This window comes from Tachypleus tridentatus, chromosome 6 (assembly GCF_004210375.1).
Source record: "Tachypleus tridentatus isolate NWPU-2018 chromosome 6, ASM421037v1, whole genome shotgun sequence".
NCBI classification, from domain to species: Eukaryota; Metazoa; Arthropoda; class Merostomata; order Xiphosura; family Limulidae; genus Tachypleus; species Tachypleus tridentatus.
In genome coordinates this window covers 47,600,110-47,707,847 of record NC_134830.1, presented here as the reverse complement: position 1 = coordinate 47,707,847, position 107,738 = coordinate 47,600,110, and the positions used below count along the sequence as shown (strand labels likewise).

General features: G+C 32.7%; 2 protein-coding genes across 5 annotated transcripts; one reads left to right on the top strand and one right to left on the bottom strand.

Moving 5' to 3' along the window:
* Positions 1-21,438: 21,438 nt before the first annotated feature.
* Positions 21,439-62,263, bottom strand: LOC143252416 (tachykinin-like peptides receptor 99D). Its single transcript, XM_076504495.1, has 5 exons — positions 61,592-62,263; positions 35,333-35,548; positions 31,198-31,348; positions 24,372-24,568; positions 21,439-23,494 (listed from the first exon to the last, which is right to left on the bottom strand). The coding sequence occupies exons 1-5, from the start codon at positions 61,975-61,977 to the stop codon at positions 23,254-23,256; spliced, it is 1,191 nt and encodes a 396-aa protein (XP_076360610.1). The 5' UTR covers positions 61,978-62,263; the 3' UTR covers positions 21,439-23,253.
* A 191-nt stretch (positions 62,264-62,454) lies between these two features.
* On the top strand, positions 62,455-94,815 carry LOC143252418 (stearoyl-CoA desaturase 5-like). Of its 4 annotated transcripts, XM_076504497.1 has the most exons (9): positions 62,455-62,603; positions 65,203-65,316; positions 76,034-76,115; positions 79,663-79,813; positions 83,528-83,679; positions 84,944-85,137; positions 89,874-90,004; positions 91,326-91,531; positions 93,856-94,815. In XM_076504497.1, the coding sequence occupies exons 6-9, from the start codon at positions 84,957-84,959 to the stop codon at positions 94,286-94,288; spliced, it is 951 nt and encodes a 316-aa protein (XP_076360612.1). In that variant the 5' UTR covers positions 62,455-62,603; positions 65,203-65,316; positions 76,034-76,115; positions 79,663-79,813; positions 83,528-83,679; positions 84,944-84,956; the 3' UTR covers positions 94,289-94,815. The 4 variants fall into 4 exon arrangements, with proteins under 4 accessions (XP_076360612.1, XP_076360611.1, XP_076360614.1 ...); XM_076504496.1 differs by lacking the exon at positions 83,528-83,679; XM_076504499.1 differs by lacking the exons at positions 79,663-79,813; positions 83,528-83,679.
* The last annotated feature ends 12,923 nt before the right edge of the window (positions 94,816-107,738 follow it).

Here is a 107,738-nt window from a genome sequence, read left to right as displayed (position 1 = left end):
ATTTCAGCTACTATTATTTGATAATTTTTATAACAGTTAATGTGATTGGAATTTTTATTAATTAGTCATTGGAATAATTTTGATTTATGATTAACTTATACTTATTGGTCTAAATGCTGCTAATAAGAAATCAGTAAAATCAGCCATTTGTAAGCATTATTGAATAATGAGTATCTTTTACTAACAAAATGTATAAAATAATCTTTATATTATTACTGTAATAAGTTGTTAAATTGCTGTTACTATTATATTAGATACAGCAAGTTTTATTGTCTGTATTGGGGACTATGTAGAATGGAATTCTGAACAGGAATTTGCAGCACAAGAGAACGTTGCCAGGCATTCCAAAGTGAAAGTGTCTCCTTCATTGCAAGGTGTAGTTCATGAACCTCACTCATTCTGGTGATTCGTTTGTTCATTCTAAAGAATAAAGATTATCCTTCAGATTGGTAACTAGAAAATACCGACATCATGTTATAGACTGTTAGAAAATGTTTATCATCCTTGGGCTTGATAAGAAGAGAATGCCGACATCACGTTATGGACTATTAGAAGATATTTATCATCCTTGAGTTTGGTGAGGAGAGAATACCGACATCATTTTATGGACCATTAGAAGATGTTCATCATCCTTGAGTTTGGTAAGGAGAGAATACTGTCATCATGTTATGGACCATTAGAAGATATTTATCATCCTTGAATTTGGTAAGGATAAAATACCGACATCACATTATGGACCGTTAGAAGATATTTATCATCCTTGAGTTTGGTAAGGAGAGAATACCGACATCACGTTATGGATCTGTACAAAATACTTAATTCTGTGACTGAATGAACACAGTAAGTTGAATCTTGGGTGACATATTTTCACCACCTGTGTGGAAATGAAATACTATTTAACAAATCTAAACTAAACCTAAATCTCTGTAACCAAACACTGCTTTTATACAACAACAATTTAAATAGATGTAAACATCTTGCAATGTAATGAGAAGTTATGTATGTTATATAAGTGCTTGGTAAGGGCAATATAGTACATGTAATTTCACCCATGAAAGAGCATTCATATATCTGTAAAACAGATATTAAATTAATATATCTAGATAAAAATTGTGCTTACACAGTGAGTGAAACTGCTAATGTAACCTCCACAATTACAGATCTCTCATACCTCTCATATATAACTTTTATAGAGAGTTACTTTTGATTCTAGTTTATAAAAGCCTGTACTTCTGTTATTAGAATGTTCTGTGGAAATCATAAGTAAAATCTATGCAAGTACAATAGTCCTAAATGGTACATTTTAAGTACAGTAGTCCTAAGTGTTACATTTTAAAGTAGCACCTTTTTAAGAATAAAGTAAAAGTGTGATGCATTCTTGTTACATGTAGGATTTCTGTAGTACACTACTATAATAATTCTACCAAGAAACCTAGTTACATGTAGGATTTCTGTAGTTCACTACTCTAGTTGTTCTATCAATTAACCTTGTAACATGTAGGATTTTGGCAGTATACTACTGTAATAATTCTACCAAGAAACTGTTACACTTAGGATTTTGGTAATACACTACTATAGTTCTATCAAGAAAACTTGTCACATATATGATTTCTGCAGTACACTACTGTAGTAGCTCTATCAAGAAATCTTGTAACATATAGGATTTCTGTAGTGGTTCTGGAAACCTTGCTACATGTAGGGTTTCTATAATGGTTCTGGCAAGAAGCCTTGCCACATATAGCGTTTCTATAGTGGTTCTGTCAAAAATACCTGGTTTACATGTGTCTTGGAAGTAAAGTTGCATACTGGTTTACGTGTGTCTTGGAAGTAAAGAATTATGCAACTTTACTTCCAAGACACACGTAAACCAGTATGCAACTTTACTTCCAAGACACACGTTAACTAATATGTAACTTTACTTACAAGACACACGTTAACTAGTATGTAACTTTACTTACAAGACAAATGTAAACTGGTATGTAACTTAGTTACAGAGTGCAGAGTAGATGAAAGTTATAACAAGAAGCAAAATGCAAAAAATACGAAGTAGTCCAAGTAAGAATATTATTGACATATCTCTGTAACAGACATTAATATTAGATATGGACCATGCCAGTAAACTCATTCTTGGCCTATTAAACATACTGCTGTCACTATATTATAGAACAATGTAGTGTACAAATTAGATTCTGCGCACGTATTGCCGAAACATCTTTATATTATAAAATAATATATATATAAACCAGGCCCAGAAAATGTATTGTTGAAATGTCATTATGTCACAGAACAATACATTTAAAGATGACCTGGTAAAAATTTAGTTGAATTGTCACTCTATTATACACAAACTGGACCCAGTAAACATATAGTTGAAGTGTCACTGTATTATAGGACAATGTCGTATATAAACTACACCCTGTAAACATATAGTTGAAATGTCACTGTATTATAGGAAAATATTGTATGTAAACTACACCCGGTAAACATATAGTTGAATTGTCACAATATTGTAGAACAGGGGTAGCCAAACTGTGGCTCGCAAGCCTCTTGCAGCTCTAGGACATATGTGTGGCTTGCGGAAATATGTTGGCTGAGCTTCTTTTTGCATCACAATTAATATAAAAGGTAAATACAAAATTTTCAAGTTTTATAATCATTTACTGGCTATAAACTGAGAGTTCACTGGATTAAAATGTAAGTTTAATGTTCATGGTGAGTAAATATATTTCAGAATTTAAATCCTAATTTTAATGCTAGATTTGAGTCAGGGATTAAAGAAATTTTGGATCAGCAAGGATTACAGAGGTATTGTGCTGGAGAATCAGTAATCATACAAGGTGGTGCTAACAATGTTAGTTTTACTGGATGTGGCTCATGATCGTGTGATTGTGGCATATGCAAAGTGTTATTTTGATACTGGGTGCTGTAGAGTTTGGTTGTGTTGCGCGTGTTGGAGCTTATTGTTTCTTTTCGCTTTAATTTTTTAGAAGTGTCTGAAAATTTTGTGAAGGAAGATCGTGTCATCAAATTGTAAGAATCAAAAGTGTGAAGATAAAAACAGAAATTTGAAGCCAGGGTGGAAGATTTTGCATTCACTATTAAAGGAGGTAAACCTTTGTGTCTTATCTGCAGTGTGTTACTCCATCATTACAAAGCTCGTAACTTGAAATGCCACTTTGAAATAAATCACAAAATTTTCGTCTTATCATCCACCTAAATCAGAATTATGGAAAAACAAGTTAACTGTGTTAAAATTATCACTAAATAGCCAGCAGACGCTGTGGACAACATTCATTCAGGAAGTTGATAAAATGACTGAAGCTAGTTTTGTTATATCATGGAATATTGCTCATGCTAAACACCCATATTCTGATGGTGAAGTTGTTAAGAAGAATATAAATGAAATTGTTGCAGTGTTAGATCCAAATAACAAAACTTCAGTGATTAATAGCACAAACAGTAGCTTCACGTCACACTACAGAGAGACGTATCTCCCAGATCAGTCCTGATGTTGCAGGCAAAATGTAAAATGATTTAAAGAATTCTCTCGCATTCAGTGTACCCCATGACGAATCCATAGATACACAAGACAACCCACAACTGGTGGTATTTGTTTGTTATGTTTCCTCTGATGCAACTGTGAGAGAAGAGATGTTGAACTCAGTGGCACTAAAAGAAGCAACTTGTGGTGGTGACATTAAAATGCACTTGACAGAGCCTTAACAAATGCTAATATTCCACTGAATAAACTTATCAGTGTTGCAACAGATGGAGCACCTGCAATGGTGGGGAAAAATGCAGGATTAATTGCACTCATGAAAAGTGATCCCAGCTTTCCAGAGTTTCTTCCTGTTCATTGCATTATTCATTGTGAACACCTGATAGCCAGATATTTCAAGTATGAAGATGTTATGAAATCTGTTCTTGAAATTGTCAATTTCATGTTTAAATGGGAAGACCCACGGACAGTTCAAAAATTTTATTAAAGAACTGGAGTTTGAAAATAAACCCAGTGATGTTTCTTTCTACTGCATTGCGAGGAGGCTGTCAACCAGCAATGTCTAAAATAGGATGTGGGAGCCTATTATTACTTTTCTTGAAGAAAAGAAAAGATTCTATCTTCAACTGGAAAATGATGAATGTATGCAAGATCTAATGTTCCTTACTGATATAATAAATCATCTACAAGCTCTCAATTTGGCACTTCAATAGAAAGATAAGATTGTTTCTGATCTTATTCAAACAATTTTCAGCTTTCAGAGTAAAATGAAAAGTTTTTCAAAGAGACATGTTGTCAAGAAACTGTCTCTAAAGGAGAGTAAATATACCCTGTGATATTGAAATAAAAGACCACAAACTGGAAGAATACAAAGATAAATTACAAGGAGTGCTTGATAATTTCCTAAACAGGTTTGAGGACTTGCAGAAGCTGAAGATCTGCTTTGCCTTTCTTGTAAATTAATTCATGGTTGATGTGATCAATGATGGTTGTTTTATTCTCGAACCTCTGGTTACAGAATCATCTGCTGTTGAAATGGAACTAATAGAACAGTGGTGCACAAAGCCCGGCCCGTGATGTCCAATGGGAAAGTCGAACATAGAGAGTTCACATGCTTAGAGTTCACGCCTGTGTGAAGATTAAGCTCTATAGAAGAATATGCATTAGATTAGATACTGAATGGTTCCATATTTGTGTCGATCAGTAAAGAAACAGCTCGAATTGAATCTCTGTGGCAGTCGCTAAATGACCAGCAGAACATTTTCTCAAAGCAGTCAGCAGATTTAGGTGCAGCATGTGAGGTCAGTTACAATATTTCGTTGATGATAGTGAAATCTGGCTGACCGTTCACTTATGGTGATTTTGTTAAGTAATGTATGATTACTGCATCGTAAAAGTTGTGTCCGGAAGCAGTTTACAAGCTACGGACGGTGGCTTTGAATCATGTGGCAGTTGAACGAAGAATTTCACACCTCTCAGCCCATGTGACAAAGCAGCTTACAAATAAAGCAGCCAACTTTGTCTACTTCTCTTTGGCAGCAGACGAGTCGCATTACATCAATTCAACAGCGCAGCTACTAGTTTTTGTTCGTGGTGTGTCGTCATCATTTGATATCACAGAGGAACTAATCAGCATGGGTTCCATGAAGGGTCAGACAACTGAGTCTGCTCTACTTGAGGAGACAGTACAACTGTGTAGTAGTGTTTCATTGGATTTCATGAAACTGGCAAATATGACAACTGATGGAGCACCAGCCATGACTGGAGAAAGTAGCGGGCTGGTAACACTTTTAATGAAGCATCGACGAAAGTAGAGCAGACAGTTGGTGAAGTTGCACTGTGTTATTCACAACAGAACCTGTGCAGTAAAGAACTTGGTTTTCAGTCACTGATGGCATTAGTGACGAAAACCATTAATTTCATCACATCACGAGGGCTCAATCACCGTCAGTTTTGAAGTCTTTTTGAAGAAATTGATTCAGACTATGGTGACCTTGTGTATCACTGTGAAGTACGCTGGCTGAGTCGAGGGAAGATGCTCAGAAGATTCTGGGAGTTGATTGATGAGGTGATAGAATTCCTCAGAAGCAAGAACAAAGACACAGAAGTGATTTCCATGACTGATCCAGCATGGCAAGCTGATTTGACCTTTCTGGTCGACATGACACAACACTTGAATGATATGAATTTGAAGTTGCAAGGCAAAAATCAGCTTGTCTGTCAGTTTGCAAATCACGTCTCAGGTTTTAGGACAAAGTTGCAGTTGTTCTGGCAGCAAGCAGCATCAGGCAACTTTGTGCACTTTCCCACTTTTCAGTCACAGCTACAGAAGAATCAGGATATTGACACACAAGTTTATGTTGGGAAGCTAGATAACTTGATTCAATCCTTCTACTCACGGTTTCATGACTTTGACCAATGCAGATTGTTGATGAAACATTTTGCTTATCTGTTCAGTGTGTCAGTGGATGACTTGTCAGCAGAATATCAGCTCGAACTTACTGATCTCCAGGCATCTGATGAACTGCGTGCTATTTACCGAAAAAACAGTTTGCTTGACTTCTACAAAACGTTGCCTGATACATTTGATAATCTGAAAGAGAATGCACTTGTCCACACCAGCATGTACTGCTGCGAACAGGCTTTCTCGCATATGAAACTGAACACAAACAACACTCGCAATCAGCTGACTGATGATCATCTGGAAGCAGTCTTGCGTCTTTCAACGTCAAACATCAAGCCGGACATTTCTAAGCTCGTAGATGACATGTAGCACCATCCATCACACTGACTTTGTGACAGTTGACGTATCATAACATTTGTTAGAATAATGTGCAAACTTTTTGATGTAATCGTTATTTTTGTGTTCGTAAATGTGATGTCCATCTTGTGTGAAACAACTGTGGGACGATTTTAATTTTGACTTTTTCATAGCCCCCAACGGTTACGAGAAGTCTGTTTGTGGCCCCTGACTCAAAACGTTTGTGCACCACTGTAATAGAACTGCAGGAGAACCTGGGTCTAAAGATGATCCATAAATCCCATTCTACAATTGAGTTCTGGAAGCAAGTTTTAGAAATAAAATAACCTGAACTGAAGAAAACCTGTGGGCGACTCATCTTAATTTTTAGCATAACATACTGCTGTAAATCACTGTTCTCTGTAATGAAGTTTATGAAGTCGAAGCATCGTGCAATTCTTACCAATCAACACTCGAAGGAGCTAATTCGGGAATTTCAATGACTCACGACCAATTTGGAAACTCACAAGACCTCTATTAACCGGAAATAGCCTGTTTGTGTAAGAAAAATTTTATAAGACTAAAATTTTGTAAGGTGGTATCTGATTAAAATATCTCTAATTTTATTGTTTTACATATTTTATTTCCATGGTTTGACCAGATATTTATTAAATATCATTAAAAGTATCTGTTTTACTCCTTTTATTTTTATTTTTGGCAGTCTCATTTAATGTTAATGAAGTGCAAATTTGCATATTTTTTTAGATGTTTCCGTGGTTCAACCGTATTAAATATGCTCAATAAAGTTAAAACAATAATCATCCACAATTTTGTAAACATTTGGTATATATATGTGTACTTTGTGATTATTGAAACTAATACAAATTAACAGTTTGTTTGTTTTGAAATTTCGCACAAAGCTACTCGAGGGCTATCTGTGCTAGCCGTCCCTAATTTAGCAGTGTAAGACTAGAGGGAAGGCAGCTAGTCATCACCACCCACCGCCAACTCTTTGGCTACTCTTTTACCAACGAATAGTGGGATTGACCGTCACATTATACGCCCCCACGGCTGGGAGGGCGAGCATGTTTAGCGCGACGCGGGCACGAACCCGCGACACTCGGATTACGAGTCACACGCCTTACGCGCTTGGCCATGATAGGCCAGGCCATGATTAACATTTTAAAAACTAGATACATGAATAAATATTATTACGTACATGTATTTATTAATACTTATATAAAATTTATGTAAAAATGTGCATGTGACAATAAGCACGTCTCTGTAATATTTGTTCAAGTTTTCAAACATCTGAAGTTTATCATAGGTGACTCTTATGTTAAGCAAGTTTGGCCACCCCTGTCTATATTGTGTACAAACTAGATCCAAGAAACATATATTAGGATGCGCAGGTGCTGTTCTCGGTTTTTCTCATTTTGCTCGCTCACCTTCTTAGGAAAAGGAGCCGTGGTAGGCGCCGTCGCATCAGCCATTTTTTAAAGTTTTATTTTAAATTTTGCTACTCGGTTGAAAAATACGAGCCCCAGCACGTATAAAAACTGGAACTAGTAAAAATATAGTTGAAATGTCACTATATTGCAGGATAATGTTGTATACAGCATACTCCGGAAAGCAGGAAGTGTTTTATTTTATCCATTTACAAAATGTTAGTCTAGCTTGTAATACTAAACTTATCAGTAGCCACTGGTACAAACATCAAATGAAATATTCCTGTTACAAAGGAGTTCTAGCTGTGCAGAGATCTTGTGAATATAGGGTTTAGACTGATCAAGATGATTCTCTTTAATTTCGTCAATCATTGATACTTTACTACAAACCACAGAACGACAATAACCAGATATTCGGCTCGGCATGGCCAAATGAGTTAAAGCATTCGACTCGTAATCTGAGGGTCGCGGGTTAGAATCCCCGTCGCACCAATCGTGTTCGCCCTTTCAACCGTGGTGGCGTTATAATATGACGGTCAGTCCCACTATTTGCTGGTAAAAGAGTAGTCCAAGAGTTGGTGGTGAGTGGTGATGACTAGCTGTCATCCCTCTGCTAAACTAGGGACGGATAGCATAGGTTGCCATTTACGTGGCCATTTACCCATATTTATTAAAGATTTCTTTAACGGGCAGTAGATTCCAAGTTCGTGTGGGTTCAACACATTCCCGTTCTTTTCTACAGGAACTTGGGGTCCCTCAAGGCTGTGTTTTGAGTGTCACACTTTTCAGTATAAAGATTAATGCCATCACTAAACAACTACCTCTCACTGTTGCAAATGGGCTCTATGTCGACGACTTTTACATCTCGTGTCAGTCGTCGAACATGAGATATATTGAGCGGCAACTACAAACTGCCCTCGATCGTGTACTGAAGTGGACCACAGTGAACAGCTTTAATTTCTCTCTCTCTATAACCGTTTGCATGCACTTTTGCCGCCAACGGGGTATCCACTCTGATCCTGAACTTCGTATCGATGAAGTTTCGCTGCCTGTGGTCCCTGAGACCAAGTTCTTGGGGCTTATCTTTATAAGGGCTGACCTTTATACCACACTTAAAGCAGTTACGGGTCCAATGCACAAGAGCCCTGAACATCCTCCGTGTCCTCTCTACCACCAGTTGGGGAGTGGATCGATGTTCTATGTTAAAGATATATCGTTCTCTTATTCGATCGAAACTCGACTATGGATCAATGGTCTATGGCTCTGCCAGACCCTCGGCCTTAAAGATGCTGGACCCCATTCATCATCAAGGACTTCGACTCTGCACTGGGGCTTTCTGCACCTCCCCAGTTCAGAGCTTATATGTAGAATCTCACGAACCTTCTTTGCACCTTCGCCATTTGCAACTGTCTTTACTATATTCTTCGAAACTTCATTCCTTACCAAAGCATCCCACCTGGGGTTTTGTTTTCCTTCCTTGATGGGCCATACTTTTCAAAACAGACGATCTGCCATTGCTCCTTTTGGTCTTCGCGTCCAGGCGCAATTGGATGAATTGTGTCTATCCTTGATAACATTGATGTATCCATTGGTCAACCCATCCCACCATGGCTTATTACAGTCCCCAAATGTGACCTTTCTTTAAGTCATCTGAGAAAAGCAGATACTCCTGATTGGAAGTACCATCTTTTATTTACTCAACATCTTTTGAACAATCTTTCCATTCCAATTTATATAGATGGTTCCCAATTATATGACTATGTGGGCTCTGCCATGGTTTTTTGCGGTTTGGTGGTTGCACGCAGAATCCCCTCTACAGCTTCTGTATTCACTTCTGAACTGTACACCATTTCTCTTGCCCTGGATCATATTGAAGCTAAGCTGTACTCCAACTGCACTATTTATACTGACTCTCTTAGTTCTCTACTGGCTCTGGAATCGTTTGACATTGGTTCACACCCTGTTCTCGCTGATATTCAAAACCGACTGGCCCATTTCTCATTAACATCTACTTCTATCCAGTTTTTCTGGATACCAGGCCACGTTGGTTTTCGCGGGAACGAGCTTGCAGACACGGCAGCTTAACCTATCTGCTCTGGCACAATCACCACTGTGCCTATTCCATACATGTACTATGTTCCTGTATTCAAGACTCGGCTACGTGCCAGCTGGCAGTCGATTTGGAGTGAGCAACGTGAAAACAAGCTTTTCCAAATGAAACCTTATATTGGACTTTGGCCGTCTTGTTCAGTAAAGATTGGAAGGAGGAAGTTGTTCTAACTAGATTACGCATTGGTTACAGTTTTTTAACTCATCGTTTTCTTTTATCTGGAACTGATGCACCAATGTGTAGTTTGTGTAACACTCAGATCACTATCAGCCACATTTTACTTTCTTGCCATCGTTACGACTCTCAACGACGGCACTATTTTAAACATGTTCTGTCCCAAGGTTTGTCCATCACGGTAACACTGTCCACCTTGATAAAGTTTTTAGTTTTTTAACGGCCATTTATCTTTTTAATGTCATTTAAGTGTTTTATATTTCTTTATTAAACCTTTTTATTGTGGTTCCCTTTTAATAATCACAGTCTCTCGTTCAATTTGAAATTAGAAAATGGCCGTAACATTAAATAACTCGACACCAGGACTGGAAAGGCCAACTTCAAATGACTGACGGTGGTTCTTGTACTTACCTGTTAGTCTTCCTGTCGGGTTATGATAATACCATTATGCTGCAGAAAGTCCTTTATAACTTCTCTTTCAGTAGTTTCTCTCTTAACATTGTAAACTGGATGTCAACATTCGTTTTATGCCATTTATGTTTTTAAATGCTGTTTTGTTTTACCTTCATTTCCTTTTATGAATTTTACTACATTTACTTTTACCTTTTTACCGGACGTTTGGCGCAGATAGCCTAGCTGCTTTGTGCCATAAAACACTAAATCAACCAACCAACTTACCCATGACCCTTTACATTGAATATTGGCACACAAGGATACTTCCCTCCAGACATCTTCCCTTCTGTTATTATAACATTTAAAAATTTCACATCATTCAGTACTCCAACTTTCCTAGCAGTTTTTAATACTTAAGTAGGTATATCAACTCTGTCTACTACTTTCCAATTTTTAATCAGAAGGGAACCTAAAAATGAAATTTTACTGTAACTGATTTTGAGGTTAAACTTTCCAACGTCTCTCCGCTACATCAAAAATCTTTTTCTTTTTTTTTTTCAAATTTTAAAGCTGGATAAAAAGAAAACAGTATTGGAGTCATAAACGTGTTTAATCTACTCCTAATTTTTACCAGTGGCCATTGCTATTCATGATTTGGCTGCTTGAGCACTTATTCATATCTAAATACTGGTATATTCAATACCTCAATTAAAGCATTAAAATATCAAACTCAAATCTGACGTCTAATATCTTTATTAGGCTTAAGGTATATAGCCTAGTAGATCTAGTAGAAATTAATACATTACAATACAGTTTGGCCCTTTGTGCTTTGACAGACACAAAGCAGACGAAAGTATGTAATTGCGCGAGCTTCGAAGCCTTCATTTTGAATGAAAAGTTCGTAAATGTGAATATTTACATATGGAAGGAGATTCCTGAGGCCTTTTTTCGCATATTTGTGCAATTAAAACACGCACAGCTCTAAAGCATTGTTTAAGAAGTTGGCAGTTATCCGTCAGTGATATTCAGATGTCTATTCCCGTTTTGACAATGGCTGCAGGTTCCCCATGTCGTCACACAGTCACGAGATCAGAGCTGTCTCTCTCTTTATAACTGGCCCGGCATGGCCAAGTGTGTTAAGGCGTGCGACTCGTAATCTGAGAGTCGCGTGTTCGCATCCCCGTCGCGCCAAACATGCTCGCCCTTTCAGCCGTGGGGGTGTTATAATGTTACGGTCAATCCCACTATTCGTTGGTAAAAGAGTAGCCCAAGAGTTGGCGGTGGGTGGTGATGACTAGCTGCCTTTCCTCTAGTCTTACACTGCTAAATTAGGGACGGCTGACACAGATAGCCCTCGAGTAGCTTTGTGCGAAATTCCAAAACAAACTCTTTATAACTCTTTGAATGAAGTAAAGAATATTACGATGTTAAAAAGGTAAAAAAGGTTGAATAAATGAAACAAAATACATCTTGATGTTTAGAAGGTCAACAAAAGTGCTGACGAAATGACATAAATAACATCACGATGTTTAGAAGGTCAAAAAAGTGTTGAAAAATGAAACTAAGAACATCATGATGTTTAGAAGGTGAAAAAGTGTTGAATAAACGAAATAAAAAGCATCACGATGTTTAGAAGGTAAAAAAAATGTTGAAAAAATGAAACACAGAACATTAAGATGTTCAGAAGGTCAAAATAAAAATGTTGAAGAAATGAAAAGCAGTAGGTACAGAGTCTTTTCTAAACTTACTCAAAGAACGAAATTTCAACATATATTTATTTACCATTTTGATTGATATATCAAGTGTATAATGAAATATATTTTGAAATTTCGACACAGAAACGGTAGGTCTTGAAATCGAATTTTCTAACTTAGAGTACTGAGGAAAATTATGAATCAAAATGCTTCGTTTTATTTACCATTATTGCATTGTTCTGCAGTAGATCATTGAACGTTTATGTACTTAACAACTCTAAAATCCATGGTTTAATTCCTTGGTAGCACAGATAAACTCTTCTGTATTATTGCTGTTCGTCGAATTGTTGTTAAGAGCGTAGTTTACCACAGTACTGTCTGGGTTGTGCTCACTGCAGGTATTGTATTCAGAATTTTAAGAGCTAGAAGCCATCAGATTTACCTTTAAGTCGTCAGGGATCGTGTAGCTTTGCATTGAAAGAAACAAACAATTGTAACATAATACTTGATTTTGTGTTTCGTTCTGTTTTTACATCGTTGAACTTGATGCAATTTTGTTGTAAGCTTTACAATGTGACGTAGAGCTAGCTCGAAATGTCACCTTCTTAAAATAAAAATATAGAACAAACGTGGCTATAGTTTAGGCCTGGCATGGCCGAGCGCGTAAGGCGTGCGACTCGTAATCCGAGGGTCGCGGGTTCGCGTCGCGCTAAACATGCTCGCCCTCCCAGCCGTGGGGGTGTATAATGTTACGGTCAATCCCACTATTCGTTGGTAAAAGAGTAGCCCAAGAGTTGGCGGTGGGTGGTGATGACTAGCTGACTTCCCTCTAGTCTTACACTGCTAAATTAGGGACGGCTAGCACAGATAGCCCTCGAGTAGCTTTGTGCGAAATTCCAAAACAAACAAATAGACTATAGTTTAAATCATTCTTTCATATCTTTGTCGCATGTGTGGTTAACTATATGTATATTTTTTAAAATAAGTTATAACCAAATGTAAGTGTCGTAACTGTCATTTATTTATGAAAATAATATATTACACTGCCATCTGTTGGTAAGTTAGTATATAATTTCAGCTAGAAAGTGACTTCTAATATACTGATTTATACTTCAAATATATATATATATATATCGTATTACTTCGAACTTAAAACGCACCTTTTTTTCACATTTTTCCAAACTGAAAAGTAGAGTGCGTCTTAAATTAAAGATATTATTTTTCACTCTTCGAAAGTCTCGAAAACATAATTTTCCTCGAACAACAAAGATTTTCGAAAAAATCCTGCACAAACAAACACATTGAACAATATTTCAGCCCCCCAGTGGCATGTCTGCGGACTTACAACGCAAAAACCGGGTATCGATAACTGTGGTGGGCAGAGCACTTATAGCACATTGTGCAGCTTTGTGCTTAATTCAAAACAACAACAACAACGACAATATTTTAAAAAGAACTTAACTTAGAAAGACTAAAAAAACACGAACAAAACGTCAAATTTGCCGATGTCAGCACCTCTAGCGGTGTAGTTGGTTATCATTGTCCTCAGTAATTGTTTCACTTACCTGTAGTTCATATGCTATTTTATTGTTGTTTTTTTTATTCCTTCTTTTACACATGGATAAACGTGTTACGTACGACGCCGAATTTGAAAGAAAAGTTATTTTGTACGCCGAACAGATTGAGAATCTTGCTGTCAGTAAAACGTATACACTGAGTGAGGAAAATGTACGTCGTTAGCGTGGTATGTAAAACCAAGTTGTTTTCTTGCAAAAAAAGTACACAGTTATTTTCTTGCCCAAGAAAAGAAATACATCCTGAAATGGATGGCGCCGTTTTAATGTATTTCAGAGAGTTACGAAATAAAGGACCGCCTGTCTTAATGTTAAAAAATTTCATGCAGATTCAACTGATGGCAGCTACTGGTTACTCAACTCTAATCCAGAATCTCTGTGTAGTGAAGGTTTAATAGTGTTAACATAAAATGTTTCTTTGATTTTTCTTGTCAGAGAGTTACGAAATAAAGAACCGTCTGTCTTAATGTTAAAAACAAAAGAATGTGCAGGAAATAATGGTATTTCTTTCAAGGCTAGTCGTGACTGGAGTGAGAAATTTATGATTGTTTGTTCGTTTTTGAATTTCGCACAAAGCTAGTCGAGGGCTATCTGTGCTAGCTGTTCCTAATTTAGCAGTGTAAGACCAGAGGGAAGGCAGCTAGTCATCACGAATAGTGGGATTGACCGTAACATTATAACGCCCCTACGGCTGAAAGGGCGAGCATGTTTGGCGCGATGGGGATGCGAACCCGCGACCCTCGGATTGCGAGTCGCACGCCTTAACACGCTTGGCCATGCCGGGCCTAAGAAATTTATGAAAAGAGAAGATTTATCACTACGGCGAAGGAGAACAAGTAGTCAAATATTGATGTCGGAGTTTGAAAATATGGAAAATGGAACACAAGATGACATTCTTTGGTACAATAGTGAATCAAGTGATGAAGATACTTCAGCTTCAGAATATAATGGCGAGTAAGAAGAAACACTGGAGTAACATTCTGATTAAATGAAGAAAGCAGGAAGAAACATTATTGTAATGAAATGTTTAATTTCCTGTATATATGTTTTTTATTATATTTCATTTAAAATATATTGTTAACGTTTCGGGTTCATTAATAAACTCTTTTAAAACATATTTACTCCTTTTAATTATCATCCAATTTTTTTTCCTGAAAATCCCTTTTAAAAGTGGGTGCGTCTTAAATTCGAAGTAAAGAATATAATGGTATGTTATACTGAAACATAAGAAACATGAATCTGTCCCCACCCTCTAAGCAGTATGTTTAGAGACTTAAAATATTTAATATTCCCTGTGTGATCCGACTTCCCACAGTGAATAAAGCCCAAAAATAGGCTATGGCACTGCTTTACACTAAACAATAATAAAAACTCCTTTACCTCCAACAGCTCAATGTTTAGACTGGAGACGTCTAACGCTAAAACTCGGGATTCGATACTTGTAGTTAGCATAGCACAAACATTCTACTGCACAACTTTGCGCTTAACAAACAATCAAACACATGCACAAGAGCTTCCCTAGTTGAAAATTTTTTTGAACACACTATTTTCTGCGCTTCTAAGTTTATGAAATTCTTACACGTATATTTTCAAAAAACACAACCAAATGTACAATACATAAAATTTGAATGCATAAAAAGGAAATTTTCTTCAACTTATTTATTGACCAGAAAATGACGGCTCCATAAACACAAATAAAGAATGACGGGAACTATTGTATTATTTGATTTAGAGTTGCGGCCCGGCATGGCCAAGCGCGTAAGGCGTGCGACTCGTAATCCGAGGGTCGCGGGTTCGCACTCGTGTCGCGCTATACATGCTCGCCCTCCCAGCCGTGAAGGCGTATAATGTGACGGTCAATCCCACTTTTCGTTGGTAAAAGAGTAGCCCAAGAGTTGGCGGTGGGTGGTGATGACTAGCTGCCTTCCCTCTAGTCTTACACTGCTAAATTAGGGACGGCTAGCACAGATAGCCCTCGAGTAGCTTTGTGCGAAATTCCAAAAAAACAAAACAAACAAACAAAGATTTAGAGTTGCACAAAAATTTTGCCGTACAAAATTATAACCTATGTATATATCTGTTAGACAAAGATCAATAAATATAAAGGGAAAAATATTTTAAAAGTTTTATAAAATTTTAAATAAACTATCCTCTGTGAACTGGAAAATAAATAACTGAATGAAAATATTAATGAGTATTTGAAACTAATATTCATTTAAATTAAATTAAGAAATGACGATAGGTGGCTTGGATAAAAACTGAGGTGAATATTTGACTTTAAGAGAACAAGTGTGATAACGATGAACTTATTACTAATAAACAATTATGAACAATCGTTCGTCATGAATTGATGGTAAATATTTGAATATTGTCTGTTTTACACTTTCATAAAATTTGAAAATATTACAAAGATTTCTCAAAACTCTATTGTTCCTCAAGAAAATAATATCACCGTAATATGTTGAAGTTATGTAAAATTTGAATACGTTATTGTCATCTATTGAATTAAATTTAAACTTATTTCGTATAACTTTTATTCTACTTCAAGATATATTTATTATAATTGCCCGCATTTTACAAATTACAAAGCACTGACGGCTTATATTGATCATAAATCCTATACATTAAAACTAGACTACAGATTACACACTTCATAAAACTACATGACGTCAGATGTACATAAAAGAAGGAATAGTAAAAATAATATATAAGTAGAGCAGTGTCTAAAGAAAAATGTCTACTACTTTAAATGACGATAAAGAACTGACACGTGGATGTTTTAAATAACAGTAGAAACCTGATCCGATTGATGTTTAAATAACAATAGAAACCTGATCCGATGTATGTTTAAATAACAATAGAAACCTAATCCGATGGATGTATACATAACAGTAGAAAGCTAATCCAATGGATGTATACATAACAGTAGAAAGCTAATCCAATGGATGTTTCTAGTAAGAATAAACAGCTTGTACAATTAATATGTGAAATCTAAAAAAAGTTAATAACATATTCTGTGTTGACTAATGAATGAAGCAATATTCGTTCAAGTGCTTAAATATAGTTAAGATAAAAGTCACCTTTCTTGATTACAAGAACAACGTATTCTGACCTAGATGGTTTAACAATGTACCACGTCATATAGGTTTGTCAAAGTCTAACCATCGTGTAGGTTCTTCAAAGTGTAAAGAGAGAAAATTGTTAAAGGATCTTTATAGTCTTATCAGGAAAACATCGTATAGGTTCTTTATAGTACAAATATATATATATATATAGGTTCTTTATAGTACAAATATATATATATAGGTTCTTTATAGTACAAATATATATATACAATGTATATAGGTTTTTATAGTACAAATATATATATACAGGTTCTTTATAGTACAAATATGTGGACTAGTGTTGGTTATCTTTACAGTGGCATGCTTTTCTGGAGCATTCTATACAGTAAATATCTAGACATTTAATTCAATGTTGATTAGGTTAGTGGTCGATCATGGACTGTAACAGGACTCGAATCACGGAAGTTCACTATTTCACTTTAAAACTATGGACTGTAGTTAGCCCTACATGGGGTATTGTATGAACTGTAACAAGTACTATGTTGTTGCAGTGTGGGTAACAGAGACGTTTGCCCAGGGTAAGCTACAGTCCTGTTGCAAATACTTTTTTTACTTTTATTATTCACTAGAAACGTTAAATTTGACAAAATTACGTTACTAATAGATAAATTCTGTTGAATCGTTTGAGCTTCATCTGTTGCTGAAATATTTATAAACTTAAAATAGCAGACCAACAACTGGATATCATTTACTGCAAATGTTTGTGAAGAAGCTTTATGGGTTATCTAACGGTTTGGGGATGTTTTGTTCATTAGAATCGTTATTTATTGTACCAGTTCGGTTACAAGTCCATATTCATTTTTGTAAGTCAAGGAACTCGTCTTCAGGTAAGGTTATTAGTCGATATTCATTGTTGTAAATAACGGTACTCGTCTTACAGCTAATATTACCAGTCATAAGTCATTGTCATAAGTAACCCAGTCCGTCTTACAAGAAACGTTATTAGTTAACACTCATTGTTGTAAACAATGGAACTCGTCTTACAGCTAAGGTTATCAGCTGATATTCATTGTTGTAAATAACAAAACTCGTCTTAAAAATGAGGTTATTAGTCCACATTTATTGTTGTAAATAACAGTTTTCGTCTTACGTGGTGAGATAAACAAAACATATTTTTGATATATTTCTCTGATTTATATACAAATTGTATTCAAATATATTTTTTCTGTTATATTGTACCCAATACTTAAATTTTTATAGTTTTGTTATATTGAATACTCGTAGTAAATTATTTTGATAACTTGATGGACTCACTGGGAACGCTGGTCTTCATCTTTATGTGGGGTATAGTACACACACGACATTCACAGTACTTAAATCAGACATATTGGTTTTAATAACCATTTTTTCATTTTATTATATTGAAATTGGTTTTAAGTTGTTTTCGTTTATCTTCTTGTTATATGGAACCTGGTTTGAATTTTTTTCATCTTGTTATATTAAACGTGATTTTAATTTATGTATTTTTCCACCTTGTTATATTGAACGTGATTTTAATTTGTGTATTTTTCCATCTTGTTATATTGAACATGATTTTAATTTGTGTATTTTTCCATCTTGTTATATTGAACATGATTTTAATTTGTGTATTTTTCCCCATTGTTATATTGAACGTGATTTTAATTTGTGTATTTTTCCACCTTCTTATATTGAACGTGATTTTAAGTTGTGTATTTTTCCATCTTGTTATATTGAACGTGATTTTAATTTGTGTATTTTTCCACCTTGTTATATTGAACGTGTTTTTAATTTGTGTATTTTTCCACCTTGTTAGAAACCGGGTTTCGAACCCATGGTGGGCAAACGTAGCTAACCTATTGTATAGCTTTGTACTTAGTTCCAAACAATTTAACGAATTTTATGTTTTACTTTTATTTTAGTGGAAAACAGAGGAACAAGAACCTTAATATTGACTTCATTACTCCAGTTTTTGTGTCTGAAAAGAGAAGAAATAGATAACTGTTTCGAGTTGTTTTTGTACTGCGGGTAGGTTAGCTATCTGTGTAGCATAGGAAACTGTGGGCAGAATATTCGGACAACAATTATCAGGGGATGAGTTTAGCAGAATAAAAGCCTTTAGTAAAACTAGAAAATTAGATATTTTGTATTACGTTTAACAGATTAATCATGGGTTAAATGAGATATAAGTTTTCACTAGATTAGATAAACTAACCAGTGGATTAGACGAAGTACAGTTTAGATATGCAAAACTAAAAATAAAGGCGTGAATTTATCAAAAGATTTTATGTAAATAATTGCGATAAACGTAAGTGTTACATCAAGTTACGTGAATAAGAAAATGGTGGATTTGATGTAAATACTTGACACAAAAGTAAGTGTTACATCAAGTTATATGAATAACAAAATGGTGGATTTGATGTAAATAATTGAGACAAACTTAAGTGTTACATTAAGTTACGTGAATAACAAAATGGTGGATTTGAGGTAAATAATTGAGACAAACGTAATGTTACCTCAGGTTACACGAATAACAAAATGGTGGCTTTATTATTTTATAATTATTGTAAAATATTTATATAAATGTCTGCTCAACCCCAACCAATGGCATTCTGTATACTTATAACGTTAACCACAGGGTTTCGATGCCCGTGGTGAGTACGTCATGTGTAGGTTTGTGTTTAAATAGAAACAAACATAAATGTATTTTATTTTTATCTTCAAAAATCTTTACGTACAATATTTTAATAGAATATAATAATATGAAAGTTATTTGCTAAATAAACAATGCCACTAATTATGGGGTAAAAGTTTTACAGGGAAAGGTATCTTATACTGTACTTTATCCTTGATTTGTTTTAAACTACATAATTCAAATATTGTTCTTTATTCGCCCCATGTGTACGAATGAGACCTTCAGGTCATGAACTAAATCTCACGTATCTCTTTTTGGCTTAAGCACACAGTATTCTTGAGTGAAGTGTCACAAAATTACCAAACAACGAACTACTAATTAATATTTCTAGTATCGTTATAGGAAACCAAATCAACGGTTCCTTAGCACGTGAGAATTTAAAACGTTACTTATTGACGTCATTGCTTTCACTGTTATTATTTCGTGTACTTTAGAGGTTTTGTGTTTTTGTATTTTTTTATTGGTGCTGAAAGTTTTGTTATTTTGTTATTCAGTAACAAAACATGGGTTAGTCACACACCTATCATCAGACTCTAGCCATCGTCATCACAAAGGATGATTTATTCACTGACAAACCATGGGCCAGCCATACATCTATCACCAGAAACTAGACATCCTGATCACAAAAGATGACTTATTCAGTGACAATACATGGGTTAGCCATAAACCTATCATCAGAAACTAGACATCGTTGATTTCCTCAGAACTTTAATGGGTAAATCTGCTCACACTACCAGAAACATTAAATGGAGTTAATTCTTAACAAGATATAAAAGTTCAGCCAGGAGTCTTGTGGTTGTACACTCTCCTCTTAATTCCTGATTTTTTCATTCATCAGATTCAGAGTTTTGGTGAAGACCTTCACTGGCTCTGAGTTGATGGAGACCTTTACCGATTGCTGGTTTCCATCAGAAGAGATCGAGAACTTTCATTGTCAAATTCAGCTTTATTAGAAATAAAAATGTGTTTTCCTTTGTTGTATAAAATAGTTTAATTTACCGTTATTATATCGCGACAGTATATGATATATATTATCTTTATTTACCATCAGGGGTAATACAAAGAAATCCTCAGTGAAAGGATTATTTTTTTATTTCATACAGTCTCTGACCAAGTCATGTTATATTTAGGGGAGGTTTATACTGTATAGTATATGATTTTGAGACTTGCTTGATAAAGGAAGAAATGAAAAAAATGATTACAGAAATTTTGTTGTATTCTATTTTTTACTTACTCTGTTTGTAACTCAATTTTTACTGTAAATTAAAAGATTGGTGTCTTCTTGTAGATATCACAGAGTTTGATTCTACTTGTAGATATCACAGAGTTTGGGGTTTACTTGTAGATGTCACAATGTTTGGTTCTACTCGTAGATGTTACAGAGTTCGGGGTTTACTTGTAGATGTCATAGAGTTCGGGGTTTACGTGTAGATGTCACAGAGTTTGGTATACACTTGTAGATGTCATGAAGTTTGATTCTACTTGTATATGTTGCAGATTTTGGGGATTACTTGTAGAAGTCACAGAAGTTTGGGTTTACTTGTAGATGTCACAGAATTTGGGGTTCACTTGTAGAAGTCACTTGGTTTGATGTTAATTTGTAGATACAACTGTGATTCATCACCTTAGAACTTTACAGTTTTGTTGAAAACTAATATTCAGTTGTGAAGTGTTAAACTATCCATAACTAACATTAAAGAGAAGTTTACGTTTTTCAACCTACACATAAGAAATATAAAAGCTTCTCTACAACAGCCATTGAAGTAAAACAATTTCATTAAAGAATGTTGTAGGTAATTTTGAAACACATCCTATACAGTTGAATTAAAATATATAGTATTAAGGTGGTGTTGAAGTATGTTTTATACGGTTGTTTTAAATAACAGTTGCTATTAAAGTGATGTCCGTGACATACTGAAAGTAATTTTGGGACCGCTAGTTGCCATATTTCAAACCTCAGTTGAATTACTTGTAGTTTCATGCTATAAAAATGCATGTGTTTCGTAATGAATGAAACACAAGAATGTCTGCTTACATATAATTTTATTTTTAACAGATGAAAATACAATCACTAAAACACTATTTGAAAGCCAATGAATACACTGGAATATACTTCATTTTGGTAATGATTGGAATATAGACAAGTAAGTAATAAACCTTCCACCAACCTTTCTTCTGTTAATAACATCCAGAATCGAATTTTTAGACCAATCTGAACATTCTTTAGCAAAATGAACAATTTTGACATTAGAATAAACAAATCAAACTGGTTTGTGTTTTAGTGAACACTCCTGAAAAAATCTGTGAAATGAAACATCGAATATCTAATTAAATGAAAACATCATTTTGGTGTTATAAAGTTGTTTCTTTCTGGCATTAATATCTCTCCTATACACCAATATGCACTACAGAAACATAATAGGAAATCTAATAAAAATTGTGACATACATCAAAAGTCTAGAAGCGTATGATTTTAATCTTTTACACTAAACTACAGAACTTTAGGCTCAACCCTAAAACAACACAGACTTCTTAGGTCAATAATGAAAAACAAAAACTGAATATCTGTATTATATGTGTACAGTAAAGTACCTTATACACTAATAATGAATATCTATTTTATATGATAAGACAAATATATAATAAGGTAGTAAATATTCACCCTCTTCCTTGAACGGAAGTTACACGAGAACCACACTCTAGTACAGGTTATGAAGGGTGGATACAAAAAAACAACACTACAGTACAGGTTGTGAAGGGTGAAAACAAACGAATGACACTCAACTACAGGTTGTGAGAAGTAGATACCAGAGAACCACTTTTAGTACAGATTAAAGTAGATACAAGAAAACCACACTCTAGTACAGGTTATAAAAGGTGATTACAAGAAAACCACAATCTAGTACAGGTTATGAAGGGTAGATACAAAAGAACCACACTCTAATACAGGTTATGAAAGGTAGATACAAGAGAACCACACTCCAGTAGAGGTTATGAAGGGTGGATACAAAGGAACCACACTCAAGAAAAGGTTATTAAAAGTAGATACAAGAGAATTACACTCTAGTACAGGTTATTAAAGATAGATACAAGTGAACTCTACTCCACTACAGGTTATGAAGGGTAGATACAAGAGAACAACACTCCAGTACAGGTTATAAAGGCTAGAGATACAAGATAACTACACTCTAGTATGGGTTGCAAAGGGTAGATACAAGAGAACCACCCCTATTACAGGTTATGAAGGGTGGATACAAGAGAACCACACTTCAGTAAGGGTTATGAATGGTAAATACAAGATAACCATATTCCGGTACTGGTTGCGAAGATTAGATACAAGAAAACCTCACTCTATTAATTACATCTCAGTACAAGCTATATATTGTTGAAGATAGGTCATTTAATGTAATTAGCCGACTTACAAGTTGTCCACAACTTTTAGTAGGTTGTGATTATATATATCTTCATATTTACGTGTGTTCCAACTGTCTGCCATGTTATTCACCTCTGCCAATGTTACCAGTGGATTTACTGCGATATAACATTAAGACTTTTAGGATAAATGTTGAAAACTTTATTATTTTAAACAGTTTTATCGATTGATTTTTTATTAATACTTAGCAAGTTTTCTAGTTTGTGATACCATTATGTGGCTTGTGATACCATTATTAATTATTAAGAAAGGAGTTCACCATAATCTGGTTTACTTATACCAGCTTCTTTCACAGTTGTTGTTGTTCTGAAATTAATGCTAAAAATGAAGGAACCATAGTTACTGAAAGTCGTTCTAGTTTCAGCGAGTACTCTATAATACGACAAGTGGAACCACAGATTTGGATTACGTCACACGCTTGAGAGTATTTCCATATCAACGAACTTTGACGAAGTGCCGGAACTTCTGCTGCCGTTCAGGGACTTTCGAGTGACTTTAACGCTTCCGTTGAACGTCACTTTAGTGTCAGTGTATGGGTCTGAGTAACTATGGCGACCTCCCGTGTGGTGGCGCTGGTCGTACAGTCCTATGGTCTCAGTTTGTCCACAACAAAAACTCATCATGAAAACTTTCTTAAAACCTCGACGAAATCTGTAACATGAAACACTTAGTTTAAACTAAAATACACACCAAGAATATGTAATATGAAACACTTAGTTTAAGCTAAAACACACATCAGGAATATGCAATATGAAACACTTAGTTTAAAATAACACAGACACGAAGAATGTGTAATATGAAAAACTTACTTTAAACTATAACAGACGCTAGGAATATGCAATATGAAACAGTTTAAACTAAAACAGACACTAGGAATATGTAATATGAAACACTTTAAACTGAAACAGACGCTAAGAATGTATAATATGAAACACTTATAAAATTCAATCCTATTTCTGCATAATGAGACAGTAATAAGACCTGCTTTTGACAATGATATAAAATTAAGACCTATTTCTGAACATATATGCTGAATAAATAAATAAAGAATTGTGTTTGTCATTTTACAGGAAGGTAAGTGCCTCCACTTGAGGATGCCGATGGTTCTGGAAAAAAAATAGAGCAAAAACCGCCTTACAAAACTAAAACCTACTTTGGTACAATGTGGCAGAAAGAAAGCAAACGTCTGGACATCGTGAGGGAAATTAACTCGTCTTGTTAATGTGAAAAAAAATTAATATTTTATTTTGAAATAAAGAATTGTGATATTTCGAGTTACGACATTGAGAAAAGATGTTATGTACATTCTTAGGATCGTTTATTAGCTTCTTAGCAACTTCAGGTGGACATACTAACAGAATATCTAACTCCATTAATTTTACTATTGTTTTATGTAATGATAAGGACTTATTTTCACCTAAGTGGAAAACTTCTGTCTAATATTAGTGAAACAATACAAAATAATATTATATGCTGTATGATTGCATTTCCGGAACAGTGGATATTGAGATATCACTATTGTAGTTACCTTGAGTTCATCCAACAGTAAATGATGGGGTTGTACATGGAGTTTGACATCGCCAGCCAGTAGATTGACAGGTAAATATGTTGGACATAATTGGTGCTGATAATTTGAGGATGGTGGTGAGCCAGCAAGAAATAGATGTGGTAAGGAAGCCAGCATACAGTAAAGATGAAAACAACAACGATCATCATTTTAACGACCTGAGGTAAGAGAACATTTTGTTGGTGTTTATTTATTTAGAACATGGACAGTTATCTTTTACAAATCCTAAAAAATATTCATTCTTGAAACATTAGCTTTATCCTGATGTGAAAGAATATGGTTAATTAGGTTATCATAAATAAAGACACCGGATCATTGTTTGAAGACAGGGACATCATGAGCTAACCAGTAGTTTATGAACAGTGTTTGTCGATCTTTTACTTAGTGGCTCAGGGGTATGTCCGCTGATTTACAACGCTAAAAACTGGGTTATGATACCCGTGGTGGGCAGAGCACAGATAGCCCATTGAGTAGTTTTGTGCTTAATTAAAAAAACAACAACTTTTATTAAGTACATAATCTATGCTAACCTAACCTAGCTTGATTATTTTAACCTAGCCTAGCCTAGCCTATCACAGTCTAGTCTAATGAAATCTAGGCTATTATAGCTTAACCTAACATATCCAATCTTTGCACAACCTAAACTAATCCAGCTAAAATAGCCTAGCACGTCTAGTTTAGTCTAACCTCAGCTAAAATAAGTTAACCTAATAGTGTATAGATTTGCCTGACCTAACCTAACTATCAATTACATATTTCGTGGCTATTTAGAAATATTAATCTTAAATGAAATTGACAGAGGATAAATATGTTAAACCATCAACTAAATTTTCATTCCTTCCACCATATATCCGTATTTAGTTAACACATATCTATTGTCATCCTCTAAGCTTGTTGTTAGGAAATTCCTGAGATTTTTCTAATTAGTTTCTTTATACACTTTAGGTTTGATTTGTCATCGCATTTTAATGAAAACTTTTCAGGGTTAGGGCGCTGAACTCGTAAGCTGAGGGTTGCGGAGTTGAATCCCTGTCACATCAAATATATTCGCCTTTCAAGTAGTAGCTAAAAGAGTAGTCCAAAAATTGGTGGTGGGTGCTGATGGCTAGCTGACTTTTTACAACGCTTATGCTGCTAAATTGGGGACAGCTAACAGAGATGACCCTTGTGTAGCTTTCTGCGAAATTGAAACAAAACAAGCAGGCGTTTCAGGATTACACTAATCTTCTAATTAAGAAAGAAAGTAATATTTCTTAAAATATATTCGTATAACATATAGTGTGATGAAAATTATACATTATTTGTTAACTTACTGATATAACTAAATTTTTACCAATAAAAAAAGTATTTGAAAACTAAGTTTTAAAAATATTTAATTAAGATGAATTAACTCATTAATATGAAAGAAATTCATGTGATACGAAAAAAGTTCCATTTTAACAGAGAAAAATACATGAATTAATAAAACATGTAATTTCGATATAAAAAACAGTTTCGTGTACATTTGACATAAAAATTTCATTTCTACAAACAACAGCTCGATAACATCCAGATTCCTACAAATATTTTTATTATCAGTCGAACAGCAAGAAAACACGAGAATTCTTGATCCATAAAACATAGACAGTAATGACACATATTTCTAAAAATGTATACAGTAAAACAGTAACAATAAATGATATCAACAACATATTCAGTAGAACAGTAACGATGAACGCCCCTAACAAAGTGTTCAGAAGAACTGTAAAAATGAATGTTACAAAAAAATGTATTCAGTAGAACAACAACAATGATGGTTCCTAACACTGTATTTATTATAACAGAAACGATGAATGTTTCTAAAAATATTTCTATCAGAAAAGTAACGATGAATGATCCTAACAAAGTATTCAGTAGATCAACAACAATGAATGTTCATAGCAATGTATTCAGTAGAACAATAACGATGAATGTTCTTAAAACTTTTATTCAGTAGCACAGTTACGAAAAATGACCCTAACAATGTATACAGTAAAACAGTAACGATAAAGGATCTTAACAAGATATTCAGTAGAATAGTAACGAATAATGTTTTTAGCAATGTTTTCAAAAGAACAGTAAAAATGAGTGTTGTTAACAATGTATTCAGTAGAACAGTTACGAAAAATGATTCTAAGGATGAATTCAGCAGAACCATAACAATGAATGTTACTAACAATGCATTCAGTAAACCAGTAAGGATGAATGTTACTTACAATGTTTTCAGTAGAACAGTAACGATAAATGATCCTAACAGGGTATTCAGTACACCAGTAACGAATAATGTTCCTAACAATGTATTCAGTAAAGCTGTAAAGTGAATGTTTGTAAAAATGTATTCAATAGAACAGTAACAGAGAATGTTCCTAGCAATGTATTCAATAGAATATTAACGACGAATGTTCCTAACAATACATGCAGTAGAACAGTAAAGGATGAATGTTGCTAACAATACATACAGTAGAACGGTCACAATGAATGTTCTAAAAATGTATTAAAGAAAAAGTAACGACAAATTATCTTAACAACGTATTCAGTAGAACAGTAAAAGATGAATGTTCCTAACAATACATGCAGTAGAACAGTAACGAATAATGTTCCTAACAAGGTATTTGGCAGAACAGTAACTAAGAATATTCCTAGCAATATAGTTAATAGAACAGTTACGATGAATGTTCTTAACAATGTATTCAGTAGAACAGCTACGAAAAATGATTCTAACAATGCATTCAGTAGAGCAATAACATTGAATGTTCCTAAAATTTATTTAGTGCAACAGTTACGAAAAATGTTTCTAATAATGTATTCAGTAGAACAGTATCGATGAATATTTTTAGCAGAAAAGGAACGATAAACGTTGTTAATAATGCATTTATTAAGCAGTAACGACGGGTGTACCTAACAATGTATTCAGTTACGACGTTACTGTTATGACGCAAGTTGAAACACAAGCAATGAACACAACATTAGAACCACCACTATACTGGTACAGACATGTAGACGATACGATTGCGGAATTCACATTTAGAGAACACACACCTAATTTTCTGATCACCTTAACTCTATACATCCCAACCTTAACTTTCTATGTGAACAGGAAAAAAATCAATCAAATATCATTTCTTAACCTCAAAATTACAAGAACCAATACACAATTTAAAACAGGAATCCACCTAAAAATCACCCATACTGAACTATACATTCCTTGGGACTGAGCACATGAAACAAAACAAAAACTCAACATTTTAAGAAACCAAATGAACACAGCCATAGAACTATGCTTACCAGATAAAATTAACGACGAATTAGACAAAATAAAACAATACTTCATCAACATCAATAAGCTTCCTCCACAAGCCATAGAAAACATTATACGCACACACCTAGACAAAAAGCAAAATCAACTAACAAAAGTAAGTATATCCCACGATTTAAAAAATTACGAACCATATACTGCTGTATTCAATAGAATATTGACGATGAATGTTCCTAACAATACATGCAGTAGAACAGTAACAATGAATGTCCCTAACAATGCATTCAGTAGAACAGTAATGACGAATGTTCCAAACAATGTATCAGTAGAACAGTAACGATGAATGTTTATATAAACGTATTGAGTAGAAAAGTAACGACAAATGTTCCTTACAATGCATTCAGTGGAACATTAACCAAGAAAATTGCTAACAATGTATTCAGTAGCAGAGTTACGAATTAATGATTCTAACAATGTTTTCATTTGCACAGTAGCGATGAGTGTTCCTAATAATATGTTCAGGAAAAGAGTAACGATAAATGATTCTAACAAGGTATTCAGTAGAACAGTAACTAAGCATTTCCTAGCAATGTATTGAATAGAACAGTTACGATGAATGTTCTTTACAATGTATTCAGTAGAACAGTTACGAAAAATGATTCTAACAATGCATTCAGTAGAACAATAACATTGAATATTCCTAACAATGTATTTAGTGCAACAGTTGCAAAAAATGATCCTAACAATGTTTTCAGTAGAACAGTAACGATGGATGTTTAAGCAATGTTTTCAGTAGAAAAGTAATGATGAATATTTCTAATAATGCATTCAGTAGAACAGTAACGATGGATGTACCTAACAATGTGCAGTAAAACAGTAACGAAAAATGATTCTAACAATGATTTTAATTGCACAGTAACGATGAATGTTCCTAACAATGTATGCAGTAGAACAGTAACAAAGAATGTTGCAAACAGTGTATTCAGTAGAACAGTAACGATGAATGTTTTTAAGAAACTATTCAGTAAAAGTGTAACGATTAATGTTCCTAACAATGAATTTAGTAGAACTGTAACGAAGAATGTTCCTAAGAAACTATTTAGTATAAGTGTAACGATTAATGTTCCTAACAATGAATTTAGTAGAACTGTAACGAAGAATGTTATTTACAATGTTTTCAGTAGAACAATAATTGTGAATGTTTTAAACAATGTATTCAGTAAAACAGTAACGATTAATGTTCCTAACAATGTGTGCAGTAGAACAGTAACGATGAATGTTCCTAACAATGTATGCAGTAGAACAGTAACGAAGAATGTTGCTAACAGTGTATTCAGTAGAACAGTTACGAAAAATGATCCTAACAATGATTTCAATTGCACAGTAACGATGAAAGTTCCTAACAACATGTTAAGTGAAACAGCATCGATGAATGTTTGTAACAATGTTTTCAGTAGAACAGTAACGATGAATATACGTTACAATGTAAACAGTAGAACAAAAACGATGAATATTTCTAACAGTGTATTCAGGAGAAGAGTAACGATAAATAATCCTAACAAGGTATTCAGTAGAACAATAACTAGGAATATTCCTAGCAATGTATTCTAAAAGAAAAGTTACGATGAATGTTCTTAACAATGCATTCAGTAGAACAGTTACGAAAAATGATTCTAGCAATGCATTCAGTAGAACAATAGCATTGAATGTTCTTAACAGTTACGAAAAATGATCCTAACAATGTGTTCAGTAGACCTGTAACGATGAATGTTTTTTACAATGTTTACGGTACAACAGTATCGATGAATGTTTTTTACAATGTTTACGGTACAACAGTATCGATGAATGTTCCTAACAATTTGTTCAGTAGAATAGTGATGATGAATGTTCCTAAGAAACTATACAGTATAAGAGTAACGATTAATGTTCCTAACAATGAATTTAGTAGAACAGTAATGATGAATGTTCTAAACAAAGTATTCAGTAGAATAGTAACGATAAATGATCCTAACAATGTACTCAGTAGAACCGTAACAAAGAATGTTCCTTAGAATGTTTTCACTAGAAGAATAACTGTGAATGTTCCTAACAACGTATTCAGTAGAATAGTAACGACGAACGTTCTTAACAATGTATTCAGTAGTACGATAACGATTAATGTTCCTAAAAATATATTGAGTAGAGAGGTAACGATAAATGTTTCTTACAATGTATTCAGTAGAACAGTAACAATGAATGTTCCTAGAATGTGTTCAGTCAATAGTAACGTTGAATGTTTGTAACAATGTATTCTCTAGAATAGTAGCTATGAATGTTGCTAACAATATATTTAGTAGAATAGTAGCTATGAATGTTGCTAACAATGTATTGAGTAGAACAGTAAAACAATGTCACTAACAATGTTTTCAGTAAAACAGTAACGATGAATGTTCCAGCGGTATTTTCAGTGGAACAGTAACGATGATTAATGCTAACAATGTATTAAGTAGAACAGTAACGATGAATAATGCTAACAATGTATTAAGTAGAACAGTAACGATGAATAATGCTAACAATGTATTAAGTAGAACAGTAACGATGAATAATGCTAACAATGTATTAAGTAGAACAGTAACGATGAATATTTTAACAATGTATTCAGTATAACAGTAAAGAAGAATGTTTCTAACAATGTATTCAGTAGAACCATAGCGAATAATGTTCTTAACAATGTATTCAGTAGAACCGTAGCGAATAATGTTCTTAACAATGTATTCAGTAAAATTATAAAAATGACTGTTTGGAAAAGTGTATTTAATAGAACAGTAACGATGAATGTTTTGACAATATGTTCAATATAACAGTAACGATGAATGTTTTTGACAATGTGTTCAATATAACAGTAACGATGAATGTTTTGACAATATGTTCAATATAACAGTAACGATGAATGTTTTGACAATATGTTCAATATAACAGTAACGATGAATGTTCCTAAAAATAAATTTAGTAAAACAGTAACGATGAATGTTCCTAAAAATAAATTTAGTAGAACAGTAACGATGAATATTTCTAACTATGTATTCAGTGGAACAGTAGCGAAGAATGTTCCTTACAATGTATTTAGTAGAACAATAACGATGAATGTTCCTAATAATGTATTGAGTAGAAAAGTAGTGATGAATGTTCTTAACATTGTATTCAGTGGAACAGTATCGATGAATGTTCCTAACAATGTATTTAGTAGAAAAATAATGCTGAATGTTCGTAACAATGTGTCTAGTAGAACAGTAATGCTGAATGTTCCTGATAATGTATTCAGTAGAACAGTAATTCTGAATGTTCCTAATAATGTATTCAGTAGAACAGTAATTCTGAATGTTCCTAATAATGTGTTCAGTTGAACAGTAATTCTGAATGTTCCTAATAATGTGTTCAGTTGAACAGTAATTCTGAATGTTCCAAATAATGTATTGAGTAGAACAGTCCAGGCGTAAATCATTCTTCCATCATTAATATAAAGCACAGTCTGACCTTTCGCTTTGATTTGATTGTCTCCAACTGTTTCTCTGTACACTCTCCTATAGTCTTGCTTCCCCACAATTCTCGACCTACTCGAAAGTAGGTGAAGGTCATGGAAGAAATCGGGAGGATGTATGTTAGAACCAGGATGTTAACGTTGTAGCTGAAAAACACGAGACGAAATAAACAATTATGATAAGAGTAAGTCTAAACTAGAGCTGTTAATATTAATTAGTGAAACAAGAGCAGAAGTTTTAAATTGCTATGCAATCGACTGTCATTTATTTTTCAAATCAAGTTGTTATAACTGATGTGATATCACTTGAGATCAGAGGAACAAGTCTGCGTTTTTGTGAAGAGCGTGCTGCAAATAAGATTATCCATCAATGTTATGGAATCTTTCAAACTTGTAAAACGACAAGATGTAATGTTTTGGGACAACAATGGACCTATTCGACCATTTCGACTGTCCTATCCTCTGAAAGAAACTAAAACTATAAAAAATAAATTTTAAAATTATAAAGTCAGCCCTTATTATTCATATACTTATCAAACGTTTTCTTAGATTCATTTAAATTTACTGCCTCGAGAACATTCGAAAGCAATCCATTCTGAATACCAACTACCCTGTTAGGAAAATAAAAACTGTCTTAACTGAAGCGGCTTCTACCTTATCTAATTCTGTATTGTGTCATCTAGTTCTATGATTCTGGCTGTTAAGTACGGAAAATGTTGACTGATCAATGTTATAAATTCCTTTACAATCTTAAACACTTCAATCAGATTCTTTCTAATTCTCCTTTTTTCAAGAGAAAACAATTTCAGAGATTTCAGCCTCCTAGTATGACACCCCTTTATCTCAGGCACCATTCTATTAACCATTCTCTGGACCCTTTCTAACAATTCAATGCCCTTTCTGAGGTAAGGAGCCCAAGACAGAACACAATATTCCAAATGTGGCCTGACCAATGACCTATACAGTTAAATTATGACATTTTAAGACTTGTATACAATACTTCTGTAGATACATTCTAACATCCTATTTACTCTTCCACTAACAACAGCACACTGGTTGGATGGCTTTAGAGACTGTTGTTGTTGTTGTTTTTTGAATTAAGCACAAAGCTACACAATGGGCTATCTGTGCTTTGCCCACCACGGGTATCGAAACCCGGTTTTTAGCGTTGTAAGTCCGCAGACATACCGCTGAGCCACTGGGGGGCTTTAGAAATCGATTGATTACTGCACCTGATCCTTATATTTCATGATATTGTTAAGGTTATTCCTGTCCAAATTAAACCTATAATTCAAATTATGATAACCCGCATGTATTATCTTGGATTTGTCATAATTAAAACCCTTCTGACATTTATTTATCCAAATTACTAAATGATCTAAATCCTATTTGTAAATCAGCAACACCCAAGACTTTCAATGAAGACATTGAAGACAATGAAGTATAAACATTTTCAAATTATGATATTAGTTGCAGAATCACTTATAAAAATTTTCAAACTATGATATTTGTTTTAGAATCAGTTAGAAAAAATTTAAAATCGTGATGTTAGTTTTATAATGACGCAATGTTTAGATTTTTTTATTTTAACGACTTTGCGAAAGAAATGGAACAATTTTCACTTCTAATTAATTTTCTGGAAGAAATTTTAGTATTGATACTTAGAGTGGATATTAAAGACATATGATGTAAAACAATGTTTTAAAAGTAGCTAATATTTACTTAAGTTTTGAAAAACGAAATTTTCCAATGGTCCTTTCAAATAGGCTTCCTGTCGAGTTTTGTTGGAAGTGAAACGATCTAAGTAGCAAGCTGTGAACGCGAACCTCTTGGAAACATGATTTAAAAGACCAGCTTTTACGTCCCTTTATTAAAACTACAAAGTTACATGGATATTACACTTAGACTGATTGACTCCCCACTTCTTCAATATTTTATTGATGCTTTATTGTCTTGTATTTCACTACTACTATAGAGAGTAGGTTTTGAAACGACAACCGTACAAACAAGTACAAAATAAAATTATGTTTCAATGAACAATGATTTATAACCATAATGAAACGGTTTTATTTTTGGGAACATAATGCAGAACGAAACGATGAACCATGTAGCTGACGTCTAGCTTCTAAAACAATAAATTGCTTCCGTAAGTTTAATATTTCTCACAAATAAGTAAGAATATTTAGTATTTAAAAATACACAATATTAGGTATTGTAAAAGCTAAAAGTTTTTTGTAGGTAAACGCAAAGCTACACAATGGGCTATCTGTGCTCTGCCCACCACGAGTATCGACGCTCGGTTTCTAGCGTTGTAAAATCCCAAACATGCCGCTGAGCGACTGGAGGTCAAGATAAAAGTAAAATATAAAATTATAAACTCTATATTTTTCATGGGAAAAATTCTGCCATCTTCAGGAGACCAGAAGAAACATAGAAATTTAATTTTTAAACCTTTTAGTAAGAGCAAATGCACCTCTATAATTTGCATATTATATATTGTCATCTATAGAATGGACTTACAAAAATTAACTTATGTAACAACAGGATCTAATGTGTTTGTTATTAAGCACAAAGCTACACAATACACTATCTGCGCTTTGCTCACCACGGGAATCGAAACTCGGTTTCTAGTGATCTATGTCCAAAGACATACCATTGTGTCACTAGGGGGCATCAGAGCATATATATTTATTCAAAATCATTTTATGTTTAATAATTTCGATTACTGTAGCTTGGGTAATGCCAAATATACAAGTAGAAATTTGTGGTATCGAACTAATGAACACAGAAAAATGAAGATCCAGTGATTTGGCTTTAGCAGAAAACGTGGCAAATTTTTTGAATAACATCGAATAAGGTAAGGTTCAAATAATGAAAAAAGTGAAGTTAAAAATGAAGGAAATATAAGAGAATGTCTTGAAAACATAAAATACAAATCTAGGTTCCACAAAAGTGAGTTTTTGAAAATTTATATTTTAGATGATATTGTATGATATATAAATTACACACGTGCTTTTGCTGGTATAAAAATGAAACTCCTGTGTTTTGTCTGTCTTCCTGAAGATGGTGAATTTTTTTCCGCCGAAACGTGTTGAGATTTTAATTGTATAAAGTTTCTAACCGTATATATTACTTTTAACTTATACAATACATTATTGTGGAATGTTTTTACTTATGTTATTAAATCGATATACAAGAATGGTCACAGAATATATTGAATATTTTTCATTCAAAACCAATAGAATACTTACATGTAATGAGATTTTCTATTACACTATGTAACACAAATTTGTTCCTGGATAGTATGTGTTATTTCTTAATTGTTTATGTTGTAAAAGTAAAGAAAATGGCCATTATTCCCTTTAAACTTTGCTTTTGTGACCTGGATAATGAAATTTAGAAATTAACCTATTTTCCACGTAAAAACAGGCAAACTTGTACATTTTAATTAATGTAAATCATGATTTACATGTATTTATATTAAAGTTCTACAAAAATGTTTAGAATTGAGTAGTTTTTCGAGATTTGCGACTCTAATGTAAATCACTTTCATGTATCATCCCCAAATATAGTCTTCCATTATGTTTTCGTTATATGCCATCAGGTCACAAAAGCAAAGTTTTAGGAGAAAAATAGGTCTTTTCCATTTACTTTAAACATAAGCAGTTGGGAAATAACACTTTCTGTCCAGGAACAAGAAAAAGTAAAAACTTTGTTACTTAGTGGTATTCAAAATGATAAACTACGTACATATAATCTGAATATCTATCATCTGAAATGATGGACAACTTATATGCACTTGTTGTATAGCTTTTTAAACAACTGGTTATTTATACACTGTTAGTGTCTAATATCCAAAAAGATAAACTAAGTACTCGTAATCTGAATATCTGGCATTCGCAATGATGGAGAATTTACATGTCATCAGAGCGTCTAGTATCCGAAACGATGTTCAACTTACATGTGAATCGAAAACTTGGTTTCCTAAGCGATACAAAAGTTACACGTCTTTAGTAGCTAATATCGGAAACGATCAACCCTTTTCACGTCATCAAAGTGTCTAGTATTAGAAACTATAAACTACTTAAATGTAACAAGAGTTTCTAGTATTCGAATCGATGAACAACTTACATGTACTCGGTGTAACTATCGTTGGAGTATCCGTCGGGCCAGACCATGAAACAGATGATCCGGTGATCACCGTTTCTGAACGTTTCTGTGATTGTGGTGGAGTACACGAGGTTGGGAAGAGAAAGAAAACTTCCAGCCACCCAGATACATACAGTAATTATGAGTGTGATCTTTCGAGACATCCGAGGTCTGAGAGGATGCATGATGGCCATGTACCTAATAAAAACATTTATAACTCAACCATTATTGCACACTTAGACAAGATCTTACCACTTGAAACCAAAACTTGATTGAAATTAATTAGTTCTTATTAATAAAAGAGCGATGGCTGCACTTTGAAGTAAGCTGAAACAACTATAATGGTGATTCCAACTAAAACTATTTCCATTCTCAATGGCTCAGCCGTAAATCTGAAAGCTTATGATATTTGAAAAGGGGGTTTGAAAATCGTGGTGTGTACAGCACAGAAAAATACTGTGTAGCTTTTTGTTTAGCAACAAACAACTAAAAACCAATTAAAACTAAGTTGTTTAACATCTGAAATAAGTTTGTTTGTTTTTGAATTTCGCATAAAGCTACTCGAGGGCTATCTGTGCTAGCCGTCCCTAATTTAGCAGTGTAAGACTAGAGGGAAGGCAGCTAGTCATCACCACCCACCGCTAACTCTTGGGCTACTCTTTTACCAACAAATAGTGGGATTGACCGTCACATTATAACGCCCCCTCGGCTGAAAGGGCGAGCATGTTTGGTGAGAGAGGAATTTGAACCCGTGCCAGACGGATTACGAGTCGAACGCCTTAACGCGCTTGGCCATGTCGGGCCCTGAAATAAGAACAGCGAATCCGCTCACTGATGTGAACATCTTAATATTAGGATTATTATAATATAGATTTGACAGTTCTGTAGGTGTAACATTAGAAGTTATTGTTTCACCGAATAACATAGATAAAGAAACAACAGGAACTCACAAGTTTAATCGTCTTTAATTGCTTTAACGAACATTGAAAACATGTAAGATCTGGTGTAAAACAGATTCATAATAGTCTGAAAAAAAAATGATAACAAATAAACAGATCAGATAAGCCGGATCCCTTTGAAGATAACTTGTTTTTCTTTTAAGGTAAATCCACCCCTGAAGAAGGAAAACCACCTTCTAGAATTATTGCAGTTACCTAATTCATTGAAAAAGGAAAACTATCGCTACAGTTGTATAATGTATTTAAATTATATATATTTTCGTTTACTAGTATGAGAATATATAACATCTAATGAGTCCTCCGACGAACTGAACTTTTATTTTCTTTATGTTATATAGGATGAGTTTGTACTTATTTTACCAAAATAACATGAAATCTAGAAACTTTAATAAAGTATAATAGTTTACAAGATATAATAATATTATTACACTGTAGTTGCTACATGTAAACTAGTGAAGACAGAGACTGTTTGTTTGTTTGTTTTAATTTCGCACAAAGCTACTCGAGGGCTATCTGTGCTAGCCGTCCCTAATTTAGTAGTGTAAGACTAGAGGGAAGGCAGCTAGTCATCACCACCCACCACCAACTCTTGGGCTACTCTTGTACCAACGAATAGTGGGATTGATTGTAACATTATAACGCCCCACGGCTGAAAGGGCGAGCATGTTTGGCGCGATGGGGATGCGAACCCGCGACCCTCAGATTACGAGTCGCACGCCTTAACACGCTTGGCCATAACAGAGACTGTCAGGGGTTTCTCCTACCACCAAACACTAATGTTGGGATTCTGAATGATAAACATAAGTCTAAAACATTTTTGTAAAAAGATAATATAGAACACTTTTATTACACTTTCGTTAACGGATATTCGTAACAAATGAAATTAGGCCTAGTCTACTCTGCTAGCTAAATGAATGCATATCACATATATATATCAGAAGCAGAGTCCCTGTCATATATATTTTCGCTACATGTTGACACGTGAACTAACATGTTTTATCTTTCTGTTAGAACAAATATTATTAATTATCACATATAAATGTAGCGGTCTAAATAGTTTATGCAAGTAGAGTACTAATTGAAAAGTATATAAATCAAGTAACCAGAAAGACTCAATAAATCAAAAGGTCTCGGTTTTCGGTGAAAACGGTGTATTACGTCACTTCCTTTCAAAACATTAACTCTGTTACTTTGTTTTATTCTTCTGACAAAGACATTTGTAAGTGAAAAAGCTTTAACTGCTACTGCTAAAGTTGTAAACGATTATTTGATAAAAACGCTAGTAATAAGTGAAGTCTAAAATGTTAATAATGAGGGAGTTAGGAAGAAAGAAAATCGCTAAATTATAGTTAAAATAAATAGTTCAGAGGAAAGAACGATCACTCACAGGCAGAAACTCATAAAATAAATTATTAGGAAACCTGCAAAACGAATTTTTTTTGTATACAGCTAACTTGTCGAGGAAAGTAACGAAAAAAATATGGACTAACGCGTTCAGACAACAAGATGACAAATCATTGAAAGTATTAGAAAAAAAGACGACTGATACCATCATAAATTAAGATGTAGTTAAAACATAAAGGCATGACTGACGAGAAAGGGTCATACAGTTTTATTACCAAAATTTGAAAGTCATAATTTGTTCACAAAGAAAGAACAGCATGACACTGGTATTAAATATCTGACGAATCAATCATCAAAGATGAAAATATACGTTTTGGTTGGATATAACCCAACCAATCAACAGGAACAACTAAATGATGCTGTCATTAGATAATTAACGAACCAATAAAGGACAGCTAATTCCTCCTGTAGATAATAAACCGTTGTCATTGCACATAAATATGGCATAGCATTGCATACGATAAACAATGAAGACGAAAATTGATCTTCGACAAACTGGAAAGTTTTACAATAAAGGTTATCAAACGCTAGCACTATTTCTTTTAATGAAAGCTACCAGAAAAGACAAGAGCTGAATAAAATGTTGAAGCTACAGTAACGAACTTTAGAAACTTTGATCTAATTCTTTAAATTGGTAGTCTAGTGGATGTGACTAGTTATACGTATCCACTGATGACATACATGGAAGTGTAGTGAATGTGACTAGTTAGACGTATCCACTGGTAAGATACATGGAAGTGTAGCGGACCTGACTAGTTACACGTAACCGCTGGAGAGATCTATAGAAGTGTAGTGGATCTGACTAGTTAGACGTAATCACTGGTGAGATCTATGAAAGTGTAGTTGATCTACTGATAATATACATGGAGTGTAGTGGATCTGACTAGTTGGACATATCTACTGATAAGATACATGAAAGTGTAATATATCTGACCATTTAGACGTATCTACTGATGAGATGCATGGAAGTGTGTTGGACCTGACTAGTTAGACATATCTACTGATAAGATACATAGAAATGTAATACATCTGATTATTTAGACGTATCTACTGATACAATACATGGAAGAGTAGTGGATCTGACTAGTTAGATGTATATATTGGTAACATACATGGTAATGTAGTGGATGTGACTAATTAGATGTATCTACTGATAAGATACATGGAAGTGTAGTAGATCTGACTAGTTAAATGTAACCGCTGGTGAGATCTATGGAAATGTAGTGAATCTACTGAAAATATACATGAAAGTGTAGTGAGTGTGACTAGTTTGACATATCAACTGATAAGGTACATGGAAGTGTAATGGTTCTGACTATTTAGACGTGTCTACCAAAAAAAAATACATAAACGTGTAGTGGATCTGATTAGTTAGATGTATCTAGTGGTAATATATATGGGGTGTAGTGGATCTGACTAGTTAGACGTATCAACTACTGAGATACATAGAAGTGTAGTGGATCTGATTAGTTAAATGTACATACTGGTAAAACACTTGAAAGTGTAGTGGATATGACTTGTTAGACGTATCTATTGGTAAGATATATGGGAGTGTAGTGGATCTGACTAATTAGATATATCTACTGGTAACGTACATGGAGGTGTAGTGGGGTCTGACACTTGGTTTTGTTATTTAACTTGCCATTCTCTCAAATATTTTACAGCCGAGTCGAGAGATGTTTGGACAATATGAACTTGTTACACTGAAAGAGTTAAGTTTGGAGTTGATGTTGAGGATGGTAAGCATTTGATCTCCATTTAGGTAACAGGGTTACAAATATGTCACATGAAAGATGGAACGTTATTAATTATAGTATTTAACTTATAAACCAAACGTTTAGCTGATTTCTTCGTAGAAAGAGCATGAAGCCGGCCTGGCGACGTTAAGTGAGTAGAGAGGGTAGCACGTCTTTAATGCAGGAATATGGGGTTACTGGATTAATTTTCATCTAATATCCAGATACCTACTGTATATTAAAGTATATGAAACTACGTACGTCACTCTTACTAGCCTGTTGTTTACTATGTATGAATTAGTACATCAATAGAGAATGAGAACATTATTGGTTTTAGAAGAAATTTGTTTCGTAATATTAAACTCCTTTTATATAACTATATATGAATAAGATATAAGTCAGTTTATATAAATAAGATATGTGTAAGATATAAATAAAACGATATAAATAAGATATAGGTAAGACATAATTAACATATAAATCAGATAATATAAATAACGTGCTATAAATAAGATGTAAATACGATATAAATAATGTGATATGGATAAGACGATATAATTAAGATATAAGTAAGATATAAATAGTTATATAGTTTATAAACTTAACAAACATTTTGAGATATCAGGTTAACAGTTAGATAAAAGGAAGAAAGTTCAACAGTTTAAGATATACTTAAGTGGGAGAAGGTCACTGGGTTAAAGTACTACAGTGTAGTGAAGTTGGAGAAGTTCACCTGGCAAAGGTATTATATTGTAGTAAAGTGAGAGAACGTCATAGTTTAAGCTATTATATTTTAGTGAAAAGGGAGAAGATCATCAGGCTAATGTATTTTATTGTCGTGAAGTGGGAGAAGGTCATCAGGCTAAGGCATTATATGGTTGTAAAGTGTGAGAACGTCATCAGGTTAAGTTATTATATGGTAATAAAGTGGAAAAGTGTCATCTGGTTGAGGCATTATATTGTAGTGAAGTGGGAGAAGGTCATTAGGTTAATGTATTATATTGTAGTGTAGTTACAGAAGGTTATGAGGCTAGGGTATTATATTGTAGTGTAGTTACAGAAGGTCATGAAGAAAGGGTATTATATTGTAGTGTAGTTACAGAAGGTCATGAAGAAAGGGTATTATATTGTAGTGCGTTAGAGAAGGTCATCTGGCTAAAGTATTATATTGTAGTGTAGTTATAGAAGGTTATGTGGTTAGGGTATTGTATTATAGTGTAGTTACAGAAAGTTATGTGGTTAGGGTATTATATTATAGTGTAGTTATAGAAGGTCATGAGGTTCAGGTAATTTGCTGTAGTGAATAGTTATCCAAATAAAGAATTATTTTGAATGTTGTTGAACATGTTGTTACCGTTTTTTAAGACTAGTTTTTCTGCCGACCTTTATCACAACAGAACTCATGAGTTTTTGGTAGTTTTCTGTTCACAGGAAATCGGACCTGGAGAACGTACTAAAACCCAAAGTTCACTTTTCACGTACAACCAAAGTATTGGTTTAAAGAGATCAGCCGTACGTAGTTCACATGACAACTGGGCTATATCAGTTTGTGCTTCTTGTTTAATTAATTAACTAGTTCGTGATACAGAGGTTAGTCAGCCTTGTCCTTATTTACAACTATGAACAGATAGATTATACCACCGGAAAGGGAGGAAGCTATTATTGGCTGTAAACAGGAAATGTTACGTAATTATTTATTCTACTTCTACTGAACCGTTACCATTTGTGATGTTCAGAATATTCAATAAAGTATGTTAAACTGTTGGGATAGTTTGTTGGAATAAGAACAAGTCTTAATGTCTCTACTGTCTAATAATTTTTCATCAAGAAAATAACAAACCAAATTTCTTATTACGAGGTTAAAATATCCAATTGAATATTTTAGGCATGTCTAACGAGCGTTTGTTCCAAACGAGACATACAATAATAAGATATGATTTACATCAGGTATGGTACTGTTATAACACAATAGTATGTTCCCACCCTGACAATCATAGACAATCACTGGTGTAACAATAGAGTCCAGTGTTCCTACTCTGACAATGATAGACGACCCCTGGTGTAATAATAGAGACTAGTCTTTTCACCTTGACAGTTGTAGACAACCACTGGTGTAACAATAAAAGCTAATGTTCTTACCCCGACAATCATACTAAGAACTGGTACCAAACGTATTGCTATACACCTATGTAACAACTCTAATGGTACACGCTAGGAAATAGAACTGATTGGTTTTCATGGTAGGGTCTTGAACCAGCTGTAGGTAATATTATCAATTTTTTCATCAATATAAGAAAACCAGCCTCGAGGAAATCCTTAGAAATGAAGTTAGAAATCCCTTGTTTTCTCTTATGGAAAGAAAGTTCGCACAAAGACTGAAAAACTTTCCAGATCTCCTTGAGGCCCTACTGTAATATTTACAGTAAAGTCTATGTTCCCGTGATGACGAGAAATGCACTTGAAATAAAAATGTGTCTCAAGGCGACTGGTATGGGTATTAAAACGTTTAAATTTTATTATCATGTTAGGCTTAAGACTGTTAAGTATATTTAGTTTGAACCTGGACATCCTAGAAAGATTGGTAAATATATTAAGATTTTAATAACTGTGTTAACTCTCACCAGGGAGAGATTATAACACAGCCAATAAAAATATCTGTCTAGAAAACTGTAATGTCATCTTAAATAGTAAGGGAGAAATTGGAATGTAAAAAAAGTGTAACGTGATAACATTAAGAAGTTATGACTGTGCAATCAGAAAACAGTTAATATAAAGGAAGCTAAGACAGAATATAGTTACGTAAAAATTATCTAAGGATAGTAAACAATATATAATCACAAAGTAATTATATAAAGGAAAATAAGATGGTGTATAGTTAATTAAAATTATATAAATCAGACCATATATAGTAACGTAATAATTATATACAGAATGCTGAAACTATATAAAGTAACGTAATAATTATATACAGGAAGCGAACACCATATATGGAAAATAATAATTACATACAGGAAGCGAACATCATATATAGTAACGTAAAATTATATACAGAATGCTGAAACTAAAAATGGTAACGTAATAATTATATACAAGAGGCTAAAACCATATATGTTAACGTAATACTTACACAAAGAAAGGTAAAACACAATCCAGCTGGGTAATTATTGGGTAAAACAAACTAAAATGATAGAACGTCATGTAATAAACCTATCTATAAATGAAGGTAAACAATATGTGTATTTCTATACTAATATAATTACAAAAATAAAACTAAAACCATATGAAGTCACACAAAAATTAGATAAAAGTAGGATAATACACTATATATTCTGATAATAATTATATTTAAGAAGGTAGTACTTTATACGATCAGCAGATACACGTGAAAAGAAATATTCAAACAATATAAACTCATATAATAAGTATATACTAATAACGTAGTACTATTGAAGTAATAAATATATACTAGTGATGTTATATATACTGATAAAACAGGTATATATTATTAGTGTCTTATGTACTGATATAATATATATATATATACTGATAATTACAATACACACATATAATATATATATACTAGTAACGTGTGTACACATCAAACACGTACATGTTCTATATATTATCACTATACCTTTCTTTGAACAAGACAACTTTATTAATTATTATTGTCACAAAACTAGATGGATTTTTCCTATCAAACAACTCTATCAATTATTATTGTCACAAAACCAGATGTATTCTTCCTATCAAACAACTCTACGAATTATTACTGTCACAAATGTAGATGAATTCTTACTATCAAACAACTCTATCACTTATTGTCGCAAAACCAGATAATTATCAGTCAATTATCAGTGTCACAAAATTAGATGGATTCTTCCTATCAAACAACTCTATCAATTATTACTGTCACAAAATTAGATATATTCTTGCTATAAAACAACTTTATCAATTATTATGGTCATAAAACTACGTCGATTATTCCTAACATAAAACTCTATAAGTTACTTTTGACACAAAACTAGATGGAAAATTCTTACCAAACAAATCTATCAATTATAACTGACACAAAACTAGACGGATTCTTCATATCAAACAACTATGTCAATTATTTTTGTCACAAAACTAGATGAAATCTTGCTATCAAACAACTTTATCAATTATTATTGTCACAAAACTAGGTGGATTCCTCCCACCATACAACTCTATCAATTCCTACTCTCAAAAAACTAGATGGATTCTTCCTATGAAACAACTCTATCACTTATTATTGTCACAAAAACTAAATGAATTCATCCTATCAACCCACTTTATCGATTATTATTGTCACAAAAACTAGATGGATTCTTCCTGTGAAACAACTCCATCGATTAATATTGTCACAACAACTAGATCGATTCTTGGTACCAAACAAATCTATCGATTATTATTGTTACAAAACTAGATAAATACTTCCTGTAAAATAACTCCATCAATTATTATTGTCACACAACTAGATGGGTTCTTCCTATCGAACAACTTTACTAATTATTATTGTCAAAAACTATATGAATTCTTCTTATCAAACAACTCTATCCATGATGACAAGAAAACCCACTTGTAGAGAAAATTATACATTTAAAAACGACTGGTATGGGTAGAGAAGGCACTGATAGAGGAGTGAACAACGTTTCGCCCTTCTTCGGTCATCGTTAGATTCACAAAGAAAGAAACGGTTACTGACCTGTAGCTGACCACATGTTTGAAGGCGGTTGTGTAATTGAGTGTAGGATGTAGAGCACGTCCTTTCTCTCAAACATCTATCTCAAATATTATTGTCAGAAAACTAGATCGATTCATTCTATCAAACATCTCTATCAATTATTATTGTTACAAAACTATATGGATTTCTCCTATCAAACTAATTTATCCATTATTATTGTCACAAAACAAGATGGCTTCTTCCAATAATACAACTCTATCAATTATAGTTGTCACAAAATAAGATGAAGTCTTCCTGTGAAAGAAATATATCAGTTATTATTGTCCCAAAACTAGATGGATTCTTCTTAGCAAACAAATCTATTAAATATTGGCACACAACTAGAATAGTTCTTTCAATCAAACAACTCTATCATGTACTATTGTCACAAAAGAAGATGGATTACCATATAAAACAACTATATCGTTCATTATTGTCACAAAACTAGAAGAATTATTTCTGTCAAACAGTTCTGTTGTTCTTCTTATCGAACAACTTTATCAATTATTATTCTCATAAAACTACATGTATTCTTCCTATGAAACAACTATTAATTATTATTGTCATAAAACTGAATTGATTCTTCATATCAAACAACTGTTGTTTATTATTGTCATAAAACAAGATGGATTCTTATTGCAACCAACTCTATCAATTACTTTTCTCAGAGAACTAGATGGATTCTTTCTGTCAAAAATCTCTATCAATTCGTGATGACGAGAAAACCTACATGTAGAAAAAAAATATATATGTAAAAGCAGCTGGTATGGGTAGAGAAAGCTCTATCTAGAGGAACAAACAATCTTCCGACCTTCTTCTAATTTTGGGACAATAATAATTGAGAGAGTTGTTTGACCTAAAGAATCCATCTAGTTTTGTGACAATAATAATTGATATTGTTGTTTGATGGAAAGAATCCAACTAGATGTGTGACAATAGTATATGATCGCTTTTATTGCAAAAAAGAATCCATCGAGTTTCTTCACAAACATAATAAATCGTAGAATTATTTGATACAAAACGTCCATATAGTTTTGTGACAATAATAATTGATAGACTTGTTTGATATGAAGAATATATGTAATTTTGTAATAATAATAATTGATAAAGTTGTTCGATAGCAAGAACCATTCTAGTTGTTCCACGATAATATCCGATATACTTGTTTTCTAAGAAGAATCCATCTAATTTACACAGATTAATAGTTGACAGAAATGTATGACAGAAATAATCCATCTAATGTTTTGAAAATAGTATTTGATAGCGTTGTTTGATGTTAAAAATCCATCTAGTTTTCTACAATAATAATTGATAGAATTAGTTGCGAGCAAGAATCCATCTTGTTTTGTGGCAGTAATGTTCGATAAAGTTGTTTGATATGAAGAATCCATCTTGTTTTTTGATAATAATAATTGGTAGAGTTGTTTGATAAAAAGATTCATCTAGTTTTGTGACAATGATGATCAATAGAGTTGTTTGATATGAAGAATCCATCTAGTGTTTTGACAATAACACTTGATAGAGTTATTTGCTAGAAGAATCAGTCCACATTTGGACAATAATGCTTGATAGAGTTGTTTGCTAAGAAGAATCCATGTAGTTTTTGTTCAGTTATAATTGATATTTTTCTTTTATAGAAAGACTCCGTCTTGTTTTGTGACCAGAATAATTGATATAGTTCTATGATACGCTGAACCCATCTAGTTTTGTGACAATAATAACTGAAAGGCATGTTTGGTAGCAGGAATCCATCTAGTTTTGTGACAATAATAATTAATAGAGAAAAAATATATATGTAAAAACGGCTGGTATGGATAGAGAAAGCTCTATGTAAAGGAGCCAACAACGTTTCGACCTTCTATAAAAATTGTCTATCAATTATTCTCGTCACAAAACTAGATGAGTTCTGCCTATCATAGAAGTCTATCAATTATTCTCGTCACAAAACAAGATGGAGTCTTCCTAGCAGACAAATATAGTAATTATTACTGCACAAAAACTAGATGGACTCATCTTAGCAAACAAATCTATGAATTACTCTGCACAACAATTTTTTGAAAAGTTTTGCTTCCTGAAAAGGTTTTGCTGATTGTGACAGGTACCTAGTGGGTATGCACAAATATAGTTTTGGTTTTGCTTCCTCACGTAAGAACTCTGAGAAATAGACAGTTAACTGTTTAAATGCGTTTATGTTTCTAATACGCTATTATCTTCAACATAATTAAAAGTGCTTTGCTCCTGATTTTCATTTGTATTCAATGTCCGGTCATCACGTTGCGGTGTCCAACAGTAGTAGGCAAGCAGTGACGGATTCCAGTTGCCCTGATATCGTTTTTCTATTGTAGCAATGTCCTGGTGAAATTGAAGATTTCGATGAAACGGTACGTGATGGGCAAATTTGGATGTGATCTTTGTGATTCCAATAATCTATTAGGAACACCTAGCAGTGTTCAAGAAGCAAAATCTTTGTTGAGTAGTGCTATTATTCTCACAAAAGCTAGATAAATTATTACTGTTAAATAATTCTGTTAATTATTTTTGTCCCTAAATTAGATGGATTCTTTATAGAAAACAAATCTATCAAATATTATTGTCACAACTAGAATTATCCTACATACCGAACAACTTTATCAATTATTATTTTCACAAAACTAGATGTATTCTTCCTGTCAAACAACTATATCAATTATTATTGTCACAAAACTAAATAGAGTATTTTTTATCAAAGAAATCTATGATATACTATTGTCACAAATTAAGATGGATTCTTCATATGAAACAACTTTATCGTTTATTATTGTAAGAAAACTAAATGGATTAATTCTGTCAACAATACCTATCAATTATTCTTGTCAAAAACTATTTTGATGTTTTTTTTCAAACAACACTATCAATTATTATTGTCACAAAACTAAAAGGAGTCATCGTATCAAACAACTATCATGTAATAATGTCACAGAAGTAGATGAATTCTTCATATCAAACAACTATCATGTAATAATGTCACAGAAGTAGATGAATTCTTCATATCAAACAATTTTATCGCTCATTATTGTCGCAAAACTAGATGGATTATTTCTATCAAACAATTCTGTCAATTATTATTCTCCATAAATTAAATGGTTTCTTCTTAGAAAGCAATTTATCAAAAATTATCACACAACCAAAATTGTTCTTTCTATCAAACAAATCTATCACTTATTATTCTTATTTAATTAGGTGGATTCTTGCTATAGAACAACAATATTAATTTTTATTGTCACAAAACTAGATCATTTCATTCCATCAGACATCTTTATCAATTATTATTTTCACAAAGCTAGATTAATTCCTTTTGTCAAATAAGTCTATCAATTATTATTGTCAGAAAGCTAGATAGAGTCTTTCTATCAAACAAATATACCAGTCATTACCGTCCAAACACTAGATGGATTCATCTTAGCAAAAAAACTATCAGTCGTTATTATTAAGAAACTAGATAGATTCTTACTTTCAAATAATTCTGTCAATTATTATTATCCCTAAGTTAGATATACTCTTCTTAAAAAACAAATGTATTAAGTATTATTGTGACACAATTAGCATGGTTCTTCCTATCAAACAACTCTATCAATTATTATTGTCACAAAATTCGATGGATTCTTCGTTGTAAACAAATCTATTATATAGTATTGTCACTAAACAAGATGGATTACTTCTGTCAGGAAATTCTACCAATTCTACAATTCTGTCCATCAATTATTATTGTTACAAAACTAGACAAATTTTTCTTCTCAAGCAAATTTATCAATTATTATTGTAATAAAACCAGATGGATATTTCATATGAAACCACTCTATCAATTACAAACGTTACAAAACTAGATGGATTCTATTTAGAAATCATATCTAACAATTATGATTGTCACACAACTAGATGGGTTCTTCTTATCTAAAAATATATCGATTATTATCCTCACAAAACTAGACCGATTCTGCCCATCAAATAAATATATGACTTACTATTGTCACAAAACTATATAAAATTTTCGTATAAACAACTCTATCGTTCATTGTTATTATAAAAATAGATGGATTTTTTCTGTCAATACCATTGCCCCTAAATTAGATGGATTCTACTTAGAAAACAAATCTATCAAATATCATTGTCACACAAAAAGATTGGTTTTATTTACTATGTAACAAATTTATCAGTAGTTATTCTCACAAAACTACATATATTCTCTTCCTCTCAAACAACTCTATCAATTATTATGGTCACAAAACTATATCGATTCTTCATACCAAACAACTCTATTGTTCATTAATGTCATAAAAGTAGATAGGTTTTTTCACCAAATTCTATCAATTGTTATTGTGAGAAAGCTAGAAGGATTCTTCTTATCAAACGACCCTGTTAATTATTATTATTATAAAGCTAAAGGGTTTCTTCATACCAAAAAACTGTAACGATTATTATTGTCGCGAAACTACATGGATTCCTCTTGTTAAACCAGCTGTATCAATTATTTTTGTCACAAAACTAAATGGAGTGTTCCTATCAAACAACTGTATCATATATTTTTGTCAGAAAACTAGATGGATTCTTCCTGTGAAGTAACTCTGTGGATTAGTATTATCACACAACTAGATAGATTCTTCCCATTGAACAAGTCTATCAATTATTATTGTCATAAAACTAGATGAATTCTTATTATCAATGGTTTCTTTTACTATTGTCAATAAACTAGATGAATTTTATATGCAAAAACGGCTCGTTTGGGTTGAGAAAATATTTTACATACAAGAGCAAACAACGTTTCGACCTTCTTCGGTCATCATCAGGTTCACAAAGAAAGAGGTAACTGACCGGAAGCTGACCACATGTTTGAAAGGGGTTGTTTAACTGAGTGTCGGAATGTAGAGGGCGTGTTTAGATGTTTGAATATATAATTATATTTATTTTATTATATTAATATAGGTATAAAGGCGTTCCTTTATATTGGTTTATTTAGGGTTTAAGTTGTTGTTTTAGTAAGGCTTCTTTAATTTTGCGTTTGTTTATGTTTGTTTCTTTATTTAGTATTTGAGTGTTTTCTATGGTTATGTTGTGTTTATTTGACTTGCAGTGTTCGAAAACGTGTGAAGGTGACTTTTTATGTTCTTTGAATCTAGTTTCCATTTTTCTACTTGTTTCTCCAATATAGAAGTCGTGGCAGTTATCACATTGTATTTTATAAATAATGTTGGTGTGGTGTTTGTCAGTGTAGTTTTTACATAGTATAGACCTCAGTTTTGTGCCTGATTTTGAATAAATTTGGTATTAATTGGAATGCCATATTTTGTTACTAGTTTTTGCCAAGTGTTGGTTATTTTTCTGCTGATGTCGGGAATATATGGTATGCAGCAGTATATGGTTTCGTGATTTTTTGATTCGTGAGATATATTTACTTTAGTTGGTTGAGTTTGCTTTCTGTCTAGGTGTGTGCATATAATGTTTTCTACGGTTTGTGGAGGAAACTTATTGATGTTGATGAAGTATTGTTTTATTTTGTCTAATTCATCGTTAATTTTATCTGGTGAGCATAGTTTTATGGCTGTGTTTATTTGGTTTCTTAGTATGTTGAGTTTTTGTTTTGTTTCATGTGCTGAGTCCCAAGGAATGTATAGTCCAGTATGGGTGATTTTTCGGTGGATTTCTGTTTTGAATTGTGTATCGGTTCTTGTAATTTTAAGGTTAAGAAATGATATTTGATTGCTTTCTTCCTGTTCACATGTGAAGTTAATGTTGGGATGAATAGAGTTAATGTGATTGAAAAAATTAAGTATGTGTTCTGTAGATTTGAATCCCGCAACCGTGTCATCTACATATCTGTACCAGTATAGTGGTGGATGTAATGCTGTGTTAATTGCTTGTGTTTCAACTTGTGTCATAAAAATATTGGCTAGAACTAGTGATACTGGGTTGCCCATGCTTAGGCCATTTGTTTGTATATAGTTTTGGTTGTTGAACATGAAGTTTGTGTTTATCGTGGTGAATTCTATTAGGGTTGCTAACTGGTTACTGGGAATTTCTATGGTTGGGTTAGGGTCTCGGATATAGAGTTCTAAGTCTATCTTGCAGGCTTCAGTGGTTGGAAATTCTGTAAAGAGGGATATAACATCGAAACTAGCCATTAAAACTTTATGATTAAGTTGATTTAGATTAGACTTGAAATTAAAAGAGTGTTTGATGAATGAGCTGGCTGATGTTACATATTTGGAGAATGCCCATGCTATGTATTTACCAAGATTGTAATTAAACGATTCATATGTGGACATTATTGGTCGTAATGGACAATCTGGTTTATGAGGTTTGGGGATGCCGTATATTTGTGGTGTGCGTGAGTCGGTTTTACGTAGGTAGGAATAAAGTGTTTGTGAAATTGTGTTGGCTTTTTTCATTTGTAGTAGTAATTTGTTCAGTTGCGTCTCGTGTGTCTTTGTTGGATTTGTGTGTATTGGTTTAAATTTGTTCGTGTCTGATAGGATGTTATTCATTTTTTGGATGTATTCATTCGTGTTCATTATGACTATAGCGTTACCGTTATCTGCTTTTAGAATTTTTATGTTTTTGTCATGTTTTAGGTTTTTAATGGAATTAATGTCTCTTTTTGTAAGGTTGTTTTTTAGTTTTCTGTTTTGTGAAATTATGTTGATGGTTTTGTGGGAAAATTCTTTGAAAAGATCGTTTAAGATGTTGTTTTTAGGTGTTTCTGGAAAATATAAATTTGTAATTTTACCTGGGAAGTTTGGCTGTTGGATGTCAATAAAATTATCTAAGTTGTCTTCTTTCTGTTGGTTGTTTTTGGTTGTTTTCTTGTTGTTGTTCTCTGTAGAAAGTACCACAAGTCTCCTGGCTAGGTCTTCTAAACTAGATGAATTCTTAATATCAAAAATCCTATCTTCACTATGCTCACAAAACTAGATGGTTTCTTCCTGTCAACCAGCTCTATCAATTATTATTGTCAGGAAACTAGATGGATTCCGTCACCCTAACCAACTGTATCAATTATTGTTTTCAGAAAATTAAGGAATTTTTCCTCTCAAAATCCTCTATCAATTATTAATGCCTCAAAACTAAATGAAGTCTTCCTATTAAACAACTCTCTCATGTGCTATTGCTCCAAAACTAGACGGATTCTTCATATCAAACAACTCTCTCATGTGCTATTGCTCCAAAACCTGACGGATTCTTCATATCAAACAACTCTACCAATTATTATTGTCAGAAAACTAGATGCATTTTTACTATCAAAGAATTATATCAATTATTATTGTCACAAAAACTAGATGGATCCTTCTTAGCAAACAAATCTAACATTTATTATTGCCACACAACTAGATGGGTTCTTCCTATCGAATAACTTTATCAATTATTATTGTCATAAAAGTAGATGGATTCTTCCTATAAATCAAAATAGTAATAGATATTTTTGTGGAGTTCGTGCTATAAAATAACACTATCAATTACTATTGTAACAAAACTCGATTGATTCTTCCTCTTAAAGAACTCTATCATTTCTTATTATCACAAAAGTAGATTGATTCTTCCACTCAATCAACTCTATAAATTATTATTTATAGTAAACTAGATAGATTTTTGTTAGCAAACAAATCTATCAAGTTTTATTGTCACACAACTAGATGGGTTCTTCCTATGGAAGAACTTTATCGATTATTATTCTTATAAAACTAGAGGGATTCTTTCTATGAAACAACGCTATCATTTAATAATGCCCGAACACTAGATGTATTCTTCCAGTAAAACGACTCTGTCAATTATTATTGTCACAAAACTAGACGGATTTTTCATATCAAACAAATCTACCAATTATTATTGTCACAAAACTAGATAGATTATTTTTTGCCAACCAACTTTAGAAATTATTATTGTCATAAAACTAGATGGATTCTTCTTGTCAATATTCTCTATCAATTATTATTGTAAAAAACTAGATATATTGTTTCTGTCAAACAACTCTATTGATTATTATTGTCACAAAACTAGTTGTTTTTTCTGTCAAATAATTCTGTGAATTACCATTGTCACAAAATTAGATGCATTTTTCATTTCAAAGATATCTATCGATTATTATTGTCACAAAACGAGATGTATTCTTTTTATCAACCAACGTTCTAAGTTATTACTGTGAGAAAACTAGATGATTCTTCCTGTTAAACATCTCCATCAATTATTATTGCCTCAAAACTTGTTGATTATCCTTAGCACCAAGCGTGTTAAGGCGTGTGACTCGTAATCTGAGGGTCGCGTGTTCGCATCCCCGTCGCGCCAAACATGCTCGCCCTTTCAGCCGTGGGGGCGTTATAAAGTTACAATCAATCCCACTATTCGTGGGTAAAAGAGTAGCCCAAGAGTTGGCGGTGGGTGGTGATGACTAGCTGCCTTCCTTCTAGTCTTACACTGTTAAATTAGGGACGGCTAGCACAGATAGTCCTCGAGTAGCTTTGTGCAAAATTCAAAAAACAAACAAACAAACAATCCTTAGCAAACAAATTTATCAATTATTATTGTGACAAAAGTAGATGGATACATCGTTTCAATCAACTATAACAGCTATTATTGTCACAAAACTAGAGGGATTCTTCCTTTTAAACAACTATATCAATTATTATTGCCGTAAAACCTGGTAATTCTTCCTAGCAAACAAATCTATTAATTGCTATTGTCACACAACTACATGGGGTCTTCCTATCAAACAACTTTATCACTTATTATTACACAAACTACAAGGATTCTTCCTTCCAAACAACTCTATCAATTGAGATTCTCACAAAGACTTGATGGATTCTTACAGTCAAATAACACCTTAAATTATTATTATCACGAGAAGGAATCTTCCTATCAAAAAATCTATCAATTAATATTGTAACAAAATAGATGGATTCCTTTTATCAAACATCTATATTGAATACTATTGTCTCAAAATTAGATGGATTCCACCTTTAAACAAATCTATCAATTATTGTTGTAATAAAAGTAGATGGATTATTCTTAGAAAACAAATCTATCAATTATTATATTAATAAAAGTTGATCGATTCATTCTATCAAACATCTTTATCAATTATTATTGTTATAAAATTAGATGTATTGTTGCTAGTAAACATTTCTCTAAAATATTATTGTCACAAAACTAGATAGGTTCCTTATATCACACAACTCTACCGACTGTTATTGTCAAAAAACTAGTTGGATTCCTTCTTACAAAGAACTCTATCAATTATTATTGCCACGAAACTAGGTGAAATCTCCCTATTAACCAACTCTATCAAATACTATTGTCATTAAATTAGATGAATTTTTCTTAGCACACATCTTTTTCGATCATTATTGTCACAAAAGTAGATCAATTCTTTTTATCACAAAACTCTATATATTATTATTGTGAGAAAAGAAGATGGATTTTTCCTATCAATTAATATTGTTACAAAAAGGGATGGATTATTCCCATCAAATATCTCTGTCAAATACTACTGTCAGAAAACTGGATTGATTCTTCATATCAAACAACATTTCATTATTGTCACAAAACTAGATGGATTCTTTCCATCAAACAATTCTATCAATTATTATCGTCACAAAACTAGAGTGATTCTTCTTGTCAAACAACTGTATGAATTATTATAGTCAGAAATCTAGATGGATTGTTCTTAACAAATAAATCTATCAATTTCTATTGTCACAATAACTAGATGGATTCTTCTTAGTAAACAAATCTAACATTTATTATCGTCACGCGACTAGATGTGTTATTTCCGTCGAATAATTTTATAAATTATTATTGTCATAAAACTAGATGGATTATTTTTATCAAACAAACTTATCAATTATTATAGTGACTTATCTAGGTGGATTTATGCTACCAAACAGCATTTCAATTAATATTGTCAGAAAACTAGTTCCTTGACAGAAAACTAGATGGATTCTTTCTGTCAAAGAACTCTATCAATTAGTTTTTCAGTAAACTATATAGATCATTGTTAGCAAACAAATCTATCAATTATTATTGTCACACAACTAGATGGATTCTTCCTATAAATCAATTCTATCATTTATTAATGTTACAAACACTAGATAGGTTCTTTCAGCAAAACGACTATGTGAATTATTATTGTTACAAAATTAGATAGATTAATCATATCAATCAACTCTACCGATTATTATTTTCACAAAACTAGACTGATTCTTTCTCTCACTTAACTCTATCAATTATTATTGTCAGAAAACTAAATGGATTCTTTCTGTCAAACAACTCTATAAATTATTATTGTTAGAAAACTAGATGAATTCTTTCTGTCAAACAACTCTATCAATTATTATTGTGACACAACTATATGTATTTTTCCTATCAAACAAATCTATCAATTATTATTGTCACAAAACCAAATGGATTCTTCATATCAATGAACTCTAATTTTCATTACTGTCGCAAAATTAGGTAGATTCTTTCTATCGTACAATACTTTCAGTTATTATTGTCCCTAAATTTTTTGAATTCTTCTTAGTAAACAAATTTCTCAGATATTATTGTCACACAACTAGAATGGTTCTTCCTATTGAACAAATTTATCAATTATTATTCTCACAATACTACATATATTTTTCATATGTAACAATTATATCAATTATTATTGTCACAAAAGTAGACGGATTCTTCCTATCAAAAAATCTCTCAACTCAATTACGATTGTCACAAAACTAGTCGAATTATTGTTATCAAACAAATCTATTAATTATTATTATCACAAAACTAGATGGATTCTTTTTATCAATCAACTCTGTCAATTATTATTATGATAAAACTAGATGGGTTCTTCCTATCGAAGAAATTTATCAATTATTATTCTTACAAAACTAGACTGATTCTAACTATCAAACAATTTCAGTAATTATTATTGACACAAAACTAAAGGGATGTGTCCTGTCAAACAAATCTACCAATTATTACTGTCACAACTCCAGATTGGTGCTTCATATCATACAACTCTATCGATTATTGTTGTCGCAAAATAAATGGAGTATTCCAACCAAACAAATATATCAATTATTATTGTGAGAAAACTATATGGATTCTTCTTAGCAAACACATCTATCAAATATTATTGTAACCCAACAAGAGTGGTTCTTACTGTGGAACAACTTTATCAATTATTATTGTAAAAACTAGTTAAATTCTTTCTGACAAAGATCTCTATCAATTATTATTGTCACATAACTAAATGTGTCTTTCTATCAAAGAACTCTATCATGTACTATTGTCACAAAACTCCGTGGAATCTTCATATCAAAGAACTCTATAGTTCATTATTGTAACAAAAATAACTGGATTTTTTCATCAAACAATTCTGTCAATTATTGTGTCAATTAAATGGATTCTTTGTGTCAAACAATCCTATCAATTATTATTGTGACAAAACTGTATGTATTCTTCCTATCAAACAAATCTATCAAATAAATGTCACACAACTAGAATGGTTCTTCCTGTCAAACAACTTTATAAATTATTATTCTCTCAAAACTACATATATTATTCCTATCAAACAACTCTATCAGTTATTATTGCCAGAAGCTAAATTGATTCTTCATATCAAACAACTCTATCAGTTATTATTGCCAGAAAGCTAAATTGATTCTTCATATCAAACAACTGTTGTTCATTATTGTCATAAAACAAAATGGATTCTTTTTTTAACCAACTCTATCAATTATTATTGTCACAAAACTAGATAAATTCTTCTAATAAAAGAACTCTATCAATTATTATTGTTCCAAATCTAGGTGAATTGATCTTGGCAAACAAAACTGTTATTTATTATTGTCGCAAAAAGTAGATGGATCCTTCCTTGCAAACAAATCTAACATTTGTTATTTTAACACAACTAGATAGGTTCTCCCTATCAAACGAATTATCAGTTATTATTGTGACTTAATGGATTCATGCTATCAAACAATACTATCATTTAATATTGTCATACAGCTAGATGGATTCTCCCTTTCAAAACTCTATAATTTATTAATGCCACAAACACTAGACGGATTCTTCCAGTATAACGACTCTCTCAATTATTATTGTTACAAAACTAGATGGATTCTTCATATCAAACTACTCTACCGGTTATTATTGTCACAAAACTACATGGAGTCTTTTTGTCAACCAACTTTAACCATTATTATTGTCACAAAACTAGATAGATTCTTTCTATCAAACATCTCTATCGATTAATATTGTAACAAAACTAGTTGGATGTTTTGGATCAAACAACTCTATGAAATACTATTGTCACAAAATTAGATGGATTTTCATATCAAACAAATCCATCGATCATTATTGTTAGAAACTAGTCGGATTTATTTTGTCAACCAATACTCTCTGTTATTATTGTCAGAAAACTAGATAGATTCTTCATTTCAAAAACTCTATTAAATACAACTCTCACTAAACTAGATAAATTCTTCCTGTCAATCAACTCTATCGATCATTATTGTCACAAAACTAGATTGATTCTAGATTTCAATCAACAATATAAATTATTACTGTCAGAATACTAGATGGATTCTCCTGTCAAACATCTCTATCATATTGTCACAAATCCTGATAGATTCGTACTATCAAACAACTTTATCGATTATTATTGTCATAAAATTAGATGGATAGTTGCTATTAAACATTTCTCTCAAATATTATTGTCACAAAACAAGATGTTTTTTTTGTCAACCAACTCTATCAATTATTGTTGTTAAAAACTAGATTAATGCTTCCTAACAAACAACTATTAATTATTATTGTCAGAAAACTATCTGGGATTTCCCTGTCAACCAACTCTACTAAATAATATTGTCACAAAGCTAGATGGATTATTCATACCAAATATCTCTATCGATCATTATTGTCATAAAAAAAAAAGATCGAATCTTTATATCACACAACTCTATCTATTATTATTGTGAGAAACGAAGATGGATTTTTCCAGTGATGTCGAGAAAACCCACTTGTAGAGAAAAATATATATATGTAAAAACGGCTCGTTTGGGTTGATAATATTTTTTTACGTAGAGAAACGAACAACGTTTCGACCTTCTTTCGGTCATCGTCAGGTTCACAACCATTGACTAACCTCATGATTAGCAGATCCGACCAACAATTAAACACAGACGAGATACATCTACTTAACAAAGGACTCAAATTCGCAAAAGCACCTAGGTACATTCCAACCTTAGAAATCAAAACATGTTTAGAAGATCTAGCCAGGAGACTTGCAATACTTTCCACAGAAATCAAAACAAGAAAACAACCGAAAACAACCAACAGAAAGAAGACAACTTAGACAATGTTATTGACATCCAACAGCCAAACTTCCCAGGTAAAATTACAAATTTATATTTTTCAGAAACACCTAAAAACAACATCTTAAACGATTTTTTCAAAGAATTTTCCCACAAAACAATCACCATAATTTCACAAAACAGAAAGCTAAAAAACAATCTTTCAAAAAGAGACATTAATTCCATTAAAAACCTAAAACAAGACAAAACATAAAAATTCTAAACGTAGATAAAGGAAACGCTATAATCATAATGAACACGAATGAATACACCCAAAATATGAATAACATCCTATCAGACACTAAAAATTTAAACCAATACACACAAATCTGACAAAGACACACGAAACGCAACTAAACAAATTACTACTAAAAATGAAAAAGCCAACACAATTTCACAAACACTTTATTCCTACCTACGCAAAACCGACTCACGCACACCACAAATATACGGCGTCTCCAAACCTCATAAACCAGATTGTCCATTACGACCAATAATGACCACATATGAATCGTTTAATTACAATCTTGGTAAATACATAGCATGGGCATCCTACAAATATGTAACATCAGCCAGCTCATTCATCAAAGACTCTTTTAATTTCATGTCTAATCTTAATCAACTTAATCATAAAGCCTTAATGGCCAGTTTCGATGTTATATCTTTCTTTACAGAAGTTACAACCGCTGAAGCCTGCAAGATAGACTCAGAACTCTATATCTGAGACCCTAACTCATCTATAGAAATTCCCAGTAACCAATAAGCAACCCTCATAGAATTCACCACGATGAAGACAAACTTCATGTTCAACAACCACAACTATATACAAACAAATGGCTTAAGCATGGGCAACGCAGTATCACCAGTTCTAGCCAATATTTTTATGACACAAGTTGAAATACAAGTAATTAACACAGCATTACATCTACCACTATACTGGTACAGATATGTAGATGACATGGTTGCGGGATTCAAATCTACAGAACACACACTTAATTTTTTCAATCACATTTACGCTATGCATCCCAACATCAACTTCACATGTGAACAAGAAGAAAGCAGTCAAATATCATTTCTTAACCTCAAAATTACAAGAACCGATACGCAATTTAAAACAGGAATCCACTGAAAAATAACCCATACTGGACTATACATTCCTTGGGACTCAGCATATGAAACAAAACAAAAACTCAACATACTAAGAAACCAAATAAACACAGCCATAAAACTATGCTCACCAGATAAAATTAACGATGAATTAGAAAAAATAAAACAATACTTCATCAAGATCAATAAGTTTCCTCCACAAACCATAGAAAACATTATATGAAAACATTATATGACAGAAAGCAAAATCAACCAACCAAAGTAAATATATCTCACGAATAAAAAAATCACGAAACCATATACTGCTGCATACCATATATTCCCGACATCAGCAGAAAAATAACCAACACTTGGCAAAAACTAGTAACAAAATATGGCATTCCAATTAATACCAAATTTATTCAAAATCAGGCACAAAACTGAGGTCTATACTATGTAAAAACTACACTGACAAACACCACACCAACATTATTTATAAAATACAATGTGATAACTGTCACGACTTCTATATTGGAGAAACAAGTAGAAAAATGGAAACCAGATTCAAAGAACATAAAAAGTCACCTTCACACGTTTTCGAACACTGCAAGTCAAATAAACACAACATAACCATAGAAAACACTCAAACTAAATAAAGAAACAAACATAAACAAACGCAAAATTAAAGAAGCCTTACTTACACAATAACTTAAACCCAAAATAAACCAATACAAAGGAACGCCTCTATACCTATATTAATATAATAAAATAAATAAAATTATATATTCAAACATCTAAACACGTCCTCTACATTCCGACACTCAGTTAAACAACCTCTTTCAAACATGTGGTCAACTTCCGGTCAGTTACCTCTTTCTTTCTTTGTGAACCTGACAATGACCGAAGAAGGTTGAAATGTTGTTCGCTTCTCTTCGTAAAAAAATTTCTCAACCAAAACGAGCCGTTTTTACATATTTCTGGATTTTTCCTATCAAACATCTCTATCAATTAATGTTGTCACAAAACTAAATGGATTATTCTCATCAAATATATCTATCAAATACTATTTTCGGAAAACTAGATGTATTCTTGTTATCAAAGAACTTTATCAATTATTATTCTCACAAAACTAGATGTATTCTTTGTTTCAAACATCTCTATCAGTTATTATTGTGATAAAACTACAACATTTTATTCTATCAAGTATTTTTGTCATAAAAGCAGATGGATTCTTCCTATCAAACATCTCTATCTAATACTGTTGTTTTGAAATAACTGGATTCCTATTATCAAATAAATCTATCACTTATTCTTATCACGAAACAAGATGGATTCTTCTTGGAAAACAAATCTAGCATATACTGTTGTTAATAAACAACATGGATTTTTCATATCAAACAACTCCATCGTTCATTATTTTCAAAAATCTAGATGGATTCTTTCTCTCACAAACTCTACCAATTATTATTGTCAGAAAACTAGATGGATTCTTTCTGTCAAACAACTCTATAAATTATTATCGTTAGAAAACTAGATGGATTTTTTCTATCAAACAACTCTATAAATTATTATTGTTAGAAAACTAGATGGATTCTTTCTGTCAAACAACTCTATCAGTTATCATTATTAGAAAGCAAGATGTATTATTTCTATGAAAAAACTCTATCTTTCTTCTTATCTCGAAGTAAACACAATTGTGACATAAATTGTACCGAATACACTATACGGATAGTGTCTTTTTAGCTAGAAGTAAATACAATAATCAAAACAAGTTGTGCTGAACACACACTATATGGACAGTGTCTTTTTAGCTACAAGTAAATAAAAAAGTGATACAACTTGTATTGAACACACAACATAAGTACAGTGTCATTTTAGCCTGAAGCAATACAATAGTGATACAAGTTGTATTGAACACAGTAATTCGACAGGGTGTTCTTAGATATAAGTAAATACAATAGTGGCACAAGTTGTACTGAACACACACTAAATGGCCAGTGTTCTTTTAGCCTGAAGTATATAAAATAGTGACACACATTTTACTGAATATACACTATATGGACAGTGTCTTTTTAGCCTCAAGTGAATACAATAATGACACAAGTTATACTGAATAAACACTAGGGACAGTGTCATTTTAGCTAGAAATAAATTTAATATTGACACAAGACTAATACAAAACACAGTGTATGGATAATGTCTTTATACATAGAAGCAAATACAATAGTGACACAAATTATACTGAACACACAAAATATGCATAGTGTCTCTTCAGAATGAAGTAAATACAACTGTGAAACAAGTTGTACTGAACACACACTATATGTACAGTATATTTTTAGCTAGATGTAAATAAAATTTTGACACAAGTTGTACTGAACACACTCTATATGGTCAGTATCTTTGTGGAATGAAGTAAATACAATAGTGACAAAAATTTACTGAACACACACAATAAAGAAAGTGTCATTTTAGCTAGAAGTAAATACAATAGCGACACAAGTTTTAGTTAACGCACACTGTATGGAGAGTGTCTTTTTTAGATTGAAGTAAATACAATAGTGACAGAAGTCGTACTTTATATGGACAATGTCTTTTTAGCTAGAAGTAAATAAAATAGTGACAAAAGTTCTTCTGAACGCACACTATATGGACAGTGTATTTTAGCCTGAAGTAAACAAATAGTGACTTAACTTGTGCTGAAAACACAATATAACCACTGTGTATTTTTAGCGTGTAGTAAATACAATATTGACACAAGTTATACTGAACGCACACTATATTGACAGTGTCTTTTCAGGTAGTAGTAAATACAATAGTGACAAAAGTTGTAGTAAACACACATTATATGAACAGTGTATTTTTAGTTAGAAGTAAATATAATAGTGACACAAATTTTACTTAACAACTTAAGATATTGGAAAGTATAATATTAGTAGAACACTTGCCTATCAATTGATATAGCCATAAGAGTGAACACGCTGGCAGACACAGAAACAATAGCAATGAAGTTGGAAATTTTACAGAAAGCTCTACCAAAGGGCCAGTCGCTGTTCAGCATGTAAATGAAGTTAAAAATAACATTTAGTGTGGACACCATAGTATCTGCTAGACTCAGGTTCACTAGAAAATAGTTAGTGACTGTTCTCATCTTTTTGTGGGCCAGAACAATCCAGATGACTATCATGTTGCCCCCCATGGCTACTAGAACCATGCCTCCGAACACCAGGCTCCAAAGTGTTTGCTGCCACCAAGGCAAAATAAAAACATTTTCATGTGGGTCTTCGCTAAAGTTCCCAGATGTACAGTTTTCATCACAAGTGAGATCAGCCATTGTAGATTTCGCTGACTAGCTGAGTAAAATGTTAACTGTTAATTTTTTAATATAAATATCGGTGATCATTGGACTTGGAAACTCTTGTTTTTAAGTAAAACATAAAGGGAAACGTCTAGGAGGAAAGATACTTTGATGGTAAACTGTAGAGTAAAAGAGAGTCCACTTTCAGAGAGGATTACATAACTATTCTACCAATAGGAATGCTACTAGCCTTCTGAAAGACTTGAAGAATTTGAGAAATACGCGCAAACTCAGACGTGTTGAAGTTCGATCCAATAACATTGTGGTAATCGGAGAGCTCATTAACTCATACCATTATGGGATGAAAAACCGGAAATAAACTTCGGAAGTAAATGGAAGAACTGGTGATTATAAACAGATGTTGAAACTCATTATGTCGTTTTTCTATTAGAAAAACATGTAATTACTGGGGTTTTTATCTACTGTAACTTGAATCACCACTGTATGTACAACAAGATACCACAAGTGAAGAGTACCATGACTGCACATTTAACAATGTACCAGAAATAAAGGAGAGCGTCACTGTATGTATAACAATGTAACAGAAACAAAAGATACCTGCACTAATGTATAACGACAGGAACATATTGTGATATTAACTGGTGAGTATAGAGTAAAATACTGTGATATTAACTGGTAAATATAGAGGAATATACTGTGATATTAATTAATGACTATAAAAGAACGTACTGTGATATTAATTGGTCAATGTAGAAGAATAAACTGTGATATTAATTGGTGAGTGTAGAGCAACATATTGTGATATTAATTGTTGCGTGTAGAGGAACTATTGTGATATTAATTGTTGCGTGTGGAGGAATCTATTGTGATATTAATTGGTGAGTCTAGACGAACTTACTGTAATATTAATTGGTGTGTAAAGAGGAACATACTGTAATATTAATTGTTGAGTGTAGAGTAACATATTGTGATAGTAATTGATGAATGTAGAGGAAAATAATGTGATATTAATTGGTGAATGTAAATGAACATACTGTGGTATTTATTAGTGAATGTAAAGGATTATACTGTGTTAATTAATAGGTGAGTGCAGAGGAACATACACTGATATAAGCTGGTGAATGTAGAGGAACATGGTCTGATATTAATGGGTGAATGTAGAAAACATACTATGATATCAATGTGTGAGTGTAGACAAACGTACTGTGGTATTAATTAGTGAATGTAGAGAAACATATAGTGATATTAATTGGTGAGTGTATGCAAACATATTGCGATATTATTATTGGTGAAGACAAAAGAACATACTGTGATATTAATTGGTGAATGCAGAGGAATATACTGTGATAATAATTGGTCAGAGTAGAGGAGCATACTGTAATATTAATTTGTGAGTGTAGAGGAACATATTGTGATATTAATTAGTTAGTGAATAGAAACTTACTGTGATATTAATTAGTTAGTGAATAGAAACTTACTGTGATATTGATAAGTGAGTGTAGTGGAACATACTGTAATATTAACTGGTTAATCTAGAGTAACTTACTGTGATATTAATTGGTGAGAGAAGAGGAACATACTGTAATATTAATTGATTAAAAACATACTATGATATTAATTGTTGAGTGTAGAGGAACATATTGTGATATTAAATGATGAATGTAAATGAACATACTGTGATATTAATTGGTGAATATAAACAAATAAGCTGTGATGTTAATTGGTGAATGTAAAAAAACATACTGTGATATTAATTATTGAGTGTAAAGGAACATACTGTGTTATTGATTGGTGAATATAAACGAACATATTGTGATGTTAATTGGTAAATGTAAAGGGTCATACTGTGATATTTGTTGGTGTACGTAAATGATCATACTGTGATTTTAATTATTGAATGTAAAGGAACATACTGTGATATCGATTGGTGAGTGTAGAGTAACATACTTTGGTATTAATTGATAAGTGTAGAAGGATACACTGTGATATTAGTTGGTGAGCGTTGTAGAACAATCTGTGATATTAATTGATGAATATAGAGTAACATACTGGGATATTGATTGGCGAGTATAGAGTAAAATACTGTGATATTAATTGATGAGTATAGAGAACATTCTGTAATATTAATTGGTGAATGTAGTGGAACATATTGTAACATTGATTGGTTAGTGTATAGGAACATACTGTGATATTGACTGATGAAGTTTAAGAAATATACTGTGATATTAATTAATGAGTGTATAAAAACTTATTGTAATATTAATTGGTGAGTGTAGAGGAACATACACTGATATTACTTGGTGAATGTAGAGAAACATACTCTTATATTAATTGGTGAATGTAGAAAATATACTGTGATATCAATTGGTGAGTGTAAACAAACGTACTGTGATATTATTTGGTGAATGTAGAGGAACATAGCGTGATATTAATTAGTGAATGTAGAGGAACATACTGTGATATTAGTTGGTAAATGTAGAAAAACTTACTGTGATATTAATTAGTGAGTATAGAGGATCTAAGTGTGATATTAATGACTGAATGAAGAGAAACATACTGTGATATTGATTAGTGTGTGTAGAGTAAAATACTGTGGTATTGATTGCTAAGAGTAGAAGGGTGTACTGTGATATTAATGAGTGTAGAGTGAGTGTAGAGGAACGTATTGTCATATTAATTCATGAGTGTAGAGGAACATACTATGTGATATTAATTAGTGAATGTGAGGAATATACTGTGATATTAATTTGTGAGTATAGTGATATTAATTTGTGAGTATAGAGGATCATACTGAAATATTAATTGGTGAATATAGTGTAACATTGATTGGTTAGTGTAGAGGAACATACTTTGATATTAATTGGTGAATGTTGAAGAAAATACTGTGATATTAATTGGTGAGTGTAGAGGAACTTAATATAATATTAATTTGTAAGTGTAGATGAACATACAGTGATATTAGTTGGTGAATATAGAGGAACATACTGTGATATTAATTGGCGAATGTAGAGGAACTTACTGTGATAATATTTAGTGAGTGTAGATAAACTTACTGTGATATTAATTAGTGAGTGTAGATAAACTTACTGTGATATTAATTAGTGAGTGTAGATAAACTTACTGTGATGTTAATTAGTGAGTGTAGATGAAGATACTATAATATTAATTAAGAGAGTATAGAGGTGCGAAATGTTATTGACAGTTTTCAATGCTGTACCTCTTTCTTCTTCACCCACTCAGGACAAGAACGAAAGTAAGAGAAACGGAAACCATTACAGTTAACACAGTGAAAGTCCAGCTGACACTCGTAGACGTCGTTATCTTTAGTCCAAATCGCAACTACAGGAAATATTTGTAAGATTAGAAATGTATTGCTCTATTTTAAAATGTTGATATCCTAACTTGATAGAGGCAGGGATATTGATATGTTAAACGTAAAACTTAGATGATTGGTACGTAGCACCATTCCATCTTTACAAGTAGAGAGATACGATACTTTGATGAACCCAGCGAGAACCTCCGTTTCGGGGATGCTTTCCAAATCCCTCTAAATCCCCTCATAAGGAATTCAAAGTAGCATGGGGAGTAGCGTCAGTAGTTACATTTCCCATTGACTTTTAAGTCAGGGGTAGTTTGGTGTGTTTTGGTGTTTATGTTTCCACCAAGATGTCTCCAGAACGTATCTTCTCGTCTGTCAGTGGGGAGTCAACGAACTTTTCTAATTTCTTCTAAATAAAAGCGAGACATTTATCCTAAAAGTTTTAGTAACACGTACAGCTCATTGTGTAGTTATGTACTTGATAAAAAGGAATACGTAGATAAATAGAGATTTATCTATCTTATTTTTCGTCAATTATATGTATTTCATTAACAAAAAACTTATTATTTGTACAGTTTTAAATTGATAGATGGCACTGCAATCCTTGAACATATGTGGATTTGGCGTACAAACTCTCCCCTTGTCAGACCAACATGTTAAGTTTTTTGTTAGATTTTAAATATCCTCATATCTATTAATTAGAGAACAATTTATATTTTAAAATTACACTATAAATAAACAAAATAATTACTTTCACGAGTAGTCTTCGTTCAAGTTTCTGTTAAAAACGACTTCACTTGTTTTATTATGAGATCTAACGCCTTGCGGTTTGTTACTGTCCAACTCCATAAAATAAATTCTTTACTTTTACTTATCCCTTATTTTATATATATAATATTAGTTTTATCAAACTGCTATCCTGCAAATTATCAGTTCGCTTTAAACGTTCATCTGAGTTATGATAAGTGTTTACATATATTTATTTTATCACTTTCATGTTATTATCTCTAAGAGTATTTTTTAATTATTAATTTTATTATTTTAACTTTATTATCGGTATTATTTTAAGTTATTATATGGACTTAGACTAACCGCAATCTTCTAAACTGATCAAACGTTCCGAGACTTGATATTCTCACACTCAATGACGGAAAATATACCTCAAATGTAAAATTAAAATAGTATTTCATTAGCTACATTCATTACCAGGTAGATTGAATGGGCTAGAGTTAATCATAAAAATATAAATACAAACAATGTAATATTTAGTATCAAACCTCACGTAAATTTAGATATAGTATATTTTTCTCGGGTACTTTAAAGTGAAACATGTTTTATATCACTGAATGGTTTAACGTCAGCTAAACTTTGACAAATACGAAAACTAGACGTTTCACATAAAATTTGTTTTTCGATACAGTAATGAAGGTTTACCATTTTAGAGCTAGTTACTCTTTTGTAGGTTTACCATAGTTAAGTTTCTGTTACATTCTTAGAAATTTACCAGTTTTACATTAATGTGGCATTAATGTAAGTTTACCAGTTTTGTATTACTGTTAAATTCTTGTGCGTTTAATAACCTTGATATGGTCTCATTGCTATAAAACATTTTAACAGTAGTTGACTATCTCTACTATAACAGTTATTTTTTGACAATTATCTTACTTCTTTATACATTTAATTTTGCTCCTAAAACATCTTATGTGACTGTTTTAGGACGTCACAAGATATTCAGTGCTTGACCATTCATTGCACGAACCAGTTCCAGTTATTTAACATATCTTCTGTTGCAATCTTTCCACGATCAAGGTGTTTTCCCTTTCTTTGAGACACGATGAAGAGAAAGGCTGAGTTATCTGAACGTTGAGATTTACAATGATAGATTGAGCTACCTGATTGTTCAGGATATGTTGAGATATGTGTATGTTGAGACTAGGAAATCTATGCTGAGTTATCTTTATGTTGAGGCCAGAAATACCGTGATGGTTACTTGAGTGTTGAGGCAATGAATAATATGTTAAGATTTTCATATGTTGAAGCTAGGAACATTATGTTCAGATTAGAATATAATGTTAAGATATCTGTATGTTGAAGCTAGAAATATTAGATTGAAGTATTTGTATATTAGGATTATGAATATTAGGTTGAGATATCTGTATGTTGAGACTAGAAAGATTATCTTCAGATATCTGTGTTGGGGCTAGGAATAATGGGTCGTTTGAAAGTTTGAATTTTCACCTGAAAATAGAATCGTAGACTGTTTATCAAAGATACAGCTAGAAATAAAACTGAATACTTTATTCAACAGCATGTCTGGTGCTGTACAAGATTAGTTACAGAGATTTCTTACATTCAAATGACTTGTGAATCACTGCAGGAAAAACATCACTTCTAATTTATTTTTGTTTTGTAACCTAATTCTTTGATATAAGTTACTTATCCATTCTGCCCTTCAACTACTATATATAATAATGTTGTCTTTATTAGGTTTCAAATAGGTCAACCACCATGCAACTTAAACTAGGAGAGTGCTAATGTTCTTGATTAATAATATGACGCTATGAGGAAAATAATAAAACGCGTTCTTAAAATAAATAAAAAATATTCACAGTTTCAAAATTGGAATCAGTTCAGTCAAAGAATGTTTGACAATCAGCTACATATCCTGACCTTTAATTCTACCAGAAAATAGTCAGAGTTAGGGAAAGGATAACAGTAACTTACATATGACCCTTGATTCTACTGGCAAACAGTCAGAGATAGAGAATGGGTGACAATAACCTACATATCCTGACCCTCAATCCTACTGGCAAACAGTCGAAGATAGAGAATGGGTGACAATAACCTACATATCCTGACACTCAATCCTACTGGCAAACAGTCGAAGATAGAGAATGGGTGACAATAACCTACATATCCTGACCCTCAATCCTACTGGCAAACAGTCGAAGATAGAGAATGGGTGACAATAACCTACATATCCTGACCGTTGATCCTACTGCGGTAGTTTTCATGTCCTGTACTTGAATTTTCTTTTTTTTTTGTCAGTTTCACGTACTTTTCTTTTTAACAAAAACTACAAGTAAAATAAACAACAGAGTCTAGTAATGGTATTTATAATGGTGTAGAAAATACTAACCAGTTCTGAGAGTTCACTATATGAGACTTTTATGAGTTGAAAAAAAGAAACTAAAAAAAAACGAGGAATAATACTCGTAGTAAATAATAACAAGAGGCTAAACGTTGTTTATAGGAGTTTATAGAATGAAGTTAATATAAATCATTGCAAAGTTCATTCATTCATTCATTCACCACTCGATTCCATCAAGAAACATAGGGTCGCAATCACTTGCGGATTCTTCAACAGGTTTTTTTTAAATGAGGAGGTTGTTAGCCCACTGCACCGAGCCGTCCCTAATTTAGTAGTATAAGACTAGAGGAAAGGCAGCTAGTCATCACCACTTACCGCCAACTCTTGGGCTACTCTTTTACTAACGAATAGTGGGATTGACCGTCACATTATAACGCCCCCACGGCTGGGAGGGGGAGCATGTTTGGCGCGACGCGGTCGCGAACCCGCGACCCTGGGATTATGAGTGGCACACCTTAACGCGCTTGGTCATGCCGGGCCAAATTACAAAGTAGAGTGAATGTAAAGTTATAATGAAGACAGACGTAGCTGAATATGCAGAAACATTTAATGCATGTCCACAAAGTGCTAAGCATAATGTTTTGAATGAACTAAGCATGCGTAATGCGTATTTTAAAACTAAATAAGTTGAAACAACCGATAGTAATTTTGTTTAGTGTAATGTTTATTTTTAATAAAATTACACACAGGTTTAGTGTTGTTTGTGCGAAATACTTTGCAAAGGAAAAGCCAGTTTTCAGGTGTTGACAACAATAACCTACAATAACAATAACAATCTTGTAGCATATTTGTATTAAAAATGTGACCAATCAAAATGCAAGTAAGGTCTATCTGAATGGAAAAGCCAATATGTAATCCGTGATCTTTGGACAAAGCATTTTCTAACGATATGATATTTATAGCCTTTGTTCGACAAATTTGCGAGAAAAATTCCGAAGAGAGAAACAGACAAACGCAAGCACATAATCTATATAGATACAGTATACCACAGTTTTCATTAAACTATGATAATTTGTTAGTGTTAACATTGAGACATTTTTCAGGTGCTTCTGAAAGACGAAATACTAGTTTATTTGGAGCTTTTTAAAGGGCATAGTTTTGTCTGGTGTTTCTCATAAGTATAGTGCAAGAAATATTTTTAGTTTTAAGTTAAAATATTGATAACTAAATAAAACGTCAGAAGTATACAAACTTTACGAATATCATAACAAATATGTGGATTAATGCGGCCAATGTTTTATTTGGCTATAATATTTTAGGTCATGTAATTTGACAAGCAAATAGTTTTACTGAATATATTCTTAATGTCGATTTATTACAAGGTGAAGTTTTAAACATGAATATGCAGGATTAACTTGTTATAAAACAAGGTGGAAAGTACAATTATTGCAAGCAAACCTTGTAATTCCAACTGCACCTTTTACACAATTTGTAAATGGAAGAAATTCCTCAAGAAAAAATAATGGAAGCATTGTCAGAGGATACTGGTCAAAGGTGAGGCTAGTAACGTCTACTTTAATTAGGGACAGAGTAGTAGCATCCCTCATTCCTTGTCCCTATTTGCAAAAACCAGATAATGGGATAGGTAATGAGGTTGGCCCCAAGTGTTTAACATGTGTGTCACGGTTGACCAGCAGAAGCAACAGAGAACGCGGAAATAAAAAATAAACAAACTAAGAAATCAAAACGTTTTCGACTTCTTTAAGCCTAGTTCATGGTCATAACCAAGTGTTATGACTCCTCTCTCTACCTTCACGCTCAACTGCGACCAGTTACAAACTTTGTCATCCTTTGAACTTGAATCTAGACATTAATTAGTAATGGTCAGCATTCAGCCACAGTCAGTCTATTTTTCTTCAACTAGCTAACGTTCCAGAGAATCCATTTGAGAATATTTCCTTTCCTACTGACGCTTGAGCTAATCAGATTTATCATCCTACAAAACCACCAAACATCCAGGCCTGGTCCTACCTCAAGGATGTAGATGTGTTGCCAGTCGATGCATCTACTTCTGCGTTAGACTAGTTTTGCATTACCACATTCAGCAGTGAAGGATCCATAAACTGAGAAGAGCAGCATTACTGTATTGTTTGACAGGTTGATTAGGTAGAGTATTGGTATTGCTGAAACTAAGCTGAATGAACGGCAACTGCCTGTTGTATAAACACGAGCGTTGAGGACTTGAAGACAAAAGGCGGAAGACATTCAAAACGTCGTGCTCCTTGAATTTCTTGAAAAATGTATAATATATTTAACATTATACAACTAACGTGTAGAACAGTATACTCTTTTCAATTTTATTCTTCTAGTTATTCTCTTATTTAGTTCTTCTAACTTAGAAGATAAAACATGAAGGTTAAAACTTAAATCTGATTTATTTTCCAATTAATTCAAGTTTGTTTTCGTAGTCAATTTTATTTAGTGTTGATTGTTTTTTTTAATTTTGCACAAAGCTATTCGAGGGCTATCTGCGCTAGCCGTCCCTAATTTAGCAGTGTAAGACTAGAGGGAAGGCAGCTAGTAATCACCACCCACTGCCAAATCTTGGACCACTCTTTTACCAACGAATAGTGGAATTGACCTTCACGTTATAACGCCCCCACGGCTGAAGGGGCGAACATGTTTGGTACCACCGGGATTCGAACCCACGACCCTCAGATTAAGAGTCGAACACCTTAACCCACCTGGCCATGCCGGGCCATTTTGTGTTGAAACATTTTGTTTTGCTGTTTTTGTGATAGATGAATTTAATTTATTTTGACGTGATGAATTTAATTTATTTTGACGTGATGAATTTAATTTATTTTGATCTAATGAATTTTGTTTTCATCTTATAAATTTTTTTATATCTGTTTGGAATTAGACCTTATCACGAGTTGGAATTGATCTTAGTAAGTAGCTTTGAGATTTCTTTTCCTTCCGTGATTTTACTTTTTATTTAAGTGAATGTGTATTGAAGCAATAAATTGTCTTTGTCGAAGGGTATATTATGTATTTATGTGTGTTAGAAGACTTATTGTGTATTTATGTGTTAAAGGGTGAATTATGAATTTGTTTATTAAAGGGTGTATTACGTATCAATTTTGAAGTATGTATTATATATTTATAAGTATTAAGGGTGTATTAATAATGTGATGGTTAACCTAAATATTTGTAAGTAAAGAGCAACTAAAGGTAGTAGATAAACACATGTAATCTAAAATAAAGGGGCCTGGCATGGCCTAGCGTGTTAAGGCGTGCGCTTCGTAATCTGAGGGTCGCGGGTTCGCGCCCGAGTCGCGCCAAACATGCTCGCCCTCCCAGCCGTGGGGGCGTTATAATGTGACGGTCAATCCCACTTTTCGTTGGTAAAAGAGCAGCCCAAGAGTTGGCGGTGGGTGGTGATGACTAGCTGCCTACCCTCTAGTCTTACACTGCTAAATTACGGACGGCTAACACAGATAGCCCTCGAGTAGCTTTGTGCGAAGTTCCAAAACAAACAAACTAAAATGAAGTTTACATCTGCTATCATGTTATAACACCAAATGTATATAGAAACAAGTTTGTAATTTTAATGAGTTCTGTTAGATTCATCAAAACTTGTATCAATATGGTGTTGTTCAGTAAAAGTGGATTCAACTTTAGTTAGGTAACCCAATAGTTGGCGGTAAATCGTGTTAACTGCTTCCTCTGTACACTTTTCTTGTAGCTTTGCACGAAAATAAAGAAACAAATAGGCAACGGTCTATCGCGATAGAGAGAAAGCTGTGGGAAAATAAGCACAACCTAGTAAAAAAGATTTATTTTTTATGCAAGCTAGAATTTACAATGGCTTTTCTTTTTGTTTCTACATAAATAACTTTTCTTACCACCTTAGTCTCAGGTTACTTTGTTAATAGGCCTAGCCTGATCCACAATACTAAGATTGTTGGCCTTACGTCGCTTCGTTAATAGATCTAGTTTGGTTCCACAATACCAAGATTGTTGAAAGTTGATTTAAATACATAATTTTTTTTTTACTGTTAAAACCTTATTACTTGAAAATATTTGGAATTTCGTATCTGTTTAAAAAAAATATTTTTCTCACTGTAAAAGTTGTAAACTTATATTAAAATAATAACCATTGCTTTCAGTTTTTCAACTTTTTCCAGTGTCATTACTTCGCATACGCTTTAGGAAGTCAGTTAAATTATTTGTTCCTTGTTTCCTGAACGACTCTATAGTTATTTGTAGATCTGTCTTCGTCATAATTCTCAGAAAACCAGCAGATTTTACTTGAAAATACCACAAAAATATAGCTTACAACAATATCAAAGAAACATTTACTACATATAAAAGTTTCATTCAAATGTGTTATTTTGAATTATATAAATAAGCGATTTCTTTTAAGTGTTTCATTTAATAGTTTTCTTTTAAGAAATAGCTTGCTTTTTCATGTTTTCCATTTTCATGATTCACAAGATATTCATATAAGTATTCTATTGTTTTATTTTTGATTCATTTATTTATTTTTATTATTTCACTCTTTCTTTCTTTGTTAGGCATCTGCTTGGATGTCACTGCTGTCATTAAAATTCGAAGTTAACATATTTGTTATACGACCCTATTCTAACAATGTTTTTTCTCTTAGTTTAACGAAAGACATTTACACATTTTCCAGACTTTCTTGCCCCTTTAAATACTATTTTATTGAGCCTTACATGAGTGAAAACAGCGAAATTTTTATCTAAAGCGGATAGAACAGCACGAGGTTTAAACTATAACATAGAACCTAGTGTTAAATCGCAGTCTCTTTTTGACTTATTTGTTCTTCATAAAAAAATTATGTTTATATTTTTAGTGAAATATGGCAGTAAGCAGGTGTAACAATACACGTAAGGTCTATTAGTTTTGTAAAGTTTCCCACTTTCTGGCATTTAAACTAACTTTAAACTGTAATTTTTCATAGCACGTCAAACAATATTTTTGCCTTTCATCGTCTAGTGCGCCCGATTGGTTCTGTTTAGAAACGTATACCTGATTAGTCGGACAAAACACAGATGTGAAATGTAATTTCTCACTTCACTGTTTCCTAGACGCTTGTGTTTTGTTTTGAATTTCGCACAAAGCTACTCAAGGACTATCTGCGCTAGCCGTCCCTAATTTAGCAGTGTAAGACTAGATGGAAGGAAGCTAGTCATCACCACCCACCACCAACTCTTAAGATACTCTTTTACCAACGAATAGTGGGATTGACCCTCACATTAAAATACCCCCAAGGCTGAAAGGGCGAGCATGTGTGGTGCGACCCTCGAATTACCTAGACGCAATGAAGAAATTAAGAAGAATGTGGGGAAAAACTGTAGTAAATTTGGTTTTTACTAATTGCGTTTCTGAAATCTGTGCCACTTAAGTTTTATGTTCTTCTCTTATATTTAAATAAAATAAACAGCGATTCCAAACATGTCAGTAACAGCCAGTATAGTAAAGTAAATCTGTTTTAAAATTATACGAAGCAGTTCTCGAGATTTGTGTTCATGCCACGAAACATTTAATTAGGCATTTGTGTTCAAAACATTTTCAGTATTTATTATATATAGTATGTATTTTTCATACAAGTTTGAGAAATATTTTTCCGCTTAAAAATAAACCTCTAACTTGTTAGTAAAACTATGAACTGTATTTGGCAACTGTCTTTCCAGACTGATGTTTAACTATTATAATGTCATAAAGAGACGCCAAGATAGTGTATGTTACAAGGAACAAAAATTACATGAACATTCACTGGTTTTGATATGTCAAAGTAAAATATATTTCGTCAAATGCTAATTTTAAGAAATAATAACTCATCTTTCCCATTGCTAAGTTTTATACATCAGCCACTTGTTAAACGGATCCCGGTGATGAAGGACTACACATATTACCTGAATATATAACTTTCCTGCTCTGGTGACTCTCAGCTAACCTTAAACATTAAGATCCCAGTTTGATCCCCATCAAACCTCACTTAGTGAAAATGAGCAGCCTTGCTTTGAACGAAACAGTTATTTTTTATTAAAATCTCCATTAGCCTTAATTACATTAAAAGTAAAGATATGAACAAGATTATATATACTGTGACAATAAGATGTATGTAACCATTACAAATCCAGTGGTGGTTACTATTATGTTATTCATAACATTTCACTACATACCTAGTTACTATAATGTTATCTATAACATTCCACTACATACCTAATTACTATCATGTTATTTATAACGTACGACTACATACCTAGTTACTATCGCGTTATCTATAACATTCCACTGCATATCTACTTAGTACCATGTTATCTATAACGTACCTTGTCACTATCATGTTATGTCTAACATATTACATCTGTTTTATGTAACAGGTTTTGTTTAAAGGAAGAGACAATGTTGTTAAGTGTTATCAGTGTTGTTAAGTATTATTAGTATTGTTAAGTGTTATGAGTGTTGTTAAATGTCCTTAAGTGTTATCAGCGTTGTTAATGTTAAGTGATCTTAAGTGTTGTTCATGTTGTTAAGTGATCTTAAGTGTTGTTCATGTTGTTAAGTGATCTTAACTGTTGTTAATGTTGTTAAGTGATCTTAACTGTTGTTAATGTTGTTAAGTGAACTTAACTGTTGTTAATGTTGTTAAGTGATCTTAAGTGTTGTTAATGTTGTTAAGTGATCTTAAGTGTTGTTCTTGTTGTTAAGTGATCTTAAGTGTTGTTCATGTTGTTAAGTGATCTTAACTGTTGTTAATGTTGTTAAGTGATCTTAACTGTTGTTAATGTTGTTGAGTGATCTTAAGTGTTATCAGTGTTGTTAGGTGTTTTCATTGTTATTAATTGTTGTCATTTTTATAAAATGATATCAGTGTTTTCAACATTTTTTTTCTTGTTTCCTCGTAAGGATCTTTCGTGCACCTTGGTCAGTTCAGTTTAAAGATTTAAAAGTTATTGTACTGCTTGTCTTAGATAAAAACAAGGATTAGTGGTTTTTCCATCACTTCTGTTTAGACCTTTTCCTCAAAGTTATAAAATATGTAACCGCACATACTGTCCTTAATATTCAACACGCCCCGCCAACTCTTGTCTCACCATTTCTGGTCATGTTATGTAGCGTGCAGGCGCTACCCGAATTTACGTAATGCGGTTTTGTGACAATGTGACATGAATCCTGAATTCGTAGATACATCATCCGGGCAAATTAATCACGGAGACACTCCTGGTCCTACACTGGCACTGTTATATTCAATAATTTTTTCATGATGTGAGATATAGCAGAATTACTTATTATAATTTTTTTTTTCGTTTTTAATACCTGAAGTATTTTAAGATGAAACAAAATATTCAATGTTCCTTGACTTGGATACATCATTATTTTTATGAGCTGCTGTTCGCACGTCTTTTATGTTTACTGTGTCATAATTGACGAAATTTATTGCCACATTACTAATCCTTGAGAGGTTTATCAAAGTGTTTCATTGATGACGTAAGCCTGACCTTCATTGCATTTGCAAAACTATGTCAACCAATAAGGATGAAAATCGCAATGGCAAAATATGTTTAACGATTGAGGTTGTTGAGATGTTTGTGATATATATATATAGTTATACATACTACTATCTACAGGATCTAGATATCCATAGGGCCTGTCCTCATTTAAACAGAGCAGCTTTCAATCCGATTAGAGAGAAAGAAACAACCAACGAAGGTAAGAACAGTTCGCACATCCAGTTTGTGAAACTTTGTAGAGTTACATAGTTATATAGATTAGCTATATATATATACAGCTATAGATATTAGCTATATAGAGTTACATAGCTATATAGATTAGCTATATATATATACAGCTATAGATATTAGCTATATAGAGTTACATAGTTATATAGATTAGCTATATTGAGTTACATGGTTATAGAGATCAGTTATACAGATTTATATAGTTATATAAGTTATGTATATAGAATTACGTAGTTATATGCATTATCTATATAGAGTTACATAGCTATATAGATTATGTATATGGAATCACATTTATATAGATTAGCTATATAGAGTTACATAGTTATACAGATTATGTATATGGAATCACATAGTTATATAGATTATATAGAGAGTTACGTAGTTATATAGATTGGCCATATAGAGTTTCGTAGTTATATAGATTAACTATCTAGAGTTACATAAAATTAATATATAGTAATTATATTATTTTATAAATTACTTTTATCAAGTTATCTGGTTTTATAGGTTAGTTATATGGAGATACGTTGTTATATGGGGTCATTATATAGAAGGTAATAAGAATTAACTATTTTTACACTTACGTCAAGTCTACCTGAAAATTTGTCTTAAACGTTTTTCTCATCTTTCAGTCTTTTGAAATGTATAACCCCAAATACCCAGTCATGAAGCAGCAAAGTGACACATTGATATCTTTACCATGACATTTGAAACAGCAAGACCACAAAACGTTCTTTGAGCCATAACATGAAACACTTACGAGGATCCAAAATCTTCTCTGTAATAAGAGAAGACACGAACATCGACAATATTGATCCATACAACATGATTTGCTTCTCAGAAAAATCCACATGTAAAATGTTACTGTTACCATGACACTTATTGCATCCTAGTAATATTTAACACAGGTTCTCTGATTTCATAACACTGGTACCGCCAGAGGATCTAGGTAAATTTGACACTCAATACATAAATATACATATATATATAAACACTTCAGGTCATAACTATACTTGTAAGGACAGTAAAGAGCAGAATTTTTACCCCTGAAGACTAGTTCAACTACGCTCGCCTCCTAGCGGTGAAAGCCTAAATTGTAAATTTAATTGATTCAGGTTCATCAACCAAATAACGTAAACAAATTACTAAAACGAGACATTAACATGGAGTTTACATCTATCAATGTTAAGGTATCTTCAACACTCAGTTGTTACAAATATCAGTAATAGAGACATTAACAAAGAGTTTACTTTGATTATTGTTTAGGTATCCTCAATATCGACTTGTAAAAAAAAGCCAGTAATCAAGACATGAATAAATAGTTTACATCGATCAATGTCATAATATCCTCAACACGACTTCTAACAAAAGTCAGTAATCAATACATTGACATGGAGCTTACATTGATAAGTGTTAAGTTATTCTGAACACTGACTTATAACAATGGAGCAGTAATCAAGACATTAAAAAAGAGTTTATTTCGATAAATGTTAAGGTATCCTCAACACTGACTTGTAAGAAAAGTCAGTAATCAAGACATTAACATGGAATTTACATCGATCAATGTTAAGCTATATTAACCCTGACTTGTTACAAAAGTCAGTAATAAATATTAACACGAAGTTTAAATCGCTAAGTGTTAAGTTATCCTAAACACTGACTTATAACAACAGATCAGTAATCAAGACATTAACAAACAGTTTGCATCGATCAATGTTAAGGTATCATCAACACTGACTTGTAAGAAAGGTCTGTAATCAAGACATTAAAAAAGTTTACATCAATCAATGTTAAGATATCCTCAACATTGACTTGTAACAAAAGTCTGTAATTAAGACATGAACATGGAGTTTACCTCGATCAAAATCAAGGTATCCTCAACACTGACTTGTAATAAATTTCAGTAATCAAGATATTACTGTGGAGTTTACATAGATAAATGTTAAGGTATCCTCAACACTGACTTGTAACAAAAGTCAATAGTCAAGAGTTTACCATGGACTTTTCATCGATCAATTTTAAGGTTTCCTCAACACTGACTTGTATCAAAAGTCAGTAAACGAGACATCAAGAAAAATAGTTTGCTTTGATAAATATTAAAGTATCCTCAAAACTGTCTTCTAAAAAAAGTCAATAATCAAAACATTAAAATATTAAAAGTATTAAAAAATACTTCGATTAATGTTAAGCAATACTGAACAATGAGTTGTAACAAAATTCAGTAATCAAGAAATCAACAACGAGTTTACACCGATCAATGTTAAGGTGTCTCCAACACTGATTTGTAACAAAGTTCAGTAACCAAGAAATTAAAAAAAATCTTACCTTGATCACTGTTAAGGTATCTTCAACACTAACTTGTAACAAAAGTCAGTAATCAAGACACTGACATGGAGCTTACATCGATAAATATTAAGGTATCCTCAACACAGAGTTGTAACAAAAGACAGTAATCAGAACATTAACAAAGAGATCACATCGATCAATACTGAGGTATCCTCAACACGACTTGTAACAAAAGTCAGGAATCAAGAAACTGACATGGAGTTTAGATCGATAAATGTTAAGGGACCCTGAAAACTGTTTTGTAAAAAAAAAAAAAGTGAGTAATCAAGACGTGAATATGGACTTTACATTGATAAGTGTTAAAATATCCTGAACACTGACTTATAACAATAGTCCAGTAATCAAGATATTAAAAAAGAGTTTACTTAGATCAATGTTAAGGTTCCTCAACACTGACTTGTAACTACTGTCAGTAATCAAGATACTAACAAAGAGTTTATATCGATCAATGTTAAAATATCCTCACCACGACATGTAACAAAAGTCAGTAATCAAGACACTGACATGGAGTTTACATTGATCAATGTTAAGGTATCCTCAACGCTGAGTTGTATTAAAAATCCGTGTGTGTGTTTTCTTATAGCAAAGCCACATCGGGCTACCTGCTGACCCCACCGAGGGGAATCGAATCCCTGATTTTAGCGAAAGACATACCGCTGTACTAGCGGCGGGCTTTGAAAATCCGTAATAAAGACATTGAAAAAGAGTTTACTTCGATTAATGTTAAGGTACCCTCAACACTGCCTTGTAAGAAAAGTAAGTAATCAAGACAATTAGAAAGAGTTTACTTCGATCCTCAACACTGACTTGTAATAAAAGACATTAATCAAGACAATAACATGGAGTATACTTCGATCAAAGTTAAGGCATCCTCAATTCTGACTTTTAACAAAAATCAATAATCAAGAAATTAACAAATAGTTTACGTCGATTAATATTAAAGTATCCTCAAAACTGATTCGTTACAAAAGTCAGTAATCAACATATTAACAAAGTGTGTAACATCAATCATTGTTAACATATCCTAAACACTGACTTGTAACAATAGTCAGTAGTGAAGACATTAACAAAGAGTTTACATCGATCAATTTAAGGAAACCTCAACACTGACTTGTAACTAAAGTCAGTAATCAAACATTAACAACAAGTTTACTTCAATCAATGTTAAGGTATCCTCAACACTGGCTTGTAAGAAAACACAGCATTCAAGATATTAAAAAGAGTGTGCATCGGCCAATGTTAAGATATCCTCAACACTGACTTGTAACAAGAGCCATTAACGAAGATATTAACAAAGGTTTTGCATTGATCAATGTTAAGGTAAGCTACTTCGTAATATTGTATAGTGATATATCATAATAGTTTATAGCGATACATCCAGATAGTTAACAGTAATACATCAATAATGTATAGTGATAAATCATAACAGTTTATAGTGATATATCGTAATAAGTTATAGTAATACATTCTACTAGTTTATAGTGATAAATCCTAATAGTTTATAGTGATACATAGAAATAGTTTGTAATGATATATCCTAATAGTTTATAGTGATACATCATAATAATTTAGAGTGATACTTCGGAAAAGTTTTTAGCGATATATCAATAATTTATAGTGATACATCACAAATATTTATAGTGATACATCACAAATATTTATAGTGATACATCGTAATAATTTGTAATGATACATCTTAATAATTTTTAGTGATACATCGTAATACTTTATAATGATATATCCTAATAGTTTATAGTGATACATCTTAACAGTTTATAGTGACACATCAATAATAGATAGTGACACATCAATAATAGATAGTGATACAGCATAATAGTTTATAGTGATACAGCATAATAGTTTATAGTGATACATCATAATAATCTTAAGTGATACATTGTAACAGTTTATAGTGATACATCCTAATAATGTAGAGTGATACTTCGGAAAAGTTTTTAACGATATATCAATAATTTATAGTGATACATCGTAATAATTTGTAATGATACATCGTAATAATTTGTAATGATACATCGTAATAATTTGTAGTGATAGATCGTAATAGTTTATAGCGATAGATCGTGATGGTTGATAGTGACATATCGTAAGTTTCGAGTGATACATCATAATAGTTCATAGTGATATATCGTAATAGTTTGTATTGATACAGCCAAATAGTTGATAGTAATGCGTCAATAACTTATAGTCATACATCCTAATAGTTTATATTGATACATCACAATAGTTGATAGTGATATACGTTATAGTTTATAGTGATAAATCAATAATTTATAGTGATACATTTTTATTGTTTATAGTGATACATCATAATTGTTTATAGTGTTATATCATAAGAATTTATAGTGATGTCATAGTAATTTATAGTGCTACATCATAATTGCTTTTAATGAGCCATCCTAATAGTTTATAGTGATAGATCTTAATATATTATAGCGATAGATCATAATAGTTTCGAGTGATACATCAATAACTGTTATTAATACATCCTAATAGTTTATAGTGATACATCGTAATAGTTTGTAGTGATACATCATAATAGTTTATACTGATACACCATAATAGTTTATAGTGATACATCGTAATAGTTTGTAGTGATACATCGTATTAGTTCATAGTGATACATCGAAATAGTTTATACTGATGCATGGTAATAGTTTACAGTGATACATCCATAATTCATAGTAATACATATTAATAATTTATAGTGATACATCCTAACAGTTTATAGTGATACATCGTAATAGTTTATTATGAACCATCGTAATAGTTTCTACTGCCACATAATTATAATTTGTACTGATACATCGTAATAATTTATAGCGATTCATCGTAATGATTTATAGTGGTACATGCTAATAGTTTATAGTGATACGTGGTAATAGATCGTAGTGATACATCATAATAGTTTGTGGTGATACATTGTAACAGTTTTTAGTGATACATCGTAATAGTTTCTAGTGATACATCTTTATAGTTTGTAGTGATACACCATAATAATTTATAGTGATACATCGGTATAGTTTGTAGTGATACGTGGTAATAGTTTCTAGTGATACATCTTTATAGTTTGTAGTGATACACCATAATAATTTATAGTGATACATCGGTATAGTTTGTAGTGATACATGGTAATAGTTTTTAGTGATACATCGTAATAGTTTATAGTGATTCATCGTAATACTTTATAGTGATACATCAATAATGTATAGTGATACACCATAATAGTTTATAGTGATACATCGTATTAGTTCATAATGATATATCGTAATAGTTTATACTAATACATGGTAATATTTTATAGTGATACATCGCTATATTTTATAGTGTTAAATCGTAATAGTTGCAGTGATACATCCATAATGTATAGTAATACATATTAATAATTTATAGTGATACATCCTAAAAGTTCATAATGATACATCGTATCAATTGACAGTGATACATCGTAATAGTTTTTACTGATATATCGTAATAGTTTCTAGTCATACATCGTAATAGTTTATACTGACACAAGGTAATAGTTTATAGTGATACACCCTTATAGTTCATAGTGATACATCGTTATAATTTATAGTGATACATCGAAATAGTTTTTAGTGATACATCGTAATAGTTGGTAGTGATACATCATTGTAGTTTGTAGTGATTCATCATAATAATTTATAGTGATACCTCATAATAGTTTAGAGTGATTCATGGTAATAGTTTATAATGATAATTCGTAATAGTTTATAGCGATTCATCATAATAGTTTATAGTGATACATCGTAATAGTTTATAGTAATACATCAATAATTTTTAGTGATACATCCTAATAGCTTATAGTGATATATCGTAATAATTGATAGTGATACATTCTAATATTTTATATTGACACATTAATAAGTTATAGTGATACACGCTAATAGTTTATAGTGATACATTGTAATAATTTATACTGATACATCCAAATGTTTTATAGTGATACATTCAAATAGTTTATAGTGATACGTCAATAATTTATAGTTTATAGTGATACGTCAATAATTTATAGTTTATAGTGATACGTCAATAATTTATAGTTTATAGTGATACATGGTTATAGTTTGTAGTAATACTTTTGAATAGTTCATAGTGACACATCCTAATAGTTTATAGTGATATTTCGTAATTATATATTATGATACATCGCAATAGTTTATCGTGCTAAATCGTAATATTTGATTGATTGTTTTCTTGTTTTGATTTGATAACAAGGATCGAACTTTCTATATAATTTAAGTTTTGAGCCAGCTGGTATTATGATGAGGAGAATGTTATTGTGCCGGAACAATGTTTTGACAACTTGATCTTATTATTAGTTATATTGAAATATATCAGTATTTGTCAGAAATGACAATATAAAATAAACAAATATCACACTTGTTGGTGTTGACTTGATAGCTTACAATGAGTTATTGACGTTTTAATTCAATTTTTAAAAACAATGTGGCCTGGCATTGCCAGTTGGTTTAAGGCGTTTGAATCGTAATCTGAGGTCGCGGGTTCAAACCCTGGTCGCACCAAACATGCTCGCTCTTTCAGCCGTGGGGGCGTTATAATGTTACGGTAAATCCCAGTATTCGTTGGTGAGAGAGAAGTCCAAGAGGTGGCTGTGGGTGGTGGTGATTAGCTGCCTTCCCTCTAGTCTTACTCTGCTAAGTTAGGGACTGCTAGCCCAGATAGCGCTAGAGTAGCTTTGCGCGAATTTCAAAAAACAAATAAACAGTGTTTATTTATGGAACGATGAAAATGATGTAGAACAGTGAGTTCGTAACAGTTTCAGGATTAGAAACAATTAATTTCAGGTTTATAAACTCTGCTAAATCACTGTTCACTCTTTAAACATAATTTTGGATTTATCAAATCATTTTATTGGCTCTGATAATTGGAAATAATTAATCACATGAAATAACTTCATGTTTTGGTGTTTATTTATTATATTGTGAAACGTTACAATAAGTTTGTTGTACGTTGATTTCTTTTACTTCTTAGAGGCTATTAACTACACCCAGGAAGTTAATAATTTATATATACAGAACTTCCACGCATGCTCCGAGATACAGTATAGAAAATATACTGAATGCAGAACTGACAACGACATCACATTTAATGAAAAGTGGATTAAACTGTGCATATATTATAAGGTATTTATTGTGTTTAAAAAAAAATAATGCATTAGTAGTACCACTTTGTTCTCAGAAAATGATAATAAAGAGAAATCCATTTCGGTAGCACAAAAAAAAACAGTCAGTTACTTTCTCTTCAATCTAGAAAATTATGTCCACTCTTTCTATCTATAAGGAACTACCATATGCTTCCACTCTTTCTATCTATAAGGAACTACCATATGTTTCCACTCTTTCTATCTATAAGGAACTACCATATGTTTCCACTCTTTTTATCTATAAGGAACTACCATATGTTTCCACTCTTTTTATCTATAAGGAACTACCATATGTTTCCACTCTTTTTATTTATAAGGAACTACCATATGTTTCCATTCTTTTTATCTTTAAAAAACTACCATATGTTTTCACTCTTTTTATCTATAAGGAACTACCATATGTTTCCATTATTTTTATCTATAAGGAACTACCATATCTTTCCACTCTTTTTATCTATAAGGAACTACCATATGTTTCTTTAAGTTTATTTAACGTACTTACTCCGAAATGGTAGTACCCTATTTTTATTTACTTTGGAGAGCAGTCACCTTCCCTCAACTGTCAGCAGGCAGTGAAGGATGATATAGATGTGGGACGTTGTGGGCTTGAGTACCCACATATTGCCCTACTAATTACTATTATTGATTTTTTTTTTAAATTTCTATTGCTATTTCTTTATTTCCTTCCTTTATATGAGACTGGCGAACGAAGGTTAAGGTTTATAGACGATGTATACCTATCGCAATATGTGTCCAACATGCAGACACCTGCAAAACAAGGGTATATTTTATATCCCACATTACAGATTGTACCTTGGGATCCTTTCAATTAGTGTATCGGTATCGTGTTTTTTTTTAATTGATATTTGTTTCGGTTTCTTTTTGTTTATAAAAGAAGTTTATAAGTTGAATTATTACCTTAAATCTGGTTTTCCTAGTTATACAATTAAACCTAGGTTTGTTTGTTTTTTTGGTTTTACCAGTTTATCTGTGTATATGATTATCTGTAATAACGTCGATAAATCTTGCTCAGTATTCTCTACGTGGCATCACGTGACTCAATTCAGTTGAGTATTTATAGAAATACGTGTTATATTTTTGTTCACGGTTATCTTTAAGATGTTCCAGTCTTTATTGTTTTACCCAGCTATTTAATAGCAGCTATTGTGAGATGCCTGTTGTCTCTCATATTGAACATAGTAAAGTCTGATGTTACGATATTCATGGTCTCTGTTGATCAACAGGATAAACACCTGAATGATGCCACCTCATCAAATCTCAGCTTGTGTTATGATGCCAACGACAAAGTTAAAAATGACTTCAAATTCATTACCTGTTGTTTGGAGAAACGTTATAATTTTTGGAGTTCTGCATGTGATAGCAATGTTTGGAGCTCAGATAGCCTTTTTCCAAATACCTGTAGGATTGTGGCTTTTTGGTATGTACCAAATTGTTTTAGGAAAAGTAAATTTTAGAATCTTTCACTTATCTCGCATATATTTTCTATTTCACTTCCAGTGAATAGATTTGCTTAATACCAATTACAAACATTTAGTTACGTTCTTAAAGTATATTCCAACATAAAGTTTAAAACCATTAAGCATATTTCAGAATATAGGGTGTGCTTAAAAATTTAAGAGTCGAGAATGTGTGGCAAACTCTAAACAATGTTCACAGACATGTAGTCTCTTTCAGAACAAGCTATCATCAGATAGCCAAACCTCAACAATGTTTAGCGACATGTAGTTTCCAGCTAACACTAGATAACCAATACTGAACCATCTTTACAGATATGTAGCCTTAAGCAGAAACAGCTAACACTGGGTAACCAGACTCTGAACCACGTACAGAGAGAAGGCTAATTTAAACTTTATGTGACAAAGACAGCGGATGCAAATAATGCTTTATTGAAGACGAATAGTTTAGGATTTAGATATTGAAGATCACTAGTTTACAGTTTAGATGTTGAAGATGAATAGATAAAAGTTTAGATGTTGAAATTGACTAGTTTAAAGATTAGATGTTGAAATAACTAGTTTAAAGTTTAGATGTTGAAGATGACTAGTTTAAAACTGAAATGTTGGACACGACTAGTTTTGAATTTAGAAGTTGAATACGACTAGCTTAGAGTCTGCATGTTAAAGATGACTAGTTTAGAGATTAGATGTTGAAGATAACGACTTTATAGTTTAGAAAATGAAAATGACTAGTTTAAAGTTTAGATGTTGAAGATAACTAGGGTACAGTTTAGATGTCAAAATGACTAGTTTAAAGTTTAAAAGTTGAAAATGACCAAATTACCATTTATATGTTGAACATGACTAGTTGAGAGTTTAGATGTTGAAAATTATTGGTTTACAGTTTAGATGTTGAAGATTAGCATTTCAAAGTTTAGATCTTGATGATTACTAGTTTAGAATTTCGATGTTTAAGATGACTGGTTTACACATTAGATGCTGAAGATTACAAATTTAGAGTTTTGATGTTAAAGATGACATATTTAAAGTTTAGAAGACGACTAGTTTAGAACTTAGATGTTGAAGATGATTAGTTTAAAATTTAGATGTTGAAGATGACTAATTTAGAATTTAGATGTTCAATACGACTACTATACAGTTTAGATGTTAAACGTGACTAGTTTACAGTTTAAATATCTAATATGTCTAGTTTAATGTTTAAATGTTGAAGATGACTAGATTACAGTTTAGATGTCGAAAATGACTAGTTTAAAGTTGAGATGTTGAAGTATGACCAGAATACGGTTTAGATACTGAAGATTATTCGTTTACAGTTTAAATGTAGAGTTTTGATGTTAAATATCACCTAGTTTAAATTTAGATGTTGAAGATGACTGGTTTACAGTTCAGATATTTAAAATGATTAGTTCAGAGTATGATGTTGAAAATGACTAGTTTAGTGTTTTGATGTTGAAGATGACTAGTTTAGTGTTTTGATGTTGAAGATGACTAGTTTAGAATTTAGATGTTGAAAATGACTAGTTTAGAGTTTTGATATTGAAGATGATTGGTTTACAGTTTAGATGTTGAAAATGACTGGTTTACAGTTTAGTTGTTGAAGATGACTAGATTACAGATTAGATATCGAAGATGACAAGTATAAAGTTTAGTTTACAATTTAGATGTTTTTAATGACTAATTTAGAGTTTAGATGTTGAAGATCACTAGTTTAGATGTTAAAGCTGTCTAGTTTGCAGCTCAAACGTTGAAAATGATTGGTTTACCGTTTAGATTTTGAAGATTATAATTTAAAGTTTAGATGTTGAAGAGGACTACTTTACAATTTACATGTTAAATGTGATTAGCTTATACTTTAGACATTGAAGATGACAAGTTTAGAGTTTACATGTTAAAGGTGACTAGTTTGCAGTTTAGATGTTCAAGATGATTGGCTTACTATTTAGATTTTGAAGATTAGTAGTTTAAGTTTACATCTTGAAGATGACTAGTTTTGAATTTGGATGCTAAAGATGACCATTTTACAGTTTAGATGTTGAAATTGACTAGTTTAAAGATTAGATATTTAAGATGACTAGTTTACAGTTTAAATGTCGAATGTCACTAGTTTAATATTTAGATGTTGAAGATGACTAGTTTAAACTTTAGGTGTTGAAGATGACAAGCTAGGGTTTTGATGTTGAATATACCTAGTTTAGAGTTTAGATCTTCAAGATGACTAGCTTAGAGTTTAATTTAAATATGACTAGTTTAGAGTTTGGATGTTGAAGGTGAATAGTTTGCAGTTGAGATGTTGAAGATGATTTGTTTCCAGTTTAGATGTTAAATATTACTAGTTTACATTTAGATGCTGATGATGAGTTGCTTAAAATTTGGATGTTGAAGATAAGTAGCTTAGAGTTTAGATGTTGAAGATGACTAGTTTAAAATTTAGATGTTGAATATGACTAGTTTAGAGTTTAGATGCTGAAGATTACTTGTTCAAAATTTAGATGTTAAAAAATGACTAGTATAGAGGGTGAATGTTGAAGATGACTAGTTTAAAGTTTAGAGTGTGAAGGTGATTGGTTTACAGTTTAGATTTTTTTAGATGACTAGTTTACTGTTTAAATGTTGAATATGAGTAGTTTAACGTTTAAATATTGAAGATGACTACATTACAGCTTAGATATTGAATATAACTAGTTTACAGTGTAGATGTTGAAGATGACTTGTTTAGTGTTTGGATGTTAAAGATGACTAGTTTAAAGTTTAGATGTTGAAGATAACTAGTTTACACTTGAGATATTGAAGGTTGCTAGTTTAAAGTTTAGATTTTGAAGATGATTAGTTTGAAGTTTATATGTTGAAGGTAACTAGTTTAGAGTTTTGATGTTGAAAATGCCTAGATTACAGTTGAGTTGTCGAAAATGACTAATTTAAAGTTTAAAACTTGAAGATGACTAAATTGTAGTTTAGATGTTAAAGATGACTTTTTTACAGTTTAGATGTTGAATACGAATAGTTTACACTTTAGATGTTGATGATTAGTATTATAAAGTTTAGTTGTTGAAGATGACTAATTTACAGTTTAGATGTTGAAGATGACTAATTTACAGTTTAGATGTTGAAGATGACTAGTTTACAATTTAAATGTTGAAGGTGACAACTTTACAGATATTAGATATTGAAGATGATTGGGTTACAGTTTCGATGTTAAATATTACTAGTTTAGTGTTTTGATGTTTAAAAAGACAAGATTACAGTTTAGACGTTGAGGTGACTACTTTACAGTTTAGGTGTTGAAGATGACTATATTAGATATTTTATGTTGAAGATAAATAGTTTAAGGTTTAGAGATCGAATTTGACTAGTTTAACGTTTAGGTGTTGAAGATGACTTGATTACAGTTTAGATGTCGAAAATGACTAGTTTATAGTTCAAAAGTTGAGGATGACTAGTTTAATGTTTATGTGTGGAAGATTACTAGTTTACAGTTTAGATGTTGAATATGACAAGTTTAAAGTTTAGATTTGAAGATGACTAGTTTACTGTTTAGTTGTTCAAGATGAATAGTTTGCTATTTAGATGTTGAAGATGATTGGTTTAATCTTTAGATGTTGAAGATGACTTGATTACAGTTTAGATGTCGAAAATGACTAAGTTCAAGTTTAAAAGTTGAAACTGATTAGTTTAAAGTTTATATGTTGAAGATGACTACTTTAAAGTTTCGATATTGAAGACCTTTAGTTTACAGTTTAGATGTTAAATATTACTAGTTTAAATTTAGATGATGAAGATGAGTTGTTTAAAGTTTAGATGATGAAGATGAGTAGTTTAGAGTTCAGATGCTGAAAATGACTAATGTGCAGTTAGGTGTTGAAGATGACTAGTTAATAGTTTAGATGTTGAATACTCTTTCACATCATACATGATATTATGGTTGGAATCTTAATGACAACTATTGTACACTGTCCAAAGCTTTGCGTTTCTAAACGTTACAGTGATCTAGCATTTATTTTCCAATGCATGATAATTCCTGTTTTTTATAGTTAAGCTTTCTGAATGAACACTAGATTTCTGTAAAAAAAAAAAAACTATATTCAAGACAATGATAATATAATTTAGAATCACGTTAAAAGTTTTTAAACTGCTGCCAGTTAAAACGAGTAATCAGTTGCAACGTGCACTGCTAAGGAACAGTTAGAGGGAATTTATGACTAAACTTCAGTTAATGGTAAAGTATTTGTAAGGTTTTCTTCACTGAAACAAGAAGAACAATGATGAATAGTTTGGTGGGTAGGTCACTTCTAGAATCTTAACGATGTTTTTTTTTTCATTCTTTTGGGGCTTGTTGGGTACAGAAATAAATGGAAGCGAGTAGCAATAATACGTTAAAGTAAAAATGTCTCATTGTCGATTTTAGTGTACATATTTGTAATATGACTATAGGGCACCTTTGTCAGCTCTAAGTATAGATTCCACGGATTGAGTAAAATCTGTTTTATAAATCACCACTACGGCCAACGTAAATAGATAAACAGGCTTCAACCTGAAAATAAATTTATCCATTACATATCTGATGGAAGCACTTTAGCCTTCAATTTATTTTGGAAAGATAGATTAGTGGTTTTAAATTTGCGTGTATTTTGAAGTAATGTTGTAATCATAGTAACTAACTGCATACTGTATGAAACGAATATTTTTTTTCGTCTTCAAGGTTTGTTCTATGGGCTTTTGTCAGGCCTAGGAGTAACTGCAGGAGCTCATCGACTATGGTCACATCGGACATATAAGGCAAAGTGGTCTCTTAGGCTCTTCTTGGCCCTTTGTAATTGTATAGCTGGTCAGGTGAGTGGAGTAAGAGAAGTGATCAGTTAACAGGCTATAGATAATACTAGGTTAAGACCTTTCTCTAGGTCTACCCATAACATATATGAAACTAAAAGAAACTTTGTTTCCGTAATCCACTGTATATCAATGAGAATTAAAATATTTCTAGGGATTAATTTTTAGAATTATCATTAAAATAAACATAATCTTATATTCATCTAGATAAATTTGTTTTAAAATTTACCTAAAAAACAGATATTGACTGTCAGTGAAAACAGTTCATTGAGCAATTTCAGCGTCGTAAACCAGGAACTGTTATATTTCAGACGGTGAGCAGTTCAATACCACTAGAGGTCACCGTTTCCTTATAACTTTGTAATTGACAGCTTTATGAGGTAGGGTATACGAAACGAGTAGCAGTAAATGGTTTACACCCAGCTTTGCGAACCAAGAAACTCCCGTCCTACCTTTAACAAAACCAATATTTCAGAACATTAGTAAAAACGTGAGTTTGTTAATTTGTTCTATAACCACAAACTAGATTTTTTAAGGTCACCTTAACTCCTATTGCTACAGTAACTTCGAAGGGTGTTAAAAATAGAGGTTAACTAGAGACCTGAACGTTAATATATCGTAATAAAAACAGAGTTCACACACAGTTTAATTGAAAACTTGGCTTATCCGCACCTTACCGCTCCTTCGATGTTTTTTTTAAAACGGTTCATTTGGAGTTATTTGGCCAATAGATAAAACAACGTGTTTCTTACGACACGTCCAGAGTCTGTTAATAATAACTGAAGTTTATTCGTATATTTTAAGATTTTCGAGCTACGTCATAACCACTTACGAATATTGATTTTAAATATCGCATTTATATAGTAGAGTGACTAGGGCAATATACCTGCAGCAAATTCCTGGGCTACTGGGCAAGATTTGGGGCTTGACGTCTCTTTAACTCATGTCCATAAGGTGCGGAGCGCATTATAGTGGAAACAGTTCGCGAATCATGATCACTCTGGTTCGCAGTTTGAACACTTTAACCTTTGGGTCACGCCCTGACGACGAAAACTGATCAATAAAATCAAACAATGGTACAGGTCGTTATTGTAATGTGATATATTTATTATTCTTTGAATTCACTCGTTCGTTGTTAGGATTACCACGCTATTAAAGTATTTCATGACCCTATTCTATAACTTAGTGCTGTTTTTTTTATCATTTTAACAATATCTGAAAGCATATTTTATTTATTAGATTATTCAGAGTTTTTGTCTTTTCGATTTAACTGTACTTCAGTTCACACTTTAAAAGTTATGAACAAGAGTTTCGTTTTAACTAGAACGACATCTATGAATGGTCGAGGGACCACCGAGTGCACCACAAGTTCTCCGAAACGGATGCAGATCCTCACAACGTTAACAGAGGATTCTTCTTTGCACATATGGGTTGGCTGTTGAGAAAGAAACATCAAGACGTCATTAAAAAAGGTAAAACTGTCGACTGCAGTGACATCTTGCGGGACCCAGTTGTACAGTTTCAGAGAAGGTGAGAATTCGATTCACTATCTATATTTGATGTAGCTATTATTCTCAGGGGTATTCGAGGGCTATCTGCACTAGACGTCTTTAATTTAGTAGTGTAAGACTAGAGGGAAGGCAGCTAGTCATCACCACTCACCGCCAACTCTTAGGTTACCCTTTTACCAACGAATAGTGAGATTGATCGTAACATTATAACGCTCCCACGGCTGAGAGAGCGAGCGTGTTTAGTGTTACAGAGATTCGAACCCGCGACACTCGGATTTACAAGTCAAGTGCTTTAACTACCTGGCCATGCAGGGCCAAAATAGTATGAATTAATATTTAAAAATACACCAGCTTAATTTCTAGAAATTAATGTCAATATCAAAAAATACACCAGATGAAATACCAGAAATTAATACTAACATTGAAAAACACAACAACTGAAACACTAAAAAGAAATTTTAATATTGAAAAATACACCAGCTGAAATACAAAGATTGTTCGATTTGTTTCGAATTTTTTGCAAAGTTACGCAAGGATATCTGCGCTAGCCGTCCCTAATTTAGCAGAGTAAGACAAGACGGAAGGCAGCTAGCTAGTCAATTGCACCAACTCTTGGGCTACTCGTTTACCTACGAATAGTGGGGTTGACCATCATGTTATAACACCCCCACGGCTGAAAGGGCAATCGTGTTTGGAGAGACGGGGATTCGAACCCGCGACCCTAGGATTACGAGTCGAGTGCTTTAATCACCTGGTCATTCCGAGACAAAATACGAGGAATTAATGATAATATTCAAAAATACCTCAGCTGAAGTACTAGAAATTAATGCTAATATTGAAAAATACACCAGCTAAAATATTGAAAATTAATTTTAATATTGAAAAATACACTTGTTTAAATAGTAGAAATTAATGCTAGTATTGAAAAATGCACCAGCTGAAATGCTAGAAATTAATGCTAATATTGTAACATACATCAGATGAAATATTATAGTTAATGTTAATATTGAAAATACACTAGATGAAATAGTAGAAATTAATGCTAATATTGAAAAATACACCAGCTGAAATATTATGATTGTTTGATTTGTTTTGACTTTCGCGCAAATCAACAAGAAAACTATATGTTCTAGCCGTCCCTAATTTAGCACTGTAAGGCTAGAGAAGAGGCAGTTAGTTATCACCACCCACGGAAAACTCTTAGGCTAATATTTACCAACGAATAGTGGGATTGACCGTCATATTATAACGCCCTCACGGCTGAAAGGGCAAGCATGTTTAGTGTGGTGGGAATTCGAACCCGCGACCCTCGGATTACAAGTAGAGTACCTCAACCACCTGGTCATGCCGGTCCAATACACTAGGAGTTAATGTTAATATTGAAAAATACACCAGATGAAATTGTAAAAACTAAAGTTATTATTGAAAATTACACCAGCTTAAGTACTAGAAATTAATGCTACTACTGAAAAATACATCAGCTAAAATACCAGAAATTAATGTTAATATCGAAAAATACACCAGCTGAGATACTAGAAATTAATATTAGCATTGAAAAATACACCAGCTAAAATACTAGAAAGGAATGTTAATACTGAAAATACTTCAATTAGTGTACTAGAAATTAATGCTTTTAATGAAAAACACATCAGCTGAAATATTAGAAATTGATGTTAATATTGAAAAATACAGCAGGTGATATAGTAGAAGTTAATGTCAATATTGAAAAATACAACAGCTGAATTACTAGAAATTAATATTAATATTGAAAACTACTCCAAGTAAAATACTAAATATTAATGATTTTTTAAAAAATACACCTTTTGAAATACTATAAATTAATGCTAATTTTGAAAAACACACCAGCTGAAAATCTTAAGCATAACAGTTTTTAATTTCATCGTTTTTTATTGTTATGTTAAGGTATGTTCAGGTCTTAGCCAGTCTCTTATAATACTTTGTTACCGTTTAGTAACTTTTTATATCTAATTTTTTTTTAAGTTTACCTATTGAAAACTCAAACGATTCACAATTTCTTTATTTTTTTTCTTGTCCTTCCGTTTACAATTTTACTTAATGACTACGTAAACTGGTAATTAATGAAAGTCTAGTTGATGTTAATAAATATATTTCTAACTCGGAATACAATTATTCCGAAACGTTCAGGTGTTCCAAATAAAATGTTGTGAGTTTTGCATCTTTATTATTGGATGTGTGGTTCGTCCCGAATTTATCATAGTATAAACTGAAGATTCCGAGGTGTCTAAAATAAGAAAAGTCCTGATCTAAAGATGGCGTCACAATGCTCGTGAATTATTGCTATTGAATGATATCTCCCCGCAGGTACTACGTGCCTCTTGTCGTAACGTTCAGCTTTGTGGTCCCCACCGTCATACCGCCACTCTGTTGGGGAGAAACATATTACCGGTCCTTCCTAATGGTCGCCATATTTCGCTACGTGGTCAGTCTGCACTTCACGTGGCTGGTTAACAGTGCAGCTCACCTGTGGGGCAACAGACCGTATGACAAGTATATCGGTCCCAGGGAGAACTTTTTCGTTTCGTGGAACGCCCTCGGAGAAGGTTTCCATAATTACCACCATACTTTCCCTTGGGACTATTCCACCAGCGAGTTCGGCTGGACCCTAAATATCACCACGGTCTTTATTGACGTCATGGCGTGGTTGGGTTTGGCTTATGACAGACGGAGAGCTCAAGAGGGACAAATTAAAAAACGAAAGGAGCAGACAGGAGATTCAACAACAACTATATTTTAGTCTCAGCTGCAAATAATAGATAACATTCCTTAACTATATTGATAGTTGTATATATTAACCCTAATTCTAAGTGTACCAGGTAGTAACTACCTATTACCATAAAGCATTGTGCTACAATTTGAAACCATTTAAAACTATGTATATTGGAAAACACTGACTAGATACGTTTCACTTGACGTATACTTCAAATAAGCCTCCATGTCAAAGCTCAGTGTAATATAACTCTATTTCTTAATATTTAAGAATAATTCCGTATAGGAAACGCTACATACATCGTAGGTTTTTTATCATATCTCTTAAAATAACTTAAGTCAATGAAAACAGAACCATTCTAAGGATATAACAGCAAGAAACTGAGTTTCACATTGTTAAACTAGTATTTTTAAAGATATCATAGGCTCATAGAAATTCTAAGTTCTTTGAAGCAAATAATGGAGTTCTGTATATATCAAGTATACGTAATTAATTGAGGTTGTTTGTTTATTGTTAACCACGACGAACTATCCATTGTCTGTCTAGTGAGAGTACAGAAATCAGATTTTTTAGCATTGAAAGTCCTAAAACTTATTGTGGAGCCGTTTGGGACAATTATTTAAAGAATCGTTTGCTGTCAACACGGAATTTACTAGGTTAGTGGTCATCGTAGCAAAGAGAGTGAACACTGGAAAACCAGTCTCCAAGAGGTAATCTTGGAAGTCTTCGGTTCGATACAGTTGGACAACACAACGCTGATAGTTCAATATATATCCTACCTATTATAAATAAAATAGACAGGACGAATCTTATTAAAACTTGTAAGTAAAACATATATATCCCCCCTGCACACACACACATGTAAACGTTACCAAAACACTAAGAAAGAGAGACATAACTCTTTATATAAACTAACAAAAACATTAAGAAACAGAGACATAACTCGATACATAAGCTCACCATAATACTAAGAAACCGATATAACTTCCTGCACACATTTACCAAAACAGCAAGAAAGAGAAACATATCTCCTCACATACTGTTACTAAAGAAAAATAATAAAGTGAGACATATCTCCTCGCATAAAGTTACTAAAGAAAAATAATAAAGTGAGACATATCTTCTCATATAAAGTTACAAAAACACTAAGGAAGAAAAAGCATATTTTTTCATATAAAGTTACTAAAAAAAACACTAAGAATGAGAAACGTATCTCTTCACATAAAGTTACTAAGAAAAACTAAAAGAGACATATCCCCTCACATAATGTTACTAAAAAAAACTAAGAAAGAGAGATATATCTCCTCACATAAAGTTACTAAAAAACACTAAGAAGGAGAAGCATATCTCCTGAGATAAAATTACTGAAAACTCTAAGAAAGAGAAACATATCTCCTCACATAGTTACAAAAATAACTGAAAAACAAAACAATTCCCATAAAGAGAGACATATCTCCTTACCTACACTTACCAAACACTAACAGAGAAATACATAACTTCCTACATAAACTAACTAAAACACTAAATGACAGTAAAACTTATGGATGAAACTTTTTCTCTGTCCATAAATCGATTATTATCTATTGGTCTTCTTGTCGTCAGGATTAGTATGAGAGGAACTATGTTTGAGAAGACAAGCTGTGTTCTGTCACCTTATCTTCTGAAAGATTCTGTTATATGTAATAACACTGAGTATCAATACTTACAGTCACTGTTCAAGGAAAATATGTTTTGTGTTTTCGTCGATAATTTTGTTTTCAAGAAATGTAATTCTAATCCAGTAAAAAATATTATACATTTAAAGTTCATCTTTCTTAGCCTAACTCTATTATGGATAAATACATTGTTCAAAACAACTTTTAAAAGGAACATATTTAATACACAGAACTATTATTTTCATCGGTGTGAAAGGTGGCGTAGCACCATTTAACATAAAGGACCATTACATCTTACTGATTTGATTGGATATCTATATTTATTTGATTTAACATAAAGAACCATTGCACCTAATTTATGTGATGGGTTATCAATGTTTATTTTATTTAACGTAAAGAACCGTTACACCTTACTGATGTTATGGGGTATCTTTGTTTATTTTATTTAACATAAAGAAACGTTACACCCCACTGATGTGATATATTATCAATGTGTATTTTATCTAACATAAAGAGCCCTTATACCCTACTGATGTGATATATTATCAATGTGTATTTTATTTAACATAAAGAACCATTGCACGTAATTTATGTCATGGGTTATCAATGTTTATTTTATTTAACATAAAGAACCGTTACACCTTACTGATGTGATGGGTTATCTATTTTTATCTTATATAACATAAAGAACCATTACACCCTACTGATGTTATGGGTTATCTTTGTTTATTTTATTTAACATAAAGAAACGTTACACACCACTGATGTGATATATTATCAATGTGTATTTTATTTAACATAAAGAACCCTTACACCCTACTGATGTGATATATTATCAATGTGTATTTTATTTAACATAAAGAACCATTACACGATACTGATGTGATGGGTTTATCTATGTTTATTTGATTTAGCATAAAGAACCCTCACACCCAACTGATGTGATGGGTTATCTATGTTTATTTTATTTAACATAAAGTACCATTACATGCTACTGATGTGGTGGGTGTTTATTTGATTTAAGATACAACCACATAGACGATATTCTTTTGATGTAATGTAATGAAAGCAAGTGAACCTGTTTATTTGATGTATAGTAAAACATTGCATCATTTTAAACCCATCTAGCAACTAGATACATCTGATCAGTTTCAGCTACCTTTGTTACCAGAGCAAGACAAGTAGCTTTTGTTAATGAAAATTAAGAACACCAGATGGTGCTCTTATAACGATAACCTTTACATATCATTTCTCGTAATTGTTGTTCATTCCAAATTACAATACTTGGTAAAAATGTTATTAACAAAAACATAATACAAAAAGTATTATATTTTATAGCATTTAAAAGTAGGTATACGAGAGCTGTTCAAAAAATACGCGAACTGACGTCATAAAACAAAATGTACTTTATTTTGAAGTTACAGGTCTGGGACCCCTTCAAAGTACTCTTCTCCCCAACGCACACACTTATCCCAACGGTGTTTCCACTTGTTGAAACAATCCTGGTACGCCTCTTTTGTAATGTCCTCCAGCTCCTTCGTCGCATTTGCCTTAATCTCGGGAATCGTCTCAAATCTTCTTCCTTTCAAGGGTCTTTTGAGTTTGGGGAACAAGAAAAAATCGCAAGTAGCAAGGTCAGGTGAGTAGGGGGGTAGGGAAGAACAGTGATTGAGTGTTTGGCCAAAAACGCACGAGTTCTGAGGCACAAATTTCGCAGCAACGCGGTGCATCTTCAATTTTTCGGTCAAAATCTCGTAACAAGATCCAACTGATATCCCACACTCTTCAGCAAACTCCCCGACAGCCAGACGTCGATTTGCCCGCACCAGGGTGTTGATTTTGTCAACGTGTGTGTCGTCAGTTGACGTGGAAGGACGTCCAGGACGCTCATCATCTTCAATGGACTGTCGACCATCCTTAAAACGTTCATGCCACTTGAAACATGCCGTACGCTTCATAGCAACATCACCGTAAGCCGTGTTAAGCACAGCAAAAGTTTCAGTCGCAGATTTTCCAAGTTTAACAAAAAATTTCACAGCAAGTCGTTGCTCCTTCAGGTCATTCATTCTGAAATCCGCCAAACGAAAAAAATCGCACTTCATTTAAAACCGCGTAGCTAATACACAAATGAAGATATTTGCAATCGGGAAATGGCGTCGTAATCAGCTGATCTGTGCGAACCTAGCGACACCAAGCGAATTCCCCTGGAACCAACTGGAGCCGCGCAATTCAAACAGTCCGCGTATTTTTTAACAGACCTCGTATATGTTAGACAATCATTAAAGAAATCACGTTCTGGCAAAAGAAAATTATTTGTGTTTGTGGGAAGGTATTATCGCCACCTGTCGCTGTTCCTGGTTATGTACAACCGAATACAAAAAGTATTATATTTTATAGCATTTAAAAGTAGGTATATATGTTAGAAATCATTAAAGAAATCACGTTCTGGCAAAAGAAAATTATTTGTGTTTGTGGGAAGGTATTATCGCCACCTGTCGCTGTTCCTGATCATGTACAACCGAATACAAAAAGTATTATATTTTATAGCATTTAAAAGTAGGTATATATGTTAGACAATCATTAAAGAAATCACGTTCTGGCAAAAGAAAATTATTTGTGTTTGTGGGAAGGTATGATCGCCACCTGTCGCTGTTCCTGGTTATGTACAACCGAACAGACGAAAAGCAGTTAATTAGCAGCACCTTACCACCCACCATCTATGGCAAATAATTTAATGTCACGCTTATAACACATCCGAACCATAAAGAACGGGAAATATTTTGTGTTAGCAAATAAATTGGAAACTGGATTGTCTGCTCTAAAATCAAGAACTCAATCCACATCCACACACAAAATATTGAAAATGAAGTGGAACATAATTAAATACTTTCATATAACATCAAGTCTCCAGACAAGGGTGCAAAGGGGACGTGAAGGGGCAGGTGCCTTGAAACTTTATAAGTGTATTAAGTATTGGTATAATAAGCCTAAAGTGTGGGATCACCCAGCCTAGAGTAAAATCTATCACAAAAATGCAAATGTCGATTCCATTTTAAACTTGAATCGTTTCTGAATTAAAAATATTTTGTTGTATCAGGAAGATTTTTAATTAAAATGAACAAACTTGTTTAACCAATAGATATTCCAAGTTAGAAATCAACCAATATTTCTCCAGCTTTGTTGTCTATGCATTTCGTTTAATATTTTCGGTACATAGACTAACAACAATATTGGATTATAGTTTGTTTTTGTTTGCTAAGCAACATGACATAATAGGCATTGTTGGAATGTAGTGTTACCAAAATGCACTGGCTTTTCGGCATGTTAGAAGTCGTTAGCTATGAGATGTGGGCTTAATTTATGTTAAGGGTTGGAGGTGGTTATGTTTATCCCGTCATTTTCACTGGCTACACGCTAGACAAAATATAATTATAAGTGGTTTTAATTAAAAGTCTTTTTGCAAATCGTACAAACAAAACTTGGTAAGAAATAGCCCAAAAATGTCAGTAATCTAAAAGCAGAAACCAAACATTGCTCAATGAATTTATCATTAACTACGTAGGATCTTCATGTTTTCTCTTTTCACGTTAAGAGTTTCATGTCTTTCTTTATTTTGACATTAAAGCATTGAATCTTTATTCTATGTTGGTTTCGGTGTACATTGAGAATATGGAATCTTTGAATTTGTCAAATTGTATGTTTATGTAGAGCCCGGATTCTTCTGCAACAGATGTATGTGACTTGTAGGCAATAAATTCAAAAAATAAACGGATAGCACACAATCCATTTATTATGAAATAATAGATTCATAATAAGTCAAATGTATATACAAAATTCTTTACACTATGGATATCACAGTTGTATCTAAACCTCTAAATAATTTTGTTTCCTTGTCAAAAATTCACACAGACTGACTCAATTACTTTAGAACTCCCTTTGACAAGACAAATTATTCTCTTTATGTGTTAAATTGTGAAGCTCACTTTAAAATATTGCTCCTTACTGCTAAACTAGCAACCATCCAGCCTATCTTCACGTTTTCTGACTTGACTTGCGCTCACTTGGTCACCTGAATGTATATATATATATATACATTGTTCATCTGAGACCTAGAATTTTTTACAAACTATTAAACTTTATGGTGTAATAATACTCACTTAGGACAGCGAGAAAATTACAGAAGGTTCGTGTAACGTGACGTCAGTTTAAACAGCAGAACTGCAATCACAACATACTACTGTTACTGAGTTACGTAAAGAAATTTGTCACGACTGTCGCCTTTAAAATAATTACTTTTGACATGGTTGTTATAAAAATTAAGTAATCATTAAATATATAATCACAAAATAAACTAATTAATAAATATTAGCCTAAACACTCTTGTGTATCTAAATGTATTTTACTTCCTTAGATACTTTTAACAATAACTACATAAAATGTATTTTCTTTCATCTTTTACTTTTCACACTAACACATGTGAATTTTGTCTTTCTTTCCTATGATGCTTTTTACTTTTTCCCATGCTTATTTTACATATGAACCACTTAGGATATTTTCTATTTTATTATCGCAGGTACTTTCTAACCTAAATGCATGAAATATAAGTTTTCTACTACATGTTCTCAATAATTACACGTGATATCAATTTTATTTTCTGGGATATTTTTCCCATTAACTACGCAAATTGTAATTTCCTTCATCTTGTACTTTTCACATTAATATATGGAAACTTTTTATTTATTTTCCTGAGGTACGTTTCATTTTCTCTATAAGGGTTTCATTTTCTTTCATGTTAAGTGCATGGAATTTCATTCTATATTTCCTCTGAGATTTTGTCATTAAATATAAAGGATTCCTTTCTGAATCTTGTAACATCCAAGAGTATTTCAGTGATGCAACGGTAAGATTTATAAAAACGTTCTCAATATTTATTTCACGCTCTTTGAAGTATGTAAAAAATATTGATTTCTAATTAGTTTTTTGTTAAGTAAATATACTATATTAACGTTCACTCTTTTAAATATATCGGTATTCACTTTGCTTGACTCCATGCTTGTTACCTTTGTTTATAGGTATAATTTGTTTCGTAGAATATTCATTAAGTACGATTCGGAACTTTGAAAATATTTGATATTTAGTTTCAGAACATTTGTTAAGTCTGATTCAATGTTTATCATCCTTAACTTATCTATTCACATGTTTCACACTATTTATCAAGTACTATTTAGACTTTAACACCAGTAGCTTAAGTATTCATTTATTTCACATTCTATTTATCATGTTTGGTTCAATGTTTAAATGTTTAATTTATTGTATTTTTAAAAGTTTTAAATAGATATATTTTGACTTTCATTTCTTGTAGTTTTTAAATATTTTAATATGTTATATTTTATTATTTTAAATATTTATATTTTAATATTTTAGTATTCTAGAATCAGAGTGTAAAATGTTTAATTAATAAATTATCATTTAAGTATTATAGGTTTACATAAGACACCTACTGTACAAAGTGCAGTTTTTTATGGTGTAATTTAATTGTTTAATTACAAATAACAGCATGATGAATAACACCAAAGTTCAATGTCCTCGCACCTGTTCAGTTCAGGTCAAGAGAGCTACGTCCTACAACAAGATAAATTATGTTTTAGTTGTGGGCTACTGTCTTGATAGCTGTACGTGATTTCATTCACGTCATGTGTATTGGGTTGAAACCGATGTAGAGGGTTCAGGAACGAATTTCAAACTCAATTTTTAAATACCTTAAAATACGATTTTGACAAAGTTTTCAGGGTCGTAACCACGTGATAATGAAAAAAATGCAACTACTACAGAGTTGGGATACAGTTATATAACAACCAACAATGTAATATATCAGTATCAGTAACACACAACAATGTAATATATCAGTACCAGTAACAAATAACTATCTAACATCTCAGTGTTAGTGACAAACAACAATCTAACATATCAGTAAAAAGAAAACAAACAAACAATATAACATAGTATTAACAATATCGATAAGTATCAAGTACAGAAACTAAAATACAAGCGTACTGAAAACAAGACTGCTAATTATCACATATATAAAATGTAATACAAGCATTCTGGAAATAAGGTTGCTAAGTATCATGTATAGAAACTGTACTACAAGCGTTCTAAAAACAATGCTACTAATTATCACATATATAAACTGTAATACAAAACGTTCTGAAAAAAAGACTACTAATTTTCATGTTTAAAAACTGTAATACAAGCGTTCTGAAATCAAGGTTGCTAATTATCTCGTCTAGAAACTGTAATTCAAGCGTTCTAAAAACAAGACCACTAATTATATCACATATAGAAAATGTAATACATATCTCTCATGTCTAGACGTAGTTACACAGCTATCATAATTGGACTTTTTTATAAACCTATCGTAGTTAGACGTTGTTTAATATAGGTCAAAGCTGAATGTTCTTACACACATGTCTATTATTACTGGGCATTATAAAAAATATATGGCATAATTGTACATATCTGTCATATCTATACGTTGCTACATATCTGTCATAGCTGGACGTTTTACCTACCTATCATAGTGGTTTGTTGTTGCATAGTTGTCATAAAGAACCATGTTGACATAACTGCTGTTGCTATACGTTGTGAAATGTTTGTCTTCAACAGTTTGTTGTTACATATCTGTTATTGCTAAAAGTTCTTCAAGAGCTGTACGTTGCTACATATATCTCCTACCTGGAAGTTGTTTCTTAGCTGTCATAAATAACCATACTGGCATATCTGCCATAGATTGATATTATTACTAGTCATAGTTGATCATCTCTTACATACCCGACATACACCCTTGTGCAAATTAATTGAAATAAGACGGAAAATTACGATTTTTTCAATTTTTTGCGTTTTATTTCTGAGAATCCAAAAATTACTCACAAATTAACACATGATATGACTGCCTTTATGTTTAGAAGATCATTAATCTGCTTTGGCATCGAGTCCACGAGTTGACTGCAATCTTTATAAATTTTTGGATCGCGGTACCACACCTCAATTATGGCCTCAATTAGCTTATCTTTCGTAGTACAATCTTTTCCCCGAAGTCTTTCTTTACAAATCGCCCAAAGATTTTCAATAGGATTTAAGTCCGGGGAGTTTCCAGGCCAGTCCAGCACCTTTATTCGCGTTGTAGTCATAAAATTCTTCACAAGTTTCGATGTGTGGCACGAAGCCAGATCTTGCTGAAAAATGCCAGATCTATCTGGAAATCTCTTTTTCAATTCTGGAACGACTCTTCTCTGCAAAGCTTTGATGTACTGTGGTCCTCGCATCATACCTTCTACGATATATAAGCCTCCGACACTATAGTAGCTGAAAAAGCCCCAAAACATCTGTTTCAAGGGATATTTTACGAACTGATTGATGTGAGATTCTCGAAATTTCTCACCTGGAGATCTGCGAATATGCAGACTTCTTTGACCCTGTACGAAGAAATGAGTCTCGTCACTCATTGTTCTTGCGTCCAGTTCTTGTATTTCAGACCCCATTGATACCGTTTTTTCTTCATTGAATTGGTAAGAAGTTGTTTTTTGACTGGTCTTCTTGTTCTTCTAACGCAATTTCGAATGACGTAAAATTCCTCAAAATTTCGTCATATATCCCAAAAATAGATCCTACTGAAAAACACAGCTAATGAGGCCGTTTGTGTGAAAAAATGACTATTAAAGGAAATCAGCGGGTCCAGCGAGCCTACACCGGCTGCCATGCTAAAAGTATTGTAAAATGACCATTTGTTTCAATTAATTTGCACAAGGGTGTAGTTGAAAGTTGTTACATACCTTTTATACTTGGACATTGTTACGTACCTCTCGTGCCTGGACATTACTACGTACCTATCCTAGCTGTACATTGTTACATATCAGTTGTTGTTGTACATTGTTACATATCAGTCGTAGTTGTACGTTGTTAAATACTGTTATAGTTAGACATTGTTGTGTACCTGTCGTAGCTATCGTTATAATAAACCCGTCATTCGTCATGTTTCGAGGAAGTAGCTCTAACCACGCAGCTCCATAGAGTCATAATTCTATCATTTTGTCTTTGTTTAAGGAAGTAGATTGAACCACGAAGCTCCCTATAGTCACAAACCTATCATTCGCCTTGGTTTGAAGAAGTAGCTCTACCCACGAAGCTCTTTACAATCATAAACCTTTCATTCGTCTCATTTTCAGAAAGTAGCAATAACTACGCTGTTCCCTACAATCATAAACCTGTCATTGGTATTAATTTGAGAAAGCAGCTCAACAATCTCAGCTCTTTACAATCATAAACATGTCATTCGTCTTGGTATGAAGAAGTAGCTCTAAACACGCAGCTCCCTACAGTCATATTTCTGTCATTCGTCTTTGAGAAAATAGTTCAACCACCGCAGCTTCCTACAATCATAAACCTGTTGTTCGTTGAGGTTTTAGGAAGTAGTTCAATCAACGCAGCTCCCTACAGTCATAAACCTGTCATTCGTTTTGGTTTGAGGAAGTAGCTTTATCCACAAAGATCTTTAAAATCATTAACCTGTCATTTGTCTCGTCTCGTCTCTTGGTTTGATGAAGTAACTATAAACACGCTGCACCCTACAGTTGTAAACTTGTCACTCCTATTAGTCTAAGGAAGTAGCTCAACCAGTGTAACTCCCTACAGTCATAAAGCTGTCACTCGTCTTCGTTTGAGGAAGTAGCTCTAACCACGCTGCTCCCTACAGTCATAAACCAGTTATTCGTCTTGGTTTGATGAAGTAGCTTCAACTACGCAGCTCCATACCATCACAAACCTGTCATTCGTGTTGGATTGAGCAACTAGCACTAACTACGCGGCTCCATACAATCATAAACCTGTTATTCGTCTTGGTTTGAGAAAGTAGTTCAACCAACGCAGCTCTTTACAGTCATAAACCTGTCATTCGTGTTGGTTTCAGGAAGTAACTCTAACCACGTAGGTCCCTTCCGTCATAAATTTGTCATTCGTCTTGAGTTGAAAAAGTAGCTATAAAAACGCTGCTTCCTACACTCGTAAACCTGTCATTCGTCATGGTTTAAGGAAGTAACTATAACACTGCAGCTCCCTACAATCATAAACCTGTGTTTCATCTCGGTTTGAGGAACTAACAATAACCACTCTGCTCCCTACAGTCATAAACCTGTCATTCGTATTAAATTAATTTGAGAAAGTAGATCAACAATCGCAGCTCCCTCAAGTCATAAACCTGTCATTCTTATTGATTTGAGGAAGTAGTTGTTCTAATGCAGCTCCTTAATCCCGTCATTCGTCTTGCTTGAACGAAGTAGCTCAACCAATACAACTCCCTAGAGTCATAAACCTGCCATTCGTCTTGGTTATAGGAAGTAGGTCTGACAACGCAGCTTTTTACAGTCATTCGTGTTGGTTTGAGGAAGTAGCTCTCACTACGCAGCTCCCAAGAATAACAAACCTATCATTCGTCTTCGTTTGTGTAAGTAGCTGCAACAACGCTGTTTCCTACAGTCATAAACATGTCATAAGTGTTGGTTTGAGAAAGTAGCTCTAACTACGTAGGTCCCAACAGTCATAAACTTGTCATTCGTCTTTTTTGAGGAAGAAGCTCTAACTACGCAACTCCCTACAGTCATAAACCTGTTATATTTCATGGTTTGAAAAGTAGCTATAACCACGCTGCTCCCTACAGTCCTAAACTTGCCATTCATGTTGTTTGAGGAAGTAGCTATAACCACGCTGCTCCCTACAGTCCTAAACTTGCCATCCATGTTGTTTGAGGAAGTAGCTATAACCACGCTGCTCCCTACAGTCCTAAACTTGCCATTCATGTTGTTTGAGGAAGTAGCTCTACCCACGCAGCTCATTACAATCATAAACCTTTCATTGGTCTCGTTTTCGGGAAGCAGCTATAAAAACGCTACTCCCTCCCATCATAAAACTGTGATTCATCTTCGTTTGAGGAAGTAGCTCTGCCCAAAGAGCTCCATACTGTCATAAACCTGTCATTCGCCTTGGTTTGAGGAAGTTGCTCAACCAACGCAGAATCATAAATGTGTCATTAATTATAATATGCTCTTCAAAAAAAGAAACGCAAAAGGCAAAATATGAGACAAATTGTTAACAAGTTTATTCCGTGTAGTTCTGTATGACATGTGTTAACCTTTGCACATTCACTGCTGAACATCCAAAGTCTGCAAAGGCGAAGTCCACGCTCACTAGGTGAAGTTTAACGTCACTCAACGTCAATAACGAGTATGCCCCCCGTGAGCATCAATAACTGCTTGGCATCTCTTGCCCATGGAAGCGATGAGATGACGAATCACATCCTGTGGAATGGCTGTCCACTCAGCCTGCAAAGCTGCTGCAAGCTGAGGTAGAGTCTGCGGTTGAGGTTGTCGCCGTTGCAGAAGTCGGTCCAACTCGTCCCAAAGATGTTTGATGGGGTTTAAATCTGATGATCTGGAGGGCCAGGGAAGAACGTTAATGTTGTGGTGTCTCAAGAAGACAGTGGTGAGTTGGGCTGTGTGAGGACGGGCGTTGTCATGTTGAAAAGCATCGTTGATGTTCACCATGATGGATTGCACATGGGGCCTAAGAATCTCGTAGACGGTTGCGTACGGTCTGATCGGAAATCCTACGCAGCCCTGGTATAGTTGAGGCAGTAGACGTCGTAGTGGTGGTCCTATCCCGAAGGTGACGTAACCGGATGTTGCGATCTTGTGCGGGAGTGGTCACACGAGGTCTGCCAGATCGTGGACGGTCACGAGTTGATCCATGTTATTGGTGACGATTTCATAGCCTTGTGATGGTGCTTGGGTGGACATTCACAGCTCTGGCAACATCTGATCGAGATTCGCCTGCTTCCAAACGACCAATGGCGTTGTTGCGTTGTGCTTCAGTCAGTCTTGGCGTAACTTTATTGCGTGTCGGTGGCTTAACACTGAGCTATGAAAACCAAGAACCCGTCACTTTTATAGGGATTTTGCACATGTTGCACTTGCAGAACATGCAGACCTCTCAAACAAATTTATTGGACACGCATGCGTTTTGGCGAAAAATCCGATGTTTTCCTCCGTTTTCAAAGTGCACAACTTTTATTGTCATTTTGTCTGACAATCAGTGCCTTAACACGTGTAACATCACATACTCTGAGCTTGTAACGTTATTACATATATTTCTCTTTAAAATAACAAAAATATCCCTTTTGCGTTTCTTGTTTTGAAGAGTATATATAGTATTACAAAAAACCCTCACCATGAAAAATGATATGCGGTTATATTAATAACTAATAATACTAATTATATCATCTAGTATGACCGTAACCCACACAGTGAATAATGATATACATTTATCATAGTTATGATGTTGATTATAATACCTAGTTTGATTGTAACCCATGCTTTCAGTAATGATATATGTTTATTTTAGTAGTCAATAATGTTAATTATAGAATCTAGTGAGACTGTAAGTCTCACTGTAAACTTGGTATATAGTTATGTTAGTAGTCAATAATACCAATTATAATATTTTCTATGACCATAACACACACTGTGAATAATGATGTATAGTTATTTTATTTGACAAATAATGTTATTTATAATATTTATTATGACCGTCACCCTCACAGTAATTATTTTAGTAGCCTATGATGTTAATTATAATATCTAGTATGACCGTAACCCACACTGTGAATAATGATATATAATTATGTTAGTGGCATATCATGTTAATTATAATATTTATAATGACCGTAATCAACACTTTGAATAATAATATATGGTTATGTTATTAGCCAATAA

What these genes read in the sequence shown, in the direction of transcription:
- LOC143252416 (XM_076504495.1), bottom strand. Translation starts at nt 61,977, where the DNA reads ATGGCTGATCTCACTTGTGATGAAAACTGTACATCTGGGAACTTTAGC. An exon ending in ATGGCTATATCAATTGATAG is followed by an intron (nt 35,549 to 61,591) that starts GCAAGTGTTCTA and finishes TGTTTTTATTAG; the next exon opens with GTACATGGCCATCATGCATC. An exon ending in CAATCAAATCAAAGCGAAAG is followed by an intron (nt 24,569 to 31,197) that starts GTCAGACTGTGC and finishes CTCTTACCTCAG; the next exon opens with GTCGTTAAAATGATGATCGT.
- LOC143252418 (XM_076504499.1), top strand. Translation starts at nt 84,957, where the DNA reads ATGATGCCACCTCATCAAATCTCAGCTTGTGTTATGATGCCAACGACA. An exon ending in TGTAGGATTGTGGCTTTTTG is followed by an intron (nt 85,138 to 89,873) that starts GTATGTACCAAA and finishes TTCGTCTTCAAG; the next exon opens with GTTTGTTCTATGGGCTTTTG. An exon ending in GTTGTACAGTTTCAGAGAAG is followed by an intron (nt 91,532 to 93,855) that starts GTGAGAATTCGA and finishes ATCTCCCCGCAG; the next exon opens with GTACTACGTGCCTCTTGTCG.